Source organism: Trichosurus vulpecula, chromosome 1 (assembly GCF_011100635.1).
Source record: "Trichosurus vulpecula isolate mTriVul1 chromosome 1, mTriVul1.pri, whole genome shotgun sequence".
NCBI lineage: Eukaryota > Metazoa > Chordata > Mammalia > Diprotodontia > Phalangeridae > Trichosurus > Trichosurus vulpecula.
The window spans coordinates 547,679,271-547,823,449 of record NC_050573.1 but is presented as its reverse complement, the minus strand read 5'-3'; the positions used below and the strand labels follow the sequence as shown (position 1 = coordinate 547,823,449).

The window sequence follows — 144,179 nt, the reverse complement described above, 5'->3', positions numbered from 1 at the left end:
TTACCTCTTATTCTTAATACATGAATGGCTTATATCCTTTACCAGTCATAAATTCCTTGATGATCTGTTTAAACTCCTTCTCACAAGTCATCATTGGTTATGTGCTTTAATCTACTTATAATACCATGTATTTTTAAATTCTTCTTTGCAATTTTGTATATTCTGAGATGTTGATATTCCACAATTTGGCTATAGAGTATCGATGGGAGAATATATGGGACCAATATTCATATATATCTGTGTATATATATATATATATAATGTATATATGTATATATATATATATATATATATATATATATATACACACAGATATATATAGTGCTTTCCACACAACAATCCTTTGAGGAGGGTTGTATTATAGTCCCCACTTTATGAGTAAGGGAACAGTATAAGAATCTGATCTGGGAACATTAAACTTGAAAGGCAGACAGCTCTATACGTAATATATAGTGCTTTCCTCACAACAATCCTTTGAGGAGGGTTGTATTAAAGTCCCCATTGTAAGAATCTGGGAACATTAAACTTGAAAGGCAGACAGCTCTACACATGAGGAGAAGAAATCTTAGAGATGCTCATAGTTTTATTGTCCCTTTATTTCCTTAGCCATAAAAGTCTGCCAAAACATTCTCTTGACCCTGATGGTAATTGTTTAACATGGCAGTGTGAGGTCTGGACTCTGAGGGCTTGTGGCTGACCACAGGGCAATTTTTTAGTATGTGCAGATAATAGCGATAGTGATAGTAACAACAACTCACATTTCTATAGCACTTTAGGGTTTGCAAAGAGCTTTTCTAACAGTGACCCTGTGAGGGAGGTAATGGAAGTATCTTTATATTTAAAAGTTTTACAGTTGAGGAGAACTGAAGCTTGGGAAAGTTAACCTACTTGCCCATGGACATACAGCTAGTGAGCATCTGAGAAGGAATCGGAACCTTTGTTTACTCACTCCAAGTCCAGCGTGCTTTGTCCTATGCCTTGTTGCCCCATCCAAGAGTGAGATGTAGTAAGTGGCTCTAGGCTGTGATGAAAGCAACTGTATGATGAGTAAGGAATATGACACTCTACGGAAGTGAAGAGGAAGAGAACAAAATTTATCCATTCCAGCTAGGTGGCACAGTGGATAGAGTGCTGGGCCTAGAGTTGGAAAGGCTAATCTTCCTGAGTTCAAATCCAGCTTCAGATATTTAGCTATATAACCCTGGATAAGTTATTTCACCCTGTTGCCTCAGTTTCCTCACCTGTAAAACAAGCTAGAGAAGGAAATGGCAAACCACTCCAGTATCTTTGCCAAGAAAACCTCAAATGGGGTCATGGAGAGTCAGACACAACTGAAAACGAATGAGCAACGATAAATATTTATTAAGCACTTACTTGATCCTCACAATAACTCTGAGGGGTAAGCACTATTATTATCCCCACTTTAGATTGAGAAAACTAAGGCAAGACAGAGGTTAAGAACCCTAAGCAGGGTCACATGGATTTGAACTCAAGTCTTCTGACTCCAGGTCCAGTGCTTTGTCCACTGTACCACCTAACTGCTTCAAATGTAGAAGCTGATAGAATATTAATAGAGGAGGTGATCTGTCCAGGTTGAGTTCACCTTTAAGATGGAAAAAGTGGGTATTGGGGATGGGTGGAGGCTGGCATGTTCCAGAGATGCTCCAAGACTGAGGCTGTGAGGCTCTACATCTTCCCCTACAGTACTATTGGCCTCTGAAGACAGATACTTGATGGATAAGATACCTGAATGTTAATTAATAGCCTTCAGATATAAAAAAGAAGGTCTGGGAGTGACGGTAGAGTCAGAGGAATGTGAATGACACAAGTTCAATAACTGAATGAGTCTGAGATTATGTGAATGGGCTATGTCAAACTGATGCTTGGTTAATTTACCCCCAACTATATAGATAGTAAAAATTAGAACCAGAACACGAATTTATTAAGCAACTACTAAGTGCAATTCATTGTATAAAGCCTTGAGATGGACATGGAAGATAGGAAAATACCTCTTGCCTTCAAGGAATTTATATTCTAATGGGGTGGGGGGAGAGAGACAACATGTACAGAAGTAATAAATAAATGCAAAGAAATTGGAGGAGGGGAGCATCAGGAAAACACTGAGAAGACACCCAAGCTGAGTCTTGAAAGAAGATAAGGGTTGCTAATGAGCAGAGGCAAGAGGAAGGGAGTCCCAGGCAAGAGAAAAGGGTTTGTCTGAATGCAGGAAAGCAAGAAATGAATGAGTGCATGAAATGACCGGAGGAGGGAAGAGAGATAAGTCAGAATATAAGAAAATAAGTCTATAAAACTAAGTCGAGGTTAGACTGCCAAGAGTCTCAAATACCAGGCACAGGTGTTTTATATTTTATCCTAGCAGTAAACATCTTCATCTAATTTTTCACTCTCAATGAAATGAGGGAATATCTCCCATTATAGGCAGGAGGGGGTTGCCCTCTACTAACCAGCAAAGTCCTTGATCTCAGTGTCTTCCCTGTCTCAACCCTCAAGAACTGGGGAAAGCTTCACTTCTAGCAAATACAAGGCATGGGTATGTACTCCCTCTTACTGGAAAGTCAAGCCTGGATTTCCTATCATATGGATTTTCAGAAGCATCAGGACTCCTTGTTCTATCTGGTTCTCTCACAGCTAACCTCGGAAATACTCTCACCCATCTAGCTTTTGGTACCACATCTATTACCTTTTTCTAAGCCCAGTCTCCACCCTTCACCTTCACATTCCTTCCAGCCATAAAGCCATCTACCCAGGCATCTTGCCATATGCCTCCCTTCAGTGTCCTGCTTCTTTCCACCTCCAAGACCCTTCACACTAGGACCTCCTCACCCTGGACTTCCAGAATCCAGGTCATCAGTTCATGGGGAAGTTAAGCCGCTGACCTTTGTAGCTCTAACCCTAGAACCTAAACTAACTGAATGGTAACTGAGTGAGTGAAAATAAGCTTTCTTACCTTATCTACTATCTGGCTCCAGATACCTATCTCTTGCTCTGGGCACAGTAAATACATCAATAGTACCATTACTTCTGGAAAGGGTATATGATATACATCCATTTGCCATCCCTACCCTTCAGATCAAAGTCCTCTTTTCTCTGGCCTCAGCTATCCTATATATGTTGTATTCTTCTATTTCAATGTAAACTTCCTGAGGGCAGGAGCTGTTTCTCTTACATTTGCACACCTCAAAGCTTAGCACAGTGCCTGGTGTGTGACAGTGTTTATTCATTCCTCCTTGGCTCTTACGGGAATCAGACTCCTTAGATAACATTATTTTGAGGTCTCTGATATTTTTTTAATTTTAAAAAATTTATTTTCAGGTCTGTATTCTCTCCCTCTCATTTCCTCTTCCTCCCCTCATTGAGAAAGCAAGAAAAACAAAATCAAATACAAATATGTATTATCGTGCAAAACAAATTTCACACTGGCCATGTCATATATGTGTATATATCATATATAAGTATATGTTATAAATATGTAAATATGTCTATGCCTCACTGCATGAGCCCATCACCATTCTATCATATTTCATTACGAGTTCTCTAAAATTGTGGTTGTTATCATGTTGACCAGAGCTTCCAAAGGTCAATGACCAATCATGATTCAAGAGCACTGATAACAAAGCATTCTACCTACCTCTTGACAGAAAGGTGATCAACCCACGTTGCAGAATGAAATATACATTTTCATACACATACAATGTGTGGCTTTTTTTTGCTTGACTTCATATTTGTTAACAAGGATTTTGTTTTTGCTTTTTTTCAATGGGAATAGCAAAGGGAAGGGATTGCTCCTATCAAAGAGATCGCATATCTGTTTGTCTTTAAAATATAAATATACGTGTGTATGTTTCCACAAATTCATTTATGATTGTGTATGCATATATACAGATTATATATTATGCATACACTACACATGGTATTTTAACACAATATAGATGTTCATAAGAGAAGAAAATATCTTATGGGTAAGTTCTAAACTTTAAAAAAAATTTATTCCGAACTTAACATCAAATAAAATGATCATTTCCATATACACAGTATAACAGAAAAAGAGGATTGTATATGAAACTGTGAATCTCTATTAGGTATAGCTTCATATTTTTTAAAAACATACCATAAATTAAGCATATAAGTTGAAAAGCTGCTCTGCTTGTCTGTGATTCTTTCTGTTCTTTCTTCTGTTCTCTTTGGTGCATTTTAAAAAATATTTCAATGACCTTTTTTTCTTGTTGGCTATTGTGGAAGGTAAAAGATGAAATGACTAAGGAAACAAAGTTTAATTCTTCTGAGCACATGGATTTATTAAGCAATGCATGGCCATTGCCGGACAAACAGGGACCAGACCTTCCTCAGCTTAGGCCTAAACCCCAAATACAGGGGGAGACAGACTTTTATACATTAAAAACAATTCATCAAATAAGGCCAATTAATTAAAAGGAAGTAACCAGGATACAACATTGGTAATCTGATGTCTAGTTGGATGAAAGACTGGAAACTTTTTAAGTTGGGAGGGGGAGAGCACACAGGTGCAATTCCCTGAATTCAGAAAAAGAGGTGTCCACATCCCCCTAGTGTCTATAAACAATCAAAGGAACATGGAAACAATAACTGATTGATCAATATGGGGCCAGTTTTCAGATGAGACCTGTGGGTTGCTTGAGATGTGTAATTGTGAGATAATCCCTTGCATCAATCTTTGGGTTTCTGGTCAGTATAACCTAGGTCCTTAGTTAAGGGTTTCTAAACAACAGGGAAAGGTGGTCCGGCTTCCCAGCCTCAATTCCCTTCTCTTTTCCACTCTCTCAATTCCCAAGTTCCTTCTTCCATTCCATCAACTGAAAATAAGAACAGTAAAACATTTCTAATTAACATGTATAGTCAAGCAAAATAAATTATTCCCACATCATTCATGTCTGAAAATGTATGTCTCGTTTTACACTGGGCCCATACTTGTCTGTCAGAAGGTATATAACTTGCTTCATCATTGGCTCTATGGAATTATGGTTGTTCACTGATGTTTTTCTATACAATACAATTATATACATCATATCGCTGGTTCTACTCCCTTTACTCTATATTAGTTCACACACAAGTCTTCTCAAGGTTTTCTGAAATCATCTTTTTCATTGATTTACAACACAATCATACTCCATTGCATTAACATGTCCCATTTGATGGGTACCTTTTTTGTGTCTAGTGCTTTGCTACACAAAAACTGCTGCTATAAATATTTCTGTATGCATGATTCCTTTCTTCTGCTTTGATATCTTTGGGGTAGAAGTGGTAGTACTTTGATCTCTTTGACCCAGTAACAGTTTAGTGACTTTGTGGACATTGGTCCATATTGCTTTCCAATTCACAGCTCCACCATTAGTGTGTCTCTTTTCCTGAGGCAACTCCAACAATTGTCATTTTCCTTTTTTGGTCATCTTTGCCAGTCTTATGGGTATGAGGTAAAACCTTACAGCTGCTTGAATATGCATTTCTCTAATTATTAGTGATTTAGAGATTTTTATTTTTGGTTTTCTTCCTTTGAAAACTGTCTGCTCATATGACTTGACCATTCATGCTTTGGATAATGGCTCTTGTTCTTATCTATTTAAATCAGCTTCTTATATATCTTGGATAAGAGAACTTAATCAGAGAAACTTACTTTAAGGTTTTTTCTTTTCTCAGTTCATTGTTTCCCTTCTAATTTTAACTGCATTGGTTTCATGTATGCAAAAACTTTTTATTTTTATCTTCCATGATTGTTTCTATTGATTACTTGGTCATGAACTCTTCAGTATCCACAATGACATACATTCTTCTTTGTGCCTCTAAGTTGTTTATGATTTTATGATTAAGTTTTTATACCTAAGTCATATATCTTGATAGAGTTTATCTTGGTAGATAGTGTGAATGTTGGTCAATACCTAATTACCAGCCAAGATTAGAAGGAAAGCAGAAAATTGGAGGGGGGTGGAATTTTACAGACAGTTTCTTGGATAAAGGTCTCATATCTCAAATATATAGAGAACTTCGTCAAATTCACAAGACTATGAGTCATTCCCAAATTGATAAGTGGTCAAAGCATATGAACAGGCAGTTTTTGGATGAAGAAATCAAAGCTATATATAGTCATATAAAAATACTCTAAATCATTATTGATTAGAGAAACACAAATTAAAACAACTTTGAGCCATCATCTCACACCTATTAGGTTGGCTAAAATGGTAGAAGGGGAAAATGATAAATGTTGGAGGCAATGTGGAAAAATACTGTTGGTGTAATTGTGAACTGATCCCACCATTTTGGAGAACAATCTGGAATACTGTATGCCCTTTTAACTCAGCAATACCATTATTAAGTCTGTTTCCCAATTTGATCAAAGAAAAAGAAAAAGAACCCATATGTTCTAAAATATTTATAGCAGCTCTGTTTGTGGTGGTAAAGAACTGGAAATTGAAGGGACACCCATTAATCGAGAATGGCTGAATAAGCTGCTGTATATGATGGTGGTGGAATACTACTATGCTATCAGAAATGACAAGCTATATGATTTAAGGAAAACATGGAAAGATTTGCATGAAGAGTGAAATGAGCAAAACCAAGAGAACAATGTATATAGAAACAGCAATACCATCAAAGAATAACTGTGAAAAACTACGTTATTCTGAGTGTTATAAATATTCAAATCAACTACAAAGGACCTATGAAGGAAGATGCTATCCACGTCCAGAGAAAGAACTGATAAACAGAAGTATGGATAGTGTGGTACAGACAGACAGACAGACACCCACCCACACACACACACACACATCTGTGTCAAACGGTGGCCTTCTCTAGTATGGGGGGGGGAGGGAGGGAGACAGTTCAGAATTTAAAATGTAACTTAGAATGCATAAAATTAAATTTAAAAGAAACTAGTTACTGCCAGAGCATTTTCCAGTTTTCCAAGTAGTTTTTGTCAAATAGTCTTTACTGTTGGAGTCTTTGCACTAAACCTGTTTTTATGGTTATTTTTTTTCCTTCTTTGAAAACTCACATAGGATTTACCCCTTTATCTATTACAAGAGCTTTTATTTATTCCAGATTATCTAGTTGGAGGAATATAGTCCACCCAACCCAAGTCAGTAAATGAAGTTAAGTAAATTGCCTCAGGTTACCCAAAGTGGCAGAGTTGGGATTCAGCTTTGTCTCACCAGGTGCTGCTTGTTGTTGACTAGAGAGGTGCTAAAGAAAGTACTTTGTGAGGTGCAGGGACAAAGCCGTTTCTAACGACTGGGGGCATAAGAAGGGTAGAGTGAGTGGGAAGTTGGATCAGGGAAGATTCTGGAGAAGGTAGGAATTCAATAGGCAAAGTTGGGGAGGGAGGAAATTCCAGGCACAAAAGCATGTTGTTTTTGCAGGGCAAAGAGCACTCTAATTTGACCAGGGCAAAGAATACTTGGAGGAGAGTAATAACCAATCAAAAAGCATTTATTAAGCATCTATCTTATGTCAGACATTGTGCTAATCACTACAGACACAAATACAAAAGAAAACAATTCCTACCTCTGAGGAACCTACATTCTAATGGGGACACATCTATACAAAACAACCACAAAGCAAATACAAGGAAGCCTTGGTGTGGCATTCGCTAGCAGCCGAGGAAAAGCCTTGTGTAGAAGGTGGCTTTTGAGCTGAGTCTTAAAGGAGACCAGGGAGTACTAGATGAAGAGGTGAGGAAGGAAAGAATTCCAGAAATGTTAGTGCACAAGCATGGAGATGGGATATAGAAAGTTCATGTAAAGAATATCAAGAAGGCCAGTATGGCAGCACCATGGAGTGCATGGAGGAGGTGGGAGAAGAGTACTGTTTACAGGGGATGGAAAAGTAGGATGGGGCCAGGCTGGAAAGGTCTTTACATCATAAACAGAAGAGTTTATCCTCAAGGTAACAGGAAGCCACTAGAGTTTTATGAGCAAAGAAGTGACATGATTGGACTTAGGCTTTAGGAAAATCAGTTTGGCAGCTGTTTGGAGAATAGATTGGAGTGGGGAGAGATACCATTTAGGAAGGTATTTCCATGCTCCAGGCAAAAAGTGATGACGGTTTGTGCTAGGATGGTAGCCATACAAAGAGAGACATGGGCTCAAATGTGAGAGGTGTTTGTGGAGGTAGAAACAACAAGACTCAGTGTTACATGAGTGAATATTTGGGGTGAGTGAGTGAGGAGTCAAAGGATGATGCCAAATTTGCTAATTAAAAAGATAGCGGTCAGAAAAGGAGTGGGTTTGAGAGGGAAGATGTTGCATTCTATTTTGGACACCCTGAGTGTGAAAGACTTGCAGACATCCATTTTGAAATGTCTAATAAGCAGCTGATAATGCAAGATTAAAGGTCAGGAGAGAGTCGGGCTAAATATCTAGGACTGGGAGTTGTCTAGAGATCATAATTGAACTCCTGGGAGCTGATGAAGTCACCAATGAGAATGAGATAAGGGAGAGTGGTGGCAAGTTGTAGGGGGTCTTGAATGTCAGGCAAAAATAATTTGAATTTTTCTTGAATTCATTAGGAAAGACATCCTAGAGGCAGTGAATGTTAAGCAGCAAGTATTTTCTAAATGGGGGAAAGACATGGAATGACAAACGCAAAGCCATCATAATGAACATAATTGCTTATATCCATGAAACATAAAAGAAAAATAAGCAGAAAAGGTGACACTGATGGATACATCTGCATTGAAATTCACCACTCTATGTTTAAGCAAACATTCCATCTACTTGTAAAAATTCACATTTTCATGGCGTTTGGGATCTTGCAAGGTCTTTCCTCACAACAACCCTGTGAGATAGGCAGCATGAATATTATTACTCTCATTTTACAGAGAAGGAAATTGAGATCCGATTTCTCACCCATGATTGCACCACTAACAAGCACCTAATTCAAACCAGAGATCCTGATCCCAGATACAGCATTTTATTCTATGACAGCATACTGCCTCTGGGTACAGTATATGTCATTTAGATTGTAATACTGACCTCATTTGTTATCAGCTCACAGAATAAATGATCAAAGGCAGGGCTTTGAGTGTTAAATTACTTTCTCTGCTATTCCTTAGCATAGCTATATTAGGGTCATCTACTCCTGCAAGTGTCAAGAGATTCTACTCCAGTCAGAACCTTTCATTTTTCTGACAGAGGAGAATTTCTCCTCAGCAACTTTTTTGTAGCCTCTTTGACCTCCTTGTTCCTCAGACTGTAGATGATGGGATTCAGCATGGGGGTCAGCACCCCATAAAGTAAGGAGATGACTTTGTCTGTTTCTTGTGAGCTTGCTGATGAGGGTTTGAGGTACATGGATAGGGCAGCCCCATAGTACAAAATCACGACAGTCAGGTGGGCTCCACAGGTAGAAAAAGCTTTGTTTCTCCCCTCAGCTGAGTTAATTCTCCAAATGGTAGAAAGGATGAAAAAATAGGAAATACAAATTAAGAGCATGGGAATGGGAAGGAGAAGCACACTGACCACTAGCATGACCATGTCAATGAGCAAGGAACCAGTGCACGCCAGTTTCAGCATGGCGAGAATTTCACATGTGAAATGATCGATCACATTTCCACAAAGAGGCACCCGTAGAGCAGAGCTTGTTTCTAAGAGTGCTGTGAGGCAACCTGTTATCCATGACCCAGCTGCCATCTGCATACAGGTCTTTTGGTTCATGACAATAGAGTATCGCAAGGGGTTACAGATGGCCACGTAACGGTCATACGCCATCACAGCCAAGAGGACACACTCCGTGGATCCCATGGCAAGAGAAAGATACATTTGCAGAACACATCCCGAGAAGATGATTGTTTTTTCTGTGGCCAACAAGTTCACCAGCAAAGTGGGAATAGAGGAGGATGTATAGCAGATGTCCATGAAGGAAAGGTTCCCTAGGAAGAAATACATTGGGGTGTGAAGGCGAAAATCCAGGACACTGATTACAATAAGAGTACTGTTCCCGAGAAGAGTGATCAGGTACATTACCAGACTGAATGCAAAGAGAACCATCTCTAACTTCGGATACTTAGAAAATCCCTCCAAAACAAAATAGGTCCAAATGGTATGATTTTCTCCTTTTATCATGTTTTTCCTCTTTCATCTGTGGATACGAAAAGAGGAGAACATTTCATGTTTAACTTAGTGACGGTAAATTCTATCCCTAGCAATGATTACTTCTCTAGCTTACATAGAATTTGGCCAAAAAGACTATGTTAAATGACAACGTTTTATTTGTTTCACAGCCTGGCTCTCATCTACTTCTCCAGCCTTTCTAGACTATACACCAATTCCATGCACTCTACAATTCAGCCAAACTGCCTTCTTGTTTTTCTTTACACACAGTCTCCATGTCTTTGCACAGACTGTCATCCATGCCTAGAATACATCCCCTCTGCTTCTTAGAATCCCTAATTGCCTTCCAATTTCAGTTCAAACACTACCTTCTATATGAGGTCTTTACTGATCCCTCCTTCCCCAGCTACTCATGTTAGTCTCCTCTCTGAAGCTGCCTTGCATTTATATGGCATATATTTTGGAAATGCTTCTATGGGTACATGTTCTCCCCCCAAAAGAATGTAAGTTTCTTTAAGGGGAAGTTTCATTGTGTATGGTTTAGCCTGGTTTTTTGCATACCCAGTGCCTAGCACAATATTAATTGTTAGGTGATGACTCCTTAGATTGAGAATAAATTTAGCTTCCTGAAACTTCTGCTAGTTGTTTATACGCTTCTGAATTACAGAGAATAAATCCAATCCCTCTTTTACCTGGTAGCCCTTCAAATATTTGAAATGATCACTCATATTCCCCTAAGTTTTATTTCTCCCAAGCTAAATAAGCTTTTAAATGCTTTTATTCTCTAGCATTTTCTTTTTCCCCCTTCTTTCTCCTTCCCTACTATATTAATATTTACACAAGTCCCTTATCTTAAAAAACAAAGAAACCCTGAAATTTCCTTTCTGCCTTTATAGGCAAATGGATAATTAACACTCATTGTTTCTATTTGCTCAGCCCCGTGCCCTATCCCAACTGCTCTACTTCTCTCCAATGCACCTCCTTCTCCCAGCCCCTCACACTCAAGAATTTAGAGGAAGAATATTGAATATTAAAACAACTATGAAAATATGAAATTCAATAATAAGGGTTTTTTACTTCACCTTTTTAATGTTTTAGACATCTTTGGCAATATGGTGAAAGTGTAAGGACCCCTTAGAATAATTTTTTTAGAAATAATAACTGCTGATTCTCGTTGCTTGAAAAAAATTAATTTAAATTTTTTAAATCCATAATTGAAGGAAATAGTAAGTTTTAGTTAGAGGTTAGTGAACATGAAGTTGTAATTCTTTACCACTATAGTCATAGTTATCTTGAAACCTATCCATGCACACCATGGTTTGATTCCTTCTTGCTTCTTAGGGATAGAGATAAGGGATGAATCTGTGATTGCATTGATATAGAAAACTCCCAGATGAGGACACCACCTCTCCCAATGCAAGTCAGCACTTTCTCCGCAACTTATGGTCTTAAAAGGTTTCCTGGGGCACTGAGAGGTTAAGTGCCACAGAGACACACATCCAGTCTGCATCATAGGCAGGACTGGACCTTATTATACTCCTTTTTTTCCTCTTCCAGTTGTGGTTTTTTCAATTCAACAAACTGCCAGAATCTCTCAAATTTCTGTGCTATATTGCGCTATATGTGTGACTAGGATTGAGCCTGACTTTCTGGGATTTGAGGTTGTGTGGAATTCAATAGCAAAATGTAAGTCAGAAGTGAAGATGTTTTGATAGTTTCCCAATCACTGATGCTCTATGAGATATGTCAGCTTTGCAGTCGACAAAATTTGATAGTACCAGGAAAGAACATGCATCCTTCTTAAAAGTTAAGAATATGAAAGAATTTAACGCAAAGCCCAAACTCACATTTCCATTTCTTTCAAAATTGTTCTGTGACAGAGGAAAACTCCAAATAATCAACTACTGAAGCCACAAGCAAATTTAAATCTTCTGTTGCTTTCTGGGGATTCTGTATAGTCCCTGAACAATTTAAAGTTTAGAAGCTGAAATGTTCAAAGAGAAAAACTTCAGATGCTTTGGGGATAATGTCCCAAAGAGCTAATTACAAAGGATTCTTGTTAATTGACATTGAATTCAAACAGTGAGATCCCTATATCGCTTTCAGAGAAGTCATGCTGAATTTCCTACCCATCAATCTGTCAACCAACAAAGCATTTATTAAGCACTTACTGTCTGCCTGGCAGAGTCTCAAGGACCAGGATACAAAAAAAAAAGCAAAAACAGTCTCTACCTTTAGGAAGCTTATATTCTAATGGGGTGACTCATTGAAATATGTAAATTAGCACATACATGGAAAAATACATAACCCATCCAAAGTGTGTTGGTGTTTAACAGCTGGCTCTTCAGAAAAAAAAAATGTGCCAGTAACACCCTCTTAATCTGCATTATTTACATTTTATCCATCACTTTTTAAAATCTAGAAATCAACAAAAGAGTGAATCAAGTCCTGATTTGTAGCATTTGCCAGTTTTTGAGGTGTAGATGCTCACATTGAAAATTTAACAGTAATCTCTAAAACCGGTTCGAGCCTATTCCAGAAAACCCCTGCATCCATCCCCTTATTATTTTAAGATTGTTTCTTACATGTTTATCTGGACATATCTCTCTCAAATCTTTGGTCATGGTAGAGAAAACATCACTTAAATCCAGCATTGAATGAACAGCTTCTGTATATTAATCTAGGTATAGTTTAGTCACAGGCAAACTATCCTAAATACATAGGCTACATGCAGGTATACTGTATATAACATCCATATCAGAGTTGCATATAGGGGAATTTATGGATTCCACCAACTAGCAGTCTTGAGAGATGCATAAACCTCCTTACTGATAATCCTTGGAATGTCTTATGTCAGCCTATTCACTGGCTAGATGGTCTTAGCACTTCTGTCATGTCCCAGTCACTGATACTTCTACACCTCTCACCTACACACCCCTTGTAGGTGGGTCAATCTTAACTACCAGGACCAATTATAGGCCCAAGAATGGCCCGGACTCAATGGTGCTGTTTCTAGTCTCTAGTAAGTCAAGATTTATGACCAGCATAGCAAAAAAATAAACAGCAGAATGGAAAAACTTGAATCCACAGCATCAAATCTCCCCAAAGAAACCAAAGAAAGGATCAGGAATACGAATTCACAGAAGTGAAGGACTATCTGCAAGAAAAGAAGCAAAAAGCAATGTTAAAAGAAAAAACAAGCAAACAAGATCGCTATGTAAGCAGAACACATTTATCTCCAAAACAAGTTGTGTAAAGACAACCCAAGGATTAGGTCTCCCCGACAACTTGACAAGAACATGAAAAGTAGAAAAAATTGAGCACAACAATGCAATAAATCAAACAAGAAAACTGTCCATAACTTCTGAACACAGAAAACAAAGTGTCAATTGAAAGAATCCATAGATCTCCTCAAGAAAAAAAAATTCTATGCTGAAAATTCCAAGACATATAGAGATTCAATTTCACAATTCCAATGAAAAACAACAAATCCTTCAAACAGCCATGAGAAAGACTTTCAAATAAAAAGAAATGGAAATTGGAATCACACAAGACTATTTTATGCCTATCAGAAACCACAGGAAGAAACAGAATAGGATGTTCTGGAGAGTAAAGGAGTTCCAGGTGCACCCTAAGGTGATATACTCTGCTAACCTGAGCCTAACCATTAACAGAAAAGAATTTGTAGCATTCCTAAATAGAAAACCAGATCTGAACAAATTTGCTTTGCAAATACCCAAGACTACAGAAATACAAGAAATGGAAACAATATAGCAATTAAAGAAGGTGCATGTAATGAAATAAATTACATGAGAACAAAAAGAAAAAAATCTAAAAGGGAAATGATACATATGGGATGAAAAGCAACAACAAAATAATGTCAGAGAGGCGTTTAAAAGATTTCTTTCCAAACATACATGAAGAGATGAGAGTGAAAGTGGAAGTCAAATAGAAGAAACAATACTGGAAGAATTGACCTGAAACTTCATGGGCTACTGACAGGTGAATAACTTTTTTGGGTATTAAATTGCAGAATAGGAGAGTGCATAAAAAGATAGAGCAAAGGAAGAAGATAAAAGGATATACGTGATGTACCTTAATCAAATAAAAGGTTAACAATGTAGAAAAAATAATTTTTGTAGCCTCTCAGGAAGAAAAGGTTCTACACAAAAATGGGTGAGGGAGGCAAAGGAAGGGGCTGGAAGGGGGAAAGAAAGTGGAAAACCCTGTTTCAGTGGTGAAAGGGAGTCCCACTGAAGACTGCTCCCATGGGGAAAGGAGAGATTCTATAATAGAAGACAGGGACCTTACAGTGGATATAATCTGCAAGGGTTTAGTGCTTAGAGAGACCACTCATTCTGCCTCATTACTCAGAAGAATGGAATGGCCCAGAGAAGAAATTTCATAGCAAACGAGAAAAATAATGATCATGGAGAGGGCAAAGGGGTCTGAACTGAACAATCAGGGTCACAGGAAAATACCTACCATTGGACAATATTTCTATCTTTTCTATTATCTGCAGGAATTGGTATTTCTAAGAGTGAGGCACTGAAAAGGGGGGGTGGGGCATCAAGGGGCAAGATCTTCAAGGGAATAACACCGAAATTGTTTTGAAGAGGGAATTCAAAATAGGTAACATAGAAGCTTTATTTTCACAAGGACCACAGAGACTAAAGAAATTGATAAGTAAAGGGGCCATGAATCAAACAATAAAAGTCCAGAATAGACAGAAAGGAAAGAGAAATAAGGAAGAGGATTAGAGAAATCCTTTTTCGAAAAGGTACAGAAAATGAAATTTTAAAACTAATAAATGAAACAAATTAGGGGCAGCTAGGTGGCACAGTGAGTAGAGCACCGGCCCTGGAGTCAGAAGGACCTGAGTTCAAATCCAGCCTCAGACACCTGACACACTTACTAGCTGTGTGACTTTGGGCAAGTCATTTAACCCCAATTGCCCTGCCTTCCCCCCTAAAAAAATTGAAGGGGAGGATTTTGCTTGATTACTTAATAAAGATAAAAAAGAGGGAAGAATTGGAAGACTATATAAAAGAAATAAAGACAAAGGAATTAACAAGTAAACCAAAATTCTAAACTTAGGGAAGGGTGCAACAGACAGCAGGTGAAGTACTTGAGGGTGAAGGGAAGAGAGCTTGTGAGAATAAGGTGATTTAAAATACATTAAGGTAAAATAACAGGAGACAAAATATTGTGCTTATTTTTTTAATTAATTTATTTTTAGTTTTCAACATTCACTTCTATAAGTTTTCAATTTTCTCCCCCTCCCTCCTCAAGATGGCATGCAATCTGCTATGGGCTCTACACATACATTCCTATTAAACACATTTTCACATTAGTCATGTTGCATAGGAGAATTATAACAAATGGGAGAAACCAGGAGAAAGAAAAACAAAACATAAAAGAAAATAAAGTCTGCTTTGCTCTGCATTCTGAATCCATAGTTCTTTCTCTGGATGTGGGTGGCATTTTCCATGATGAGTCCTTTGGAATTGTTTTAGGTCCTTGCATTGCTGAAAAGGGCTAAGTCTATCAAAATTAGTCATCGAACACTGGCTGTTACTGTGTACAGTGTTCTGCTGGTTCTGCTCACTTCATTCAGCATCAGTTCATTCAAGTCTTTCCAGGTTTTTCTGAAGTCTTCCTGTTCATCATTTGTTACAACACAAGAGAATTCAATTACATTAATATACCACAATGTGTTCAGCCATTCCCCGATTGATGGGCATTCCCTCAATTTCCAGTTCTTGGCCACCACAAAAAGAGCTGCTATAGTGGGGTGGAGCCAAGATAGCAGCTGGAAAGCAGGGACTTGCTTAAGCTCTCCCCCAAATCCCTCCAAACACCTGTAAAAAATGGCTCTGAACAAATTCTAGAGCTGCAGAACCCATAAAATGCAGAGGTAAACATGTCTCCAGCCCAGGACAGCCTAGAAGGTCGCTGGGAAGGGTCTATCCCACGGTGCTGGGAGCAGAGCGCAGCCCAGCATGAGCTGCACCAGGACAGACTAGACCAGGAGTCAGCTGGCCTGAAAAGGCCTTAGGGCCATGAATCATTGAGCTGTGGCAGTTACCAGACTTTTTAACCCACAAATGCCAAAGAGCAGGCTAATGGGAAACTGTAGAATCAAGTTGAGAGCAGTCTGCTCTCACCACCCTGCGGGTGGTGAAGGTGGTACAGCAGTGGTGGTAGCAGCAGTAGGAAGCTCCTGCGGCTGCTTTTAGAGCTTCAGCATCAGCTGCCTCCCAAGTCCCTGGCTCACACAGTGAGCGGAGTCTAGCAGCAGATCAGAGCGGGAGTGCAAGGAGTGCTTTGTGGGCACAGAGGCAGGTTCTCTTACTGTGCCCTACTTGGATCTGGATTGCAGTCCTAGTTGGTAGTTCTTGGGGGAGGAGGAGCACTGGTGTGACAGAGCCTGCAGTGATGGTGGAGTAGAAGTAGCTCTGAAAACAGCAGTGCCTGGACCCTAAAGTTTGGGACAAAGTACTCTCCACTCTACAAGCAGTCATACCCTGATGAAAAGCTCAAGGGTCAAGTAGTTGGCTGGGAACATGAACAGGCAGGAAAACAGACTCAAATTCAGACTCAAACTCTAGATTCCTTTTTTGGTGACAAAGAAGATCAAAACGTACAGCCAGAAGAAGTCAACAAAGTCAAAGAACCTATATCTAAAGCCTCCAAGAAAAATATGAATTGGTCTCAGGCCATGGAAGAGCTCAAAAAGGATTTGGAAAAGCAAGTAAGAGAAGTAGAGGAAAAATTGGGAAGAGAAATGAGAGTGATGCAAGAAAGCCATGAAAAACAAGTCAACCACTTGCTAAAAGAGACCCCCAAAAATATTGAAGAAAATAACACCTTAAAGAATAGACTAACCCAAATGTCAAAAGAGTTCCAAAAAGTCAATGAGGAGAAGAATGCCTAAAAAGGCAGAATTAGTCACATGGAAAAGGAGGTCCAAAAGACCACTGAAGAAAATGCTACCTTAAAAATTAGATTGGAGTAAGTGAAAGCTAGTGACTTTATGAGAAATCAAGATATTATAAAAACAGAACCAAAGGAATGAAAATGGAAGACAATGTGAAATATCTCATTGGAAAAACCATTGACCTGGAGAATAGATCCAGGAGAGATAATTTAAAAATTATTGGACTACCTGAAAGCCATGATCAAAAAAGAGCCTAGACATCATCTTTCAAGAAATTATCAAGGAAAACTGTGTTGATATTCTAGAACCAGAGGGTAAAATAGAAATTGAAAGAATCCACCAATCACCTCCTGAAAAAGATCCCAAAAAGAAAACTCCTAGGAATATTGTTGCCAAATTCCAGAGTTCCCAGATCAAGGAAAAAATACTTCAAGCAGCCATAAAGAAACAATTTGAATATTGTGGAGACACAAGCAGGATAACACAAGATCTAGCAGCTTCCACATTAAGGGATCAAAGGGCTTGGAATATGATATTCCAGAGGTCAGTGGAGCTAGGATTAAAACCAAGAATCACCTACCCAGCAAAACTGAGTATCATGCTTCAAGGCAAAATATGGACTTTCAATAAAAGAGAGGACTTTCAAGCTTTCTCAATGAAAATACCAGAGCTGAATAGAAAATCTGACTTTCAAATACAAGAATCAAGAGAAGCATGAAAAGGTAAACAAGAAGGAGAATTCATAAGGGACTTACTAAAGTGGAACTGTTTTGTTTACATTCCTACATGGAAAGATGATGTGCGTAATTCATGAGACCTTACTCAGTATTAGGGTAGTTGAAGGGAATATACATATATATAGACAGGGGGCACAGGGTGAGTTGAATATAAAGGGATGATATCTAAAAAAATAAAATAAAATTAAGGGGTGAGAGAGGAATATATTGAGAGAGGGAGAAAGGGAGAGATAGAATGGGATAAATTATCTCACATGAAAGTGGCAAGAAAAAGCAGTTCTGTTGGAAGGGAAGAGGGGGCAGGTGAGGGGGAATGAGTGAATCTTGCTCTCATTGGATTTGACTTGAGGAGGTAATAACACACACACTCAAATGGGTATCTTACTCCACAGGAAAGTAAGGGGAAGGAGATAAAAAAGGGGGGATGATAGAAGGGAGGGCAGATAGGGGGAGGAGGGACAGGGACAAGGAAGAAAATTGAATAAAAGGAGACAGGATAGGATGGAAAGAAATATAGCTAGCCTTTCACAACATGAGTATTGTGGAAGGGTTTTACATAATGATACATATGTGACCTATGTTGAATTGCTTGCCTTTCTAGGGAGTGGGGGTGGGAAGGGAAGAGGAGAGAGAATTTGGAACTCAAAGTTTTCAAAGCAGATGCTCAAAAAAAAGTTGTTTTTGCATGCAGCTGGGAAACAAGAAGGGAATGGGGCATAGAAATCTATCCTGCCCTACAAGAAAGTAAGGGGAAATAGGATGGGGTGGGGGAGTGGGGTGACAGAAGGGAGGGCTGACTGGAGAATGAGCCAATCAGAATATATGCCATCTTGGAATGGGGGTGGAGGGTAGAAATGGGGAGAAAATTTGTAAATCAAAATCTTGTGGAAATCAATGTTGAAAACTAAAATATTAAATTAAAAAAATAAAAAAACAAAACAAACAAAAAAAAGAACCTAACAGTCTACCTGGAAAGATAATTGTTATGTAGAAGGAATAATTAAAAAATAAAAAATCATATGTAAAAAAAGAGAGCTGCTATAAATATGTTTGTACATGTCGGTCCTTTCCCCTTTTTATGATCTCTTTGGGATACAGCCCGAGAAGCAGTATTGCTGGGTCAAAAGGTATACACATTTTTATAGCCCCAAAATATTGTGTTTACAGAAAATGAAGGAAAAGTCTTAATTTGGAAAAATATATTATAAATGAATAGAAGAAAATAAAAACCTAGGTCATAACTTTAAAGGTAAATGTATTAAACAATACAATAAAACAAAAAAAGAGTGATAGATTGGTTAGAAAAATAGAATACCACAATCTGTTGCTTATAAGAAACACACTTAAAAAACAAAGGAGTGGAACAAAATTTACTATGCATCAGGTTAATCCAAAACTAGGAGTGGCCATCATGCTAACAGACAAAGCAAAAACAAACATTCAAAGCATAAAAAGATACAGAAAAAAAAATATATTATACTGAAAAAACCATCAATATTTTTTTCAGCACTTAATTTTTACGTTACAAATGTCTTAGTATCTAAATCTACAAAGAAAAAGTTAACTGAATTAGAAGACACTAATAAAATAGTGGCAGAAGATTTTTCAGTTTTCGATAAATCTAACATAAAGAGAAAATAAAAAGGAAAATATAGAATTGAACAAATTGCTGGAGAAACTAGAGCTAAAATCTCTATAGCATAAAAGCTAATGGCATCTTCTAAATGGAACAGCTAAAGAACATACATATTTCTCAGTATCATTTTTGGTGCTTTAAAACATTTTTAACTTTTACAAAAACTGCCATTTATTAGGGCACAGACGTATTGCAAACAAATGTAAAAAGGAAGCAATAGTAAGCACATCATTTATAGACAAGAATGCAATAAAAATTGTAATCAGTTCAGGGAGAAGAAACAAAAATACAGACCCAAGTAGAGACTTAGCAATGAAACTCTAGATAATAATGAGGGAAAGAACAAATAATAGAAACAATTAATAATTGTATGAAAGAAAATTATAACGATGAAACAGCATACCAGAATTTCAAGGACGCAGCTAAAGCAATCATCAAAGGGAAAATTATATCCCTAAGACAAAAACTAACAATATAAAAAAGAAGAGAATTAATGAACAAAATATTCACTTCTTAAAATTAAAGAACCAAAAAATAAACAAAGCTAACATAAGCATAAAAGGCAAGTGTTAAAAATTAGAGGAGAAACCAATAAACTGGCAACAAAAAAACTTATGTAAATAACAAAACTAAAAGCTATTTCTTTGAAAAGACCAGCAAAATTGATAAACCTTTAACCAATCTGATTAAAAAGGGCAGAAAATCAAATGAAAAATAACAAACAAGGTAAGATTACCAAAAAATTTTAATTTTAAGTACCTACTCATGCTACCAAAATTTAAAACACAAATGAAATTGAGTATCTTCAAAAATACAAAATGTTCAAACTAACAGAAGATCAAGCAAAAATCTTGAATTATCAAATTTCAGAAAAAGAAATAATACTGGCTGTAATAGAACTACTAAGGGGAAAAAATATGACCTGAAGGATTTATAGGAGAATTCTATCAAAGCTTTAAAGAATAATTAGGACCAATACTATGCAAATTATTCCCAAAATTAAGAAAAGTTATTCTTAAAAATTGAGAAATAAATCACCCTGCCATATTTTCTTTATCAGACAATTATAGTTCTAATACCTAAATCAGTGAGGGATGAAACATAATAATGCCATTTCAATCAAATTATCAAAGGGATACTTTATAGAATTTAATAAAGTAATAATAGAATTTATTTAAGAAAATAAAAGATCTAGAATATCCAAAGGGAAAAATGAAAAGAAATAGGAACAAAAGTAGACTAGCATTTCTAGGCCTCAAACAATTGTATAAAACAGCAGTCATCAAAACCATGTAGTGCTAGTTAAAAAAAAACAACAGAAAAATACAGAGAACAGACTAAAAATGGGAGACTTACAAACAATGGAACTCAGTAACTCAAAGTTCAGTAACTCAGAAAACATAAATTACTTGGGAAAGAATTCTCTATTTGATAAAACATGGATAAAAGTCTGGCAGAAATAGGGGTTAAACTAACACCTTTTACCATATTCCACAATACATTCTAAATGGATATATGACTTTGATATTAAAGATCATGCCATAAAAAAAAAAATTAGGAGAAACAGATCATATACCTCTCACAGCTCTGATAAAATTTGTATTCTTAGTCAAACGAGAGAAAGGCAATTACAAAAGATACAATAGATGGCTTCAATTACACAAAACTAAAGAGCTTCTGCACAAATAAAATTAATGTTCTTAGGATAAGAAGGGAAACAGTGGGTGGAGCCAAGATGGCAGCTGGAAAGGAGGGACTTGCCTATAGCTCTTCCCCAGGTCCCTCCAAACACCTATAAAAATGGCTCTGAACAAATTCTAGAACTGCAGAGATATATCATGAAGGCAGAATTCATGATTTCAAAGAAAATCATATATATATGCCTGATTGGTTCAGAACCACAGGATATAAGGAATTCTCTAAGTAGAAGGCAGAAGAATTAAAGCATTTATTCAAGCTGCAAAGTAGCAGACCCACGAACCAGTGTCTCCAATTCGACGTCCTGGCCAAAAGCTTCCAGGCCCAATAAGTCCGCTTCACAAGAGTAACCAGGAGGTTACAGAAAAACATGATGACATTAAGCCAAATCATATTTTTGCTTCCCCCCTCCCGTAAGAACATTAACCACCGGCCTCAAGCCCTTGCTCACAACTCTCTGGTCCGCACTCACACTCAGGTCAGCCCTGCTACCAGCGGCGCCTGCTGCTTCAGCTCCTTCTGCTTTGGCTTCAGCTACCGCTGTCGCTGCCATTGCTGCTTTTCCTGCCTTCCGCACATCTCAATCTCCAAGCTGCGTTCTCTCTTTTTATACGGTTTTAGATGTCATCAAACGTTGTCTTGCCGATCAGAACTTAAGCTCCTATGATTGGCTCTGGTCTTAGCACCTCCCCTTAGGACCCTTGGAGCTTCAGAACACATCCGCTTAGCACCTGGTAATTAGGGGTTTGGGGCAAACTTAGGAGCAAAGATCTAATCAGACCTTCCTTCGTTGGCCCCACCTAGGCCCCCACCTTAAGCCTATTCAAATGGGGAGGAAAGAGCTTCTCATTTACTGATCGCCTTTACTTTCGGCCCCAAGATCTTTCAGGTCCATTACATAGGTAACTTGTGTCTAAATAGGTACAAACTCTTTTTCTCCCCTTTTTTGTGCAATAGAATCCCCCCCCAAATGAACACATCACTTTTGCAAAGTACTTGACATAATATCTCAACATCAGAGCGGCCACACGGCTCGCTTGTCGGCCCCTAGATCTTTGTATCCATTACGTAGGTCAATGGGAAATGGCGTTAATAATACCGTAACAATAAAACAATAGAGCAAGGATAATACAAAATAAGTACGCTGAACAGCATCATCATCCCCACCCCCCCTCGAAGGAATGGGGCTCAGAATCTTGGGGCGAGGGGCGAAGGTCTCATTCTCCATAGCTTCTTCTTGCTGAAATTGGACGCAGAGCTGTCCCTGCCCCAAAGAGTCCCATTCCAGAGGTCGGTTCCTTAGCCAGCTGGCAGGAATTCTAGGAATGCTAGGCACTTAGGCAGTCTCTGAAAGTGTAGGGTACTTAAGCCTAAAGGAGACAGAACTAGCAACCCCGTTAACCAAAACAAAGGACAAAAGAGTAAGCAAGTATGGGCTCTTATACTTCAAATAAAATCATCCCCATTCTGATTGAGTCTCCAATTACGCAAAAATTCGATCTCATAGCCCAACTCAGGTAGGAAATGTTTCTTTTCAAAGGGAACACAACAAGGAAACTAAGCCAGAAGGGTCCCATCCTAGATGGAGACTCGGATTGCCCTCCAGGCCTTTACCCCAGATACAAACTTTCTTCTGTTAATCACACAAGATCGCCTTCCCTCTGAGTGGCTTGTGGCATTTATCAGCATCAGCCGTACTTCTGGAGTCCATGAATCTATTATTATAGCCCTATTCATGGTAAAATATATGGTTCATGGGTATGATTTGCTAATTATTTTCCCCTGAATTGACAGCTGTTACAGTGTTGTCATTCCCGTGGGCCATGACTTCTGCAGACTTTGGCTTCTGTTTTACCCGTACCTTAGCTCCCAATTTTATTCTATCAATAGAGCCAGACCCTTTCGTTTCTCTAGTAGTTATTTTGGGAGGAGGGTCAGTTTTCACTCAGGGTATTTTTTCACAAGGGATAATAATCACTTGAACTATGCTATCATTTCTACAAAATTGTACAGGTTTTTCACTCAAATTCTGGAGTGTCACAACAATTTCTATTTGATAATTAGAATCTATCACTCCAGCCAATACTTGTACTCCTTGAGCAGCTAATCTTGGTTAGGTAATATCCATCCAAAATGATCCTTGGGGATTCTCATACATTCCCCAGTAGAGATTTTTCTTATCTCTTTCCTATACAACCTAAAATTTTCTATACAATGTAAATCATATCCTGCCAAGTCAGGTGTTCCTGGACACGGTGGTGGGACATCTTCCCCCATGGTCCAAAATTCAATATTTTGGATCTCATGTGTTTGTTGTTCTCTAATCTGCAGATCTGGCTAGAGGTGGACTCCCTCCTAAGGGCCTATTATTCAAATTGGTAAGGCAATAGACAAATTATCCTTCTAATGTTGATATGAATTATTAGAGCTAAATTTTCTGATCTGTTCTTTCAACACTCCATTCATTCTTTAAATTAACCCAGATGCTTGTGGGTAATATGGAATATGATATATCCATTCTATATCATTCGATACACAATATCTTTCCATTTCATTACCATTGAAATGTGACCCATTGTCACTTTGAATCTGCATTGGGGTTCCATTGTACAAACTTACAATATCTAGGGTTTTACAGGTGTTTTTCTAAGTTGCATCCTTATAAGGACAAGCCACTAGTACACCTGAATAGGTGCCAACACATGTACATATATATTTATATCCTTTATCTTGGGGTAGTGGTACAAAATAATCTATCTGCCAAATTTGGGCTGGAACTTTTCCCCTTGCTATTTCTCCAGTTACTATCGTAGGAACAGTTCATTCTTTTTCTAATTGGCATATACAACACTCCTCTGTTATTTGTTTTAACAATGCATGAGAGATACTAATACCTCGATCCTGTGCCCATCGATGGGTGGACTGGACCCTTAAATGGCTAGCTATCTGGTGGACCCATTTTACTAAGGCTGGGTCATCGGTTGGAGTCAGAGTAGGGACAATACATTCAGTAGCAATCTTTGCTAGCCGATACTCATGTGCATTGTACTCACGTTCTGGTGTAGTCAGGGTTGCATGAGCATCAATGTGAAAAAATGACAAATTCATAACCAGAGACATATCCCATATATCTTTCCATAACTCTTTACCCCAAACTTATTTGCCATGAATCTCCCAATTCTGATTCCTCCATATAGGCATCCACATAGCTAACCCATTAGCTACTGCCCATGAGTCAGTAAATATATGACACTATCCTCCTTTCTCTGTTTTGATGACTTGATGCACTGCCATCAGTTCAGCATATTGGCTATTTCCACCTATCCCAGAACTTTCCAGAGTTCACCTACTAAAGGAGTTATAGGCTACTGCTTTCCAATGACTCTTGTGTCCCAAATATTTTGCTATCCCATCAGTAAGACTTTGTGCCACTTCACAAAAAATGTAAAAGACTCAAAAGATGCAACAATTCTGCCTTGTCTTGACAGTCCATCATGTCCATTATTCCATTTCATTAAGGATGGTACCATCTGTTGTTGTGATCAAAAGGACCTGGGCTTACAGCGTTCTGTGAGCTGGCTGTTGTTGATTTTATACCCCCTACAGGAGATGCTAGCCATATGGTTGAAACAAAAACCCACGAAATAGCAGAGGGAAGCAGGGCTCCAGTCCAGGACAGGCTGGATGGTCGCTGGGTAAGGTCTATCACATGGAGCCGGGAGCAGAGCAGAACAGAGCCAACCAGACCAGGAGCTAGGCAGGAATAGGCCATAGCACCCTGAATCAGTGAGCTGTGGCAGTTACCAGACTTCTCAACCCACAAACACCACAGACAACAGAAAAGTCATACCCCAATGAAAAGCTCAAGGGTCAAGTAGTTGGCTGGGAACATAAACAGGCAGCAAAAACCGACTCAGATTCAGACCAGAAGCTGAGTGGAACAGGCCATAGCACCCTGAATCAGTGAGCTGTGGCAGTTACCAGACTTCTCAAAGCACAAACACCAAAAACAACAGAGAAGGTTAGTGGGAAAAGCTTCTGGGACAGAATGAAAGGAGTTCACGGTCAGCCACTGCCCCAGGGGCAGCATAGGTGGTAAAGTTCTGAGGCTGCTTCCAGAGCTGCAGCTGCAGCTGCTTCCAGACCCAGGCCCACCTGGTGGGAGGAATTAAGTGGTGGATCCGAGTGGGAGTGCAGAGACTCCTTGGATCTGAGTCGTGGTCCAGGTTGGCAGTTCTTGGGGGAGGAGGAGTGCTGGTGTGACACAGCTTGCTGTGTAGAAATAGCTCTGAAAACAGCAGTGCAGCCCCTCAAGCTTGGGACAAAGTACTCTCTACTCTACAAGCAGTCATACCCTGACAAAAAGCTCAAGGGTCAAGTAGTTGGCTGAGAATATGAACAGGCAGTGAAAACAGACTCAGATTCAGATTCAGACTTTGGAATCTTTCTTTGGTGACAAAGAAGACCAAAACATACAGCCAGAAGAAGTCAACAAAGTCAAAGAGCCTAAAACAACAGCCTCCAAGAAAAATATGAATTGGTCTCAGGCCATGGAGGAGCTCAAAAAGGATTTGGAAAAGCAAGTAAGAGAAGTAGAGGAAAAATTGGGAAGAGAAATGAGAGTGATGCGAGAAAACCATGAAAAACAAGTCAATGACTTGCTAAAGGAAACCCCAAAAATACTGAAGAAAATAACACCTTAAAAAATAGACTAATTCAAATGGCAAAAGCGTTCCAAAAAGTCAATGAAGAGAAGAATGCCTTGAAAGGCAGAATTAATTACATGGAAAAGGAGGTCCAAAAGACCACTGAAGAAAATACTACCTTCAAAATTAGATTGGAGCAAGTGGAAGCTAGTGACTTTATGAGAAATCAAGACATTATAAAACAGAACCAAAAGAATGAAAAACGGAAGACAATGTGAAATATCTCATTGGAAAAACCACTGACCTGGAAAATAGATCCAGGAGAGATAATTTAAAAATTATTGGACTACTTGAAAGCCAATGATCAAAAAAAAGCCTAGACATCACCTTTCAAGAAATGATCAAGGAAAACTGCCCTGATATTCTAGAGCCAGAGGGTAATATAGAAATTGAAAGAATCCACCAATTGCCTCTTGAAAAAGATCCCAAAAAGAACACTTCTAGGAATATTGTCACCAAATTCCAGAGTTCCCAGGTCAAGGAGAAAATACTGCAAGCAGCCAGAAAGAAACAATTTGAGTATTGTGAAAATACAATCAGGATAACACAAGATCTAGCAGCTTCTACATTAAGGGATCAAAGGGCTTGGAATATGATATTCTGGAGGGAGCAAAATATAGTTATTCTTTCCCAACATGAGTATTGTGGAAGGGTTTTACATAATGATACACGTGTAGCCTATGTTGAATTGCTTGCCTTCTTAGGGAGGGTGGGTGGGGAGGGAAGAGGGGAGAGAATTTGGAACTCAAAGTTTTAAAAGTAGATGTTCAAAAAAAAAGTTGTTTTTGCATGCAGCAGTCTCCATTTTCTCACACATTACATTACTAACTGTGGCACCCTAGGGATGACTTACTTAAAGCTAGGGTTTGGGCTCATGTCTAGTACCTTCCCAAACAAGAAAAAGAAAGGTATTCAATTCATACTGTGAATCAGGTATGGATCAGCTAGTTAAATCTTATACACAAAAAGAAATGCTAGGAAAAGTACCTCTACGTACAAAAATACTTATAGCAGCTCTTTTCTCGGGGTAAAGAATTAGAAATTGAGGGGATACCCATGAATTGAGGAATGGCTAAACAAGATGTGGTGTGTGACTATGATGGAATATTATTATACTATAAGAAATGATGAGCAGGATGCTCTCAGAAAAACCCAGAAAGACTTGCATGGGCTGATGCAAGTCAAATATACTGTGTACAAAGCAACAGTAATATTGTAAGATGATAAGCTGTAAATGCCTTAGCTATTCTGAGCAATATAATGATCCAAGACAACTCTGAGGAACTTATGATGAAAAATGCTTTCCATTCCCAGAGAAAGAACTGATGGTGTCTGAATACAAATTGAAGCATACTTTTTTTTACTTTATTTTTTTTGAGTTTTTTTGTCTGTTTTCTTTCACAACATGACTATTATGGGCATGTTTTGCATGACTACACATGTATAACCTTCTCAATGGGGGTGAATGGGAAGGGAGGAAGGGAGAGAATTTGAAACTCAAAGTTTTAAAAACAAATGTTAAAAATTGCTTTTGCATGTAACTGGGGAAAAATAAAATACTTAATAAATACAAAAAAGAAATGCTAAATACAAATTACACAAAAGTATGCACTGACAGAAAGACTTAAAATAGTCTCTAGTAACTTAACTTATAAGTACAGTTCTACCACGTATCCCTGGAAGATTCTTTAAACACTATCTACACATAAGTATTTGGGGGTGCTACTGAGTTGACATTTTTTTTTCTTTTTCTTTTTTTTTCAATTTAAATTTATTTATTTAACATATTTGGTTTTCAGCATTGATTTTCACAACAGTTTGAATTACAAATTTTCCCCCATTTCTACCCTCCCCCCCACTCCAAGATGGCATATATTCTGGTTGCCCTGTTCCGCAGTCAGCCCTCCCCTCTATCACCCCCCTCCCCTCTCATCCCCTTTTCCCTTCCTTTCTTGTAGGGCAAGATAAATTTCTACGCCCCATTGCCTATCTTATTTTTTAGTTGCATGCAAAAACTTTGTTTTTGAACATCTGATTTTAAAACTTTGAGTTCCAAATTCTCTCCCCTCTTCCCTTCCCACCCACCCTCCCTAAGAAGTCGAGCAATTCAACCTGGGCCACACATGTATCATTATGTATAACCCTTCCACAATACTCATGTTGTGAAAGGCTAACTACATTTTGCTCCTTCCCAACCCATCCCGCTTTATTGAATTTTCTCCCTTGACCCTGTCCCCTTTCCAAAGTGTTTGTTTTGATTACCTCCACCCCCATCTGCCCTCCCCTCCATCATCCCCCCTCTTTTATTTTTTTTTATCTTCCTCCCTCTTCTTTCCTGTGGGGTAAGATACCCAACTGAGTATGCATGGTATTCCCTCCTCAGGCCAAATCTGATGAGAGCAAGGTTCACTCATTCCCCCCTCACCTGCCCTCTCCCCTCCTCCCATAGAACTGCTTCTTCTTGCCACCTTTGTGTGAGATAATCCACCCCATTCTATCTCTCCCTATCTCCCTCTCTCAGTATGTTGCTCTCTCATCCCTTAATTTCATTTTATTTCTTTTAGATATCTTCTCTTCATCTTCAATTCACCCTGTGTCTGCTCTCTCTTTTACATATATATAATATATATAATATAAACAAACACACATATATATACATACATACACATACATACATATACACATAGATATATACATACATACACATTCACTTATATATATACATAAACCTATATATATATATATATGTATGCATATTCCCTTCAACTACCCTAATACTGAGGTCTCATGAATCATACACATCATCTTTCCATGTAGGAATGTCAACAAAACAGTTCAACTTTAGTAAGTCCCTTGCAATTTCCGTTTCTTGATTACCTTTTCATGCTTCTCTTGATTCTTGTGTTTGAAAGTCAAATTTTCTATTCAGTTCTGATCTTTTCACTGAGAAAGCTTGAAAGTCCTCTATTTTATTGAAAATCCATATTTTGCCTTGGAACATGACACTCAGTTTTGCTGGGTAGGTGATTCTAGGTTTTAATCCTAGCTCCATTGACCTCCGGAATATCGCATTCCAAGCCCTTCGATCTCTTAATGTAGAAGCTGCTAGATCTTGTATTATTCTGATTGGGTTTCCACAATACTCAAATTGTTTCTTTCTGGCTGCTTGCAGTATTTTCTCCTTGATCTGGGAGCTCTGGAATTTGGTGACAATATTCCTAGGAGTGTTCTTTTTGGGATCTATTTGAGGAGGCGATCGATGGATTCTTTCAATTTCTATTTTGCCCTGTGGCTCTAGAATATCAGGGCAGTTCTCCTTGATAATTTCTTGAAAGATGGTATCTAGGCTCTTTTTTTGATCATGGCTTTCAGGTAGTCCAATAATTTTTAAATTATCTCTCCTGGATCTATTTTCCAGGTCAGTGGTTTTTCCAAGGAGATATTTCACATTGTCTTCCATTTTTTCATTCCTTTGGTTCTGTTTTATAATATCCTGATTTCTCATAAAGTCACTAGCTTCCACTTGCTCCAATCTAATTTTCAAAGTAGTATTTTCTTCAGTGGTCTTTTGGACCTCCTTTTCCATTTGGCTAATTCTGCCTTTCAAGGCATTCTTCTCCTCATTGGCTTTTTGGAGCTCTTTTGCCATTTGAGTTAGTCTGTTTTTTAAGGTGTTGTTTTCTTCAGTGTATTTTTCAGTATTTTTGGGGGTCTCCTTTAGCAAGTCATTGACTTGTTTTTCATGGTTTTCTCGCATCCTTCTCATTTCTCTTCCCAATTTTTCCTCTACTTCTCTAACTTACTTTTTCAACTCCTTTTTGAGTTCTTCTATGGCCTGGGGCCAGTTCGTGTTTTTCTTGGAGGCTTTTGTTGTAGGCTCTATGACCTTGTTGTCTTCTTTAGGCCGTATGATTTGGTCTTCTTTGTCACCAAAGAAAGAATCAAAAGTCTGAGACTGAATCTGGGTGTGTTTTCACTGCCTGGCCATATTCCCAACCAACTCTCTTGATCCTTGAGTTTTTCAGTGGGGTATGACTGCTTGTAGACTAACAAGTTCTATGTTCCACGTTTGGGGGGGAGGTGCCAGCTCTGTCACACCAGGACTACTCCTTCCCCAAGAACCCCCAGCCTGGGCAGGGCTTAGATCTTCAGCAGGCCGTGCACTCCTGCTCTGATCCGCCACTTAATTCCTCCCACCAGGTGGGCCTGGGGCTAGAAGCAGCAGCAACTGTAGCTGCCCCACCTCCGCTGCCCCCGGGGCTGGAAGCCAAACCACGAACTCCTTCCACTCCTGCAGCTTTTCCCACTAACCTTCTCCGAAGTCTTTGGTGTTTGTGGGTCGAGGGGTCTGGTAACTGCTGCAGCTCACATATTCAGGGCGCTAGGGGCCCCATCCGCCCGACTCCAAGTTTGGTTGTTCCACGCCGCTCAGGCTGGGCTCTGCTCCACTCCATTCCCAGCTCTCAGCTCCCAGCTCCCAGCTCTGTGTGGAATAGACCTCACCCAGAGACTATCCAGGCTGTCCTGGGCTGGAGCCCTGCTTCCCTCTGCTGTTCTGTGGGTTCTACCATTTCAGAATTGGTTCAGAGCCTTTTTTATAGGTTTTTGGAGGGACTCGGTACAGAGCTCACTCTAGTCCCTGCTTACCAGCCGCCATCTTGGCTCCGCCCCCTGAGTTGACATTTTATATTTCAACTTGGCTCTGGACTATATCCCCCCTGGTAGATTTCTTCTGGAATAGTCAAGCCTAGATTTGGGTTGGTCCTCCTTTTGTTGATCATCTGCCAAGAGCGCTGAAATAATTGACAGCAGCTCCTCTTCCTGCCAGTTAGCTCAAACCAAAAGACCCAGGACCACAGAAGCTCTCAAACTTGTGAGGTAGATGCTAAACCTGGATTCATTGATCTGGGAATCAATATTCATTCACCTAAAATCAATAAAAAGCAAACACAGATGAGTTGATCCAAAACTCAAGACCAAGCTTATCAAGGTAGGAGGCAGATTTTTCCTGCCATGTGTTCATGGCCATATGATACCTGGGGCTGGAGACAGGGCAAACTGTCCTTCTTCAACTCTCATAGGAAGCAACTCAAAACAGTTACAACACAACCCACAGCAAGGAAGGGTAAGAGATAAAAGGGAAGGGGAGAAGGGAGGGAAGGACAGAAAACATTTTCCTTCTAAAGGAAGGCATTGTCTCTTCCGGTTTATTAGCCAATAAGGGATCCATTCATTATCTCTAAAGTGCCAGGCTCCTCTCAGTGTTGTCACATACTTGGTGAGAAACATCAGGCTTCATCATCCTGTGCATGTCTCTCTGCTTGTAACTGCTTTGTATATCCACTCTGTGATGATCCTGGGTATATTTGTGAAACAGTCCATTCAAGGTTTATGAGGGGATTTTTGTTTGTCCTGGCTACTTTTCTTGCTATACCATTTTACTGGATATCTTTGTATTGAGCGAATTGTTGTCTCTGGCTATTACTGATGAGGGCCGGTGGGCAATTAGTCTCAGGAGTTTGGACCCACATAATGCCTTCAAACTGGGCTAGCCATCCTCTGGGGTACTCAACCTCTGAGCATCAATTAAGGAGGGGTGCCCTTATGAGTTTTAAGTTAAAATATAAGTATGATGAGGAGTATTTAATATTGAGTTCTTCCACGTTCAAGCCCCGTGGATCATTTCTGTCTGTTTGTAGCCTGGGTGAGGTATTGACCCCAACTCTCTCCAGCTGCCTTTATTCCTGGGCTGAGGCTGGCTTACTCACCCTACCTGTGCCTGTGCTGGCAGGTCAGGGTGGTGTCTCCAGACACAAGGCCACAATTCACAGTCTCTTAGGGTTTTAGGGTTCAGGGTAGGGGTTAGGAAATATTATCCTACTTCTAGCCATTTTAGCTCCTAAGCCTCCTTCGGTGTGCTTTCCATTTATAAAAAGCAGTCTCAATGTCACCATTAACTCTTAAACATAAAACACTTACTGAACAAGAAGTCAGAAGCAAGAACAATCATAACATTTCCCAAATAGAAGGCAAAAGAAGGGAAAATGGAAACATAACAATTCACCCATAAACCAGGGTCACACTTTCCCACTAATGCCTATTAGAGACAGTGGGGACACATTTACAGAAACTCAGGAGTGGGGTGCATAAGTAGGGAATCCCATGCACCTTAGGCAAAACAGGACTCTGGATGCTGGAGTTCTCTGTGAGGCTAGACTCTGTACCCACACATCACCAGCTCCTCTCCTAAGCCCTCCTACTCTCTTCTGGATAAAGCCACTTCTTTGCCATGCTCAGGCTGCTGCAGTGTTAATTAAGTAATTAGCTAATTAGTAAAGCACCAGCATTAAACTCTTTCAGTGAAACAGTAATCCTAAACCTGGGGTCTTCGGCTTCCGGGTCTATTCCCTTGCTTAAGTGCTGAAGTAGTTAAGCTCTCTCTGGGACTAGTCATTAATTCCCTTATAAAGCCATGAAACCTCAAAGTTCTTGGATCTGCTCTTTGGGAGCTCTGAGGAGTTGTTTTTTGGTGGTTCTCTCCTCTCTCCTCTGTCCTCTCTTCTCTCTCTCTCTTTCTCTCTCTCTCTCTGTCTCTCTGTCTCTCTTTCTTTTCTCTCTCTCAAGCTGGAGAGCTGGCAGTTAGAGTGCAATGCTGTAGATGGGGGTAAAGGGCACTAAAACCCAGCCAGCTCTCCTCCAGTGAGCTTCCAGCAGCTACAGAGCCTGCTGGGCTTCAGTCAGCTCTCTCAGCTGACTCAGACCAACACAGTTGTTTTTATCTTCTGTTCTGTCTCTTTCAAGTGGCAGGGGGTAATGTCTGCCATCAGATCCTCTCACTGGGGAGCCGCTGTGTCTTTTTTATCATTCACATCTCTGGATCTCTGACGGCTCATCTTTTCTATGGCTTCTAAAGTCTCAGATCTAAAGCCTCTCCATGGTTAATGACCTATCTCTGACTTAGGTTTAAAAAATTCCAAATTTACAGTTCACACATATAACAGAAATGAACAATATACAATTTCTTATAGTTCCCAAATAGTCCTTGCCTTCTATCAAGAGAATCATGATCCTTGGTAACAGAGTATCTGCATGGCCCCTGAGAGGGATTGTTCAGATGGGATGGGTCTGACGGGAAGGGGCTGCCTAGCTAATGATCCTTCTGGGGGAGTCCTAGATCTCAGAGCAGTACCATAAGTCTGTATGGGTGGCTGTGAGGTTAAAAGAGGATTAACTGGAATATCAGGATATTGTCTTTCTAAGTTTGTTTCCCTTCTGAGGGGTGACCAAACTACTTAGCATGCTATGAGTCTAGGAGGACTATACACTTCCTTGTGGAAAGAGATGAATTAATGACACAAGGGATGGAGAAGTGATTAATTTCCTGTCATTATTTCCTATATTCAGCAGCAAGGGCCTGTATAAATAAATGATTTCATGCTAGGAAGGAAAAAGGTAAACTATGCACAAAACTTACATGTCCAAATGGAATGTCCTAAAGCATACTTCTTACAACACAGGTGTCAAACACAGCCCCTGGCCACACGGGGCCCACAAAACTCCTGAGTTAGATTAAAATGTAATTGGGAAATATTTAACAAAATAAACAAAAATACAATAAAAACACAACTAAGTCAATATGTGGCCTGCAGGGATTGATAGTATGGTTTAGTGTTCCTAGTTTCCATTTGAGTTTGACACCCCTATTTTACAACAAAGTGAGGCCCCAAGAAGTCTAGGAATGGGAGACACTGAAAATCTTCAAAAATCTGTGTCCTGGGGCAGCTAGGTGGCACAGTAGATAGAGCACCAGCCCTGAAATCAGGAGGACCTGAGTTAAATGTGGCCTCAGACACCTGACACTTACTAGCTGTATGGTCCTGGGCAAGTCACTTAAGTCCATCTGTGTCCCATCAACTTATGGAAAACAACAACACTCTGGTTAAGCTGTTACCTCCCAATTTTACAGCTCTTCCAGTCTGTATTGTCTGGTATATATTTTTCATATGTATACTTTCTCTGGTTTCTATTTGCCTATTGGATAAATGGGTTTCTTTGCTACTTGCTATGTGTGTTTATTGTGAAACTGATATTGTGAAACTGGTAGCAAAGGAGTGAAGCCTTGGCTATAAAGCTTGGAGCCCTACATCTCCATTAAAAAATAGATACGAGTTTAGCTTGAACCAGAAAACTTTGTTTCCCTAGACTAATAACATTTAAAGGATCAGATAGATATAAGTCTAGACCAACATTCCCTCTCTGTGAGGAGAGCAGACCAGATTCTGGCCCCAATCTCTTATTTCTTCCTTGTAGAAAACAAAGTCTTTCTAGGAGAAGGGTGAAGAGAGAAGAGAGAAGAAGATGTATCTGCAAACCATGCCTCATGCTACATGTGCATTTTCTAATAATATCACTTAATTTACATTCACAAAGGAAGAATGAAATTTACAGTTACAAAATCCTAAATTGCAAAGATATCCATATACTAATTATGGAAAGGATCATTCATAGCAGCCACAAAGGAATGAATTGTGGCAACCATAGTTTAGTGTAAGAAATGGGAGGTGGAGTTTTGTTTCCACAGAACTAAAGGTGTGCTTCCCCGCCCTCCCCCACCCCAGCTTTAGCAGAGACCAGGCCTCAAGGTCGGACAGGTGAGAGGCTTGTACGTATGTGCATACTTTTTGAGAAGGCAGTCAGGGGAATTAGAGAGGCCAAACCTCTAGAACCAGTTCAAGCTTATCTAGGGTCTGGTCTTAGTCAAGAATCCAGGCCTACTGATTTGCATAATTTGCATATGTTAAAGAGGGAAAGTAGGGGAAGTGAAAGAATATAGTTTAATCCTAAACTAAGACAAGGAAAATCTAATTAACTTCACTCTTGCTTCTGTATCCTTATTATCCTATTTATATAAACTGTATAACCTAGGAAAACTATGTAAAAAACAAAGATTGTAAACTAACCATGACTCTAGCAGGAGTGGAGGGAATGGTTACCCCTGCTCCTGCAGTTGTATGAGTCTGAGTGTTCCCATGAGCACTACACCCACTCTCTCGAGGAGCGTAATAAAATGCCTTCCTCTGCCCACTCTGGTCTTGAGTTCTTTGGGTGAGAATGGGCAAATCACAATAGATTTTCCTAAGGTCAAGTGAAGGGAAGCAACAGGCAGTGGAAGCTCGCCAGGGTTACTCCTGGATCTTGTCTTGGGGTGTCCTGTGGTGTTAAGAGGGCTACCACTCTGGATTCCCTTAGGGAACCCTGTGGTCTGCACGGCCTTCTTAAGGGGACATCACTTGGGGCCTTCTTAAGGGGACATCACTTGGGACTTCTGGCCCTGTCTCGGGAGCCTTGTGATCTTACTGCCATCCTAAGGGGCCATCACTTGGGTCCTCCTTAGGGTCTGACCCCTAGGAGGCCCTGTAATCCCCACAGATTAAGGGATGGCTACCACTTGGTCTTCCTCTGGGAGTCATCACAGGGTTCTTCCTCAGAACTTTGGCCCTGCCTAGGAAGTCCAATGATCCCCAAAGCCACGTGTTCTCACAGTCTGGGGAAGTCCAGTGATCCCCAAAACCACGTTTCTCACAATTAGCATCCTGACACACCAGATTGTCAAGGGTTTCTTGTCTAGTGTCCTCCAAGCTTCTTTCCCTTTTGTTGTTGTCATTGTTTTCAGTTACCTCGGACTCTCAATGACCCCATTTGGGGTTTTCTTGGCAGAGATACTGCAGTGGTTTGTCATTTCCTTCCCTAGCTCATTTTACAGATGAGAAAACTGAGGCAAACAGGGTTAAATGACTCATCCAGGGTCATATAGCTAATAAGTGTCTGAGACCAGATTTGAACTCAGAAAGATGAGTCTTCATAATTCCAGGCTCTGCAATCTATCCAGAGCCCCACCTAGCTGCCTGAAGGGGTAAGATTTAACCCCTCTTAGGTACATAGGATTATACAAACGGAGGCCTTGATTCAATTGCAAAGTTAGCCCCTCTTAACTCAATTGCAAATCTGGCACAACTCTTATCTCCTAAAGTAGAAAGCCCTGGGAACACAAGAAGGAGGTTCCTCCCTGGGTCCTGGCCAAGACCCTGAGACAGACCAGTGTCCTGGGAACTAGCCACTTCAAGGACGTGCTGCGCTTGGAGACCTTGAAGGGATTGGCCTCCTTTCAGGGCCTTGCGCAAGACGCAGCATTTGCCAAAAACACCTGGCCTGACGCCTTCTTTGTTCCCAGCACTATTTATGCCATAAGATTCGGACCCCAAATTGGAATCTCACCCATGACAGAGACCTCTGGCCTCGGACTTCTGTGAGCGGGACCCTGACGGCTGTACCCCGGGATTCCCCAGTTTGTGTGGTCGGGTGTTAGTGCTTCCCCGCATTGGTGATGACTATAAATATGTTGATTTTAGTACTTGCCTGTGGGATGGTGACGAGGTGGTTGGAGCCCTGTCTCTGGAGTCATTCCTCTAATTTAGTAATTGCCTTGCTATCATTATTCTTAAGCCTCCCTCTCTGCTACTTTCAATCTCCGTCTTTCTTGTCTGTATTTTAATAATAAAAGAAAAAAAAACCCTTTCGGGCTTCTTGGAGTACGGAGTGTTTTGTCCATGCGAATCCTAACCTTAACTGTACACTGCCCCACTTCCCTTTTGAGGGGAGTCTAAACTAGAGAGTGGTGCTATTAAGCCTGGAGAATTTTAGGATTCTCTAAAGAGTTAGGAGAATCTTATCCATTTTGAGTGCTTTGTGAGTGTAACAATAAACTCATGAGGGGGTGGGGGATGGGCAGCACACTTGTCTCTTCCACTGATAGGCCCTTGCTCTGGGCTCATTTTGGTACATTGAGTTTAAACCTAGGGGAGCCTAGTCTCCTAGAGAAGGGTCAGGTTCTTTCTCTCATTGTCTATGGCTCTTTAAACCTCCACTGGAGAGCCCTGAAGGAAAATCACTTAAAGTTTAGGTATAATTCCAGTCTAGGGCCTCCCCAAAAGACATAGAAAAGTACTTAATGTGTAACGTAGATCAGGTATAGAAAAGCTATTTATGTCTGAAAGAGGAAACAGAACAAAAGGGAAAAAAACTTTTAAAACAGTGAAAACAGTCTGCTTTGGTCTGCATTCAGACTCCATCGGCTCTTTCTCTAGATGTGGATAGCATTTTCCATCATCAGTCTTTTGGAATTGTCTTGGATCACTGTAATGCTGAGAAGACCTAAGTCATTCATAACTGATCATCAAACAATGTTGCTGTTACTGTGTACAGTGTTCTCCTGGTTCTGCTCACTTCACTTGCATCAGTTCATGTAAGTCTTTCCAGGTTTTTCTGAAATCCGGCTGCTCATCATTTCTTATAGCACAATCGTATTCCATTAAGTTTATTCATATACCACAACTTGTTCAGCCATTCCCCAATTGATGGAAATCCCCTCAATTTCCACTTCTTTGCCATCACAAAAAGAGCTTCTATAAATATTTTTGTACATGTGGGCCCTTTTCCCTTTTTATGGTCTCTTTGGTATTGTTGGATCAAAGGGTATGTACAGGTTGATTGCCCTTTGAGCATAGTTCTAAATTACCAGGAGGTTGACACTTAAAACATTCAGACATGGAGTACTTCCTGGGGTTGTTGAACAGGCATTTTACTTTCACCTCAGCTTTGTACTGTCAGAACAGCTTCCTCAAGATTTATGTGTTCTGGCCATCCAGGCCAGGTCAGGGCTTATGTTTAACATCCCTTCAAGGTTGTCTTATCTGACATGGATATCGTTGCAGAAACTTCCTACTGATGTCAATCATCACCTGAGGGAACCAAGAGTTCCTGGACACTCACTATTACAAGGAAACCTTCAAACACTAGAAATGTCTATCTCAGGATCACTATTTAGACTCATAGACATAGAGACAAAATAATTACACAAACAGGAGAGGCAGTCAGGGGCCTGAGGCCCAAGCATGGACTTGCCTAGGCAGAACATCTCCTCTCTCCTCACCTATCTTCTTTTGACCATCTAACATCCCCTGTTGCTGCCAAGGGAACCAAGGAACTGCTGTATTATCCCAAGGCACTAAGTTCTCAGCACTGAACCACAGTACTCATGGCCCATCAGAGGTAGCACAGCTCAGCTCCATACACGCAATGTGGGATGTGCTCCAATCCAATTCCCTGCTACCCTCATCTTTGTGTTCGCAAGACAAGGCAGAATTGTTGCATCTTTTGAGTCTTTTACATTTTTTGTGAAGTGGCACAAAGTCTATACCATACTTTGTGCAGGAGACTTCGATGAGAAGGTTCAAGGAAAGGGCTGGGAGCATAGGGCAGGAATCACTTACTTCACATTTTTCCTGGGGCCTAGACTGTTTCCTTTTCTTTTTTTAAGTCACTGTCGGGCAAGAGTCAATAACTTGGCAGAGTCAGCCTAGTCATTCAGCAGTCAACAAGCCTCCATTAGGTGTTTACTATGTGCCAGGCAGTGCGCTAAGTGCTGGAGATACAAAGAAAAGCAAAATATCGTTCCTGCCCTGAAGGAGCACCCATGCAAAAAATAAATAAATAAATAAAAGAAAGGCACCAGCTCGCAAACTTGGGTCTCTTTCCAGGCTTTTCGATAGTTCTCTCCCGTGCCCTGGCCCGCAAGCTCTGAAATGAGGTGGACCCCTGCGTGATGCGGAGCTCCAGGGCGTGCAGAAGCAGTGGCGAGAGAGAAGAGAAGCGCGCGTGCCAGGACTGGTACTAGCACAAAGAGCAGTCACCCCCTTCCCTCCCCTCCATCCCATCCTCGTCTCCTGGAAGCATTCCAGCCGCCAGGACTGTTAGGAATCTCCGCAAGGCCGCAGGGCGGGGCTTGGGCGCCCCGCAGCCAATCATAGGGAGGGAATGGGGCGGGGCCTCTTCCCGAACACCACGGCCACAGCCGCCAGTCCCGGGCGGGGGGAGAAGCAGCTTGGTCGGAGACCCGGCCCAGCCCGGCCCGGCCCGGCCCGCACCATGGAGGAGGAGGCGGTGGCCCCGGCCCCGTGCTACTTCGTAGTCCTCCTCCTGGCGGCGGCAGCTGTGGCGGAGGCCGCTGTGGGGCTGGTCCCTGGCACTTCGGGTAAGTTCGAAGGGGGTTTCGGGCCAGACCCCTTCCCCAAGACTTAACCAACATGGCGGAGGGGGCCCCGGCCAGGACCCTCTGGGCAATGGCGGAGGGCCCCCTGGGCCCTGGGCCGCGTATGGGCACCTTCGACCTCGGCCGCGCGTGTCTAGCCTGAGGGAAGCGGGGGGAGGGTGGGGTCGTCCTAAGCCCATTGGGATGCTGGGCCAGGCTTACGGTGGTAGGGGAAGGGCGGTTTGCTCACGTCTACCCCCTGGTCGTTTCTCGCACTCGAATCCCCATCTCCCGCCTCCGAGCTTTATCCTGAGCTCCCTCCACACCTCAGTCCCCACCCCCGGTTCCGAATTCTCTCCCTTTCCTCATCTCCATTTTCATCTCCATCCTGGGTTCCTCTAAGTTCGAGTTAAACATTTACTTTTTGCTAGAAGCTTTCCCCCAGTTTTGCTCAAATAATCTTAGTGTCTTCCTTCTGAGGCTACCTCCTGTTTGTCCTGCATCCAGTGCCCCAAAAGTTTTAGTGCAGCTTTCATAGAGCTCTTGGAACACCCTGTATATCCTCTGTTTACATTGTTGATTTCATGTTGTCCGCATCAGACCGTGAGCCTCTTGAGAGCAGGGACTCTTGCTTTTCTTTGTATCCCCAGCACTTCGCACACTTTAATGTTCCTTGCCTGACTTACTTCAGGACGTTCTTAACTTGAGGTCCAAGAGCTGGGATGGGGGCGGTGGGGGGGGGGGGGAGGGAGAAAGTGACATTTGTATTTTCCCTGACCGCCTCCTGAAATTAACTTAAATTTCAGTGATTTAAAAACTTGATTCCGAGACAGGTTCCAGCCACAGACTGTCAAAGAGGAGGACCCTGACAACAAAAAAGAGGGCCACTCTGGCCAGGGACTCGAAGGATTTGTTGTTGTTTGTATTTCCACAGGAATGGCTTTTTGGGGAGCTGAAGCACACCTCGTTCCTATTCTCTTTAAAAAAAGAAAGAAGAAAGCATTTTTACTGCTCTGTTCTTAAAGTCAGGTAGTGCTAATACCGAATTTGAACTGAGGGAGAATCCTTGCGTGGTTTTTTTTTTGGAGAGGACTGCGGTCTACTTCCTTTCAAGGACTAGTTCTGGGGTGTTTGCTATAAATTTGGAATTGGTACAGAATAGAACTTGAGGTATTACATGTTAAAACTTACAGAAAGTCTGTAATAGAAGAGTACAAAGGCTAGAAATTTTGGGAAAAGATTTAGAATATATAATATTGAGGGAAAAAAACAAAAAGATGTCTGGGGAAGTGAATCATTGTGATCATAGGACACTTGCAAGATCCTCGGGCATTAAAGAGAATCAATACTGTACTTAATAAGGCAGGAAAGTGTAGGAAAACAAGATAAAATGTTTTTAAAGGTGATTGAAGCAAAAAGAGCTGTTATCCTAAAAATTATATTAACCTAAACAGTCTATTTTTTGAGTATTCTAGTCAACTGAAGTTAAACTACCAGAAAATTGCAGTTCTCTATACAATGAAGTCTTTCATACTAGAAATTATAACTAATTAAAGTCTAGGAAATTGTTTAGATTACACAATTACAGTGTCTTTTAGAAATAGCCAGAAGCTTGGCAAAAGTTCTGTGTATTGTAGTTAGAGCCAGGTTATATAACTTCTAACACAGATCCTAGTTCTTGAGAGTATTGTCTAATGAAGATCATAGTTCTTGAGATTATCGTCTAATAAAAAATCACGGCTCTTGAAACTATTATCTAATAATTTTCACCATGAAAATTTGCTTTAGGCAAAACTCTATTCCAAATATTAACTATCAGAAGAGGGAGAACTTCTCGTGACTTTTTTTTTCCTATTTACCCTTTTAAAAGAAGTTTTTATTGGTACATTTTGCTTTTGACATTATGGATACTTCCCAACAAAAACTCTAGGTAACTCCCCTCCTACAAAAGTATATTCCCTGAAAACAGTTTCTAGAACGTTAAAAGAAATGAGGGCTGTTTTTTGAACTTTGATAGTGTGGTTCTAACATTGACCAGAGTACTTGACTAGAGTTTTGTTGCCCATACGTCTTTTTTTAAACTGTTGTAGTTGTCATGTATTTTGTTATTTTGGCTTTGCTTTTGTTATAGGTTATCATGTCATAAAAGTATTTCACATGTTTGTTTGAATTCTTCATATTCAATATTCCTTTCAATGTTGCCATATGCCTTGATATTCTTATATCACGGTTCAGCCGCATCAGGCACATATTTTGTTTCTGGATTTTCAATATCACAAATAATGCTTTTCCTCAGTTTTGTAAATATGAGTCTTCTGACAGTAATCTCCTTCATATGACAATCTCACTGCTGAACTCTTTGGGCCAAAGGGTATGAACAGATTAATAGCTTTCCTTGCATAATTCCAAATTGCTTTCTAAAACATTCTCTTAAGTGATTTTCATCAGAACACAGCATCTGTTGAGCTAGGTGCTCTAAAATATGCAGAAAATAAGTCTTTAAGAAAAGTGGAGCATTTAGTGTTACAACCATTAAGGACTCGTATGTTCAAAGCACTATGCTGTAGGCTGGAAATACAAACATAAAAGCAAGAGCATTCTGCACTTCAGGAGCTCATTCTAACAAGAGGGAGACATCACATATGAAAGGTTTCAGCTTCAAATCAGAAAGGTCCCATGGTCCTTAGGGTGCAGTGGCAAACAGATGGTAACAACTAGTCTTTAATGTGATTTTCACTGACAAAATCATAATATCATTTTCTGATGTACCGTTTGACGGTGCCAGGGGCTTTGGTGGCGGGAATTTTCTGGGTCTTCAGCTTGTGACTGTAGCCCCTGCAGGAGCAGCGGTCAGACTGCATCTCCACAGGGCTTGCTTCCCAGAGTTAGGACTGTGGGCACGGTGCTAGAAGCATTAACTAGTCCTGAGGCTCTTGGGTTCAGGGTTCCGGGCTGTCTCCATCAGTGTTTTGGGTGGAGATGGGGGTGGTTTGACTCGGCTGGTACATGCTCCGTTCCTCAAGGTGCCTCGCTGCTTGACCTAGGCAGGTTTGCCCGCCTTGCGTGTGGCGGGTGGTAGTTGGTGGGAATGGAGCGCCCCTCCTCCGCAGGAGTTACCTCCCTGGGTGACCGGTGCTCTGGGGCGGCGCCGCCACACCCAGGGCTCCTATTGGTCAGCAGTCATTGATATTCACAGTTATTTCCTTTCCTTTATCCATTTCCTAATTTTCAGAGTCAAAAGCTTGTTTGAGTAGGTCTGATTGGAGCTGTTACTTATTCCGATGCAATAACCGCCTTTCCTTTTTGCTAAGGTACTTTGTTTCATTTGGGGCACTGTTAGTGTTTCATATACGCGTGAGGCTCCCTAGTTATCTATAAAGTCTTTTGCTAATTTTATTCCTTAATCCTAAACAAGTTTCTGGTATATGTTATGTTATCCTCACCTCTACCTAACTTCCTCATAGAAGAGTCAACATGTGTTGACTTGGTTTGGAGGAGTTTGTATAGCTCTTTATAGATTTTTTCTTAGTCCTAGTTTGGTGATACAGGGGATAGAGTGTTGGTCCTGGAGATAGGAAGACCTGAGTTCAAATTTGGTTTCAGACACTAGTTGTGTAGGCAAGTCTCTTAACCTCTCTTTTTTGCCTTGGTTTCCTTACTTGTAAAATGGGGACGATAATAGCACTTGTTTCAGGGTTTTTTTGAAGATCAAATGAGATAATATTTATAAAGTGCTTGGCGCATAGGTGCTACATAAGTGTCTGCTATAATAATAATAGTCCATACTGCTCTTCTTCTAAATAGCAAATGCTGATACATGGGCTACAGTTATCTTTCTGCTTCTGAACATCAGGAACATGAAATGACCAGATAATCCTTGTTTCTTGTTGCTTACCTTTGGGCTCACAACAAATCTGTTAACTCAGCTTTACATATGTAGGATGAGAGAGTCAGCTTATCTATATATGTAGTTTTTAAAGATCTAGATGGTATAGTTTCCATGAAGAGCGAGAGGACTCTTGTTACTCAGAAAGAGTTTCCATACTCTTTGGAGTATTTAGTTCAGTTCTGGGTGCCAGAGTTTGTGAAGCATATGAATAAGCTGAAAAGCATCCAAGGTAGGGCAACCAGAATAGTGAAGGGCCTTAAGTCTATGTCGTATGAAGATCGTTTGAAGGAACTGAGAGGTGTTTGGCCTGAAGAAAAGAAGATTTGGGGTAGAGGTTGGGGCAGAACATGATAGCTGCATTCAGAAACTTAAAATGATCACATTGAAGAGGAATTGGACTTGTTCCCTTTGACCCCAAATGGCAGAACAGAGAGCATTAGGTGAAAGTTGGAAGGAAACAAATTTGGGCTTGAGATGGGGGTGGCGGGGACGGGGGGGGGGGGGGGGGGGGGGGGGGGGCGGAGGGGAGGAGACTCGACTGCCTATCAACTAGAGCCATCTAAAAGTGAAATAAGCTATCTCCAGAGGATGTGGAGAAGGTTCTCCTTCCATGGAGGGCTTCAGGTAGAGACTAAACAACTACGTCACTCTCCTTAGTGGGGATTTGCTTCGGATGTGGGTTGGACTAGCTAGCTAGTGATAGCGCTTCCAGCTCTTTTGATTCCTTTACTCCAAGTATCTCCAAGGTGAATCTGTGAGCAGTGTTCCTTTTAGCTGTAATTTCCTTATGTAAGAAAGTTCTAAGGTGTAATTGCTGGTTTTATTTATAATGAGGATCTAGCTATGAAATGAAAAATTTGGACTAGATGGCCTCTGAGGTCCTTCCAGCTTTAGAGCTATGATCATTCAGGCTTACTTTCTCCAGAAGTCTGTCAACTTGGTCATTGGACAAGGATCTTACACTGAGTACCAAAATTGTTTATAGATGGTCTAAAAACTAATTTATTGTATTATTCTGTTTCCTTTTCTACAACTCTGACCATGTCACAGTAGAAGCAGAAGGGAACAACAGAATATGGAAAAATATTTTATGTGGTTTTTGTTTGTTTCATGATTTGTCGTGGCTAAATAATTTATCTTGTGGTGTTGAATTTATTGGAAATGGGCCTTTACAGACTTTTAGCCTTGGTTAGCAGACACAGGCTATTGCTGGAACTAAATATTTGTTGAAATAATTTTTTGTTTCTTTTGCTTTCCTTTTTTTGTTCATGATACCTTTTGAAAACTAATTTTTTTCAATCCACCTTCCATCCTCACCCCCATTCCCCATTGAGAAAGAAGAAAAACAGCCCCCCCGTTACAGATTTGTATAGTCAAGCAAAATAAATTCTCGTATTGGACATGTCCCAAAAAAATATTCCCCATTCTGCACTCTGAACTTTTCACTTCTCTATCAGGAAGTGTGGGAAGCATGGTCATCATGAATCCTATGGAATTGTGATTGGTTACTATGCTGATAAGGGTTCTTAATTATTTCACAGTTGTTTATCTTTGCAATATCATTGTCATTGTAAAAATTGTTCTGGTTCTGCTATCTTCACTGTGCATCAATTCACACAAGTCTTAGCATAGTAGTATTCTGTCACTTTTATATTACCATAACATATTCAGCTATTACCCAGTTGAGGGGTACCCCTCAGGTTCCTATTCTTTAACACCTCAAAAAGAGCAATAAATATTTTTGTACATGCTTTGAGTTTGGAATGCTTGGGACCAAATCTGTCACTTAATCTACCTTCCCTTTAATTTTCCTTTCTCTTCTGTTTCCCTAATGAATGAAGTATATTTCATAGTGTATGTACCCACTGTGTGTATATGTATTCTGTTCTCCATTGATGAGTTCAGATAAGAGTAAGGTTCACATCTCAGCTGCTCCCCCATCCTTTCCTCCCACTTTAAATAAACTTCTACTTGCATACTCTTGATTATATGAAATAATTTTCCCTAACCTTCTCCTTCCCTCCACCCTCCATATATTTTTCTCTTCCTTTCTGTTCTATTAAGAATCATTACTGGGGGCGGAGCCAAGATGGCGACTGGAAAGCAGGGACTAGCGTGAGCTCCCCGCCAAGTCCCTCCAAAAAGCTATAAAAAATGGCTCTGAACCAATTCTAGAACTGCAGAACCCACAAAATAGCAGAGGGAAGCAGGGCTCCAGCCCAGGACAGCCTGAATGGTCTCTGGGTAAGGTCTATCCCACACGGAGCTGGGAGCAGAGCGGAACAGAGCCCAGCGTGGTTGGCACGGACCAACCAGACCAGGAGCCGGGCGGAGCGTGCCCTAGTGAGCTGCAGCAGTTACCAGACTTCTCAACCCACAAACACCAAAGACAACAGAGAAGATTAGTGGGAAAAGCTGCGGGAGTGGAAGGAGTTCGGGGTTCGGCTATGGCCGGGGGCGGGGGGGGGGGGGAGCAGCGGAGGTGGGGCAGCTACAGAACTACAGCTGCAGTTGCTTCCGGCCCCAGGCCCACCTGGTGGGAGGAATTAAGTGGCAGATCAGAGCAGGAGTGAAGAGCCTGCTGAAGATCTAAGTCCAGTTCGGGTTGGGGGCTCTTGGGGAAGGGGGAGTGCTGGTGCGGCAGAGCTGGCACATCCCCGCCCAAGCTTGGAACATAGTTCTCTTAACTCTACAAGTAGTCATACCCCGCTGAAAAACTCAAGGTTCAAGTCAGTTGGCTGGGAACATGGCCAGGCAGCGAAAACACACCCAGATTCAGTCTCAGACTCTGGAATCAATCTTTGGTGACAAAGAAGACCAAAACATACAGCCAGAAGAAGTCGTCAAAGTCAAAGAGCCTACAACAAAAGCCTCCGAGAAAAACATGAACTGGTCTCAGGCCATGGAAGAGCTCAAAAAGGATTTGGAAAAGCAAGTTAGAGAAGTAGAGGAAAAATTGGGAAGAGAAAAGTCAATGGCTTGCTAAAGGAGACCCCCCCCAAAAAAAATACTGAAAAATAGACTGAAGAAAACAACACCTTGAAAAATAGACTAACTCAAATGGCAAAAGAGCTCCAAAAAGCCAATGAGGAGAAGAATGCCTTGAAAGGCAGAATTAGCCAAAAGGAAAACGAAGTCCAAAAGACCACTGAAGAAAATACTACCTTCAAAATTAGATTGGAGCAAGTGGAAGCTAGTGACTTGATGGGAAATCAAGATATTATAAAACAGAACCAAAGGAATGAAAAAATGGAAGACAATGTGAAATATCTCACCTGGAAAGTAGATCCAGGAGAGATAATTTAAAAATTATTGGATTGTCTGAAAGTCGTGATCCAAAAAAGAGCCTAGATATCATCTTTCAAGAAATTATCAAGGAGAACTGCCTTGATATTCTAGAGCCACAGGGCAAAATAGAAATTGAAAGAATCCATCGATCGCCTCCTCAAATAGATCCCCAAAAGAAATCTCCTAGGAATAGTGTCGCCAGATTCCAGAGCTCCCAGATCATGGAGAAAATACTGCAAGCAACCAGAAAGAAACAATTTGAGTATTGTGGAAACCCAATCAGAATAACCCAAGATCTGGCAGCTTCTACATTAAGAGATCGAAGGGCTTGGAATATGATATTCCTGAGGTCAATGGAGCTAGGATTAAAACCAAGAATCACCTACCCAGCAAAACTGAGTATCATGCTCCAAGGCAAAATATGGATTTTCAATAAAACAGAGGACTTTCAAGCTTTCTCAGTGAAAAGACCAGAGCTGAATAGAAAATTTGACTTTCAAACACAAGAATCAAGAGAAGCATGAAAAAATAATCAAGAAAAAGAAAGTGCAAGGGACTTACTAAAGTTGAACTGTTTTGTTTATATTCCTACATGGAAAGATGATGTGTACGATTCATGAGACCTCAGTATTAGGGTAGCTGAAGGGAATATGTGTATATATATATAAATATATATATATATATATATACACACACACACACATATACACACATACATTCTCAAGGGAGAAAATTCAATAAAGAGGGATAGGTTAGGAAGGAGCAAAATATAGTGAGTCTTTTACAACATGAGTATTGTGGAAAGGTTATACATAATGATACGCATGTGGCCTATGTTGAATTGCTTGACTTCTTAGGGAGGGTGGGTGGGAAGGGAAGAGGGGAGAGAATTTGGAATTCAAAGTTTTAAAAACAGATGTTCAAAAACAAACAAAAAAAGTTTTTGCATGCAGCTAGAAAATAAGATACACAGGCAATGGGGTGTAGAAATTTATCTTGCCCTACAAGAAAGGAAGGGAAAAGGGGATGGGAGGGGAGTGGGGTAACAGAAGGGAGGGCTGACTGGGGAACAGGGCAACCAGAATATACGCCATCTTGGAGTGGGTGGGAGGGTAGAAATGGGGAGAAAATTTGTAATTCAAACTCTTGTGAAAATCAATGCCAAAAACTAAATATATTAAATAAAAAATATTTAAAACAAAACAAACAAACAAAAAAAAGAATCATCACTGAATGGGTATTACCTCACCCAAATTGAAAACTTGAAAAGACCTTAAGCCTGAAAGGGCCAGGGTCTCCCAATGCATCCTGGGCCACCTCCAGTCATCCACTGGACCCAGAATCCTTTGGAGGAGAAAGTGAGGATGGTGACCTTGCACAGCCCTTGCTCACTCAAATCAAAGTCAACTGCAAGTCATGTTGTCATTTCTCTGATGTCAAGGTCCTCTTCCAGAACGAAGGACAAAAATACAACAGCAGCAATTAAGAATCATCAAGACGTAACAACCATTCCCAGGCCTTTTGTCTAATTAGATCCAGATGATAGGGTTCACAGGGGTTTACATGTTTATAATTTCCTAGATTAGAGTATAAATAATCTATCCTTATTTAGTCCCTTATGATTATTTATTCGTGTTTACCTTTTTATATTTCTCTTGACTCCTGTGTTTGCACCTCAGAGATGTTGTGCAACTCTCATCTTTTCATCAGGAATGCTTAGAAGTCCTCAAGTTCATTAAAGATCCATTTTCCACCCCCTCTAGGATTATATTCAGTTTTTCTTTTTCTTGGCTATAAGCCTATATCCTTTATGTTCTGAAATATAGTATTCCAAGCTCTTTACTTCTTAGGGTGGATGCTAAATCTTGTGTGATCCTAACTGTCTCTCCTTGGTACTTGAACTCTTTCTTTCTGGTTGCTTGCATTATTTTTTCTTTGATTTGGAAGCTCTGGATTATTGGCTACATTGTTTCTGGAAGTTTTCATTTAGGAGTTTCTTTCAGGAACCGACCAGTGTATCTTTTCCTCTCTCCTCTTTATCCTCTGGCTCTGAAAGATCTGAGCAGTTTTCTTTTATGACTTCTTGAAATATGATGTCTGTGCTCTTTTGGTCTTGATTTTCAGGCAGTCCAATGATTCTTCTGTCTTTTGTTTTGTTTTTTGTCTGTGAGATAGCTAAAATTTTCTTCTTTTTTTTTCAGTCTTTTGTCTTATCCAGTCATCGGCTTCTATTTGGTTCAGTTGAGGATTTTCAGGGATTTGTTGCTTGGGCAAGGCTTTGTGTGTCTTGTGCCAAGCTGGTAATTCTCTTTTCAACTCTTTCTTCCATAGTTTTTATTTCTTTTCCAAATGCCCTCTCCTCCTCGCACCTAGCATTCCAATTTCATTTATAAAAACATTTTTAACTCTTTTTTAAACTTTTTAATCTATTCCAGGAATTCTTGTGTGCCCAATATGTGTTTTTCTTTGAGATTTTGTCTTTAGATATTTTGGAGTTCCTTTCTTCTTTTGAGTTTGTCTTGAGTATCCCTGTGACAGGTTTTTATGGTGAGGTTTTTGTTTGCCTATTCTTCCAGCCTTCTTTCTGACTTTGAACTTTATGTTAGGACCATACTTTTGGAGGGAATGTCTGCTGCTGTTTTCTTGGGGTACTGAGTTTTGTATTTCAGGATCTTGGGGACAGCTCAGGCTGGGGACCTGCATACTTTCTATGCTCCCAAAGTGGTCTGATCTAGCGAAAAGTCTGATTGCTTCCCTCCTAGTCTGAGCAACAGGCCTGTGGGTTTAACTCAGCAGGAGCTTCAGGAGACTGCTACTGGACTCAGCCAGTATCAGCCAGTACCAGCTGGAAAACTCTGATGGTTCAGAGTGTCAACTCAAGGACTCCCGTTGGTCTGGGATTCCTTCTCTGATTATTTCTCTGTTCCACTCCTGGGTTCCAAGCAATACAACTGATTCTTCTGAACTTAGTCCTTTATCAGCCTAGGGCTGATGACTGATTCTCACCCTGGGATGCAACTCTTAGGTCCATGTCTTCTCAGGCTGCCCCAGATCTGTGACTGAACTAGGTAGTGGGTGACAGAGCTGCCAGTTTGCAGCTACACAGATTTAAGCCTCTTTATGCTAAATCTGGAACCTACCATCTGGGATGTGGCAGCTGGGCAGCATAGTGGTTAAGGCAGTGGACCTGGAGTCAGGAAGACCTGAGTTCAAATTTGGTCATAAACATTTGCTAGCCAAGTGACCCTGCCCCAGTTTCCTCACCTCTAAAATCAGAACAGTAATAACGCGCATTTTCCAAGGTTGTTGTGAGGATCATGTGAGATAACACGTACCGCAGTGCTTAGCATGTAGTAGATGCTTAATAAGTGCTTGTTTCCTTCTGGAATGTTCGGTGTGATTAGCTCACGCCCAGACCTTGTTCTTATTGTTCACAGATTTCTCCATGTATCTCCCTATGCTAACTTGAGTTGGTAAAGTGTGACTTTTTTTTCCTTGTATTTCTTAATCAGGCTTTGGTCTAGACCTGGAGGCATTTGGGGAAAGGGGCAGAGCTCAGCGTATTTCTTTTTTGCTACTTCACCATCTTGGCGGCTGCTGCTAGAGCCAATTGAGGTCATATTTTAACCAGAACTTACATAATGGGTTGGTGGGTTTCTTTTTCTTTTTTTTTTTTTTTTTTTTTTTTTTGCTTTTTGGCAGGGCAATTGGGGTTAAGTGACTTGGCCAAGGTCACACAGCTAGTAAGTGTGTCAAGTGTCTGAGGCCGGATTTGAACTCAGGTCCTCCTGACTCCAGGGCCGGTGCTCTACTCACTGCGCCACCTAGCTGCCCTGGGTTTATTTTTCTTGAGGTGCTAAAAGTGTTTTATAAGTAATTCAACTTTGTTCTTCGTGTTCTTTGATTCCAGGTTTGCTGTGAAAAAGAGTTGGAAGATGATAAGTACCTTGAAGTGGTAGTCAAAAAAAGTTAATCTGTCTACAATGATGGTAGACTAAGTCGCCGTTAGACCATTTCTAGAGTATTATCTTATGTTCCTAGGATATGATATTTTAAGAGCAATACAAGCGTGCCCAAGGTGGTAGCAAACCATGCCATTTTAAGAAACATTTGAAGGAGTTAGGGGTGCTTTTCTTGGAGAAGAAAAGACTTAGCTATTTAGGTCTGTCATTTGGAAGAGGGATTAATCTTGTGCAGGTGGGCAGATTTAGGACCAACAGGATAGAAGTTTGAGGGAGATCAATTTTGGCTCAATATAAAGAAAAATTTCCTGACAACTAGACCAGGACAGAGGTATATTGTACTGTTTTCAGAGGCAAACTTGTTTACTATTGCTTGAGATCTTCAAGGGGATTGTGGATTACCATTTCTTAGCATGTTTCATGTTAGACTAGTTGCCTTCTGAGATTCTTTAACCTCTGAAATTTTGTGATTTTTTAAATGAATCATTAAAAAGGGCTCAGTGTGTTAACTTCTCAGTATGACTCAGAAACCAGGTGAATGTTTACAGAGTCCTTTGGATGCAGAGGACCTTTAGAGATCAACTGTGTTATGTGATTTCTTTGGTATTTGGTTAATTAGGATATAAATGTTGTTTCTTTTATCATTTAGTCAAATGTCTTTAGGGAGGAAGTATACGTTATATTTTAATGAGAAAAGTGAGGCTGATATTAAGTAACATGTAGTTTGGAAAGGCATTTTATAAAATACGAAGACACATAAGTAGATAGAATATAGTAAAATGTCACTTCAAAGCCCTGTTTCCCCAAAACTTGAACATAATCTTCCACTTTTGCTTCTTAAGTATACTTCCTTCCTGTCATCTAATTGTCTCCATCATTTTGTAATTTTACATTATTTTCATATCAGATTCATCTTCAGCTACATTAATGGACTTTATAGTGTCTAAATTAAGGAGATGATAGGCCTACAGTAGTTTGCACCCAGCACAGTTGCTGTGTTGTCTTCATTTCTGATTACTATTTTTTAAGAAGTACGTTGATGAGCTAGAGGAAGACCTCATGGTAAGATAATAACAATGCCAGTCTTTATGAATTTTTCTAGAATTAAGAAAATTGTCATTTAAAAGATGTTATTTTTGGTGTTACAATTCAAAGTGGAGTACTTATTGTAAATATGTGTGGGTTTATTTAGTTACTGACCAGTTTGAAGAGTGAGAATTCTTTTTGTTTTCTCCCTAGGTGCCTTATGTTGTTATCATGCAAAGGACAACCTAATGTGCCGTGATGTTTGTGAACAGGTAAGCTTGTGCGATACTTGCAGAGACATTTAGTTATATAAGGCTTTGCATCTTGACCCAGTAATGAACTGTATGTCTATTTTCTAAGAATCGGCTTCGCTAAATATAAAGAGGTAGAAATTTTTTGAGGAGTGAAGTGGGAGTAAAGCGTTTAGAAACTCATAGGGGAGGTAATCTACTAAGGTGTTGCAGGTGTTGTATTCTGTGTTAGGGCAAGATGAAGTGATAGCTCCTTTAAGTATCAAATTAAGTTCTTAGCTATTTATTTATTTATTTTTTAATTACTAAACTCATTGGTGAAGGGTAATTTAGGATAGGGTTTGCTTGGATTTGAGCAGAATTTTTGTTAAAGTGCTTCATACTAGTCCTGTGGAATAGTTGGAGAGGTATAGACTAGAGACTACAAGAGTTTTCTAGTGAAGTACCTTAGGTATCTGTGCTTGGCCTTATGCCATTTAACATTTTTATCAGTTACTTAGAATAAAATTGCATCCTCATCACATTTACAAATGACATAAAAACCTGGGAAGAATAGCTAGCACAATGGATAGTAAAGATCCAAAAGGGTCTTGCTAGCACTAAACCATTGGTCTGCAACGAAAAAGACTAAATTCAGTAGAGATAAAAATTAGTCTTATATTTAGATACACAGAAATCAACTTCAGAAATATGAGGTTGAGGAGGTATGGTTAGACAGCAGTTCTGAAAAAGATCTGGGAGAATCTTTTTGTAGGATACTACAAAATGTTGCTTAAAGGCTTTCCAACATGGTCTTTTCAGTGCATGTATCAAAAATATAAAAAATTCCCAGAAATAATAATATAATCGACTTGTGCTTTTTAAACGCCTACTCTGTGTCTGGCAGTGTGAAGGGATAAAGGTACAAAACTGAAGCAGTCCCTGCCCTCTAGGAATTTACCACCTTCTGGGAGAGAGGGAGTACAGTGTATTCACAGATAAGTAAATATAGTATATGTAATGACAGATGCAAGGACTGGACCTGATTTCGTTGGTATGTGCAATTCCTGAATGAGGAAATTCCTAACCCAGGTTGACTTCTCTGAAATTTATAGTCTTAGTTGCCTAGGGCACTGATAGGTTATGTGTCTTGGCCAGGATATGCCAGAAGTGGCTCTTGAACCCAGGTCTTCCTGGCTTCTAGTCTGATTTGCTGTCCACTGGGCTGCTTCCCTGTATACTAGTGGTGTCAAACTCAAATGAAAACAGATCCTTGAGGGCTGCATATTGACTCAGAAAACCACAAATTAACATTATCTATGTTGTGTTGCATTTTTATTTATTTTGCTGAACATTTTCCAATTACATTCTATTTCTTTTTTGGAGACAATCAGGGTTAAGTGACTTGCCCAAGGTCACATAGCCAGTAAGTGACTGAGGCCGGATTTGAACTCAGGTCCTCCTGACTCCAGGGCCAGTGCTCCATCCACTGAGCCACCTAGCTGCCCCTCCTATTACATTTTAACCAGCTTCTGGACATACTTGGTTTTGTGGCAGCCCAGGCTACAAGTTTGTACGGTATATGAACAAAGTCATTGGGGGAGATAGGAGCGGGGACACTTAACAGCTGGGGAATTAGAAGTTGTTGCTTGACCTCAAACTTAAGGAAGTTGGGGCAGTCCAAAGATGCAGAAGTGAGGAGGCAGAGCTTTCCAGACATTGTGGCTAAAAAAGTTATCGAAGCAGGAGATGGAATGTCATTTATAGGGAACAGCCACAAGGGCAATTTGGTTGAACTGTAGAATATGGGGGGAGAATAAATAGTGTGTAATCAGCTTGGGTAGCTAGGCTCAGCTAGATGGTGAAGGCTTTAAATGCCAAGGAGGAAAGGCAGTAGGGAACCTCTGAAGTATCGTGAATAGGAAGCAACGTGGTCACACCTGTACAAAAAGAATATCAGTTTGGCAGCTTTGTGGACACTGGATAGAGAGGCAAGGAGGAGACTGTACATAGGAGGATGCTTTAGGAGGTCATTGCAATGGTCCAGGTGAAAAGTGACGAGAGGGTAGTTGTGTGAGTGGACAGAAGCAAACCGATGTGAAAGATGTTGAAGAAACCGGACATGGAGGGTGAGAATGATGAGCTGAGGACGGTGTCTAGTTTGCAAACCTGTAACCAGGAGAATGGCGGTCCCATTGTAAAATAAATAGGGAAGTGAGGAAGTGGTGTTCATGGAGCGTAAGAAAGAGATGAAGGCTACATAGGTCATTTTTTGAATTGTCTGCATACAGATGACTGTCCCTCATGTCTGTAGTCCCCTCCCTCACCTCTGCCTTGTAAAATCCTTGGCCAGATTAAGTCAACAACACTTGTTTTGTGCTGCTTTGTTCCAGGCACTATGCTAAAGATACAAATACAAGCAAAAAGAAAGACATTGTCTACCCTCAAGGAGCTTTCATTTTAGTAGGTGAAGATAAAACATAAAAATGAGCTGAAAAGTTGGGGCATGCAGCTGGGTTGATGGTACCAGAGAAATAGAAATGAACAGGGAAAGGAGAGAGGTGGCTAACCTTGGCCCCTTTCTCAAAATGGAGATCTCAGGTGAACTCAACAATGGAAGAAGAGTGGAGGGGTGTTCCAGGGTGAAGGCAGCTGAGGCATGAAGGCAGAGTCCAGAATCGCAAGCTGAGCTGGGACAGGAGTGAAGTCTCATGGGACTCAATTCAGGTGTCACCTTCCATATAAGAACTTTTCTAGATCCCGTCAGCCGCCTGCCCCCACAGTCACTTTTTCTTTATTTTGTTTTGCATGTTGTCTCCTCCAGTAGAATGTAAGTGCCTTGAGATGAGGGACTGTTTGACATTTTATCTTTATATCCTCAGTGCTAGTGTAGTACTTGGCAAATAGTAAACACTAAACAAATGCTTGTTGATTGATAGAGGAGAGTGACTGGGAAAGAGTCCTGTCCTATTCTCATGCATGGGTGCAGGATATGGATGATGATCCTGCAAAGGAGACTGAAAGGCATAAGTGAAACAGGTAGAGACAGTACTGTATTGTGCATTTTTGAAACGAGTGATAACAAAAAATCATACAGAGAAGAGACTATCCAGAAGAGAAGGGGATAGTTAATGTTAAATGCTACCTAGAGTTCAAGAGGGGTAAAGACTGAGGAAAGACCATTGGGTTTTACAATAAAGATATAATCAATAGCCTTCAAAAGTGGAATGGAAGCCAAACTGCAAGAGGAGAAGGAGTGAAGACAGCTATTGTGTAGAGCTTCTTCTAAAAGGTCCACTATGAAGGGAAGAAGAGTCTTAGAGTGACACCTTGAAAGGTACTATAGGTTCATACAAAAGCTTTTTTTTGAGCTTGTAGGAAACTAGGGTATGTTTGCTGATAGTAGGGTATGGGCTGTTTTTAAGATTTGAAAATTAAGGAGAAAAATAAATGGTGGAAGGTGTAATATCCTGGAGGAAATGGAAGGGGATGGAATCAAAAGCACAATCAAAAAAATTGGTATTGACAAAGAGAAGGAATGCCTCTTAGAGAATGGAGCAAAGGAAGAGGGAATAGGGAATAATGTTGAAGTGATTTGAAATATGGAATTGGGGAGGAAAGAGAGCTCAAGACATCAGGCCTATTTTTTAGTGAAATACAAAGTGAGGTCCTTTGTTGAGAGAGAGGAGAGAAAGGGGGTGTGTGGGTGGCTTAAGAACAGAGAAAGTTTGGAACAGCTGCAGTGGAGAGTATGTTAGAGAATCTGTCAGGGGAGAATAAAGGATTGGCATGCAGCTGTGAAGGCCCAGCTCTGAAATTGGATATCACACATTTAGTAGATCCTGTCAACCCTGTTGTGTGACTTTTAACTGTTGTGTAGCATGTGAGCAGTAGTGGAGAAAGCAGTTCGAGTATTTCAGAGTTGATGTTTAACAAGGGATGAATGGCAGTAAGACAGTGCAGCAAGGAAGTTGAACTGGTCAAGGTTTTGAAGGAAGGAAAATGAGACCAGAACATATATGAGGTCATAGTGGGGACAGGTTAGATAAGAGGAAGATAGAGCTCTAGGAAGGGTGAAGCACAGAGAGAGAGAAGGAAGGACAGGAAGTTATAGTCAGAAGAATTTCAGAGAGAGCCACCCTCTCTTATCATATCAGATGAGGCAGAACATAGGGATTATAGCTGTTTACTGGTGTTATAGAGGAGATGATGCACACAACCCAAGTTGGGGAATGATGAGGACTAACAGATATGCCTGTCTGCAGATGGTCTGTAGATTGCACCAAGCTCCAGAGCATTGTAGAACCTCCTGTATGAGGTCTATAAATTACTCTAAAGAGTTTGGCTGAACTCTACACAGAAAGAGTAGGTAGAGGAAGAGTGATTGTTGTCTGGTGATGGTCTGTAGCACTGGCTGTCATTCTGTGTATTTTGGACAGGCATTACAATAGACAGTTAGCTGACCCCATCATAGGACAAGAGGAAGAACGTAGGCTGGGTTGACTTGGAGATATTTCACAATGCTTTTAATTGCCCCAAGTTTCTCTCAGAAACAAAACCCCGTCTTTTTAATTGCTATTTTCCAGTAATGATGCGTCATGCAAATCCTGGCATACTCTACCCAGAATTGAAATAGAGGATCATCCAAAAAGAAATGGGGAGAGGCATATGGTAGATGTAGATAGACTACGGACTTGGAGAAACAAAATAAAAAAGACTGCAGCACTTGGGGGCAGGAAGAACTGAGTTCAGATCATACCCTTGACATTAGTTACGCTACCTTGGCATAGTCACCTCACTGACTAGGTTTCCACATCTTAATAGTCCTACCTCATGAGGTTATTGTGAGCTTCAAATAAGCTAATATATGTCTTGTATTTTTCAAAACCTTTAAGCATTATGGAATGTTGTTTATTGCTATGAATGAGAGTAGTATTAGCACATATCCTCACAGAAGTGTATGACTGAAAAAAAAAGTCTTTGCATCACATGGAGAGGAAGTGAGGGATAGCCAAAAGAGCGCACATGCTCCATTGATATGCTCTCAGTAGCAAAAGAAAAGTAAGTGTTTTGGGTGACCCCTTTGTGGCAAACTAACAGGAGGAGAGAGATGAGAGTTGCACAAATTGGGTGGCATGGACACATGATCTGCATTATTTGAGAAAATCTCATATCTATGAGATCATAGCACAGATGCATTTTAATTGGAAGTAAACCAGTTTTTTTGAATCTGAAACATCCTTTCTATAGTGACAGGTGATCTTTTATTGTTGTTTTATTTCTTTTTTTTTTTATAATTCTTAATTCATGAAGCTTCTTTTGAAAGAAGAGTTGCTATTTAGATTAGCCTAAGATATTTTCCTATTTGGAAGCAATTTTTTTTTCTTCTGTTTTAAAATGTTCTTTTGTTTGAAAGCAGTTTAATGGAACTGTATAGAATCTATTGTTTTGGTTTTTCATGATGATACTCAGTTTTTCTCCCATATGATCATTAAAAAACAACTCAAACTGCAGCATATAGTGTTTCTTGATTGTTTCCTAACGATTACACAGTGTTTAAAAGTTAATTTTAGCCGCTATATTTGAAAAGTGAATAAAGATTTTTAGCATGGCACTTGGACTTAGGAAAAAAGTTAGTGTTTTTTTATTATTTGGGTTTTTTTTAAGTTTCATTGATACGTTTCATTGATAAGTTTCATTGATTTCATTCTCTAATAGATTTTATCATCAAAAAGTGAATCTCGCCTAAGACACCTTTTACAGAGAGCACCAAGCTATTGCCCAGAATCAATGGTAGGACTTGTTTTCACTTAACTGTGGTTGCGCTGTGTGTCTTTTTTTTTTTTTTAAACAAATTCAAGCATCTAGTGAAGCACTTTTACACTAACTTATCTATTGTGCTTGGGGTTTCTGTTATAAGCAAAATGTTAGATTTAATTTTGTGAAATGAAAAGTTTCTACATAAATTACTATGTAGGAGATTATTCCATAGTCCCCTACTATTTCATTCTGGAAATTGTAATTGCAAGTATGATAGAATCTTAATAATGTAAAATTTTAATGAAATTTGGTGACTTTTTTATTATATTTTGAAGAATTTTATGAAAACTGAAACAATCATAGAGAAGCAACTCAGTGGTGGATGGAGGGCTAGCCTGGCGTCACAGAGACCAGGGTTCAAGTATTACTTCAGACATGTACTGGAGTTGTAAATATGGGCAAATTACATAACTTCTTAGTCTCCCAGGCAGCTCTTTAAGACTCTTAAGTTACAGAAAGGTTACTGATCTGTGTCAGTGGACAGAATTGATACATCAGTGAAATCACTCTAACTTTACCCCCATCTCCCAGATATCATAACTAGGGACTTAAATTTAACTTTTTCCTTCGGAGTAAATGTCTGGTAAGATTTAATGGATCGAAGATAACTTATAGCCTCTCACAGCCCCACTTTCTCTTGTTTTTCCATGTCATGAGGGCCTTCTCAGCCTGGGCCTTAAAGCTTGAAGTGGCTCTAGATATTTCATTATTCTAAGGCAGGGGTGGGGAACCTGGGACTCCAAGGCCGCGTATGGCCCTCTAGGTCCTCAAGTGCAGCCTTTTGACTGAATCCAAACTTCATGGAACAAATCCACTTAAATAAAAGGATTTGTTCTGTAAAACTTGGATTCAGTCAAAAGGTTGCACTCAAGAACTTAAAAAGCTACATGTGGCCTCAAGGCTGCAGGTTCCCCACACCTGTTCTAAGGGTTAGGTCAGTACAAGGATAGGCCAGGGAATCTCATTATCTACTTTGGAAACCCTCTCCAGACATGGAACCATACATAATTAAAAACAGTAAATTAGTAGCTAAATGATTTTTCCTACTCTGGTTCTGACAGTTTGTCAGTTTGGTGCTGGGTTTTTTAAAACATTCCTAATAACTTTTAGTCAGGCTTTTATACATGATCAGAATAACCATTACTTCAGTCTGGAATGAATATGGTTCTGCACAATGAATGTATTGACATGGGCAGAATTAAATTGGCAGCATCTGTTGGATATTTTTTTCGAAATTGTGTGCTATTGAAAAAGCCACTAATCTTTTTTGTATAAAATATACTTTTAGGTTGATGTGTGGAATTGTATGAACTCTTCTTTACCAGGTAAAGATAATTTGTCACTTTTTATTTTTTTTTACTTTGTATTCACATAATATAGAATTTTTACCGAATGGTTATAGGATCCTTTGAAAGTAAAGGGCGCACAGCTTAGTAAATACATAGTTCACATCAATCAGTTAAGCACTTACCAAGTACCTCCTACAGTGATACTGCAAGGCGCTTGAGCTTATTTTCTAAATGGAGTATTGTGTCATGTACAATATGATTTAAAAATCCATGATGTGCATTTGCACATGAAGGAGTTCTAGGGATGTGGTGCCTCTCAGGTAGGGATAATAATGGGTTTACATCTTCTTGGTGTTCCTCTGTTTATCTGTTCTCAATTCATATATGAATATATCAAGTTAAAAATAATATTGAGCAAGTTTAGGCAAAAATAATTCTTAGTGAGTACAACCCTGGATTCAGGAGATACAGATGTTAAGCCTAGTTCTGCAGTTAATTACCTATATGTCTTGGGACACCTTTTTAAGCCTCATTTTCCACATCTGTAACAATGGAGTATTAGACTAGATGATTTCTAAGATCCATATCTAAAAAATTATCTGCTTCTGTTCTCTAGAGGTAGCATGGTATCTGAGTTTGAATCCTGCCTCAATTTGAACCATACTTAAATTTTGAATCTGGGCAAGTCACTTAACCTCTCTCGACCTCAGTTTTCTTAAAGTGGAGGAGGAGATTGGACATGATGATGACTCTAAAGTCATTTTCAACTTTAAATCTGTAATCATATGATCTTTTATGGAAGCTGGATTGTTTTATTTGATTATTTGACTACTTCTTTCCTTTAACCATTTATTGCAATTTTAAAAATAACAAAAATGCTCATGATTATGATGATTTTTGATTCTTAAAAAATGAAGCATAATTAATTATAGTAGTAGTAATTGACACAAAATTGCAGATCACCTTTATCTGATCTCCTCCTCTGAGACTTCTTGAACTTTTTTTCATAATTTTAATTTAGTCATTAATAATTAATAGATATCTATGTACAGAAATATAGTTGTAGAATTTCTTAAATGTTCATATGAAGGACTAATTTTCAACAGCTGTACAGTAATTTCTCTTCAGAATTATTTTTTTCTTGCTCTGAGTCTATTCTAATAGCTTTTCAGTGGTGGTCTCTAAAGTCCATTTTGGCTCTACCATTCTGTGATCTGTGATAATGAAAGCAATCTTTTAAAATATGCTATCTTAGACCATGATAAGTACATAAAGGAGTACAAAGTACTATTAGATTGGACCAGGAAGAGGGCATTACTCGTTTAGTGAATGTGGGAAGCTGAGTGATTTGAGTTTTATCTTCTCTTCTTGTCCTTTTACCTGAGCATGATCATGGAAAATGAGAAACGATCAAAGTCTCTGCAATGAAGGAGAATTGTAGAGGAATTAGAAAAAGAATAATCATCAAATTAAAATTCTTAAAATACTAGTAGCAATTCCATCAATTCTAAGAAATGAGAGATGGGGCTCGGTAAAATTTTCAGAGCTTTTCCAAGTTCATATTTCAGTGGTTTCTATTTAAAGACTATTGTGTACAATGTCTAGTGTCAATTACATTTGAATTTGAAAGAACTGATAATGTGGTCACTCGAATGACTAAAACTATGTGCATTTTATCCTAAAGGTGTCTTTAAGAAGTCTGACGGCTGGGTTGGCTTAGGCTGTTGTGAGCTGGCTATTGTTTTGGAATGTCGACAGGCATGCAAACAGGTAAAGTTTTTAAAAAATCATAATTTTCCCCCAAGAGATGGGGGAAGAAAAGGTTTAGAACAACTTCTGTCAGGAGTAAGATAGAGAATCAATTAGAGATTATGCTGCTTTGGGGACCTAGTTGAAATTAGATAACAGAAATTTCTAGTGGACCCAATTGGCTTGGTTGTATAACTTTATCCAGCTGCATTGAGCAGCATGTGAGTAGGAGGAAAGGAAGGTAGATGGTGGGAATATTCCAGATTTGGGGTTTGTGGTGCATCATAATGTACTATATCTGAATTTTAACAAGATAGTCTGGCCTTGTGGACAAGATGTAAAAGTAGGGGCTAAATGGTAGTTCAGTGAGATGTGTTTTTACTGGGTCAAAAGACAGCACCCTCAAAAATGTTAATGTTGCTATTCTTTTGGGATGAGAGTCTTTTGTGACATGGTGTGGGTCTCTGCCCTTGTCCCTGTGCTTTTAAGTTTTTAATTAATGAATCTCTAATTGGCCTTTTGACCCCTGAGAAACTTAAGAGTTATTGCAAGGGGTCTGTAAAACTATGTGGATACCAGCTATCGTCATTTTTATCTTTAGCTCCATCAAAATTTTGCTCCATCAAAAAGCATAATTCAGTATAATAACTACTATAAACTTATGCTGAATTAGTAATATGTCTTCGACACATTATCATTGATTATGTAGATGCTGTAATGAGCAATAAAATACAAATTCATTTGAAAGCATTACTGAATTAATTTTAATTTTTGTCATGTATTTTGTTAATTAATGGAATATTAATAGTACAGCTGCCATGTGAGCATTTTGACCTTAAGATGTTTCTGTTTTGTTTTGTGCTAGTTAGTATTTACTACAAATTAATGAAAAATCTGTTAACTTTTAGGCTTCTTCTAAGAATGATATTGCCAAAGTTTGCAGAAAAGAATACGAGGTATGTATTTTGCTTTAAAGTTTAGAAATAGTATTCAAATACTATTAGAATTAAGAGAACTATTATCTTTTATCTCTGAGTGAACTAATTATGCAAGTAACATACATTGGCCTTTCTTCTCTTAGAAATTTTACTTCAGTTTCCACAAAAAAGTTTCATTTACCTTATTTGAAAAATTGTTTTTGAAACTAAGCACTGATTTTATAAGAAATATATAAATGTAATGTACAGATTACTTAATTTAAACTAAAGATTTTCCTTAGTAGCTTATTATTCTTTGTTTAAAAATTACCCCAGTACTAATTATTAATTTTAAATAGGCAAAATTTACCATGGTTCCCCATACATCTCCCTTTTACTACTCTTTCCCTGCCTGATTGATTTCCTACCTAGACCCATTGCTGTGGTGCTAATTACTGCAAATAACTCAACGTAGTACCTATCTTAGGAAAATTTGTATCTTAAAAGAGAACAAGAGAACAGTGATTAACACAAGGGAAGCATATTTTCCAGTGATGAAATTTTACCTGTGAAGGGGCTTTTTGGCCCCTTCAAATGTTACCCACCATGTAGGCTATTCATTGTCTCTGCATAAAATCGAATCTGAGAAGATATGTGTAGTTGAGCTTTTCTGTTGGCTGCCTACAGCTTTCAAATTTAAAAGAGGGATGTTCCATTGTTATCCATTGAGAACAGTATTGCCCTCCATGGGATAAGGCTATTTGATCATTTACACATAAGGACAGCTACCTTCATAATTTCTTTTGGCCAAATCAAATTGGGGAACCTATTAGATTCTTTTTCTTGAGTAAAGAAAAGATTATCAAGCTAAAACTATTCTTTTTTTCTCAGTCTGTTTCTGGGTTATGATCAAGATTTTTTCCTTCCAACATTAACATTTGAAACATTTATTTAAACTGAAGAATTTTGTTCATTTCTTATTCTTTTGTGCTTTTGGCCAAGTTTTATAATCTTTTATCTATTCTTCTGAAGAGAGTTTTCAAATGAACTATAATTTATTTCTGTTCTTCTTATTGAAAGAGTACCTTGATTAAAAAGAAATGAAAGGTCCTTCTCTTTTTCCCATGCTCTTTACTTTTGAAATGACCACTGTTTAATTTCTCTTGGCTAATTTGAATAATTCTATCTTCTCTCCCAAATTATGTATTACACTGTCCATCTTCTGTAACTTTTCCTGTATTGTGTTAGTCTGTTTCCTTTCCATTTCTGGATTTCTACATTGCCCTAGGAAATCTGCCAATATGTGTTGATGGAGGACGGGAGAGGAAAGGTAAGAGAGATTAAAGCAACCTATGATAGAAGTCCTGAGGGTAGCTTTTTTCTTTACTGAGTAGGTACCTGACTCATTTTCTCAGTTTCTATTCCCTTATTTTTGTCTGGAGTTAATTAAGTTCCGGGAGGGCTCTTCTCCTTAATATGAAATTTTACTTTAGGGAATTTTTAGATTCACCCAGAGACTCCATTCTCTTAATCATGTATTTTGGAGATGCTAAGGAAAGGGTCAGCTGAATACTGGGGGAAAAAAGATCTACAAAGGGAGATAAGGTGAAAAAAACAACAAATAAGACCTAAACCAAATGTAGAGTAATTTGGAGATCACATGGCATATACCAAATAGCCAGTGTAACTATATTCATTGTATTTATTGAGATCAGACACAGTTTGGATGTAGAAAATTTGGAGAATTGTCTTCTTAGGACCCTTCCCATTCTAGATGAAAGAGCGATACAGAGGTTCATCTAGATGTGTAAACTATGTCCCTGTGGAATTCTCCAGGATATTATAGTTTTTCAGAGGACTTGTATACTCATTTGGTAAAAGGGCTAGAAAGTTTGAGTAAACTAGTGCCAGAGAGATCTGGATGGATGGAATAGATATACTAGGTCATTGTGGGTTAAGTAACCGTTACTTTGTTGGATGATCTGAGATATTTGTTTAGAAGTAACTGATAAAAGTTATAAAGAGTTGTGTAGATTTCTTTTATGCCTCGAAAATACAAAAACAATATGAAAAGCTTAGTACAAATTAAAGTAAAGCAATCAAAAAGAGCTATAGCAAAGTATATACAGTTAATTCTCAACTAAGTGTGGGATAATTATTCAGATTTTTAATTATCTTGCCCCATCTTTTTCCAACTTTTTCTACCTTGGACCTACCAATTTTGACTACCTTTAGTAGGTAGAGAGCATATAATAAAGTAATATACTTTAAGCACAATAATGTACTAAGTGTATATTTAGTGACTAGGAAGTATTCCACACTTAAAAGATGTTGGAAGGAATAAATCATTGTTGACTAGGATTATTGTGGAAAATTTAATGGAAGAAGTGGGAATTGATATGGTCTCAAGAATGAGAATATAAGTAGTTTATTCAGTAGGAAGTGGTAATCATTGTATATTCATTCTTAAACTGAAGAAGAATGTTAAAAAAAAAACACCGTTTAATAAATCTTAATCTGGCAGAGTATCCTGCAAAATGTGTTTGGGAAGGGCACAGACTGTAGCAGAGAACACAGTTAGGAATCTTTGGAGGTTTGGTGACAATGGAAATGGAGGCTAAGGAATGAATTTGAGATTTTAAGACACAGTAACATTGAATATAGGAATAAAAGGAATAGAAAGTGATTCTATCTTGAGCATGATTTATTGGTAGACATCTACAGTTCTAGACCACCAAGCTTATAGATGATACATTTAGATGTAAATGTTGTGTGTGAAGTTATTGGGGGAGCAGACATTTGGTAATATGGGGCTTTAGAGGTCAGGACTGAGTGAGTTTAGAGTCATCCATTTAGAAGAGTCATATGTGAGAATGGGTAATTTTACTAGGGAAGAAGCTGTAGAGATAAAAGAACCAAGGACAGAGATTGGAAGATGGCTGCATGTGGGTAAGAATACAGGTATCGGTCCAAAATCTAAATATTAGAAAGAACTTTATAATAAAATTTAGAGCCATTCCCAAATGAAATGAATTGCCTAGTGAGATACTGAGCTTCCCCAGCAAGGGAAATGTTCAAGCAGAGGATAGAACACACATATCCAGGATGTTGGAGGAAGGATTTTTGTATTGAGAAGCAGGTTCAACACTTCATTTGAAGCCAGCAGACATTGATATGTGTAACTTGGATAATACAGGAGTGCTCCTTAGCATTTCAAATGTGTGACCTGAGATGCCACCATACTCTCTCCACACATGATATAGCCCTACTTGCCATTTGAAATAATGGTGATACACATTTAGAAAGGAATGGAGTTTTCATAGAGAGGGTGTATTGAAGTTTACTTTTGCATGATCTGTGGAAAAAATAATTTGTGAACGAATGAATGGAGGAGTGTAAATGACATACAGCATATGTTTAACTTGTTTAAGAAAAACAACTGTTTTAATGACTTAAATATATCAATTATAGGCAAATGGATGCTAATTACAAAGTAATCTCAACAAGACCTCTTGTTGTAAATTTAGATAACTATACCTTACAAGAGCTGATAAGAATATACTTGCCTCAATAAGCGAAAGGACTTTAAGCTGAAAAGGAAAGAGAGGGGAAGACTGCATATAGATAGTCACCAAGTTAAATGCAGTACAGAATAGATGCAGTGCACCCAAAAAATGGCAGTGGTATAGTCATGGAGAGGAAATCCAGGAAGCAGAATTGAGAAGCTTTGTGGAGAGTATTTGAACAAGTATCATTGGAAGCAGAAATAGAAGCAATACCTGGATAGATAGAAGAAATACCGTATTTCCCCATGTATAAGATGCACCTTAATTTTGGGGACTGAAATTTGAAAAAAAAAAAATGTGTCACATAAAATTATTGAACTCAAGTTTTATTCATCTGCTTATAGCTTTCAGGCATCTTTTGGGCAAGTCAAGTACATGTATGCATGCTTAGTCCATTCTGTTTCATTAACCTGAAGCACCAATTGTGTCCTCCTTTGAAATCAGTAACTTCTTTTTCATCAGCAATTCTTCCTGCCTCATGCTGAACTGTCTTTGTGGACACAGGAATTCCAATAGTCCTTTGCTCTTCAATCCATATCTTCAATTCCCTCTCTAAATCAGGCCATTTTGCTGACTTGCCTCTCATGGCCTCCTTCTGCCATGGCGTCTTCAGTAGGGTTTCTTCTTACCGTAGCCAGTCTCGGATTGTTTTCTCAGTTGGAGGAGGACCAAACTTACATTCAGCAGCACGATTTCCATTCACTTTTACAAACTGGATCACTTTTAACTTGAATTCAGCACTGTATGAAAATCTTTTCTGAGCCATTTCTGGGCAGAACATGGCAAAACATAACCTAATATACCAGTAACAAATGCGAAACAATGAGTGCAAAGACAACAAGCACGAAAAAGCAGGAAATGCAAGTAAAAAAACTACAAGTATAAGATGCACCCAGTTTTTAGACCCCAAATTTTGTGGAAAAGGGTGTGTCTTATACATGGGGAAATATGGTAGATGAACTATTTAGGAAATAGATCCCAAGTCTGGCACGGTATAGTGGTGATAGGTGACTTTAATTATCTGGACAAATTCAGGAGTTTGCTGCATAAGTCACAGCTAAAGGTGTCTTTACTGCTTTAATGATAATTTTATCCTTCAGAAAGTAAAAGAACCAACCAGATGAACTTCTGGTATAGATTTGCATCTAAATAACAAGAAGTAACTAGTTTCTGGGAGGAAATTGATTCTGAAGTAACTAGATTCTGGGAGGAAACTTTTAGGGAAAATGACTACTGTATGTTTAAATTTGGAATAGAGGAGAGGAGTGCTAAGAATAGTCTGACATCTCTCAATTTTAGGACAGGAGATTTCAAAATATTCAGACGGAGAAGGAAAATTAGGATCTTGTGACCTAAAAATAGTACAGGGAAAGTCACCCCAAACAAAATGAGAAGCACTCAAGAATGAAAATTCTAAAGATACAAGGAGCGACACAGGTGAGGGAAAGGGAAAGTTTTTCTAAAGAGACTAGTACAGGTACACTGGGAACTTGCCAGTTAACTTAGATTTTTTTAAAAGAACGTGAGGGGTAGGTAGTAGAGGATGAATAAAAATAATAATGGTGCAGCCCTATAAAAATAATTTGATGGAGGCATATAGAATGAACTTGGGCCAAGAGGAAACTAAGGAGAGATTATTTACTTTGCTTTGTTAAGGTGCACTGGAAGCAATAGTGGAAGGCAGCGTAGCATAGTAAGTGAAAAGCTAACAGGAAAACCTCCAGTCAGCCCCGCCTCTGACACATACCAGTTTTGTGACTCTGGACAAGTCTCTTCAACTCCCAATACCCCAGACATCTCTCTAAGGCTATAAATTGCAGAACTGTCACCTGTGGGGAAATGTAAATAGTTAGCATTCTGTCTTTTTGCACTTGAGGTTAGCTTGTCCCACACATCAGCTAGCACCCTGAGGTGTTCTGTAAGTGACCTACTATAATGAAAGGATATGGCAGTAAGCGAAATATTGAACCAACACCCAGCTGGCCCCAGACCTTCTAGGATCATACCTTTTAGGAGTTAGGTGAAAGAGTACAGACAAAGCTGTATTGTTGTTTTTGTTTATTTGTCTTTTTTTTTTAACTCAGTTTAGTTTTCCCACAAGCTGAGATCTTGACCCTGAGCTTAATCATTTCAAGATAAAATCCTCCCAGCAGGCTGTCTACAAGGCATCTGCAAAAATGGAAAGATACATGCTGGGGAAACTGATTTCTGGGAAGCACAAAAACTATGCAGGAAAACAGAGCTCAAGGCGTGAGATTATGACTATCACCAAAGGTAGTGAATACAGTTAGTAACAGCTGCTTTCTCCTCCATATCCCGTGACTCAGGTTTTACCAATTCTAACCAATATTTCCATCTAATCGAAATTTTTTGAGATTTTACTGTATTTGCTTACATGTTTTATTTTAGTAAGGAGAGGAATATGATAGCATTAGAGATTAATACCTTCTTTTGAGATGCCACTTATTTTCCATTCATAGCTTACCAGAATGTGTTCTGTTATGTGCTGCCAAATTCTGGCTACTGAGTAGGAGGCATCCCAATTGGCATTTTCAAATGGTTCATTGTGATGGGGAATTCCCGTCTTCAGTCTGTATTAGGTTTCTTTCTATCTTTATAGGCTCATTTTGTTTGTTCTTTGGGAGTACCGATAAGACTATACCTTATTTTTTGTTTATCAACCACTGATGAATAAGAAGAGAATTAAGTTAGAATTTAAGATTGAAGCAAAATCTTAACATTTTATATAAGGATATGGGATGAATGCAAAAAAGAAAAACACTTCTTCCTAGTAACTAAGGTAATGGTTTTAATTTGATAACTGAAAATCATCTTTCTCCTTGAATAACAGAGTAGATATAATTTAGTTGATTTGGTTAATGGAAAGCTTCATGAAATAAAACTTCACAAATCCCCTGTAAGATTTATAACTTTGAAATGACAAAATTGATTTTCAAGTGTGACTTGCAGTTAGCCTCTTAACTTTTGTTGTCATTGTTCATCTATAGCATCATATCTGTATCAGCATTACGATGCTTATTAAACTTCTAACATATGTTATTGATTTGTCAAGGGATTTTTTTCCTCTCAATCCTTGTTTTGTTCCCAAATCCTTCTCTAGACTATTCCTTACTATCTCTTTAGAAATCTCTCTCTCTTTCCTTTCTACTTCTAGCCCTCTTCTGTATTTGATGCTCTTTCAATAAGGTAGGTAAGAAAATACCTCAAAAAAAAGGCAATATTAGGTATTTTGGAAAATATATTTTATCACAAATATATAAGGTTTTAAATAAAAGACTTCAATGAGCTTTTCTTAGATAGTAGTATAAATGTATACAATAGATGGTAATATCAGAAAGTATGTTAGTGGCCTTCAGGGCCACAGCATGAACGTAAGTGATTTACTCAGTAATTGTCAGAATTAGGGGAAATAATTTTCTCTTGACTGGGCATGGTCATTCTGCTTTTAGAAAAGTAGAATGTTTAGTATTTATATGTGCTTTTCATTTTATATATATATATATATATATCTCCCCTCTAAAAAGCATCAAAAGTATGAGTAAGTAAGTGTAAAGGAAATGAAAAGTGATTACTTATACATGATTTGCTTGGTTAAGGAAATATTTGAAAACAAGTAATGAAAAAGTGATTTTTTTTCCTTTGTTATGTAATGTTTAAAATTATGTTCATTTTAAATGGATGTATTTGCTTGGAATATTTTCATTGTCCAGAATTTTAATCCCTGCAGCAAGAGAATAAAATAATCATAATTTTTAAAAAATTGCTTGTAAGTGTACAAGATAACTCTTAGATATTCTTTGGCACTATCGTACTTAGACATGTGTGATCATTTTTGTGGCGAATTTTCCAGGCGATAGCCTTGGGTTGTTAGTACAAAATTTATGTGTTAACCTTTTTAGTTGGGATTAGAGAAGGAGAAAAATTAGACTAATCCCAACATGGCAAATGGAAATGTCCACTTTGATTGTTGGGCCGTTACCTGCAGCTGATGAGCTCCAAAAAGAGCGAAACCAATTAGGTCCTGCAGTACTGGCTTTAGCACAGATGAAAAGTTTTGGTCTTTCTTAGCATCACTCTCTGGTACTTTTTTGGTGTGTCACTTTTGTACCATACTTTTCTTTTTTGTGTGTTTTAGACAGTAAAATTAAACAAGGGCTTTTGTTTTAGAAGAATTATCTATTAAATAGAAAGCCTCTGCACATGTCCTTTAGCCAATCTATTTAGAATCAGTGGAAAATACTAGTAACTCTAGAGTCTTTGTAAAAAAAATTAGCCATGAATTTGCTTAGAGTGGCAATTCAAAAATATATTTCTGCAGTTGTATGAATACTGAGTTACTGCCCAAGATCATAGCAAACAAATCACTCTGATTTAGTTTTCATTTTCAAACTAGTAACTATCGTACTTAGAATGTTGATTTTATAGAATAAATTTATAGTTTATAAGTTTATAGTTGATTTTATAGAATAAGTCGTAGTTCTGAATATATTCCTGCTATTGAGTCTGATTCTTTTGCTTTTTTTTTACTTCTATATAATACACTTTTTACTAGCTACTAACCATAGCAGAGAAAAGCCTAAATTCTGTTTTTTGGAATTACTTTTATTCTTAAGACCAATTATGTAAGCCCATTGTTTTGTTTGGAGGTGTTACCACAGGAGAAAAAAAATTAATGAAACTGAGTTCTTGGTATAAAAGGCACAATGTCAGATATGTAAGAAATTTAACTATATCTGTGAAATGCAAGCAATTTTCATTGACTAAGAACTTAGGGCAGAATATCTTAAAAAGCCTTCAGAATAAAAGTATAAAATATTCATGAATTTACTCATTATTCTTTCATTTTTTAATCATCACATTACTGAAGCTACCAAATTTTATGATGCAACTTTAAAAAGTTTTACACATTTTTTGTTTTTACTATTTCTATTATTAGAATCGATGGTCAGAAAGGGAGAAGAGGATCTGAAATGGCTGAGATTTCAAGGGGAGAAAGGCACTATACAAAGGAGGGGCTGGGACAATTGAGAAAAGTAAGAAGAATTAGAAAAGGAGAAGTTAAGTTGATAGGTAAAAGAAACAAAAAAAGCAGCAGCACCTAGATCATGAGGTAAGGAAGTTGTGTCAATATAGTCTTAGTCCAAGTTGTTAACCTACTGGCCCATCTCTGTGAAGAATCATGTTTAAAGGAATTCATATTATGATCAGAACAGGTCTTAAGAACATCACTTGTATCCCCACTCCCACTAAGAGATTCTTTCCTTCTGTTAGTTTCCATTAGGTGGGTCCAAACATTTAATTGGACTACAGGTTTACACATTGCAATATTTTGTGGCATTTTATTTATATTTATTTATATATTTTTGTTGGGGAGCGCAGCTAGGTGCCACAGTGAGTGAGTAGAGCAACTGGCCCTAGAGTCAGGAGGACCCGTGGCCTTGGGCAAGCCACTTAACCCCAATTGCCCTGCCTTTCCCCCTCCAAAAAAAAAATTCTTTGTTAGGAAAATGTCTCTGAAAACAGATGGTTCTCTGAGCACAAGAACAAATGCTGTATTGCATAGTCTGCCTGTATGAAACATAACCGAAGTCTTATTCTTGAAGATATCAGACCAGTGTTCTGCCGAAATCAAAACATTCAGTCAGATGCTGAATTTTACCGAGGTGCATATTGGACATAAAACATAACATTCTACCTGTACATAAAACTGTTGTGGATTCATACATAGGATGCAAGTAGTATTCTGGCCTAGAAAAAGGCAACTAAGATGATCAAAAGTACCTTGGTTGGAGGAACTGAGTTACTGTGAAAGGTAAGGTTATAGACAAACTGGCTCTTTGCCTGGAGATTGTCAGTAAGTAGAACAGAAGAAAAGGATTATTTTAGCTTCTGCATAAATTTAAAAAGGGAGACAGCATGGCATAGTAGATAACCAGCCTCTAAGACATAAAGTCCTAGGTTCAAGTTGTATCTCTGGCAATATAGTCTCTTAACCCTGGGCAGGTTGCTCTCAGTGCCTCTTAAGACTGTAAGTTATGGAGGAGTTGCAGATCTGCATTGGTGTGAGGGTTTCTTCATTGGGAGTTGCCCGTACTAATGAAATCAGAAGTCCGTGTAAAAAATAACTTAAACATTTTAAAAAATCAACATACACCTCCAGTCACTCTTTTCTACCACCATATGAGATACTGAGGCATACATATTGTGGTAAAAAGCAGCATCTGTTTTACCTAGGCTAGACTGGTTCCTTTGAGGAGATAAGGAGACTATCCTCAGGATTTGGTTGGTTTGGAGAATTAGGGCATGAACCACTGACTTGGCTTTCTTGTCACTTGAGGCATTAAAAAGCCTGAGGTTTCACAAAATTCCTGTTTCTGTATCTTTCTCACACCAGTATTGCCACTATGGATAGTGCAGAAGTAGAGGGGAGCAGCAGCCACTTTAATCAGTGATTATATCCTTTTAAATATTTTATTGTTAAGTATATTGTAAAAATGAGCTAGAGAAGGAAATGGCAAACCACTCCAGTATCTTTACCAAGAAAACCTGAAATGGAGTTACAAAGAGTAGGACATGAAAAACAACGAAACATACTTATTTTTATTAAATTTTACATGTTCTATGAGTGTTTCACTATGTCCTTTCTAATCCCAAGCCTAAATCACTGAACTAGCTTGAGCTAGATCCAGCCCAGAATATTTGGCATCAGTTGGTAGGATTGACCCTATGGCCAATCTTGTGGTTTCAGTTGGGAAGGGAATATAGGAAGGCCAGATAAGGTGAGTAGCTGCTGATGGAATAAGGGGTCTCCCATTGACTCTGTAGGATTAGACTAAGGAAGATAACGGTATGTGTAAAGGCCTATCACAGGTGTATATGCCCTGGTTCTTGCCCAGTTTTAGAAAAGCTGATTCACCAAGTATATATTATCTTTGCCTGTTCACCAGAGGTAGGTGTGAATGCACTGTTGGTTTTTAAGAATTGTGTCTTGAAAACCAAAAAGATAGTCTTAGTAACATCATTGGTGAAGGGGTGATACTGATGGGAGTGTGGACCAATAAGTTATAGGTGGGAGAGTATGGTCTCAAACACTAAAGTCTGACTGGAGAATTTATTAAATCCAACTGAGCAATGAAAAGAGAATGGGAATTAGGATGGGAACTGGGAACCCACCTCTGATGTTAAGAGAACCTCAGATTTATCCTATTACTAACCCCAAGGGTTGACCACCTCCACAGGAGTATTGGAGGATAGGACCAAGGCTTTCACCACTAGGGAACTTAGAAAGTTGCAGGAGAAATTAAAACAACATTGAGTTATTAGAACAACCGATGGTAGGAAAGTGGTCCAGTGGGGTCAGTGTAGAACCCTTAGCTGCTTAGGGAGCTTACAAAAAATTTAGTTTCATTAAGTTAGATGAATCAGTCTGATGAGGATTACCATTTGTCCCTTTTTAGGTTGGGAATTCTGCATTCTTGACTCCATAAAGATGAGTTCCCTTTGTAGCTGGTTTTCCAGTGGGAAAAAGCAAGAGAGGAGGAGAAATTCCTAAAAGAAATACGTTTGGTGGACTTTATCTATGCTGTTCCAGCATGAAACTTCATACACCTTTTGATCAGCATAGCAGTTCAATAGCAACTAAATCCCATCTTTTGGACAAATTCCCATTTGAACGACACCAGGCTTTAGCTTTGGGCCTCCTCTGCCACACCATTGAACGGGCTTGTACTACCAACAGGTGAAATTTCAACTGGAGACTATTACAACCATATCTACAGTTTGGGCACATGTAGCAGACCATGTAAATAGATGCCATGAGGAGGGCAGTGGGCAGAAGGTGACAATACTCGCTCCTTTAATAAACTTTGGGTGTGACTCTTGAAATGAGATTGATAAGAACATAATTATCAGCCTTTGGGCCTGTTAAACTGTGTCAAGAATCCCAGGATCAGAGCAATGAGGGTCCTTCTGCTTCACCCAAACTTAGTCCAATAAGTTGCGTATTCAGCACTTATGTTCCAGGCACTGTGCTAAGCATGGAGGATACATAGAAAACCAAAATTATACCTTGACCTCAAGGAGTTCACATTCTAATGGGGAAGACAACATATAAAGAACTAGGTATATACACAATAAGCACAGACTGGATAAAACGTGATCACAGAGGAGAAGGCGAGTGCCTTCTAGCTGAGGGGAGAAGTGTGGAGGACAGAAAAAGCCTCCCATGGAAGGTAAGATTTGAGCTGAGTCTTGAAGGAAGAAAGGGACCCTGAGAGTTGAGGAGGAGAGAGAACATCCCAGGCATGGTGGGACAGCTAGTGCAAAGACAAGGAGATGGAAATGGAGTATTGTATACGAGGATCATGAAGAGGGCCAGTACATAGAACATGGAAGGGAGTTTGACCGAAGGGTGTAAAGGTAGGAAGGGGTCAGGCTTTGAAGAGCTTTAAATGCCAAACAGAACAGTTTATGCTTAATCTTGAAGATAACAGGAAGCCACTGGAGTATATTGAGCAGGGTCAGAACCCCCATCTCACTTGGCTGTTCCAAGCTACCCAAATCTTTGTATCCAGATTTGAGGGACTCTTGCGATGAGTTCCCTCAGGGCACAGACCAAGGTTCTTCCAAGACTGATTATTCTGACTATAAAACAGACGTATGCCTTAGTTGACAGCTTAGAAAGGGGAAGGGGTTGCCAAATATATAAAGGTGGAGGGTCCTTGGATGTTGGAGGCCTAGCTGCTATTATAACAGAAGACCCTCAACAGGTTTAGAGGGGTACCTCAGTGTCTATTGGCGATTTTGGGAAGCAGAGCATGGAGGGAAGGAATGTCCTATTTCAGGTGAAGTTCCCATCCTGTCTGGATCACAGTTGTGGCTAATCAGGGTGAGTGTATTATGAGAATGGATATTATGAGTTTTGAGGAGTCAGACCATATATTGATAATAACTTTTATGCTTGTTACTATGGGTAGGGCCAAATGGAAACCTTGGAGTTACCTGATTTATTCCATGTAGTTAACATTAATACGGGGTTCTGAGTGGGAATGGGGGTGAAATGCTAAAAGATAGCTATTCCCTAGGAATAGAAATGAGGGAGACTGCAGTACTTCACTATCCCAGCTCTTCCCATGGGTAAAGCAGAAAGCCAATTCTAATACTAAACTATCTTCAGAGAGCCCATACAATTTTAGAGTTGGAAGGAACTATGATAGAAACAAAGGCATCAGATCAACACAGAAAAAGTGGATAGAAGTTTTCAAATGATGAGACTGGTAAAATGTCAAGCAGGGAACACTAAGAATGGGAACTGTCTATAAGATTAGGATTCCTCTGGAAAGTTAGGAATATGATCAAGGTCCTTAAATTCATGAAGGATCTGGAGAAAAACAGTGGTCAGAGATTATCAAGTTCAACATAGTACAACTAGGCATCCTGTTACTTTTCAAAGAGGTAAATTTAGAACAAATAAAAGGAAGTACCACTTCATGTGGTAGAAGCAAAGCTGTTGCATTCTTTGGTCTAAGAGGTGCCATGGTTTGAAAATAACAGTAGGTTCAAAATAAATTTAAATGAATTTATGCATGAAAAGTTTCATGATAGAAATCATTAAAGGATATTTTGGATTTGCAAGTGGGAGGGAGGGGCAGGATATCCTTGGTCTTTTAGGTTGGCATCAAGGAAAAAAGTCATGTCCTTCCTTAAATTGTCTGTTGGCTTTTTTTTTAAACCTTCAATCTGGCCTGATGTGGTCTAAGAGGCCTCATGTGTTAGTGGAAATAGTGCTATACTTTTAAGGAAATACCCAGTTCAAATTCCACCTAGACTTTTACTAGCTGCTTGACTATCACATCTTTCTCCAGGATCTATTCTCTGATAAAGAGGTTGCCACAAGTTTCTAGGGAACTTGATGGTGTCACAATGGTACAAGCAGTGGCTTTGTTATCAGAGGACTTGACCTGCATTTGAATCCTAGCTCTGCTACTTAACTACTGGAATGAGGGGGCTGGATTAAATAACCTTCAGGGTCCTTTCTTACACTAAATAGTGTGAACCTGCCAGCCTCAGCTCCTTCATCCTTAAAATGACAATAATAATTCTTCTAATAACTACTTCAGATTTGTTGTAAAGATCAACTGATATAGTGTGTGGAAAGTTGTGTAAACCTTAAGCATCATATAAACATGTCAGCTATTTTTACTTATTGTCTTAAGGATAAGATTAACAAAGTATATAGGACTATCTAGGGACTTAAACGGCATATGGTGATAGTATTGTTGTACCAAAAGCGAGTGAGACACGCCACAGAGTATAAGTTTTAAATGGAGAATTTATTAGCTGGTGACCATTTGGGGTTTTTTTACCCAAATCAAAATGGCCCCGAGTTGGGGGTGGAGGAGTAGCTTAAATAGAAAATACAGCGTACAATGGTGAATCATCTCTTGGAATTTTACAGACCAGGTCACAAGGTGGTCCGGGGGCCCAAGGACAGATCAAGGATTTTGACAGGTTATCATTCAGTGGGATGATCTTATCTATTGACATTCCTTGGAGGAATCACGGGGCCCCAGGGACATTTGCTAAATGCCGAAGAGGTCTGAGTCCATTCTTTCTGGGGGTGTTGTCAGAGGCTAGGGGTTTTCTCAGGGGTCTCCTTAGCAGTAACTGATTTTCCGGTACCACATTGTGAATAGTAAAACAGACCTGTCACTTTGAAGGGATGCAAAGAAATAGCAGTTTTGTACATAAAAGATGAGTAGCTATAAAGACTATGTAGCTTGCAAAAAATATAAAACTGTCAGCAAAACTTTATTCCACTATTTACAGAGGCAAAAGACAGAGGCCAAAGAAGATGTCACCTCACACTGTTATGGGGACAAAAATCTGGTAGCAGATGACTGTGAAGAGGTCAAATCTTTTAATAGTGTTGTCTTTCATGAAATCAGATAAGTAGAATCAGGGCCAGCTGATGAGAGAATGAAAAGCCAACTTAGATTAGGAAATAAGTGAAAAACTACTTTTAAAAGTAAAAAGTAATATATTCAAACCAGCTGAATTATTAATAAAGATCAGCATTATTGGAGAGAATAAATAGCATTAAACATTTTTTCCTTCTACCATGTATTGCTTGGAGAAGAGAGCTCTGACAAACTCTTTGCCTTAAGTAAATCTGTTCGTTCTTTACTGTAAGGCTGTGTTTAAAAAAGTCTTACTAAGTCTTCTCTTTCAAATCCATCACACATCATATTTATGGTTTCATTGTAGTTAAAAGTCAAAGTCCTCTTGGCTTCATTTTCTTCCTTCAACCATAAGAACTTTCCTAATTTCCATCTGCTTTCTGCCTTTAAATGCACATTATTTATATTATCTTTGCTCTTTTACATCAGGGCCCATTTACTTTTGAAGTTCAGATAATAAACCACTGCCATCAACCTGTTTTTGTGGCTCTTGCTATTGATTTTGCTCATGTATCTCTGTTGTTGCTTTTCTCCTCTTTACGTTTCACTGACAGTTCATTTACGTTCTTTAACTTTAGTGCAGCATTCTGTCTCAGAAAATGCACTGGACTGAGAGGAAAGGTGGCTCTTGGTGACAACTTTGCCAGTAAAAATCTATATGACTTTGGGCAATTAATCAAGTGTTTTTATTAAGTACCTACTCTGTGTTAGATCCTGGACAAATCACCTTGCCAATCTAGATCTTTGTTTCTTCATCTGAAAAATGCTGAAGTGTACCAAATTTCTCAGGTTTCTTCCAGCTCTAACAGTCTACGAAATAAGTTTCTATAAGAATCTAGAGTATTTGCATTCAGTTATCTTCTTTATAAAATTTTATATAGATTTCTGTAATTTAAAAGATTATGGAAAAGTACTTGGGTATAATTGTCTCTTTGATTAACCTATATGTAGTTTCCATTATATTGTAATAAAATCACCTCAGCTCCCTCATGTGCAAAATGAGAATTCATTAAGATCGTCTCTAAGCTCCCTTCTGCTACTTTTTTTTCTAATCTCACTATGATAACTTATCTCTATACATGGATTTGAAAAGAATATGATTTAAATCAAGCTGCTCAAAATAACTACATATAGTAAAAATCTGACAGAACACAGCTAGCCTATAAGGTCAGTAATAGCTGTCTTTTTTTTCCTTTTTTTAATATTTAATTTATTTATTTTCAGTTTAACATTCATTTCCATAAATTTTAAATTTTCTCCCCCTTCCCTCCCCAAGACGGCATGGAATCTGATATGTGCTCTATGCATACATTCCTATTAAGTAATAGCTCAGTCTTATACCAGTGTTTAAAATTCTTGTTATGCATCGTGATTTGTTAAATGTTTTTAACATAAAGTTTTGAATCTAAGACATAGCTAAATATTTTATTACTTTCATGTCATCTGTGGAGTAGAATAAATCAGCATGATATTGATGTGCAAAGTTGTGAGACCTATTTCAGAAATTCCATACTATTATTAATTACTGGGATTTGTTTTTATTTACAGAATGCCCTTTTCCATTGCATTAGCCAAAATGAAAGTAAGTATTTTAAGTTATACAACAAAAGCAATTCAGAGAACAAAATTTAAGTGTTATTTGTATTGTCACAAGCCTTAACGCTGTTGTTAAGAGTGAAGATCAAAATGAATGTGCAGTAATGGGATTCTTCTCATGATCAGAATTAAAACTTTAGTCTTGGCTTATTAGGCCATCTTTTCTCTGGGAAAATCAGAGCAACGACATTTGTAATATCTCCTTTGTCTTAAAAGTAGACCTATGAAATGTATCAGAAAAAGACAATTTAGAGGCAATGAATGCATAAATATGATCGTTCTCAAACATCGACCCATCTCCCTCTCTTGGAGAATGCTTGGTGTTCTCAGGTGGTCTTTCCCACCACAGCACTCTAAAGGTGAACTTGTAAAAAGGATATGATTCCATTACTCCTTTTATTCATTCTCTAGCATGTCTTTTCTTCCTTTCCAGTGACCTATCTCCTACCCTTGCCACTCACATAGTATTACTGGTTGCAGGCTGAAGGAGGAGGTTATGGTAGTGAGCATTCCTCTGGACCAGTGGTTCTCAAAGTGTGGTCCAGAGGGCTTCCCTTCCCCTCGAAGATCCCTGAGGCCTTTTAAAGGGTCTGCAAAGTCAAAATTATTTTCATGATAATATTAAGACATTTTAATTTTTAATACAATAGATATTGATAGATATAATGCATGTAAACGAAAGCTCTTTTGCAAGGAATCTTCAATTTTTAAGAGTGGAGAGTTCCTGAGACCAAAAAGTTTGAGAACCACAGCTAGATAGCTCTCTAATGTTCTTTTAGAGGCTTACATCACCCTTGCTTTTTCTGAAGGATAGTGAATATAGAGTACTATGATGCTGCAATTTAATATTCTGCCAAGAAAAGAAATATAAATTAAAAATTTGTGTACTTCACCTATCCTTCACCTATCCATAAATTACTGAGGTTACAACCTTAGCTATCCAGGATACAGCTAACAGTCAGTAAGCAAAAAGCCTGTGAAAGGTAGATGTCTCGTAGGATATAACCAGAACATAATTCAGAGACTATTTTTATTTTAGACACAAGTCTAACAAGCCTGATTATCTAGTTTCCCTGTTCATGCATATTAGAAATACTCATTTAGAAATGGAGAGAGGTTTTGTTACAATAATAATAGTGAAAAAGTATAGCTGGCAGCTGGTACCAGGAGAGGAAAAAGAAAAATCTATGAAAAATAGACCTGTGGGTCAGTTAGTATTGAGTTACATAACACTGAACACCAAGAGGCAGAGATGTGCATGATGTATTTTAGTAGTTTCATTGCTTTTTTTAAAACTGCTTTGATGTCTAAACCAGTAAGCTTTAGTTATCTGCAAAATTCTTCTATGTGGAATACTTCATTCATTGCTCAAGAATCCCAAATAAATGAAGTGTTGTTGGATAACTTTTTCACCTATAAAGTACATGTGCCTTCTCTCAGGAGAAAGGAAGAATAAGGGAGTAAAAGATAATGAGTTCAGTTTTAGACATAATGAGTTTAAGATGTCTCTGGCACATCCAGTTTGTAATGTCCAATAGGTTATTGGTGATGTGGGATTGAAACTCAGAAGAAAGACTGAGACTGGATATATATAGATCTAGGCACCATCAATGTACAGATGATTATTAGATCTAGGAGAGCTGATAAGGTAACCAAGAATGTAAAGAGAGAAGAGTAGAGGACCCAGGACAACCTTGAGGAGCACCCACGGTTGGGTGTGATCTGGATGATGATCCAGCAAAAGAAACTCAAGAGTAATCAGTTGGGTAGGAAGAGAAAAATCAAGATTGTAGTACCAGAAGAGCCCATAAAGGAGGAAGTATTAAGGTAAGGGTGGTTAGTAGTTTCAAATGCATCCTATAGGTCAAAAAAGATGAGGACTGAGAAAAGATGATTCCATTTGACAATTATGAGATCATTGGTAATTGTCAAGAGAGCAGTTTCTGTTAAGTGATGAGATTAGAAAGGATTTTGGAGTGGATGGAAGGAGAGGAAGTAGTGAATGTAGGGTGGTGGTTTTTTTTCCTTTCTAGGAGTTTGGCTGAGTAAGAAAAGAAAAATATAGGATAATAGCTTAAAGAGATGGTAGGATCCAGTGAAACTTTTTTAAGAATGAGGGAAACTTGGGTATTTTTGAAGGCAGTTGGGAAGGAACCAATCGATAGGGAGAGATGAAGAGGGGCGATAATTGAGGCTGCAATCTCTTGAAGAAGCTGAGAGGGGGATAGTATCATGTTCTCATCTAGAGGGAGTGCTTGGCAAGAGGGACCATCTTCTTGTTAGCGACTGGGGAAAAGGAGGACAGTGGGAGACATGAGAGATGATGTCAAGAGGCATTTGAGATAGAAGGGGAGAAGAGTTGAGTAGCCTCAATTTTCTGAGTAAAGAGGCATGAGTCCTCAGCTGAAAGAGAGGGAGGAGAGGTGTGAGAGGTTTCATGAGAGAGGTGAAAGTTTGGAAATGCTTTTGTGGAGGGTGAGATAGGGAATCAATTAGATATAAGAATAAGCAAAACATCTTTGGAAGATTTAAGAAATGTGACTAATACAGTGACCAGTCATGACTAAAGAATACTGTGCTGAGGTACGTTTTCTCTCTCTTGACAGTAGAGGTGCAGAATGAGACATTTTCAGACAGTGAGCATGTTGATATGTGTTGCTTGACTATTCTGATATGTTACAAGGGAGGGGCTTCTCTTTGTGTGAGGCGTCATTGAGGATATTGGTGGGAAGTTATAATAGTTCAAGAAAAGAATCAAAACATTTTAAAAATACACAAGAGAAGAGACAAGTTCTGAAAGGGCTGTATACAAGAATGAGACTTGTTAGTACTACATTAAATTTAATACATATGTTTTTTAAAAGACCAAACTATCTAAAAGAAATTCACAGCTTCATATACGGTCCTTTTTCCTATTGTTCTTTGTATATTGAAGCATTCATATTTGTGGATTTTTAAATTCATAATAAAAATATTTAGTAAAAAACCTTTTTTGGGTGATTACTGAGTAGCTTTGCCAAAACAATAAGTTATTTACTGTTTCTTGGCAGTACAACAGGAAATATACTGTTCTTCACTTAGCTTATACTTCAAGCTTTCTAATATATTTTTAAAATTGTTTCTAAAGGCTACATACTGTAAACCAGAGTCTTGTCCTAGTTTGCTACCTTACGTTGTTCCTTGGCTTTCCTGCTGAGCCTCACCACTCTCCCATAATCTAGTTCGTTTCGTTCATCTAGCAAGTAGCTCACTTTTTGAATATAACAAACGTTGAGCGTTCTGTCTATTCTAAGGCTCGCCCCCATCTACTAACCTCTCCTTATTGTCCACATTATACCCTTGCTAATTATCTGAACTTTAATTTAACACCACTTCCTTTATTTTGTCCTTGCTAAGTCCCCCAGCCTAGTATTTCCCTGATTTACTACATAGAGACATTTTTCAATCTACCTTGTCTTTATCTATTCAGTTGGATCTCAGTGACTGTTAACACTTACAGCAAGCCTTCTTCCCCTTCTACAGAGTTCTAATGACAAGCTTCAGTTTGGAACCATGCAAAAGTATCGAACAGTTCCATCAGGAATTTCTTTTTCTTGTTGGGCTTCAGTAATTACCATTATCTAATTTTCTAACCTTAACGATTCATGAACATCTCTTGTACCTACCAGTTTTGCTTTCGGGTATTTACTTCATGTAAGATTTTTCCACAGCTACCATTACATTTTGTTTTAAACATAGAAAGGCAGTAGTTTAATTATCTTGCATCCTCATTGTTATAATGTCTTTATTGCTAATGTATGCATTTCCATTTAAATTTCTTACCTTTTTCCCCCCTCCCAGTGGGTTCAGTTTGTTGTAGTTATGCTGGTCATCACACAAACTGCCGGGAATACTGTCAAGCCATTTTTCGAACAGACTCTTCTCCTGGTCCATCTCAAATCAAAGCAGTTGAAAGCTATTGCGCATCAATTAGCCCACAGTTAATACACTGTGTGAACAACTACACCCAGTCTTATCCAATGAGGAATCCAACAGATAGTAAGTAAAATAAGAGTGCTATTTTCTGATGTCATGATTTATGAAATCTTTGTAGACAAATGAGATAACCTAAAAGAATTCTGAAGTCTGTGCTAGTTAGGTGCATCAGCACAGATAAGTCGTAGTCGTCATCATCAGTGGACTGAATTTCCACCCTAGAGTTCTCAAAACCGATGAAATCACAGGTTCAGAAACCCTCCCTCCTGCCCCATTCCACCCCAAAAACCAGGTTATGAATGAACATTATTAGGGGAAAGCATTTATTGAATATTTACTTCGTACAGTATACTGACAGTAATATGAAGAAGGCTATCCTGTGCCTTCAGGAGCTATTTGGCTCAGAGAAAGGAGGGAAGTAGAACAAAGTCACAGATAAAGATAGGTTTTCTGTTGTTGTTGCTAATAATAATATTGCAGCCGTTTACAACAATCACAGTACTGTATAGTTTACCGGTCCCTTCCTGTCAGCCCTGTGATGTGCACAGTACAACTATTACTTTTCCCGTTTTACATGTGAGAAAACCAAGGTTCAGCAAGATTAAGGAACTTGCTGTTGGTCAAATTGCGGAAGGGTAATAGGAATATTCTGGAAACTCTGATGCCCAGCTCGGCTCAGTTACTTTCTAACAAAGCACCTTCATTTCTCTCATTCTCATTTTTTCTATACTGTAAAACAGTTGGAGGACATGATCCCTCCAGTTTTAAATCTTACGTTCCTTCTTTCCTATAGAACGCCACCTCATCTCTTGTCAGAATGCTGACAGTTACCCATTAGTTAATCTTCCCTATGTGGTTTTTTTATAAGAGATGGCAGCAAGCAGCAACACAATACCAAATTTTTCTTCTTTCCTTGCCCTCACTCTAATAGAAATATTCAGACAGAATGAAATCAGCACAGACAGAAACCAAAGAAGTAGAGGACATACCAGATCCCCAAATAAGTAAATTAGGTCCTATATTCATGAAAATAGACATTAGCCCACATGCCCATGTTCTGAATCAAATGTCAGATGAAAACCAGGCAGCAGATATGAAGAGTAATGAAATATATTCAGACTTTCTATAACTTTTTTTTCAAGTTTCCTTAGGAATCTGTGAAGGAATTCTAAGTGTTTTTATTTCATACATATTCTCCTAGCATAAGGATATAGGAAATAGAAGTAGATGAGAATGGGTGGGGCATAGGGTTGGCCTTGATAAACACAACTGGGGTTAAGGCAGATTTAAAAAACTAAATAAAATGTTGGTAGACTTAATGATTTTCAGAAATTATTTGTAAATCTGTCATTTCCTAGGAAAGAAATTAGATGTGAAAACTCATCCAATTGCTAATTTTCAGACTATTCTATGCACTTTTTTTATTGTATTCTGCCTAATGTGCATCTTTTAGAATGTCTCACACATACTCCCACCCCACCTATTCCCAGAAATTTTCACTAGCTTACCCTTTCCTTAAAAATAAATTCCAAACTGCTTAGCTGGACCTAGAAGGCCCTGTGCAGTGTGATTTGATCTCCCTTTCCAACACTATCTCCCAGTACTCTCCCTTACCTTACACTTTAGCTAGATTTGACCCCTTTCTATTTTAGGGACAGGTCCTGAGTTTTTGCATGACCTATGCCTGGAATGCCCTTCTCCTTATCTCCATTACGTAGAATCCCTACCTATAGCCTTCAGAGAACAGCTCATGTGAGAACTCTTCCAGAAAGCCTTCCCTGATTCCTCCTCTCCTGATGGTGGTGATCTCTAGTCTAAACTCAATACTCTGGACTTCTTTTCTGTATTTGCAGTCTAATGTAAGCTATTTGTGGCTTATTATACATATTAAATTATAATCTTCTTTAGGGGAGGAGCTGTTTCTTCCCCAGTACCTAGTGTAAGATGTTGTAAAACAGCTAATTGAGCCTTTATATTCCATCATTTTAGGTTTATATTGCTGTGACAGAGCTGAAGACTATGCCTGCCAAAATGCTTGCAAGAGAATTCTTATGTCAATGAAGACAGAACTTGAAATAGTTGATGGACTCATAGAAGGTTGTAAAACAATGCCTCTGCCACAGGATCCCCTCTGGCAGTGTTTTCTTGAAAGCTCAAGGTCTGTTCACCCTGGTGTCACTGTATATCCGCCTCCTTCAACAGGCCTTGATGGAGCCAAATTACATTGCTGTTCTAAAGCAAATACTTCCACATGTAGGTCAGTATCTCTTTTTCTTTATTAAAGCTACTGGAAGGCTACACAATAATAAATGGCTTTAAACGTCTAAAGCTTCAAATAAATATCTAAGATACTGCCATTTTAACATTATAAACACTTCGGGGCAAAGACTAGAAAAAAGCAGAATATTTAGTGGTCTTGTACCTGAATAATGTTTTCATCAACAAATTTTAAAAGTATGACCTTGAATAGATTGCTGTTACATTTGTGAATGACTGGAACAAAGATTTCATAGACAATTTCCCTTCACAGCAAAAAGTTAATGACAATTTAGCCCAGGGGGATAGTCCAGACAACCTCCCAGGGTTCTATGAGGGTCACTCATTAAGCTTCTTCCTCCATTTTTCCTTCACAGTGTATGATGCCATTAGGATATTCAGCTTTTGCCTTCTCTCTCCACTCCTAACTTCATTATTATAGGCGACTTTATCGGTTGAATAACAAAACCTCAGAGACTAAAAACAGTACTTGCTTTACCTTAGATTCTGAAATTAGAAAATATTTTTAAAGTACCTTAGTCTTTCCCCATCAGGACAGTGACATTGTACAGTTTTCAAATACTGAAATGGATCTATGATAACTTTTTTTTATTCCATACTTTATTATTTAATATTGTTTAGTTTTTAGCATGGATTTCCACAAGATTTTGAGTTACAAATTTTCTCCCCATTTCTACCCTCCCCCCACTCCAAGATGGCATGTATTCTAATTGCTCCATTCCCCAGTCAGCCCTCCCTTCTGTCACCCAACTCCCCTTCCCCCCCATCCCTTTTCCCTTTACTTTCTCGTAGGGCAAGATAGATTTCTGTGCCCCATTGCCTGTATATCTTATTTCCCAGTTGCACGCAAAAGACAACTTTTTTTTTGAACATCTGCTTTTAAAACTTTGAATTCCAAATTCTCTCCCCTCTTCCCTCCCCACTGATTCTCCCTAAGAAGGCAAGCAATTCAACATAGGCCACACATGTATCATTATGCAAAACACTTCCATAAATAGTCATGTTGTGAAAGACTAACTATATTTCCCTCCATCCTATCCTGTCCCCCTTTATTCAGTTTTCTCCCTTGACCCTGTCCCTTTTCAAAAGTGTTTGCTTTTGATTACTTCTTCCCCTTATCTGCCCTCCTTTCTGTCATCCCCCCTTTCTTATCCCCTCCCCCCTACTTTCCTGTGGGGTAAGATACCCAATTGAGTATGTATGTTATTCCCTCCTCAAGCCAAATCCGATGAGAGCAAGATTCTCTCACCTGCCCCCTCTTCCCTTCCATTGAACTGCTTTTTCTTGCCACTTTCATGTGAGATAATTTACCCCATTCTATCTCTCCCTTTCTCCCTCTCTCAGTATATGCCTCTCTTATCCCTTAATTTTATTTTTTTTAGATGTCACCCCTTCATATTCAACTCACCCTGTGCCCTCTGTCTATATATATATGTATATTCCCTTCAACTACCCTAATACTGAGTAAGGTCTCATGAATTACACACTTCGTCTTTCCATGTAGGAATGTAAGCAAAACAGTTCCACTTTAGTAAGTTCCTTATGATTTCTTTCTTGTTTACTTTTTCATGCTTCTCTTGATTCTTGTGTTTGAAAGTCAGATTTTCTATTCAGCTCTGGTCTTTTCATTGAGAAAGCTTGAAAGTCCCCCATTTTATTGAAAGTTCATATTTTGCTTTGGAGCATGATACTCAGTTTTGCTGGGTAGGTGGTTCTTGGTTTTAATCCTAACTCCTTTGACCTCTGGAATATCGTATTCCAAGCCCTTCAATCTCTTAATGTGGAAGCTGCTAGATCTTGTGTTATCCTGATTGTGTTTCCACAATACTCAAATTGTTTCTTTCTGGCTACTTGCAGTATTTTCTCCTTGACCTAGGAACTCCGGAATTTGGCAACAGTGTTCCTAGGAGTTTTCTTTTTGGGATGTTTTTCAAGAGGCTATCAGTAGATTCTTTCAGTTTCTATTTTACCTTCTGGCTCTAGAATATCAGGGCAATTTTCCTTGATAATTTCTTGAAAGATGATATCTAGGCTCTTTTTTTTAATCATGGCTTTCAGGTAGTCCAATAATTTTTAAATTATCTCTCCTGGATCTATTCTCCAGGTCAGTAGTTTTTCCATTGTGATATTTCACATTGTCTTCCATTTTTTCATTCCTTTGGTTCTGTTTTATAATATCTTCATTTCTCGTAAAGTCCCTAGCTTCCACTTGCTCCAATCTAATTTTTAAGATAATATTTTCTTCAGTGGTCTTTTGGACCTCCTTTTCCATTTGGCTAATTCTGCCTTTCAAGGCATTCTTCTCCTCATTGACTTTTTGGGGCTCTTTTGTCATTTGGGTTAGTCTATTTTTTAAGGTGTTACTTTCTTCAGTATTTTTTGGGGGTCTCCTTTAGCCAGTCATTGACTTGTTTTTCATGGTTTTCTCGCATCACTCTCATTTCTCTTCCCAATTTTTCCTCTACTTCTCTTACTTGCTTTTCCAAATCCTTTTTGAGCTCTTCCATGGCCTCAGACCAATTCATATTTTTCTTGGAGGCTGTTGTTTTAGGCTCTTTGACTTTGTTGACTTCTTCTGGCTGTATGTGTTGTTGTTCTTTGTCACCAAAGAAGGATTCCAAAGTCTAAGTCTGAGTCTATATCTGAGTCTGTTTTCACTGCCTGTTCATGTTCCCAGCCAACTACTTGACCCTTGAGCTTTTTGTCAGCATATGACTGCTTGTAGAGTAGAGAGCACTTTGTCCCAAGCTTTAGGGGCCTTGTGCTGCTGTTTTCAGAGCTACTTCTACACAGCAAACTCTGCCACAGCAGCACTCCTCCTCCCCCAAGAACCACCAACCTGGATTGCGACCTAGATCCAAGCAGGCTCTGCATTCCTGCTCTGATCTACCACTTATTTCCTCCCACAGGGTGGGCCTGGGGCCTGGAGCTCTGGAAGCAGCCCTAGAACTGCACCACTTCTGTGCCTCCAGGGCTAGGGCCTACAGCGCACTGCTTTCACTCTGCTTTAGCAGTTTTTTCACTAACCTGCTCTGTTGTCTTTGGTGTTTGTGGGTTGAGAAGTCTGGTAACTGCCACAGCTCAATGATGCAGGGTCATACCGCCTGTTCTACCCGGCTCCCGGTCTTGTTGGTCCTGGCGCAGCCTGCGCTGGGCTGTGCTCCGCTCTGCTCCAAGCTCCGTGCGATAGACCCTTTCCAGCAACCATCCAGGCTTCCCTGGGCTGGAGCCCTGCTTCTTTCCACTATTTGGTGGGTTCTGCAGCACTCAGTTTGTTCAGAGCCATTTTTTACAGGTGTTTGGAGGGACCTGGTGGAGAGCTTCTGCAAGTCCCTGCCTTCCAGCTGCCATCTTGGCTCTGCCCCCTATGATAACTATTTTCATAATCATGTGAGACTCTGGTCCAAGTTCTCACATAAATTTGCTATGCAGTGTTTACAATGTCTTCCTTACCTCTTAACATCACAAGAGGACCAGTGGAGCATTTAGGTTATCTGTCTCAGCCCTGTCTACATAACCTGCCCACTTTCTTTTTAGATAACATATTTTGCTGATGGCATTCTTTACTCCTGTTTGTATTTGAAGTCCCTTATTTGTGATACATTGTTTCTGCTTATACCCACCATGTGCAGATTTGTTGCCCTTTGTGTGATACTCATTTTCAATTCATGAGGGACTGGTGTTTCCATATATCATGGCCATATGACATATTAAAATAATGGACCTTTGTTTTGGGGAGAAGTTTGGAGTTATTAAAAGAGCTTTCTAATTTCCTTGAAGGCCATCCAGCCTGTTCCTCTCCTTCCATTTAATTTTGGACCCAATTTATCCATAGTACAGTGCAATTTAAATGCAATTCTGTATACTTCCTAGACTTTGTTGTTTGTTAAGTCTTCATTGTACAAAGGCGGTCACGTGTAGGCCATCTTGGGATCCTCACTAGTTATATATCTTTAGTCACTCATTCAGAGTCACTCACGCAGTGAGATGTAAGTAGATTTCATATCTTCACTCTTGGAGAACCTCTTAAATTTAAATAACATTGCATTTTATTAAGAGGCAAATTCTCTTATTATACAAAGAACTTAGCACATAGTTATCTTTAAATTTATAAAGTCTTTTGGACACAAAGATGATAAAAGCTGATACTTTCAATAATCATCTAGATTGCTTCTTTTCTCACTGTAAAACATCAGAATTTGTCTTCTGATTTGAAGAAAATGCTCCATCTCTTCTCTCGGATTTTTTGACTTGAATTGAGATAGAAACCAGACTTGGGATATCATTGATATGGGGAAGTCCCAATGTGGGCTTGAGAGGCATGCGTGAACTGAGATTCTCCTATTTCTCCTATTTAATTGGTGGTACTCCCTCACCCCAAGCCAAATAGAATTAATCTGCTACCTGGAACCAGAAACTGATAGAACCATCAGCTCAGTTTCCCAAAGGGCTCTGTGTCACCTAGAATGTTGCTGTGTCATGACCTGCACATGAGAGTGAAGGCCCTGAGGGTTTATAGGAAGCCCATTTTCTGATCACCAGGTTAATTAGTCAGGCTTACTCACGGCAAGACAACCATTCTGGAAAGAGGCCTGAGAACCTCACTATAGCTTCTCTCAGTTATAATTAAAATTATAGTCCTGAGGGTATTTTCTTCCTCTATATTTTATAAAGGCTTCATCCTAGGATTTTGGTTTTAGGTAAGTCAGGTATCTATTCATACCTGGACCTGTGATTTCTTTAGTGTAGGAAACTCCAGGGGAGCAACATCCCCACATGTGGCCCTCTAGGTGCCCAAATGCAGCCTTTTGACTGAATCCAAACTTCACAGGATTTGTTCTTTGAAGGCCTTAGGGTTCCCCACCCTAAGGTGGCATCTTTTCTGCAACTTAGTTTCTCAGAGCTGCTTGGGGCACTGAATGGTTGAGTGATTTCACCCAGGGTCACACAGCCAATATGTGTGTGAAGCAAGACTGGAATATCTAGCTCTTCTTGACTCCAAGACCAGCTAGCTCTCTTCCCATTACACCACGCTCCCTCTTGTCTATTTCTACCTTCTCTGATATGTGACAGGCTTTTGGAAATGGTCTTTATGAAACTGTTATAATACATTGTATTTCAAATGCTTATCTAACCCTTCTAATTAGCTAATTATAAATTTCTTTCAGGGAACTATGCACTAAGCTTTATAGCATGAGCTGGGGCAATACACAGAGCTGGCAAGAGTTTGATCGATTTTGTGAATATAATCCAATAGAAGTTTCCATGCTGACCTGTTTAGCAGATGTTCGAGAGCCTTGTCAGTTGGGCTGTAGAAACCTTTCTTACTGCACTAATTTTAACAACAGGTAGGAAAAAAGAATTACATAGTTTTTTAAGGAATTCCCATGGTTTTAATGAAATACACTTTTATTGCAAATTTGTTTTGTTGGTGGAATAAGTAAAAGAAAACCTTTAACCTGACTGAATTTTTATTTGGTTATAAGAAAATACTCCTTTTGATTTCTTCTTAAGACTGAAATGGTAAATGGTTCAAAATGGTAAGTCAGCTTTCAATTAGGAAATAATAATAATAATCATCAGATTTCTATATCATGGGAAGTGCATCATCAGGATATTAAAGTTCTTTGAAGTATACTAAAGTACACTGAGAATTTAAATGTAATAATATAGCCATTTGTTCCCAAGGTATAAACCATGGAATTATTGTAAAGTGTCTTTGAATTCGTATGTAAATCTATAAGTAAGCAATTGTACCTTTTTAGACAGAATAAATATTGTCTCACACATTACTATTGTCATATGTATATAATTGTGACTAATGGTGTTAACAAATTTATTTTAAAATGATACTGAGTTTATAGGACCTTTTTTTATCACGTATTTTCTCAATCAGTGAATCAGTACATTGTTCAGAGCTTATTCAGGATGACACATCTTGTGCTCTTGAAATTACTTTGAGTAAGTATGTTGTGATATTTTTACAGCTAGTATTAAAATATTAGGAAATCAGAGTCTGGCTTAAAATAGGAAAATATGTTTTTAGATTGTTGAAAAGATTTTTTAAAAATATTGAGTATGTCAGTTATTTATTGAAATGTGAAGTCCTAGAAATTATTATGGAAACCTTTTGAAAAATTGGGTTGTGTCATATCAACCAAGGAAACACTATATTTTATTAAGTTGAAGACTCATATGATTTTGTTTGATTTTTCTTTTGGGGGTTTCATATGATTTTTCATTGACTTAATTCATTTTTCAGTGTTGCATTGTATACATGCACTGGTATTGCTGTGATTTGCCATGGCCTTTGGCTGGAAGGAACACCATTGTCCCCACGCATGATTTTTTCTTTTCAGGCCAACAGAGCTTTTCAGGAGCTGTAATGCTCAGTCGGACCAAGGAGCCATGAACGACATGAAGCTCTGGGAAAAAGGAAGCATAAAAATGCCATTTATAAACATACCTGTTCTGGACATTAAAAAATGTCAACCTGAAATGTGGAAAGCAATTGCTTGCTCCCTGCAGATTAAACCTTGTCATAGCAAATCCAGGGGAAGCATTATTTGCAAGTAAGTCTTTTTAAATAATCTTAACATTACAGTTTGGGATCATAGTGTTGATTCTTTTAATGATAATTACTACGGTGAGAACTTACTTTCTGCTAAATCACTTTTGAGGATCCATGATTTCATCACTATGGAAATTCCTTCCCTGACATAGATCACAGCTCTTCTGAGCCTTAATTGATGATTTTTGTGAGTTGCTACATCTGAAAAATATACCCTGCAGGGGCACCCTTTTTCTAATAAGCTTCTCCAAACTATGGATGATAGTGATATAGTTTGATGGTGATAGGTATTGGATAGTTTAAGCAGTCAGTCCCTTTACGCTTTTACCTTCATGGAGCTGCACCCGAAGAGATCTATCTTGAGGTTGATGTGAATGCTGTGATTTTGCGCATAATGTTCTTCTCTTCAGATCTGATTGTATAGAGATTCTTAAGAAATGTGGAGATCAAAACAAGTTTCCTGAAGACCATACAGCTGAAAGCATTTGTGAGCTTCTGTCTCCTACAGATGACTTGGAGAACTGTATACCTTTAGATACATATCTTAGTAAGTAACATTTCTGTATGAGAGTTCAAATATGCTTCATTCTGGTGGTATTTATTTTTAACGAGCCTCCTTTTTGTGACAAAAAATAATTTTGTAAAAAAAAACCAACCCAGTTATAAATTCTAGTTTGATGTTTTTAATCTAAGAAAGTATTTTGGAAATGCCATTACTATCAATGTAATCAGAAGGAAATGGCCATTTATTATTCATATTTCTCTTCTAGTATTAAATTTCTTGGTTCAAATCTTGATAGATTGGGATAAAGATAAGTATCCCTTGACTAGTAGAATTCATATCTTCTCTAGGCAAGGGATCTTGTCCATTAAATAAATTTGTATTAGTGACTCCTGTTATCTCAATAGCTTTCATTATTAAATTAGAGATTTGATATGCTAGAAAAATATTTTGGATCCCTAATGTGATTCAGTCATACTTTTAAAAAATGAAAACTTTTAAAATCAAATCAAGAAAAAAGTGAAAATAATTAATAAAATGCTAGCAATGCAGGTACACCAAACTTCAAACAACCTCAATATCTGAAAATCCAGATTTTCAGATAAATCAGTCTTCCTTCACACTCTTCCCCTTCATGCATGTAACATTACAGAGAAACTGAACCAGTTGGTTGTTGACCTATCTTGGCTTACCCATTCCTAGCTTTGTCATTCGAGCATAACATCTCACCATGACCAGGACAGGCTCTGTTCATTTCTTCCTGCTAAAACCCCTCTTCCTTCACAGCTTAGCTCAGGTGTCATCCCTTCTATGAAATCTCCCTTGATTCTCTCAGTTGTGAGTGTTCGGTTCATCATATTTTCTTATGGCACTTTGGCTACATTTCTGCTTTATCCTGACAGCATTTTACCTCAGATGATACTTGTATACATGTTATATTTCAGGAATTATGGTATTTTGTCATTTGTATGTCTCCAGTACCTAGTACGATGCTTTAGATGTGAAGTAGTGTGTTTGATGAATTGAAATGAATAAATTAGGTTTTTATTTCCTTCACAAAAGAATTACTTACTCAGTAGGTTCACATAGGATTCTAAGGATAGCAAGCCCCCCTAATGTGTTTAATAACATGACTTGGTACACTAATATTAGATTTGTACATAATGGTTTTTTTTTCCAGAAACGTTTGTGACACAAAGTATAGTAATATAAATGTACTACACAAAGTATAATAATACAACATATATACACATATAATAATACCACATATAGCTTTAGATGACTCAGTTTAGATAAAGTTGCTATAAAAAGAAAAAAAAGTAAAAGTAGCATCCTAACACAATTGGCTTGGCCACAGATAAATATATAGATAGTGCTCTCGTTACATAAATTCACATTGCAAATTCAACTTTATACAAAGAATTTTGAAAGAAATCCGCATTCTACAAAACACCTATGTTAACTTTACTGTATGGTGCTGTGTGCTCTTTCTTTCCACTCCTCCCCCTCTGCTCAGCCATACCAGTCCCCACAACTCCACTCCCACCCCCTCCCTTCACTAGAAAAACACTAGATAAAAAGCACTAGAGAAAACTTCTCAGTGAAAGCAAGAGAATGGACACATTAAGAGACTACCAGCACTGCCAGGTCGGAGCTTGGCTTGGAACCTCCAGCACCTAGAGAGATCTTTGCCCTGCTCTGCCTGCCTGCCTGCAGCTCTGCCCCATGTGTCTGTCTGTCTTTGGTCCATCTCCCCCGTGCCTTGCTTTCTCTCAGTTGCAGCCAGGCCCTATGTGGCTGTCCCTGGCCCCCCTGTATTCCTCGTCTTGCTCTCTTTTCTCCGCTCCCAGCCCCCACATGTCCTTGAACCGTGTACCTCCGTGGGTAGGCAGCCCCCTCCCCCACCTCTGCAGGCAAATTAACGTTATGTAAACATTACTCTAAACCCTATCGTCTCTTTATGTAAAGCAGAAACTGTTTGTGTAAAATAATCTGCTGGAGTCTGTAGCCTTTGATAGTCTAGTAGCCTTTTGACTGCGTGTGTATCACAAGTGTCAAAACACTAAGTTGGTCCAAACTAAATTTATTCCAAAAAGTTAACCATTTTTAGTATTAATAAATGTTTCTTAACTGGAAACAACTTCTGAAGCCCCTGCAATTTAAATGATTCTAGCAACTGAAATCTTAAATTTCTACCTATGGTATTCACCAACCCCCTGCTGACTACTAGAGTCAGTCCCTCAGCCCTTTGATCTTTCATGTACTGTCCTCTATATCTATACTACCATTATTTTTAAATGTGATTAGAGCTGGCAGCAGCAGTAACTGTTGTGAAAAACCTTTGATTTTTCAAAATAAACATATACTAAATGTAGGGGGAAGGGATGGTGTTCCTTTGCCTGCGCTCCTAAATTCTTTGAGGAATAGTGTTCTGAAGAATGATTTTATTATTACGCATGAATTTTGGAATTCTCTTGAGTAGATTGCAATCAAGAGACCTATATTTGTATAGAGTGTAATTTGTCTGGAAAATTACTAGGCTGAAATTAAGGCAGAGAGGCAGAGGCAATCTCATTAGATAAGATACACATGCATATTTTACATATATGGAAGTTTTGATTTGATTGAGTCAGTCATTCCACCCACTTAACCAACAAAACACTGACTCTGCTATCTTTAACTGTTGAGTGTGTCTTTATTGAATCATTCAGTCAAAGGTGTGAGTGTGGCTGGTTCAGAAACCAGCATCGTTCAAGAGTCAGACAGCAGTTCTAGCCAAGGCCTAAAAGGGCATTGCTCAGGAATCCCCCTCTTGGGGCTGGGTATACACTAGTTTAATGCTCTTGACTAAATGATTCCATAAAGACACACTGAACAGTTAAAGATTCCAGATGTCGAGTGTTTTGTTGGTTTAAGGGAGGAGGGCTTAGTACTTGCTCGCCTCAGTTAACCCTCACCCTTACATCTATAAGGGGCAGGAGCAGTATGACCTGTCTGCACTGTTTCAGAGCCGGAAGGCCTGGGTTCCTGCCTACTCCTGACACCCTGGCCAAGTGCCTGTGTTTCCCTCTTGTTCAGAATCTGTTTCCTCTAGGATAAGATACAAACACCATAACCGCATTCTGGCTCCACCTATTTTCACATGCTCCCCATCATGAACGCCATCTGTCTTTTCCTTCCTCTCTGATTTTGCACAAGGTGCCCTTTTGCCTGGAGTGCACCACCCCCTCACCTCTGTTTCCTAGAATCCATACCTTCCTTCAGCTGCTGCCTTCTTCTTGTTAGTGCTCCTTCCTTAAATTGCCTTTTATTTCTCTGTATCTTCAGTGTATCACCGGTTGAATATGAGCTTCTTGATGCTTTTGACTCTGCATCCTTGGTGCCTAGCATTGCAACCTAGCACATTTTTTATTTGAGCCAGACCTGTGATTAATTGGAAAAGTCCCTTTACCAATGAAGAGCTAAGCCTACTCTGAAATTGACAGTTTTAGAGGAATAGTCAAGGACCTTGCCAGTCTGTGAGAAGGGGCAGAATTTGGACCCCGGGACTTTCTGACTCCAAGACTGGCTCTCTAACCAGTCCACTACACTGCCTCTCTAAACCCTATTGTAATTTTGCTTTTACTAAAAGTGATCAAGGTAAATAGGAATCAAAAAAACAAGGGAAAATAGTTGTTTTTTTCTCTGCCTGAACTTTTTTAAAGTGCCATTAAATTTTTTTTTATTTTTTTTTCTTTTTTTTTTTATTTTATTTTATTTTATTTTTTTTTGCCATTAAATTTTAAATCATTTTGCACACAGTAGATGTTTAATAAATGTCTGTTGAATGGAATTGATTATGGAGCTGGGCTCAGAGTCAATATGATTAAGCATGATTCAGCATAACAAGACAAAAGTAATTAGTGAAAAGAGTAAATAAAGGCACAAGTGGCTTGTTGTGGGCACATGGAATGAAGACCAGCTGCTGTTGGCTCCCCTTCCTGAGAGAATGTCTTTAGGGTGTTTCGAAAAGATGACACAAAGTTTGCATCTTTGATCACCTATTTCATAGTGCATTGTGTCTTATAGAGATGACCATAAAAGAAAAATCAAGTATAAAACAAGGTAGGCAATATCCAGATCTATGCAGACTGTTAAATTGATCACCTATCCATTTAGAGGCCAAATACTGTGAAGAGAAAAAAAAACATTTAGGAAATTTAAGGTATTTGAATTTCACATGAATCTCCTGCACATCTTATATTTTAGCAGTCTAGTTGCCATATTGCCATAAATATTGTCATATTTAACATATTGAGTACAATTCAGCAAACATTTGTTAAGTACCTATAGTTAGCACATGGTACACAAAAGCCTAACATAAGTACTCTAGAGAGGTACAAAAACAAAGTTCTTTTTGAAGTCTGAGAGGGATAAGAGGGGACCACCAAGAGGGGATCAGCTTCCCCAGGGAAGGTAGCATTTGAGTTGGGCTTTAAATTAGAGGCATAGAGCAGAGGCAAGACACATTGACATTTACTGTATAAACAAGGTCTATCATCTAACTTACCGTAACGAATGTGGCCCATGGTAGAATGACTTCCCTGTTGGACAAATTCACTCATGAACCAGAGCTTTAGATTGGTTAACCAGAGGTCAAACAAAGCTCTCTTTATATTCATTACTTTATTTTTTATTTGAATAGTATTTAGAATTCATAGGCCTCCATTATTCTAAGTCATTCAAATCTGCTATTGATTTTCCAGGGCCAAGTTCTTTAGACAGCATTGTAGAAGATGTTACTCATCCCTGTAACCCAAATCCTTGTTCTGCTAATGAGTTATGTGAGGTGAATAGAAAAGGATGTCAGTCTGGTGATCCATGTCTTCCTTATTTCTGTGTTCAAGGTAAGCAGTATATGTTTATGTTTTAAACTAAATCACAGGTGACAGGACTTCCTCTCCAAAGAACTTCATGCTAATTTTCTGTACTTTAAAATTACTTTCCCTCTCCTTATACTCTCAGTATTTCTTTTTCTATATCTGAAGTTCTTTTTTTTAAAATCTGATAAAAGACTAATACAGGAATGTTTTACAGGATTGCACATGTATAACCTGTATCTGAATGCTTACTGTCTCAGGGAGGGGTATGGGAAGGAAAAAGAGGGGTGTGAGAAGGAAGGAAGGGATAATTTAGAACTCAAAACTTAAAAAAAACCCAAATGTTTAAAAAATTGTTTTAACATGTAATTGGGGGAAAAATAAAACATATTTTGTTTTAATTCTAAGTGATAGTATCATCAACATAATCTCATTTTTGTCTCCATAAAATCAGTATTGAATGAAATAATAATATAAAACCTGAAAAGTTTGCTCAGTAGAGTTTTTTCCCAGCTGGTATTTTTTTGGCTGCTTTAAGACTATTTGTTTATTGCACAATTTTACTCATTTTGTCCATTTCCTTTCTTTAAAAAAAAAATCTTTCCGCTTACATCATTCTTCTTTGCTGTGTTAGTATGACCATCTACAGTAATGAAATCCATTGTTTTACTGTGTCTCAAAGGGTAATCCTGAGGAGACAGTCTGGGTTAGTGTAAAGAGCACCAGACCAGAATCAGAGGACCTGGGTTCAAGTCCCAGCTGTCTTTCCCCCTGAGTAACCTCTCACAAATCCCAATTTCCTCATATGTAAAGTGATAAGGTTAGACTATATTTATTTCAAATGAGCCTTCTAGCTTGACATCCTATGGAAGATTTGCTGCAATAGAAAGATCAGCAGATTTGGAGTCAGAGCATTGGGTTCATGTACTCCCTCTGCCCCTTCTGTGCAGCTTACCTGCATGACCCAGGGGGACTCACTTAATCTTGCTGAGTCTCAGTTTCCTTATCTGTAAAATGAGAATGTTAGACTAAGTGGTCTCTAACATCCCTTCTAACTCTAAAGCTATAATCCTGTGATTAATTTGTATGCTAGATAAGCCATGGAATCATGATAGAACTATTTAAGATTATTAGTTAGTAGGCGTATGTTGTACTTGGAGATCAGATTTTTAAAACTATACTCAGAGAAGCACAGGCCTTTTGGGGGTTCATCTATTTTCAGAATTCTTTGACTCATACATTTCACTTAATTGAAAAGTTTTTTTTTTGAAAACCAAGAAAGCTACTTTGAGATAGGAAAGTATGTATATGCATGTATATACACAAATAAACATACATACATATATAGGCATAGGAAATTTTCATTATTCTTAATCCCACCCAAATATTTGCATTCATTAAAGGATTCCAAGTTCTAGTCCTAAATATTTTTACATGCTTATTTTTCAAATACTTGAAATTTATACAGTTCTTGCTTTATGTAAATTTGCAGTACAAATTTGACTTCACCTAAAAAGTCTAAAAAAAAAATCCATATTCCCAAAACACACCTGTGTTAACTTTTCTGTATAGTACTGTGCTCTCTCAGCTCCTATCCCTCAGGTTGGCATTCTGCAGCTTCCTACCCTCCCACCAAAAAATAACCTAAAAAAAAACAAAACAAAAAAACCCTCCAAGTGAAAGCAGAATGGATGTGTGGAGAAACTGCCACCTCCACCAAATCAGGGGTTTGGCCTGTGACCTCTAGTGCTCCAGTTGCCCATCTTCTCCTGTCTGTGTCCATGTCCAGCCCCCACGTCAGCCCCAAATGCGTTCTTCGTCTTGGTTCCGGCCAGGCCCCATGTGGCTGGTCCTGGCCTTTGTGCATTCCTCCTCTTCCTCCTCCTCTCACTTCTCTGTCTCTGGCTTCCATGTCCTTGAACTGTGTACTGGCTCCCTGCCTCCACAAGCAAGTGGCCCCCTTCAGGCAAATTCACATCATGTAAAAATCACTTGACTTAGAGGTCTGTGGAACAGTCCACTTATGTAAAGTGAGAACTGTCTGTAGTACTTTTAAGTCTTTGAATCTTCCCCAAAAATGTAGAGAATATATACATTTGCACAGGGCTAGCACTAAACTATAGTAATCTTTGAATAGCAGTCAGCCATTACCTAGTACTATATATAGTTTAATTTAAGGGGGCCTCCATTGATCCTACTTCTAGTCTTTTACCCCAAGGAAGTCAAAGACAGAAACAAACCTCCATTATATACCCAAAGCTCTAATATATACCAATGCTGCTATGAATATACAATCATTCTTTGTGGTAGCTAATAACTAGAAATAAAACAGATGACTATCAGTTGAGGAATGGTTCAAAAAAAACTATGTGAGTATAAGGAAATACTATTTTAGTAGCAAATATGGAGAATTTATAGGGGTGTGTGTGTGTGTGTGTGTGTGTATGTGTACATATATATATATATATATATATATATAGAGAGAGAGAGAGAGAGAGAGAGAGAGAGAGAGAGAGAGAGAGAGAAAGAGAAAGACTTGAAAGAATTGATCCAGAGCAAAATAAGCTCAGCTTCCTCATGTGCAAAATGAGGGCATTGGACTATAGCTGGTTTCTAAGGTACTGTCAGCTATAATTCTATGACCCTGTGGTCCTAAGCAGAACCCAAAGAACCATACACATAATGACACTGCTGATACATATGAAAAGATCAGTCAGAGTTGAATTCTGAGTAATTTAAAAGCCATTGAAGATAGTGAAACAACAACTGCTTGCTCATGTCAGAAAGGCATGAAGGACTGTTATTAACAAAATGCTGAATAGATGGCCAAATAGTCATCATATCTGAATATTTTTGCTTAATGGGTATTCTTTGTCACAAAGGAAAATTCAGTTGCAAGGTGGGAGGGAGTGGTATGTAGAACAGAAATAACTAATGTAAATACAAAATGCATTAACAAAAAGCAATCAACTAAACTGAATGCAATCAAAGTGTATTAAGATTAAATCAATTTGGGGGGATAAAAGAGACATTTTTGGTTTAGGACATTAAGACAAACATCATAGTCTTTTGGAAGTTGTGTATATTCCTCATAATCCATATATAATATAAAAGATCCGTTTTTGATAAATGTTTTACAAATCACAGAACAGCAGCTCTTTTTTATTTTTCTCAGTTAATTTTTTTTTGCACAGGTTGCAAATTAGGAGAAGCTTCAGATTTCATTGTCCGGCAAGGAACACTTATCCAGGTACCATCATCTTCAGGAGAAGTTGGTTGTTATAAAATTTGTACTTGTGGACAAAGTGGACTGTTAGAAAACTGTATGGAAATGCATTGTATAGACCTGCAGAAGTCTTGTATTGTTGGAGGGAAAAGAAAAAGTGAGTGTTATATGTTTTATAATTATAGACACTTAGGCTAGATTAAAAATAAGTCATATGGAAAGCTTTTTTTAATAGACATGGCACTGAGTAGATTCTGTACCCAGCAGTGCCCCAGAGGAGATTGTAGCCATTCTGCAAACCAACTATTTCATATTCTGCCATTTTTCCAAATAAAATGTATTTCGGTCATATGTTGCAGAAGTTATAGGGAAAAATGAATATTAAACATTAAGTTTTTGGGTGCTGAGGCACTGTGGACATGCAGAATAGAACAGATTTAACTTAGTATGAACAATTAAAAATAAAATTTTGAGAGCTTCCATTTTAATTCTACATTATAAAACACACTATTTCTTGTTTGTTTTGTTTTGGGAGGGGGAAAGGCAGGGCAGTTGGGGTTAAGTGACTTGCCCAAGGTCACACAGCTAGTAAGTGTGTCGAGTGTCTGAAGCCGGATTTGAACTCAAGTCCTCCTGACTCCAGGGCCGGTGCTCTACTCACTGTGCCACCTAGCTGCCCCACACTATCTATTTCTTAAACACATGACACGTTTCTAATATTCCAAAGTATTTTCATTATTTTCTCTAAGGCCACGGAACATCTTTTAACATAGACTGCAATGTCTGTTCCTGTTTTGCTGGCAACTTGATATGCTCCACCCGCCTGTGCCTGAATGAACACAGCTCAGAGGATGATCGCCATACGTTTACAGGTAATCATTTCAAATCACAAGAAACAAGCTGATCCTTCAGATATCTTGGACATGAGTTTTTTTCTCCCTTGTGAGAGTTATTCCTAAAATTTTGGTACCAAGGTAACTGGGATGTCAGTCATTCTCAAACATCAGATAGTATGAAAAACTTGTGACTAATGAATTTAAGGGCAAATAAATATGGGGAAAGAAATAGAACTTAAGCTACTTAACTTAGCTGAGCATCAGTTTCTTCATTTATAAAGCAAGACAAAGTTATAAAGGCTCCTTTTAGTTCTAAATTTTCAGAAGGCAACATGGTGGAGGTACATAAATGATTGAACCAATTTTTATTGGGTCATACCAGTGTGCTTAGTTGAATACCTATTAATGTATGATCAGTAAAAAGACTAATCATTAATCAGGCTATCTTGGTGGCATATATCAAAGAGCCCTTGTGTTTGAAATTTTTTTCAACCTCTGGAAATCACTACCTAAATTTATTAAACCAGGAAAATTTTCACCCATTCTCAACAACCTAAGCTTATCGTGTGCTTGACCTCTAATGCCAGACTTTGCAAAAATAGTGAAGGTAAGCCTATTCCTGTTACCATAGCTATCAGAGACTTAGGGCTGGAAGGCTGACCTCGAAGGTCACCTCATTCAGCCCTCTCACTTTGCAGATGAGAAAACAGGCTCGGGTGACGTGACTTGCGCGTAATCAACAGATGGAGGATTTGAACAGAGGTTCTCTGACCTAAGCTATCATCTTTCCACCACACCTTGCTGTATACCTGTCTCCAGAGAACTCACTCAGCTCAACTTCTTTCTTCCATGAATCCTAAAATCTTAGCAAACATGGCATTAAGGTTTCTTCTGTGTCATTGAGATTAAGGCCTTAGTCTCGTCGAGCACCTACATTTCCAGGTTGAAAGAAGGCAAAAGAGCTCCCTGATGGCTATACCTTAGTAACTCCTCTCCCCTCCTGCCTAGCTAATTCTAGGCTAGAGGGAGCAAGGGTGGGTGGTACCAGGGCAGGGAAAAAGAAAAGTTTCAGTTCAGTTGTTTTTCAGTCATGTCTCACTCTTCATGACCCCATTGGGGGTTTTTTTGGCAAAGATACTGGAGTGGTTTGCCATTTCCTTCTTCAGCTCATTTTACAGGTGAGGAAACTGAGGCAAACAGGGTTAAGTGACTTGCCCAGGATCGCACAGCTAGTAAGTTTCTGAGGCTAGATTTGAAGTCAGGAAGGTGAGCCTGACTCCAGGCCCAGTACTCTATCCACTGTGCCACCTAGCTACCCAAAAGGACAAGTAGGGAACCTAATGTGCAGGGTTTTTTTCTTCCCTAGAGGTGGCAGCAGAGAGAGGCCAGGATTCTAGAATGTTGAAATACTCTTTCCAAACCCTGCCTGACTTCGAAATGTCAATATATTTGCCGTGTTTGGTTCTGATTTTACCAATTCTGATTCCTTGGCTTTGCTCAGCTCAATGGCCACTTAAACTATGGGAACTTTACTCTGCTTTATATCACCATTTATGGCCTCAGTTTCCTCATCTATAAAAAGAAAGGTGAACTAAAGTAATCTCTAAAGGTCTAAAAATTGTATTCATTTCAAGAGTGATAGTTTGAGAGTACTGGGTTTTGGAGAGAACTGGATCATTTTGGCCACAGATAGCAAAGAGGACTATATAAGCTCCTTTCCCAAAAAGGAGTTATTATTGATAATATTGCTAAAAGCACAAATAGTGTATTAGAATCCACTCGTCTCTCCTTCAGGTTTCAGGTCTGAGGTCTGCACTTCAGGGGAAGAACCAGGAATCTTCACGTTGCCTAAAGGATTGTCAGTATACTAGGGAATTCAACAATAGCACTGTGCCCCTAACCCAAGAAAAGGGAGCTAAAAAGAGAGAGGATAAAGGGGAGAAGCAGAGTATTGGAAAGCTAGAAGAAAGAGTGCTAGCCAGCTCTCCATTTCCTCCATCCCATCCTGTAGCAAGTGTTGTCTTTCATTTAATTTAGCTCTTCGTCAGCTCCAACCTTAGCTGTTATTATGGTGATTGTTTTAGAGCAAGGACAAACTTGGAATTTTGAAAGGGAGAACATTTTCCAGGATTTTTTATTCACAGCATTTGTTGGAAATATGCAAGTAAATGTGATGATTATAATCTTATTGTTTTCAGGTCTACCATGTAACTGTGCAGATCAGTTTGTCCCAGTGTGTGGACAGAATGGACGCACTTATCCAAGTGCATGCATTGCACGATGTGTTGGTCTTCAGGACCATCAATTTGAATTTGGATCGTGTGTCTCTAAGGATCCATGTAATCCTAATCCCTGTCAAAAATCTCAAAGGTACTTCATAAACTTCATATGTGTTTTTCAGATGATTACTTTTAACAAGTAGGACATAATACAGTAAAACTTTATTGCTCCAAGACTTTTTAGGGAAGAGAATTAAGTCTATGGAAAAGCATGCTGATACTTGTTCTTTGACCTTTTGAAATCTAGCTTCCAATATGGTCTTAAAATGAAATTGAAGCAGGATTTAATGTTGATTTTTCTCTACTCAGTGGACAAACAAATTTTATTCAGTTTGGCCATTCTGGAGCTTTTAGTTTCCTTTGAAACAGCGGGGATTTGAATTCTTGTTGATTCACTGAAGCTCCTAAAAGTCTTGATTAGATCATATCACAATAATGCCATTGATTTCTTAACAAGATTTAGAATTTAAGCAATTACATATCAATCCTGAAAGTTCTTTTCCATGGTATTGGCAGCCTTTTTCACATGTTAAAAGAGACGACAGAGAATTGGCCAGCCATTTGGAAAATATGTAATACCTTAGAATCTGAACCAGAAAACATCATAAGGAAAAAGATGGGATTGACAGTCCTTCCCCATGTACACACTGTTCCCAACTCTCCTTCTGTACTCTCCCCTAATTCTAATCTAGATTTTAAGTTTTAATTTTATTAATATAAATTAATTAAATTAAATTCCTGGCAATCATCCCCCCATTATTAATCATTAAAAGTGGTACTAAGTGTTACTTTTCTTAGCACTAATTTTGAAATCATTCTCTAAATTTTCTGGAACTAAACTATAACACTACTATAATTTACAAATCCAAATCATATCATAAAAATTTATAGTTCTGAAGGCATTTTCTGATTTTAGGTAAATTATGACCAAATTAACATAGGTAATTTCTTCTTAAAATTTAAAATCAAGACTCTTTCACTTTTTGAATTTAAATTTTCCTTCACAAAAATCAAAATGCACATGGTAGGACCTGTGCTTTAGGAAAATCACTTTGGTAGCTGAGTGTAGGATGGATTCAAGTAGAGAGACCCTTGGGGCAGGCAAACCCTGAGCAGGCTGTTGCAGTAGTCCAGGAGTGAGTTGTTGCCTGTGCCAGGGTAGGGCAGTGTCAGGGAAGAGAATGGGTGTCCTGCACAGAAGCAGGACATGGAATGTTATAGAAAGGATAAGACGGTTTGGCTGGAATGTGGAATTCTTGAGGGCAGTAATATCAGATCTGTCTGGAAAGATAGCTGGCACCACTCATTAGAGAGTTTTCAATGCCAGACAGTTTTTATTTTATGCTTGTGGAAAGAGAGGAACTCTGAAACTTCTTGAGTAAGGGGTAACATTGTTAGGCCGGTGGGGAAGATGGATCAGAGAGAAGAGAGACTGGTGAGAGGGAGACAATTAGGAGGCTATTGCAATGGGCCAGATGATGGAGTCTGGACGTAGAAGAGATACAGGCAAGGGAAGTTGTAGAGGTAAATCAACACGATTCCGAAACCAGTATGCAAGGTAAGAGAGGGTGAAAAGTCAATATTAACTCCAATATCATGACTGGACAACTGGAATGATGATGGTGTCTTCACAGTGAATAGGAAAGTTAAGATGAAGAAATGGTTTTGGAGGAAATACAATGAGCTCCATTTTAGTGCTGCTGACTTTCAGATGTCTAAGGGACATACAAGAAGAGATGCCTAGCAGGCATCATCTGTATGGAGATTAAACATAGTAGAACTGATGAGATCACCAAAGGAGAGGGTGTAGAGACAAAATAGTAGAAGGCCAAGGACAGAGCCTTGAAATTATATCTACAAATAAGAAGTGGCATATGGTTGAAGATCCAGTAAAAAAAAAAAAAAAAAGACTGAGGAGTGGCCAGACAGGTAGGAAGAGTACCAGGAGACATCCAGGTCATGAAAATCCAGGGAAGAGGAAGCAGCCATAAAGGAGTGAGTGACCAACAGTGTCATGTTGTAGAGGGGTCAAGAAGAAGGACTGAGAAAAGGCCATTGGATGTAGGAATTAAGAGATTGTTGGTAACTTTGGAGAGCTCAGTTCGGATGAGCTGGTGGAGTCAGAAACCATCTTCTAAGGATGAGTTGAACAGACATCATCTAAGGTATAAAGGATTAGGTCAAGGTTGATCAAATATCAGATACAGTAAGAAGGTTTTAGATCTGTGTTGAAGGAGATCATGGATCTTTTGAAGTATCAAAGTATAAAACTTCAGATTCTTGGCTAAAACTATACTTTCATAAGTGCATCAGTAATAAATGACTATCCCAAAAAGTAGACATAATGAGTAGTTCTCTGTAATGGAGATACTTTCTTTTTTTTTTCCCATTTTTAGATGCATACCAAAACCTCAGGTTTGCCTGACCACTTTTGATAAATTTGGGTGCAACCAGTATGAATGTGTTCCTCGACAACTTAGCTGTGACCAGATTCGGGATCCTGTTTGTGACACAGACAATGTAGAGCACAACAACCTCTGCACTTTATACCAAAGAGGAAAAAATGTGTCTTACAAAGGCCCATGTCAGGTACAGTTATGTGATTTTTCTTTTTTTTAATTTTTCTTTTTTTCCTATTTTTCTAACAAATATACAAATTATTTCTAAGAATGAAATAAGTGTATGCTTTTTGGAAGCACAGATAGAAATACATATATTTGAGAACATCTATCAAACAAATTTTTGAATTACTGAGTTACTTAATTCCATTGTACTCATCAGTGAATGAAAATGGTTCACTGAGCACCTGAGTTCAGATTTGGTCTTGGGCACGTACTGGCTCTGTGAGCCTGGGCAAGTCACTTAACCTGTCTGTCTCAGTTTCCTCACCTGGAAAATGGGGATAATAATAGCATCTACCTCCCAGGATTGTTGTGAGGATTAAATGAGATAGTATTTATAAAGTACTTAACACAGTGCTTGGCACATAGTAGGTACTTAATAAGTGCTTATTCCCTTTCCTACTCTGCTGAAATGTTGGTGAGCTTCTTCCTATTTTTGAAGGCATCCCTCATATGCATGTATATTATTAGAGTCAAGATGTGTTGTGTTGATACAAATAAATCATGCTTCTAAAGTGAAATCTCTTCCAAAAGAAAAACAAGTAGATGTACACTGAAAAATAATTACATAATGTTAAAAATAAATCACTTAAAACACATCTCTGATATTTCTTAGTGTCTTTGTTCCCTTACTATAGCTTGGGTTTTATACAAGCCAGACCCTGGGTGGGAAGTACAGTTTATGCTCTTACTTGGGAAATGCATCAGTGATGAAAATACCAGGGGCACTACCAAAAATAGGGCTGCCTTCCTTAGGAGACACTCATATCTACTGCAAACAAAGGGATAAAATAGATTATTTTCTTTAGACTATGATCTTGACATTTAAGTACTTCACCTTATTCCTTGAACCCCTTCTGAAGTTATCACATGACATTCAGCCAGATATTTAGAAAGCAAGAACTACTTTTTTACAATCTAAGGAACCCTAGAGTACAAATTATAAAATAAGCAGGCAAATTACAGGTAAATATCTTAGTTGTAGAATCTTAACTTTGGCCAGCTTCTCACTTCCACTTTGTTTATTCTGAAACTGACTTTTTGGCCTTTGGTCCTTGAGAAAGATAAGCCCTTCCTTTCTAGCATTAATTACATTACACAAAATCAAGCTCAAATGGTTGACCCCTCCAAACCACCCACCAATGTTGGCTCTTTCTTACACCATAGGTGGCACAGATGGTCTCTTCCAGGACTCCAGCCTAAGTCAAGTATACAGCTTATTCTTCCAATTACAACTGGTTGGATTTGTGCTTTGTTCTTATTTTGCAGTCTTTTCTCCCTTCTTTTCCTCTTGGCTTTTCCTGCTTAGGATTTTCACTTCTCCAGATCCTGAGTCAGCCTTGTCTCCAGAGTTCTCTTTTCTGCCAGATCCATTGCCCCATATGAGTTTGCAGTTACAGAGCAACTGCGTTTAAATAAGATCAAAACCACACATGATTGAGGGAGTTCATCACACTTACATTCGTTCTATAAATGCACATCTCAAACTTTAATACCTGTAAAGTAACTGAACTGAATACTGCTTTGTTTTTTGACAAAATAATTGTATTTATTGTGCAAAAGGAAAATAACTATAGTATGCTACCATTCGGGATTCAGGCACACAGTCACATCTAGAGTTCTTTTTTCCCTAATCCCCTTGGTTTTAGCACACAAAGTCTTGACTCTTGTAACTAAATCACAGTGACTTTAAGATCTGTGAGAGACATACAATTAGCAAGGGATGCTGTTCTGTTTACTGCATGTGATTGTTGATCCTGTTTTAATGTGAAAGTATCGTGAAGTTATTTGAAGATTAAGATTAAAATGAAAATTCCAAGCAACTGGAATGTTTCTTCTCCATGTATAAAGAAGCTGCATTTCTCCAATTGTTTTATTCTCAACAAGTTACAATATCCACCAATTGCCTGATAGATGTTTGCAAAACTCCAAAATTAAAGTTTTGATAGTAAAAATATAAAGTCATAGGATTTAGATCAGGAAGGGATCTTAGAGTTCAGTTTCAGCTTTTTACATTTAAGGAGAGTGAGAATGAAAGAGTTTAAGTGACTTGTCAGAGGTCACCAGATTTTGAACCCACGTAATAGAATCACAGAATCTCACACTTGGAGGGACCTCAGAAGTTATCTAGTCCAGCCCACACCCATGAAAGAATACTCTTTATAACATCCCCAACTATTCTCCAATAGTATGTTTTAAGCACATAAGGGGTATTTTTGAGACCTTTATGGAAAAGATACCTACCAATCTACTTGGAAAGGTTTAGATGAAGCCAATATTGAAGCAAAAAAAAAATAGATAATGGCAGTTAGTATTATTATCAATAACTGTATTAGTAATTGTCATGCTTGGCATTTATATTGTATTTTGCATTTGTAATATGCTTAGTACTTTATTTTATTTGTTGGTTTTGGCAACCCTGTGAGGTCGTGCAAGTATTATTCCCATTTTACAGACAAAGAAACTGAGGTCCTGAATGGTAGCGTGACTTGCCAGACATCATACAGCTAGTTAAGTGGAACTTGTGGCACTAGGACCCAGGATTTCTGACTCATATATATATGTTGCAGAGGCACTGGAATTCTTTTCCCTCCCCACATGTGTTTAGGTCATTACGTAGCAATAAAATTTGATCTTATATCAGTTTGATTCTTTGCGTCATCTTAGCTCTAGAATAGCGCTGCCTTCCATGTTTCACAGTGACAGAGTAGGCTTTTTAATTCTTAGTGATTAAAAAAATGTATATACACACATATATATCTAATAACAGTATATTGAAACATTATTTGCTCATATTATTGTAGAAAATAACTGATAAACATCAGCAAAAACACCCTAATGCAATAAATAGCATTTCGTATATAATTTTATTCATTATAATTATGAATAATTATAATTTACATTAGTTATAATTATATATAAATGTATTAGTTCACAGTGGATGAACACATATCAGTGGAGCCAGAGGAGGGTGAGAAAGTAATCTTTTCTGAATGGCCCAAGTGGCTATTGTTTGGCCCATTGATAAAACATAGAATCTCTCTGGAATTTGCCCCTGTGCCTTTTATTTTTCCCATGAGAAAGAATAAATTCCCTTAGGATTCTGTTGGTTCCACGAGAGTTTCCACATAACCAAAGTTAAATGTAAATCTTTTTTTTTTTCCTTTCAGCCCTTTTGCAAATCAGCAAAACCCGTTTGTGGACACAATGGTGAAACCTACAGTAATGTGTGTGCTGCCTATTCTGATCGGGTGGCAGTGGACTACTCTGGCCCCTGTCAGGCTGTAGGAGCTCTCTCAGAATACAGCTCTTTCACAGAGTGTGCTGCAGTCCAGTGTCCTCCTCTTCCAGCAACTGGATGCAAACCAGTCATCTCACCTGGTGGGTTCATGAAAATTCATACATGTTGGTTATTGGCAGTTTAAAATCCAGATTTTATTCTCTGCAATATTGCAGCAAGTCCTATGGACCAAATCTTTAAAATTGCCTTTCTTTCCTCTTACCCTTTATGCAACAGCTCATTTCCCAAGTCATGCTTATACTTCCAACCTCACATACGTATCTCTGTACAGCCTCACATAGGGGCTGATTATTTACCCAGATGTTTTCAATTTGCTTTATTTTCATTGGTTTCTGTTGTACAGGTGCGTGTTGCCCATTGTGTGCAGGGATGTTAAGAGTTTTATTTGACAAGGAAAAGTTGGATACAATTGCTAAGGTAAAAACTAAGAAAATATTAGAAATTTTAGAAGAGCTACATCTTCTTTTAAAACAATTTTGTAAACTCACTTTAACAATTAAGGTTTTAGTTTTGTAATTCAGAAAAGTAAACTTTTCATATAACATTTAAGCCAAGGACATTAGATACCATCCAAGCCTCATCTTACAGAAATGAATGCAGGTCTATTATTAATAATTTGCTCTTTCTTAAACAATATTTGTTGAGAGTAAAAAGACAAAATAGTACTGAATTTGGGTAATTTTAATATCTGTAACTGTCACAGTTAAGCTTCAACAGCTTGGGGTATACAGTAACCAGTACATTGTCAGGATGTGTCTCTGCTGACAGCTCTGATCCCAGACTAATTTGTTTATTTGACTTGTGACTGTTCTCACTAGGAGGAGCTGTTAGTCTATCAGAAGTCCACTTAAAATCCAAGTTTATCACTTTGACAGAGTTTTGGTATATTAATAGCATCTACTGAAGACTGCTGCCATCTAGTGAATAAACCATCATGCTAAGAACCAAAGTCTTGATTATTGAGTAATACTAGGCAATGCATGTACAAGTGGTACAATACAGAGCGATGAGAGATAGCTATGGAAGTAGATGGTTAAGAACCATCCTTGAAGTCAGAAAGACTTGGGTCCAAGTCTAGTCTCTGGCATGTTGTGACTTTGGACAAGGCAGTTAATATTTCAGTGCCCCAAGCAATACTCTAGAACTGTAAGGTCCTTGAGAGCAAGGATTGCCTTTTGCCTTTCTTTGTATCCACAGTGAGTGCCTGGCACAAAGTAGCTTGATAAATGCTTGTTAATTGCTTGACTGGTCTAAATAAGTAGAGGAAGTTTCTGCAATGAGATCTCAGCAATGACGAAATTACACAGTGGAGGGAGAATGATGGTCAATAAAGATTTATTAAGTGTGCTAAGTGCTAGGGCTACAAAAAAGGTAAAAGACAACCTCCGTTTTCAAGGAGCTCAAAATCTAATGGGCAAGAAACATGCAAATTAACTATGTACAAACAAGCCATATACAGGATAAAATGGAAATAATCAAGGGTGGGAAGGCACTATAATTAAGAGGAATCAGGAAAGGCATCCTGTAATAGATGAGATTTTAGCTGGGACTTGAAGGAAACCAGCAAAGGCAGAAGCCAGAGGTGAGGAGGGAGAGCATTCCATGCTCATTTTCCCATGAGACAAAGTCAGAGAAAATGCCAGAGTCAAGAAATAGAGTATCTTGTTCAAGGAATAGAAAAGAGGCCCAGGTCAGTGGATCAAAGAGTACATGGTGGGGCAGAAGGAGCAAGAAGACTGGAAAGGGAAGGCCAGATTATGAGGGACTTTGAATGCCAAAAAGAGGATTTTATATTTGATCCAGGAGGTGACAGGGAGTCACTGGAGTTTATTGAGCTGGGGGTGGGAAGAAGAGTGGGGTGACATGGTCAGATTTTCACTTTAGGAAAACCATTTTCACAGATAGAGACATTCTTTGAAATTTAAAGATCACTTTACCTAAGGGAATGGCTATGTAGGGAAAAACAATATGGGCCAAAAAAGAGTGCTGCAAAGCAGAAGTCCTAGGTTTGAATCCTGATAGCTGTATGTCCATGAGCAAAACACTTAACCTCTCAGTTTCCTCATCTGAGGAATAAGACCAATAAGAAATATTTGTTACCTCTTTCAGGGTTGTCATAAAGAGGCACGGTATGAATACAAGTTATTTCAGAAGTATGATCAGAAAGGTTGATGTAGATCTTTTTCACACAAACTTCATATATAAAGACTTTTCCCTGTGGTGTATGACTGCAGCCAGTATTTACAGAGGCATTAATGACACACCTCCTATGTTTCACAGATAGCCTGATGTCTTTGCTCAAAAAAATCCCCGTCAGCATGCTGACTTTGGTTAGGTGCTGGGACCAAATGGAATAAATCTATCTAGTTAAGCTCCCACAAGTCCAAAGAGCTTCATGATTTTAGGGCTCTAAAGAGTCTAGGTGGTTTTATTTCTTTTCACAACAGTGAAGCTTCCCCAAAAGAGTACCTGTGGAACTAGTTCATTTCTTTATCATAGAGCTATTCCCCACATAAGTCTTGTACTCTATACAATTTTTTTCCAGTTGTATATCATCTCGCCTTTTACCACAGACTCTGGGGTAAGACCCCAAAATGGTGGGTGTGCCAATGCTCATACCTATGGGTTTTAGATAAAAATACATTTTTACATAAGGCAGTTACTAACTTCCTGTACCTCTAGCTCAAAAAAAAAATCTTTCAAAGAAATAACTTTTGGTAGAAGATTTTTCCTTGCTAGTTCAGATGGCCGGTGGTATACAGAAGGGCCTCCTAATACAAGTAACTATGAGATTGAATTTGAGTCTAGTTACCAGCAGGACCTCATTGTAATATGGTCTGAACTTGCAAACTAATGAAATGTAGTTTTGCACATGAGCCAGTACTGCAGGTCACTAAAAATCTGTCGTTTTCTAGGTAACAACCAAAAAACCCATAACTGTTCTGGAAATACTTGAGAAAATTCGCTTGCACATTTCAGTTCCACAGTGTGATGTATTTGGCTACTTAAGCATTGAATCAGAAATAGTGATTCTGATCATTCCTGTTGATCATTATCCAAAAGCATTACAGGTAAGATTTAACACTGAATTGTAATGAAATACACATTGCTAGATATTTGTTTACATTTTTAATTTAGCATTTTTTGCTTTTTAATTGGTAACTAAATTTTAAATAAATTAACTGGTGGAAAAGGGGCAAAAGATTTTAAGAATCACAATTTTTAGACAATCTCTATAAAATTTCACTGTTGGTTAGTTGCTGGAGAACTTTGCCCAATAACCATTGAACCGGGAGGATTTCAACCATATCTATATTGATATTGTCCTCATAAATTAAACCAGAATACAAATTGCAGCCTAATATAAGAGTGACTCATAAATTCACACAGATACACCTGACACCATGAATGTTTTCATCAAGAACAATATGAATGGGGGGCGGAGCCAAGATGGCAGCTGGAAAGCAGAGACTAGCGCGAGCTCCCTGCCGAGTCCCTCCAAAAACCTATAAAAAATGGCTCTGAACCAGTTGTAGAACTGCAGAACCCACCAAACAGCAGAGGGAAGCAGGGCTCCAGCCCAGGACAGCCTGGATGGTCTCTGGGTGAGGTCTATCATGCACGGAGCTGGGACTTGGGAGAGGAGCGGAGTAGAGCCCAGTGTGGGCCACCAGACCAGGATCCGGGCGGGGCAGGCCCTAGCACCCTGAATCAGTGCGCTGTGGTAGTTACCAGACTTCTCAAGCCACAAACACCAAAGACAGCAGAGAAGATTAGTGGGAAAAGCTGCTGGGGACACAGGGAACAAAGGAGTTCACAGTTCGGCCACTGCCCCGGGGCAGGGAAGGTGGGGCAGTTACAGAACTACAGCTGCAGTTGCTTCTGGCCCCAGGCCCACCTGGTGGGAGGAATTAAGTGGCAGATCAGAGCAGGAGTGCAGAGCCTGCAGAACATTAGAGTCAGGTCCGGGTGGGTGGTTCTTGAGGAAGGAGGAGTGCTGGTGTGGCAGAGCTGGCTGTAAAAAAAAAATACCTCTGAAATCAACTGCGTATCCCCTCAAGCTTGGAACAAAGTACTTTTTGCTCTACAAGCAGTCATACCCCGAAAAACTCAAGGGTCAAGTAAGTTGGCTGGGAACATGGCCAGGCAGTGAAAACACACCCAGATTCAGTCTCAGACTTTGGAATCCTTCTTTGGTGACAAAGAAGACCAAAACATACAGCCAGAACAACGTCAAAGAGCCTACAACAAAAGCCTCCAAGAAAAACATGAACTGGTCTCAGGCCATGGAAGAGCTCAAAAAGGAGTTGGAAAAGCAAGTTAGAGAAGTAGAGGAAAAATTGGGAAGAGAAATGAGAAGGATGCAAGAAAACCATGAAAAACAAGTCAATGACTTGCTAAAGGAGACCCCAAAAAATACTGAAAAATATATTGAAGAAAACAACACTTTAAAAAATAGACTAACTCAAATGGCAAAAGAGCTCCAAAAAGCCAATGAGGAGAAGAATGCCTTGAAAGGCAGAATTAGCCAAACGGAAAAAGAGGTCCAAAAGACCACTGAAGAAAATACTACTTTAAAAATTAGATTGGAGCAAGTGGAAGCTAGTGACTTGATGAGAAATCAAGATATTATAAAACAGAACCAAAGGAATGAAAAAATGGAAGACAATGTGAAATATCTCATTGGAAAAACCACCAACCTGGAAAATAGATCCAGGAGAGATCATTTAAAAATTATTGGACTACCTGAAAGCCATGACCAAAAAAAGAGCCTAGATATCATCTTTCAAGAAATTATCAAGGAGAATTGCCCTGATATTCTAGAGCCAGAGGGTAAAATAGAAATTGAAAGAATCCATAGATCGCCTCCTCAAATAGATCACAAAAAGAAAACTCCTAGGAACATTGTCGCCAAATTCCAGAGCTCCCAGATCAAGGAGAAAATACTGCAAGCAGCCAGAAAGAAACAATTTGAGTATTGTGGAAACACAATCAGAATAACACAAGATCTAGCAGCTTCTACATTAAGAGATCGAAGGGCTTGGAGTACGATATTCCAGAGGTCAATGGAGCTAGGATTAAAACCAAGAATCACATACCCAGCAAAACTGAGTATCATGCTCCAAGGCAAAATATGGATTTTCAATAAAATAGAGGACTTTCAAGCTTTCTCAGTGAAAAGACCAGAGCTGAATAGAAAATTTGACTTTCAAACACAAGAATCAAGAGAAGCATGAAAAGGTAATCAAGAAAAGGAACAAGAAAAAGAAATTGCAAGGGACTTACTAAAGTTGAACTGTTTTGTTTACATTCCTACATGGAAAGATATTGTGTATGATTCATGAGACCTCAGTATTAGGGTAGCTGAAGGGACTATGCATATATATATATAAATGTATGTTTATGTGTATATATATAAATGTATGTTTATGTGTATATATATGTTTATTTATATATATATATGTATATGTGAGTGTGTATGTATGTATATGTGTATGTGTAGAGAGAGAGAGAGAGCTGGCACAGAGTGAGTTGAAGATGAAGGGAAGATATCTAAAAGAAATAAAATCAAATTAAGGGATGAGAGAGGAATACATTGAGAGAGGGAGATAGGGAGAGAGAGAATAGGGTAAATTATCTTGCATAAAAGTGGCAAGAAAAAGCAGTTCTGTAGGAAGAGAAGAGAAGGCAGGTGAGGGGGAATGAGTGAATCTTGCTCTCATCAGATTTGACCTGAGGAGGGAATACCAATTGGGTATCTTACCCGACAGGAAAGAAGGAGGAAGAAGATAAAAAAAAGGGGGTAATGATAGAAGGGAGGGCAGATGGGGGTGGAGGTAATCAAACACAAACACTTTCGAAAGGGGACAGGGTCAAGGGAGAAAATTCAATAAAGGGGGATAGATTAGGAAGGAGCAAAATATAGTCTTTCACAACATGCGTATTGTGGAAGGGTTATACATAATGATACACATGTGGCCTATGTTGAATTGCTTGACTTCTTAGGGAGGGTGGGTGGGAAGGGAAGAGGGGAGAGGATTTGGAACTCAAAGTTTTAAAAACCGATGTTCAAAAACAAACAAAAAAAAGTTTTTGCATGCAACTAGAAAATAAGATACACAGGCAATGGGGCGTAGAAATTTATCTTGCCCTACAAGAAAGGAAGGGAAAAGGGGATGGGAGGGGAGTGAGTGGGGTGACAGAAGGGAGGGCTGACTGGGGAACAGGGCAACCAGAATATATGCCATCTTGGAGTGGGTGGGAGGGTAGAAATGGGGAGAAAATTTGTAATTCAAACTCTTGTGAAAATCAATGCTGAAAACTAAATATATTAAATAAAAAAATAAGAAATTAGGATATGAAAGAAAAAGAACAATCTGAATCGTGGATAGAGTACTGGAAACCCACTGCACACTGGCATGAGAGCTCCCAGTGGGGCTCATTTTAGGACCTACTCTAGTCATATTATTTTCTACTTGGAACAAAAGTCAAAACCAACACCAAATTAAAGGAAGGACAAATGAGTTAGAAGACACTATACAACTATAAACCAGCCCATTTAAGCTATGGACTCTGAAAAGGAGAAATAGATAAAAATAAAGACTGGCTCTTCTCACTATCTCCTAGAACAGTTTAAACAATGTAAAACACTTGACAACAGGAAAGTAAAAAGAACCCCAAAACCACAGCCAGCTCATACTTGTCAAAGACACACAAACTTCATTGGTGCACAAACTGTATACAAATTCATTTGCAAAACATCGTAAAGAAGAAAAATAACAGGCAAATCAAATGGTAGCACTTCACAAAACAGTGACAAGCAGTCATATGAACCCAGGAGCAAGACAATAAATAGATGTGAAATAAAGCAGATCTTTCAATCCTTCTGTAGCAACCTATTTTCACCAGTGATATAAAAATGTCATCTGTGATTACTAGTACTTTATTTCAGGTACTTCCCATATTTATACATCTATCTCATTTGATCCTCATAACAGTTCTGTGGCTAATGACTGTACCTACCACATTCAGGTGCTTAATATTACCTTATCAAATATAGAATATGAAGAAGTAGAAAAAAAAACACTTAAAATGAATATGAGAATTCCTCAACTAAACAGATACACAAGGAAATATGTGCTTGAGGCAACAGCTTTAAAGGAGTTCAGATTAATTTTCAGAGTATCTCAATGAGGAAATTTCCAAAAGAGTGGAAAAGATGATTTTTTAAAAAGTATTATCATCAAAAAAATTTTAATAACATGCTTTCTCATTTCTATAAAATTTTGAAAATTGTCCGCACATATACTAAGGATATCCTAGATTAATATGTGAGAAGAGAATATCAGGCTTTTGCACATGATTGGATGAAAAATGAATTTAAAATATTTATTAAATGCTGGGTTGCAAATACAAAAGCAACCCAGTCCCTGCCCTCAAGGAACTGACATATTCTAATAGGAGGAGACAGATACAGAGGACAAGGAATGGTAACCAGAAAGGAGTGTTTTGATTTGAGAAGTCACTCAGATGGTGAATGGAGCCATATAACAGTTGAGTAACAACACAGCCTTTCCAGTTACGATGGCAGTATCGATTTAATTATGATTCTGTAGCTAGAAGGGGGCAGCATCCAGGCAGCAAGATAAAATGGCTTCAGGGGTACCATGGCAGGTACAGCAGATGACAAGTATCTCATTACATAACGACCTTGAGCTTGAATCACTGGAGTGACCTGAGTTAAGCCTTATCCAGAATATGCATGTTTCCAAATTTGGCTGGATCAAATTAAAACTTGCCTGACCCAATGTGATTGTACTTTTTCATGATCTTATTTTTTTTTCCCCTCTGTCCCAGATCGAGGCTTGCAATAAAGAAGCAGAAAAGATTGAGTCACTGATCAATTCTGATAGCCCAACCTTGTCATCACACGTTCCACTTTCAGCACTTATCATCTCCCGGGTGCAAGTTTCAAGTAGCCTTCCCTCTGCTAGCGCAAAAACTCTGCCTCTATGTTGCCCCTTTTTCTTCAGCCTTGTACTTGCCTTATTAGTTTTGCATGGCACATAACTGCTTACAAAATGTGCAAAATGAATTCTCTGTGATGTTTCTTTATTGTAAAAGACATTCAGGACTGATGGTCTTTATTATGGCAATCACCAAGTAAAAGCACATGTCACTTCAATAATTCACCACACAGTATTTTTCTTTTTAAGTAATATTTCTCATTACCAAATCTTCTACATTTTTTTACAATTATGAGATAGAAAATAGGTCTTCCAAATAACATCTAAAAAACTAGATCTTTGACATTGTATTACTACATGAACTTGATTTGAAGTTTGTTTAGAGATGTGCTCTACTGTTGGGAATCTGGTGAATGAGATGCTGTTACCCACCTTAAAGATGTTTTGTTTTGTTTTGCTTTGCTTTGCTTTATAAAAGGATTCACTTCATAGAAGGATTCCTTGCTGGGTTCCTTTAATAGGAAAGTTCCCCCAGTATTTTTCAGTATTTGTTTACATATCAGCTACTTGAACCAGAAGCTCAGATACAAAGAAATAGAGTGTTAGTAAATTCCCTGCCAACTCAATGTCTGAAATGAAGATAAAATATTTCTGAAATGATCATGTTAAGTCAGTGAAAAATGTGAGACTCTAAAAAATTCAATTGACGCCTAATGGAGCAATACAAGAATATCTGTTAGTTTAATGACAAGGTACCCTTCAGTAGTTAAGTGCCTCATTATATCCTGTAGCTAGGTATGTCACTGACATGTTTCTGACTTTTATGAAAGGGAAAAGGCCTCTAAAGTACATTTGTTTTTTTTTTTTTAAGCAATAAAGAAAACATCCTGCCTTATGCAATTTCCTATGACTCAAACCTAATTTGGGTGGGAACAGTCAATTGAACCAACAGGGTTTTTAAATGTCAGTCTTAAAACAAATTGCTGCTACTTAAATAATTGCCAAAAAGTGAAGTAATTAATTGTTCATGTAAATAATACATGATCCTTATATTCCTTATATTTTATTATGAAGAAAACTAATAGCCATGTTTTTAAGATGACAATCAAATATTATCTGGTACTTTTTTTTCATGAAGATGCATTCTGTCTTTATAGTATGTCTATTGTAGATACTATGTATTATGCCTTATTCCTTGTTGCAAAAAATTTTTTTACATTCATATATATATATACATATAGATGTATAGATGCTATTCTAAATGTTAAGATGCCTTGCATGTTGTTTATTAAATTTTATACTTTGTGTTTTAAATGTTTGGAATAAGCTATACAATTTATACTTATTTTATATGCACCTGAATTTAGATTCCACATGAAGTATTTTTTTTCAGTATTAGCCAACTTTTGAAGAATATATGGATGACATAATTGTTTTTTGCCAAAATGATGTTTAAAGTAGGCACTTTGGGAATATCCATATGCTAATGTAGCATGTTTGTAACACTTGCTCTTGTTTGTATAAATGTCTTCAATGCAATGTACCGGGCAGCTTTTCTATTTTAATAAAACAATTTTTATTTTCTCATGTGTATGAATAACTTTTGAACTTTAGAAGAAGCAAAATAATGGAAATAATTTGAAGTGAGCAAAAGTACCTTTCTCTGAAGGAAAAGGTCCTCCTGAATTATCATAGTTTTTGGAAATTGCCGTGGGTCCAGCTAGATGAGTTAAGACCAAGTAGCTCATTTAGAAAGTAGTGTTTCAACACATTGTAGGGAAGCTATGCCTACGCCTTTTGAGGAGGGGACTAGAGAGAAGTTTGTGGAAGGAAACCACTTGGCCTCTGACCTCAGTTTCTCATTGTAAATTCCTGGCACATAAGTGCTTAATAAATGTTTGTTGAATGATTACGAATTACTCCCCACCCTATTCAATACTTCTTGTCTTTTTCAACTATTTAATTTGTTTGGGAAAGGGCCTCAGGGAGGTAGAATGGTTTAGACTTTGGTTCACCTACCTGAGCTCCAATCAGTTCATTTTTTGCCAACTCTGACACTACAGAAGTTCTTCCCTCAGTATATTACATTATACTGACTGTTCTTGCTTCAGCCTAACCTTTGACCATCTTGCTAAAGCAAGATCTGCCTTTCTTTGGATTTCTAGAGAAGTTAAAGATCCTCTGGGGTTTGTTGGACTTCCATGCTTGATTCTTTATGTTCATGTTAGGATGAGATATTTAATCTGAAAACTGAAAACCAGATAAGCAAAAAAATTATTCAGTTCTTTCTATGACTAGATTTAATGTTTTTATAAGCATCCATGGGTTGAAGAAATTGAAGATGTTAAGCATGGAGATGAGAAGACTTTGGGAGGTAGGGAAGGAGAACATGATAGGTTGTCTTCAATTTTTTGAAGGACTGTCATGTGAAAGACTGGACTCATTTTACTTGCCCTAGAGGACAAAATTAGGAGAAATGGGCAAAAATTTTAGAAAGGTGCATTTATGTTTGATGTAAACTTCTTTACTAAGGATCAGAGCTGTTCAAAGTGGAATGGGCTGCCTTGGGAGGTAGTGTTTGCCTTCATTGAGTGTCTTCAAGCAGAGGATAGACACCCACTTAGCATATGCAGCATGACTAGATTAGTGTTTCCAAGTCTTATTTGGCTGTGGAACAAACTTGGATTTGAATCTTGTAATGCTGTCCTTGAAGATGTAAGGGCATTAAATGCCGTTCAAATAAATAAATCTGCATTGGGCATATTCGAAAACAAAGGATATATCAAGCCTATTTTAAATTGAAATTTCAGCAAATATTTTCATTATTTCATATTTTAGAGGAAAATGTCATTAGCATTATCTAATAGAATCTTTTTTTATACCTCATGGAATTCCAAGGTTATATGAAACATACTTGACACTGTGAGGGACCTCAGATACCACCATTTAATCTACATAGAAAGCTCCTTTCTAGTGTCTCTAAGAAGTGGTCATCCAATCTCTGCCTGAAGACCTCAGGTGAAGGACACACAAGGCAACCCATTACATTTTTGGAAAGCTCATACAAGCTATTTTCTTCTTTTCCTTTCTTCCCTTTTCTTTTGTCTTTTTGTGACTGAGTCTCCCTATCTCACCCAGGCTGAAAGCACAATAACCATTTACAAGTCAACTGCCCCATTTCCAACCTGGGCTTGCTTACCACTCATTAGGTAGCCTGGTGGCAGCTGAATGCTGATTTTCTATAATGACCAATCTTTCTGGAAAATAGATGATGAAACACTTGCTTCCCCTCACTAGAGAGGTCGGAGCCTGTGAATGCTGAAATGCTGCGTACACATGCTCCATATCCTTTGGTTTTGCTTCACAACTTCATTAGAAATCCACAAACCAGAAAGGAGGGAAGGAAGGACAGAAAGAAAAGCATTTAGGCTTTATTTCTTTTCTGTGCAGCCTTCTCTAATTAGAATATAAGCTCTCTGAGAGCAGGGCCAGTCTTTCTCCTTGCATTTGTATTCCTAGCACTTAGCACAATGTCTGTAGGTCATTGTAAGACTGTAGGTGCTTAATAGGCTCTTGTTGGCTTGATAGAGACAGGTAAAAGGAGATAATTCACCCATTAAAAAAAAAAAACCTGTACCCCTATGGCCTGACTTGACTTCTCTGGCATTACCTCTTTCCTCCATTCTATTGACCATAATCTATCACATATTAATCAGTTCGGGGATTCATTCAGTGTGAGGGACTGCTAACAAACTATGCAAGTAAGATATTTTACAAATTCAATTTAAATTATTACATTAGATGAATAATTCAGTCAAGCAGTAAACTATTCCTCCCAAGGGATTACTTGTCACTTTTCAGTTTACTAGTTTCCCTATTACTTTTGTCATTGGTTTTACAATTTTCAAAACCAGTTCATTGTACTTTTACCCTCTAGGCCTGCCTAGAACTATTACTGTTAATAAGCGTTTATTTTCTCTCCCGAGGTCCACCCCAAATTGAACAAAAAGAGGAAAAATCCTTTTAACACAAAGCAAATCCCACATTGGTCACGTCCAAAAGTGTTTATCTCATTCTGCATCTTGTGCCCCCCTGGGTGCTCTGGAATTATGAGTTATCATTGTCACCTCAACCTTCTAGAGCAGGTGCTAAAACAATCAAATCCACCCCCACCCCCGAGAGATGAACAGTTAGGAGGCAGTCGTAGAGTCCGCCACTAAGTAAGTGCTATGGTCCTGGACAAGTCACTACCTCTCCGGGCCTATTTTCTCTTATGTAAATTAAGGGGGTTGGACTCAGTAGCCACGGCCAATGATCTGATGTGCAGAGTGCAATAACCTTTGAGAATTATGGCGCACACTGTCTATCGATCATCATTTGGCGATGCTCTAGCGCCCCTTTGTGGCAGTATAAAGGAAGGACAGGAAAAGGCATCGGGGTCCAAGCTTGGGGCCTAGGGATAGAAACTGACAAACTGTTACTCTTAGAAACCAGGTCCCTTTTTGTTGGAGACGGAGAAGACCGAAGGGACGGGGCAAGCCAGCACAGACTTCTTTGTTACCGAAGAAAGCAGAAAGAAAGCGCTTCAGGAAAGGTCGCCATGAATTCCAGAGAAGGCCCCAGCGATAGCAAAGGGCGGGAGGACTTGCGCAAGTCGGCAAGGCCGGACCTGGATGTGCCCGAGGTGTCTATGGAGGACCTGAAGGTGAAGGGCAGCTTGGAAATGATCGAGCAGCCGCTCTTCTACCTGGGTACGGCCCAGGACGTCCGCGCCTCCGATAAGGAAACGGTCGATGTGTCCGTAGAGGACTTCAGGATCCAGGGCAAGGAGACCCTCTACCAGGTGCTCCAGGACTACGAGAATAAGGACAGGACTCTGAGGATGAGGAAGAGGGAGGACGACGAGTCGTCGGTGGAGGAAGGCCAGGTCGGGACGCCGGTGTTCCAGCCCGAGGACTCCCACATCAAAGTGCAGCTGAGCGAATCGGACCTCGAGCTGCTCGAGGAGGGTGCGAGCCAGCCGGCGACGCCGCCGAGCAAGAGCAGCATGTATAGGCACAAGGCCGAGGACCTGCTTAAGCTGGCCGACCACTTCAGGGGCAAGAGGCAGGCCCTCGAGGAGGAAGCCCACTCCTCCTCCAAGGGGGCGCCCCGCGTGTACCCCCACACCAAGAAGCGCTCGTCCTCGCTCAGCCCCGACGAGGTGGGCAGGTCCCGCGGGCCGTCCCTCAACCTCGCCACGGAAAACGGCTTCGCGTGGCGCGAGAACCGCGAGGACGGCAGCAACGACGACAGCGAGGAGGGGCCGTCGTCCCGAGGGAGCCAGAGAGGGCCGCTGCGCAAGGCCGAGAGCTCCGTCTCTCCGCTCCTGCCCCGCTCCCAGCGCGCCTCCCAGAGCGGCCCTCCGCGTGCCTCCAGGTCGCCGAGCTTCAGCTCCGACCTCGCGTCGTGGTCGCTCCCCCAGAGCTACTTCACCCCGGCCTCGAGCACCCGGAGCTCGCGGGACTCCCAGTACAGCCGGGATCTGGAGGAGGAGGAAGACCTGGTCGGAGAGGATGACGACGACAACCACGCCGCCGCTGCCGCCGCCGCCGGGTCGCGCCTGTACTACCGCCACAAGGGTGAGTGCCCCGGCGAGACCGCGGGGTGGGCCCGCCCGAGCAGGCGCTCGGAGGGCAGGACCCTTCCATCTTCCTTCTTTCCCTCCCTCCCTCCTTCCTTCTTCCTTCCCTCCTCCTTCCTTCCTTCCTTCCTTCCTTCCTTCCTTCCTTCCTTCCTTCCTTCCTTCCTTCCTTCCTTCCTTCCTTCCCTCCTACCTACCTTCCTTCCTTCCCTCCTACCTACCTTCCTTCCTTCCCTCCTACCTTCCTTCCTTCCTCCCTCCCTCCTTCCTTCTTCCTTCCTTCCTCCCTCCCTCCTTTCCTTCTTCCTTCCTTCTTCCTTCCTTCCTTCCTTCCTTCCTTTCTTCCCTCCTACCTTCCTTCCTTCCTCCCTCCCTCCTTCCTTCTTCCTTCCTTCCTTCCTTCTTCCTTCCCTCCCACCTTCCTCTTTCCTTCCTTCCTTCCTTCCTTCCTTCCTTCCTTCCTTCCTCCCTCCCTCCTTCCTTCTTTCTTCCCTCCCACCTTCCTCTTTCCTTCGTTCCTTCCTCCTTTCCTCCCTCCCTTCCTTCCTTCCAAATATCAGCCTCTCCCCGCCTTTCTTCTTGTTTATGCAGACATCAACTCTGATTAGATTTTTTTTAATAGGATATCTAGACTCTTTTTTTTTTTTTTGGCTATTTGACTTTGTTCCTAAAAGTTACTGGCTTCTATTTGGTTCATTTGAATTTTCAGGGAGTTTGTTGCTTGGACAAGGTTTTGTGCCTCTTGTGCAAAGCTGTTAATTCCTTTTCCTGTTATTTCTTATATAGCTCGCATTTATTTTCCAATTTATTCCTCAAATGTTCTCATTCTATTTATAAAAACACTTTTAAACTCTTTTTTTAAACACTTGTCTCATTTCTTCATAGAATTCTAGTTGTCCCAAACTGTGTTTTCCTATGAGGCATTGTATGTATATGTTTTGGAGTCATTCTCTTTTTTGTTTGTGGCTTGAGTGTCCCTGGCATCAAAATAGCCCATTATGGTGTGGTTTGTTTTTTCTTTGCCCACCCTTCCAGCCTACTTCCTGACTTTGGACCTGATCTTAGGGCAAGGCTCTGTCACATTTGTGGAGAGAAGATCTGGGCTGGTCCTGTTCTGCTTTCTCGGGGTACTGAATCTTGTGTTATTCCCGGACCCTGGTGGGCTGGGGTCTTCTTGAAAGCTTTCAGTGCTTCCAAAGGGATCTGATCCAAGGCAAAGTTTGTTTGCTGCCCCCCTGCTGTGAGCTCTGTAGGTTCCTGACCTTGGTTGAGGTCTGATCGAGAGTAGAGTATTGCAGTACTCTGCCACTGTAAGCCAGCTAGAAACCTATCTAGGTTCCAAGTGGCAGAATTGTAGACTCCCCTTTGGTCTAAGTTTCCTCCCTTGATTATTCCTCTGCAGGTTGTGCTAGGCACAGGAAATTAGACCCTTCTTTGCACCTCAGGTCTGAGCCACAATGCTGCTGCTAGTTTCTGAACTTCCTCCTTTCTTGGTACACAGCACAGGATCTCTCTAAGTTGTATGCAGGTCGTCCTCACTGCACCCTCAATTTTTGACTGAGAACTGGGTAGTGGGTAACAAAGCTGCTAGTTAGCACTTACCCCTGTGGCAGGGCCTTAGTATGGGTCTGGGATCTCCTTTTGTGCTGGTGCACAGCCTCTCCTTGAGCACTGGACTACTTCACCAGAAAGGTGCTCCTGCCCCTACCCTGTCCCCAGTGTCTACAGACCTCTCTATCTCCTTATGCCAGCTGGGGCCTGACGAAAGACTCAATGTGACGTTTTCTGGATTTCTCCATCATGATTTGGTTGGGTGCATTTTATAGATGTTTGGAGATTCTGTAGACAGGAACTCAGTTGCATTTCTCCCTTCTATTCTGCCTTCTTGGCTTGGGTCATGATTTTTGGTCTTTTTAAGGAGGAAGCATAGGAAGGAAATTGGGTTGAGAAGTTGACTAAATCAGCCTTGAGCTACAACACCATCTCATCTCTATTCTTTTTGCTACCCTTTTACTCTTCCCCAATAGAATATTAGAAGCCCAATTGCCTTTTATTAGTCATAGACCTGTTGTAAGGATTCTGCGGGCAGCTAGGTGGCACATTGTAAATAGAGCACCAGGCTTGAAATCAGGAAGATCCAAGTTCAGATCTAGTTTCAGAAACTTACTAGCTGTGTAACCCTGGGCAAGTCATTTAGCCATGTTTGCATCAATTTTCTCATCTGTAAAATGAACTAGATAGAGGAGGATATGGCAAACCACTTCAGTGTCTTTGCCAAGAAAACACCAGATGGGGTCATGAAGAGCGGAACACAACTGAAACAACTGAACAAAAATAACAACAGGGATTCTGACTAAACAGCTTTTTATCCTTACCTCTCTGATCATTTTTCCAGTGTCCTCTGCTGAGAGTGTTCTATTCCTTTTCCCTAAATGAGTCAGAGTTAATTTGAGAGTTCATAGAAAAGAAATGAAAAGAGGAATTAGTCAAGACTCTCCTAATCGTGTTACTTCCTTCATTTAGCAACAGAGGCCCTCCAAATGATTGATTTTGTAATAAGCCAATTGCTTCACCCAGGCCCCAAGCTCAAACATCTATAAGAGGTTCATTGAAGGATATTTGTAGGCAATGGAGGACTCAGTAGTGGTGGAGGCAAGATGGATTGCTTCCCCTGTGTCATGGGTTGGCTTTCCATCAGCCATCTGAGCATCGCAGGCTGGTGTCGGATCAATGAGAAGGGTATGGAGAGAGGGAAGGTACTGGCATTCGTGTTAGTCTTGTCAGTGATAGCTAGCTGACTTGAATGTCAGTCAGTATAACCATGTCTGATACTGATGTGGATACAAACAGTACCCGAAGGTTAAAGAGAATATTAAGGGTCACTTGTCTGGTACTTTGTGAAGCCCCTACTGAGGGGGTTTGGGACTCATTCTCTAGGTCTTAAGGGTGTCCTCAAGTCTCTTCCTCTTATCTTGAAATGCCATAAAATTTCTTCTTAACTTGTCCAAAAAGAATTTTTTTCTTCATTATCCTGTGTCTCCCTGTCCTTCTCATCTTGTGTCATAAATTCCTCCTTATCATGTAAGTACCACCTCCCTCATCCTGTGTCATAAAATTCCTCTTTGTCTTGTGTGTGGGTCAAAAGACCACTGACTCAAGTTAAAAAAAGAAAACAGAGGTGTCTCGGTTTCTCAAGGCAGAAAAAAAAAACCAGAAGCTTTATTCAATTAAGTCTCGTGAGAATTGGGCATCTCTCACTACCAAGGCAGAGGTAGCAGTGAAGAGAGGCAAGGGAGAGAAGACAATCAGGGAGATATATACCCTTGTACAAACAATTCTAAGAAATCCCACCCCAGAGGCTGTACCCCCGTCCCCATTTGTGGAGACGAGTGGCCTCACAGTCTAACCAGCAATAAGTTTTTACCCAATACAAGCACAGAAACTACAGAATTACCTTATAGGGAACCTTTAATGCTAAGATGGCAGTTTCTAAGTAGGCTAGGGGAGCGGGAGAGGGGAATATCATCTGGTTTTCCTGAAATCATATGATTTACAGGAAAACAAAACTTAGGCCTGGTGAGGTTCACATCCTAACTAAATTTGTACTATCTCTATTTGAATATTGCCTTGCCTGAGTTATTCATAGGGAAGCTTTCACAATCTTGTATTCCATTCACAGCTGAGGTGACATCTATAATTCTAAAGAAGGAGAGGGAGAAAGACATTCCTAAAGGCTAAATAATCAGATTCCCACAGACTCAAATTTATCCCATTTCCCTGTTCTCTAAATATTGATTCTCAAACATTTTAGATACAAATATATATATATATATATATATATATATATATATATGCATATACCCTGTGAAGCCTTCACACTTTATTCTCTCACTACCTTACATACTTGTGAGTAACCATCTCCCTCATCCTGTCATAAATTTTTCCTTATCTTTAATCTTCAACCACCATAAAACCTTAAAACTACATCACCCTGAATATCTTCAGGTTGTATAGCTTTCTATCTATATAAGCCTGCTCCTTTCAAATATCAGGGTCTTTCATTAGCTTCTCACTGATATGGTCCATGTAGCTTTCATGTAATAAAGCTCCCATTGGCTAAAAGAGAATGTCTTAAGTGAATTCTTTCACACCTAAACTGCTGTCCCAAATCTGACCTCAACAGTACCACTAGAGAGAATGGGAATGGAAGGGAGGGAGCTAATTGTCTATGTCCATGGTTGCCCAGAGTCACACAGAGAATAACACATCCTTTCATTTATACAACCTTATAAACTTGTAGTCATACTTGACTCCTACCTTTCTTGCATCCCCCCATATTTTAATCAGTAGCCCCAAGACTTGTCTCAAACTTCCTTTTTTATATACAGAAAAAAAGATCCCATCCCACTGTTTCAGTTTTCTATTCCCAGGAATTCTTGGGTTAGGATCGACTGACTGGGACAGTAAGCATAGGATCATAAAGTTCTTTCTTATCTCTAGTTAGGATGAAGAAACATTATCTCTAGGAACTAGAGTGCTACAACAGAACTACTCCTTGTAGGCTGATATGAGCCTTATTACAGTTTTTGAAACAAAAAGAGATCTCCCCAACAGCTTAAGGGTATAACACAAAAGGATGCAATTGAGATAAATTGTCTTGGAAAGAAATAATCACAATATCCTAAGGCATTTTTAACTAGATTGACTAGTGCCCAGGGAAGTGGCCTTGAGGCATATTCTTTTGCTGAAAGGACAATAGAGCTTTTGCTTTAAGGAATTAGCTTTTTAAAAAATACTTTTTTCTAATTATATGTAAAATTTTTAACATTCTCTTTTTTTTTTAATTTGAGTACCAAATTCTCTCCTTCCCTCACCTCCCCTCTCATTGAGAAGGCAAACTGTTTGATAAAGGTTATACATGTGCAGTCATGTAAGATATATTTACATATTAGTCATGTTGTGAAAGAAAACAAACAAACAAAAAACCAAAAATAAAGTTTAAAAAAAAGTATGCTTTGATCTCCATCCAGACTTCATCAGTTCTTTCTCTGAAGGCGGATAGCATTTTTCATCATGAGTCTTTTGGAATTGTCTCAGATCGTTGTATTGCTGAGAAGAGCTGAGTCATTTACAATTGGTCGACTACAATATTGCTGTTACTGTGAACGATAGTCTTCTGGTTCTGCTCACTTCACTTTGTGTCACTTCATGTAAGACTTTTAAAAGCATCCTGCTTGTCATTCCCCATAGCACAATAGTATTCTATCACAATCATATACCACAACTTGGTCAGCCATTCCCCAGCTGATGGGCATCTTCACAATTTCCAATTCTTTGCCACCACAAAAAGAGCTATTAGAAATATTTTTATAAATAACCCAAGATCTGGCAGCTTCTACATTAAGAGATCGAAGGGCTTGGAATATGATATTCCGGAGGTCAACAGAGCTAGGATTAAAACCAAGAATCACCTACCTAGCAAAACTGAGTATCATGCTCCAAGGCAAAATATGGATTTTCAATAAAATAGAGGACTTTCAAGCTTTCTCAGTGAAAAGACCAGAACTGAATAGAAAATTTGACTTTCAAACACAAGAATCAAGAGAAGCATGAAAAGGTAATCAAGAAAAAGAACAAGAAAAAGAAATCACAAGGGACTTACTAAAGTTGAACTGTTTTGTTTACATTCCTACACGGAAAGATGATGTGTATGATTCATGAGACCTCAGTATTAAGGTAGCTGAAGGGAATATGCGTGTGTGTGTGTGTATATGTGTGTGTGTGTGTGTGTGTTTGTATACATATATATATATATACATATATATATATATATGTATGTATGTGTGAGTGTGTATGTATGTATATATGTATGTGTATATATATAGAGAGAGAGCGGGTACAGGGTGAGTTGAAGATGAAGGGAAGATATCTAAAAGAAATAAAATCAAATTAAGGGAAGAGAGAGGAATATATTGAGAGAGGGAGATAGGGAGAGATAGAATGGGGTAAATTATCTCTCATAAAAGTGGCAAGAAAAAGCAGTTCTGTAGGAAGAGAAGAGAAGGCAGGTGAGGGGGGAATGTGTGAATCTTGCTCTCATCAGATTTGACCTGAGGAGGGAATACCATACATACTCAATTGGGTATCTTACCCCACAGGAAAGAAGAAGGAAGAAGATAAAAAAAAGGGGGGATGATAGAAGGGAGGGCAGATGTGGGTGGAGGTAATCAAACACAAACACTTTCGAAAGGGGACAGGGTCAAAGGAGAAAATTCAATAAAGGGGGATAGGTTAGGAAGGAGCAAAATATAGTTAGTCTTTCACAACATGAGTATTGTGGAAGGGTTATACATAATGATACACATGTGGCCTATGTTGAATTGCTTGACTTCTTAGGGAGGGTGGGTGGGAAGGGAAGAGGGGAGAGAATTTGGAACTCAAAGTTTTAAAAACAGATGTTCAAAAACAAAAAAAAAAGTTTTTGCATGCAGCTAGAAAATAAGATACATAGGCAATGGGGCGTAGAAATTTATCTTGCCCTACAAGAAAGGAAGGGAAAAGGGGATGGGAGGGGAGTGGGGTGACAGAAGGGAGGGCTGACTGGGGAATATACGCCATCTTGGAGTGGGGGGAGGGTAGAAATGGGGGGAAAATTTGTAATTCAAACTCTTGTGAAAATCAATGCTGAAAACTAAATACATTAAATTTAAAAAAATTATTTCCTAAAAAAAAAAAAGAAATATTTTTATACATATAGGTCTTTTTCCCTTTTCTAAAATTTCTTTGTGATACAGACTAGTAGTGGTATTGCTGGGTCAAAGGGTCTGCACAGTTTTATAGCCATTTGTGATGAGGTCAGGGTTGGGAGAGCTGGTTCATCAAATGTAAAAGAATTCACTTAGACCTTCTCTGTAGCCATTGGGAGCTTTATTGACTCAAAAGCAGCAGGCCTGAGATTTAGCAAGGAGCTAAACAAAGGCACTGATGTAGGGAAGGAACCAGACTTATATAGACAAAAAGCTATACCGCCTGTAGGATGATTTTAGGGTTTCTTATGGGAATTGGAGATTTAGGGATAGGATAAGGCTTACCAGATAAGGACACAGGTAGAGGACAACAAAGGACACAAGATAAGGAAGACCAGAAATTTTATGACCTCGGATGGGGGAGAGAAAGAATTCCATGGCCCAAGGTAACGGGAAGTTTGGTGGTATTTCAGAATAAGGGGAGGAGACTTTAGGGCACCAGGGACAGAGAAACTCATCCTTAGGGTACCTTTGTATCAAGAGACTTTAAGGCCTCTCCAAGTTAGAGAAGGAACCAGGAAAAAGGCAACTTAGCCCTTAGGGCACTGTTTGCATCCACATCAATTTGAACATAGTTCCAAATTGTTCTCCAGAATGGTTCAATCAGTTCACAGCTCTACCAATAGTGCTTTAGTGTCCCAGTTTTTCCACATCCCCTCCAACATTCGTCATTTTCCTTTTCTGTCATGTTAGCCATACCCATATGTGTGAGATTGTTTTAATTTGCAGTTCTCCAATAAATAGTGGATCCAGTCATCTAGGGTTTTGTGACTTCCAAGTCACAAAAGTCTCTTCATCAGTGTGTGAGTAGGAGTGGATTCACTGACTTCCTTCAGATCCCAGCTAAAATCTCATCTTCTGCAGATGTCTTTCCCAATCCTTCTTAATTCTAATGCCTTCCCTCCATTGGGTGCTTTCTATTTATTTATCCTGTATTTTGTGTTATTTGTTTGTACATGGCCATTTGCATGTTACCTCATTAGGTTTTGAGCTCCTAGAGGAGAGGGTATCCCCAGTACTTTGCACAGTGCCTGACACATAGTAGACACTTTAATAAATGTTGATTGATTGATTGTCTAGATGGTGGTAGTGATCCAGGATTGGAATTTGGCAAGGTGTGAGCATCAGTAGGACCTGGGAACTATGGATTCGTGAGCAGAAGATAGCATAGAATTGAACTGGTTAATTATAGGGGTGAGATTAGGAATGGTGGCAAGTGAAGCTAGAAGAATGGGACAGCCTGAGAGAGTCCTGGAAGTAGTGGGGTGGAGAGAAAGTACAGCCAATGCTAGAGAGAGTGGCCAGGAATGCAGTGCCATCTGGGGACAGCCTGGTGTCTGTGAATTCCAATAAATGGAAGGAACTAGACAGGAAAAGGTTTACAATGAAGGAACATGTTTGTGTGGAATGGAATTTATAGGAGGCGTGATGAATGAGGCATCACAAGGCTGGAGCAGGACATGGAAAGGATTGAGATGACTAGTTAAAACTAGAAAGATAGAAAAACAGGGGAAGCGGAGCTTGGGGAGGGTCATGGCAGCAGATAGTTCATGATCACAGGGATGGGAAGAGGAGGAGGTAGGATGAGTTTGTTAGTGACCTTCCTTCCCCTCAGTGATCTTCCCAGATTTTCACGTCTCTGCTTAGACTTGAAGTGTACCTGGAGATGTGTTTGTCCCCCGATACCTACACGGTTTAAACCTAGTAATAGTAGGGGCTTAATAAATAAATGTTTCTTGAATTTAATTGAAAGAAGATAGCAGTAGTACCGTAGCACCTTTAATATTTAGAAATCATAAAATTTGTGAGCCTAGAAAAGAGATTTTTTTAAATGTCTTTAATTGGGAAACGCAATAATTGTGAAAAAAATAAATAAAAGCTGGTCAAGAAGCGAAAAGAATTATTAGAGTTCAGGAGGTTAGAGTGAGGAGATTGGAAGCATAAGAAGAACAGGCAAGGCTGATGAAGTGACTAGGTAGGAGAAACTGACTTTTAAAAGCTGTTTAAATATTTTCAGTTAAATAACAATACTGGTGAAAGAGCCGTGCTGGCTTGGCAGTGAGAAGACTGGCATAGTCAAAGCAACAGAGTTAGAAGCTTGATTTTTAAAATAATAACGCATTTATATAGCACTTTAAAGTTTGTAATGCACTTCACATACATTTAAAGCATTTTATTGACGTCCCTTGTTTTTATCATTGCCTTAATTTCCAGATATAGCACTCCTTCCCCCATAGAGAGTCATCCTTTGCAACAAAAATAATTTAAAAAAGAGGGGTAAAAGCAGTTCAGGAAAATCGACAAACTCCTCAACTTAGTCCAACAATATATGTGTGACGTAGAACCTTGATTTTAAAAGTAACCAGCATAAAGCGTTCAATAAGTACCTATTGATAGTCCGGTTTATATTGTACTGATAGCATTCATTCACGATGGGCAGAGTGGGTTATGTTTATAACAGATTTAAAGGACATGCTTGCATTTTTGTGATTTGTTTAAATCACAGTGAATTTAATTTAGTCTCTAGAGCATCTTGCTTTTGTTTTTACATTATAATGCTTTCCAGGTCCAGAGTATAAACAATAAAAATAGTTTCTTTTAAGTTGTTTCATTTGTTCTAAACTTAGTTAACCATCAAAAAAAAACAAACATTAAGGAAAACAAATTTTTTAAAAATAATAAATAATCATAGATGAAACTCAAACTTTTTTTAAAGAAGCCTAATAATTCAGTGTGACTAGAGCAGAGTTTGAGACAAAAACATAGAAGACCTTGAATGTTATGCCAAGGAGGCTGAACTTGGTTCCTTAAGCACCAGGGAGCAACTGCTGTTTCCTACAAGTACAATATGTGATGACATGAAAGCAAAACCAGTTCTAGCCTCTTTCAGAGGTAGCATGCCATTAACTTCCTTGTGGTAGGGGAAGTGTTATAGGTGGACACACTCTTTCTCAATCAGAATCAGTTAACATCTTTAAATATCAGTTAAAAATTAACAGGGAACAAGCATGACTTTCACATCTCAGGGCCTGTTTCCTTGTCTGTAAAATGAGAGGAGTGAATCTCTCAAGCCCTTCCAGCTCTTATAATTTTTGATTCTCTGCGTCTGTGAATTCTGTAAATAGCAGGTAAGAGCAAAAGTGAGATAGGATAGTCACCTGGGTTAGAGTGAGGAAAAGGAAGGAAAGAAAATCTGTATGTTTCAGGTGAAAACAAAGTAGTTTAAAAAAAAACCCTTCTGCCTCGGGCCAGCCTAGAACAGGCCAATGAAAATTGTCTCATGGGCCGAAAGGTCTCATAGCTGCCAGTTCCCACTTTTTTAGTATGATTTTTATTCAATTTTGCATATTCTAGGTGAAATTATCTCTCCCTATCATTCCTGTGGTCACATGTTTGGTCCAGGTTTTCATTATCTTACACCTGCAGTGTTGTGACTGCCTACTGACTGATCTTCATGGTTCTACTCTCTTCCACCGCCAATCAATCTACTTAAACGCCATTGCTAAGCTACTCTTTCTAAAACATAGCTGTGTTCACAACACTTGTGTATTCATAAACTATCAGCTGCTCCCTGGTGCCTAACGAACCAAGGCCAAGCCTCCCTGGCATAGCATTCAAGGTCTTCTATGTTTTTATCCCAATCTGTTCTCTAGTTGGTGAGGTTTAGGGGTGCTGGGATCCCAAAATAGCAACATGTGGGTCCTGCCTGACTGAATTCGACCCAAGCCTTCTTTCAGCCAAAGAAAAACAAGGTTTGTTAAAGATTCACCATCTTGGCCTGACTCTTAAGGAATATAAACATTGGTATTGCTAACATAAGGGGGCCTAATTAAATCTGAGCACCTTAATGGAGGCTGAGATGGATCTTATATACAGAAAGATTGTGGGAGGGATCTAGGTGGGATGATTGGAGGAGGGGTCTAGGGAAGATCTTGATGGGAGTAGCCAGTAGGCTGGGGTGACTAGAGGAGGGGGTCTAAAGAGAATCTTGAGGGAGTGGCCAGTGGGCTGGGGTGACTAGAGGTGGAATTCCAAGAACCAAGAAGATGGGATTAGATAGGATCAAGGGTGGGAAGTAGCTGAATGCAGTCTGGAGATAACAGACAATGGAGGGCTAGGCTTGATTAATAACAGAGAATTGGGCATAATGATAATGAAAGGTTTGTAGTCTCAGGGAATGCCAGATTAAGTGGGTAAGTTCAAAGGCAGTTCAAGGGGGTTTCCAGAGCCTGTACCCCATCATATCACATTGAATTACTAGGCTTTAAAAAAAAATTAAGTCTGTTTTAAAATTCTGAACTTAAATGCCAAAAAAAGGAAAGTGTGTGTGTATACACACACACACACACACACACACACACACACACAGAGGTACACACTGCAGAACACACAAGGAAGATTGCATATGAAATTGAATCTCCATTTTCTACTGCATACTTTTCTTTTTAAAAGTATATAATAAATATCACATGTTACTTTCAAAATTTTCCTCCTCATTTGTACTTCGTTCTAAACTTCATCCTGTTCTTTCCTGTGCATTTTACAAAAATGTCTCAGTGGCTCTTTTTTGGTGGTGGGAAGTTGGAGGGGGAACTAACTTCCTATTGCCAACAGCCTCATTCCCCCTCAATTGTCAATAAACCTCTACAATTAAAAAATTAAAACTTTGTAACAAACAAGTAGAATCTGCCAAAAACAAATCCATACGGCAGCCATGTTAAAAAATAGTCTTTCCACCTTCACTTCCTTCTCTGTCGGGAGGAGGAGAGCATACTTCCTCATAGGTCCCCTGGAGACATTGTTGAGCCATTAATTGAGTCATTAATCAAAGTTCTTAGGTCTTTCAAGGTTGTTTTTCTTTATAGTGTTGTTACTGTATAAATTGCTCCTGTGGCTCTGCTCACTCTGATCTTCATCGGTTTATGCTGTGGAGTATAATACACTGCCCGTTACTCTGAAATCATCCTTCTCTTAAGTATCATGGCATTATTCTCTTTTTTTTCAGTATCTACAATAAATTTTGGTACAGGTTATTGCCTTCTTCGGTGTATCCCTTTCTCCAACTTTAATTTCTGAATCAGAGATTTGTTCTAGGGCCAGGCTCCATACTCTGCTGCCCATTTGGGTGAAGTGGTTGCTCCTACTTCATCTTACCCTTTGTCCCTTGGATTCCTGAACTGACTTTTACCACCTGGGATTGGGGCCCTTGGAGTTTCAGAGCACTGGATCTTCAGGACCCACTACCTAAGATAGAGTGCTTGGATCATTGGAGTCCTAAAGCACCTGGGCTTCCATGTTGCTTCCAAGATCCCCATCCTCAGGTTTTCTGAGTTTCCATTTCTTGAGGCTTTCTGAGGGTCAGGGCCCCTTGTTCAATTTGCTTCCAGACAGAGCCCTGTAGGCTGCAAGTTTCTCTGGCCTGTCGGTGCTCTTAACTAGGAGATTGCTGCCTTATTGGTGCTGGCTTTGCTAGTGGCCCCCTTTCCCACTGTCTATGGGGTTTCTGGCTGACTTTTTGTGCAGTTCTGGGGGGGAAGAAGTCACTTACTCAGAATCTCATTGAATTTCTTGATTGTTATTCAGTGTGATGTATTTTGAATTTCAAGTTTTTGCTGGCACAAGTATGACAGCTTGGTGGTCAGAAGTTATGTCTAATATTTTTCTTTACACTTTATACTTACCAGTTTACATGTCAAAGATTGGGTCGCAGGACTGGGGGAGGATATGGCCTCCCCATCTCTCATGGCAACAGATGAGATTTATTGAGATTTTTCAAGTTTGTCAGGAAGTAGGCAGAGAGCCAGGTGGTGAGAGTACTATAGCGTGGAATGAGAAACATTGATTGTGATTTGTGTGTGTGTGCATGAGAACTGAGAGTGGATGTAGGAGAGCAAAGAGTCTGGGAGCCTTGCATCCCATGCAACTTTTGACTCTTGTTTTCTTTTATAGTCATTATGGACAGTCTAGGGGCAGAGCAGCTGGAAAGCAGAGACTTGCCTAGGGCTCTCCCCCAGGACCCTCCAAACACCCATAAAAAATGGCTCTGAACAAATTCTAGAACTGCAGAACTGACAGGATAGCAGAGGGAAGCAGGGCTCCAGCCCAGGACAGCCTGGATGGTCGCTGGGTAAGGTCTATCGCATGGAGCTGGGAGAGGAGCAGAACAGAGCCCAGCGTGGGCTGCACCCGGACCAACCACACCAGGAGCCGGGCAGAACAGTCCCTAGTACCCTGAATCAGTGAGCTGTGGCAGTCATCAGACTTCTCAACCCACAAACACCAAAGCAACAGAAGGTTAGTGAGAAAAAACTGCGGGGACAGAATGAAAGGAGTTCACAGTTCAGCCACTGCCCCAGGGGCAGCAGAGGTGGGGCAGCTACAGAACTACAGGTGCAGTTGCTTCCAGCCCCAGACCCACCTGGTGGGAAGAATTTAAGTGGTGGATCAGAGCAGGAGTGCAGAGCCTGCTCAGACCTGAGTCACGGTGCGGGTTGGTGGTTCTTGGGGAAGGAGGAGTGCTGGTGTGGCAGAGCTTGCTGTGTAGAAAAAGTTCTGAAAACAACAGCACAGCCCCTCAAGCTTGGGACAAAGTACTCTCTACTCTACAAGCAGTCATAACCTGACGAAAAACTCAAGGGTCAAGTAGTTGGCTGGGAACAGGGCCAAGAAGTGAAAACAGACTCAGACTTTGGAATCTTTGGTGACAAAGAAGATCAAAACATACAGCCAGAAGAAGTCAACAAAGTCAAAGAGCCTACATCAAAAGCCTCCAAGAAAAACATGAACTGGTCTCGGGCCATGGAAGAGCTCAAAAAGGAGTTGGAAAAGCAAGTTAGAGAAGTAGAGGAAAAATTGGGAAGAGTTATGAGAGTGATGCAAGAAAACCATGAAAAACTAGTCAATGACTTGCTAAAGGAACCCAAAAAAATACTAAAGAAAATAACACCTTAAAAAATAGACTAACTCAAATGGCAAAAGATCTCCAAAAAGCCAATGAGGAGAAGAATGCCTTGAAAGGCAGAATTAGCCAAATGGAAAAGGAGGGCCAAAAGACCACTGAAAAAAATACTACCTGAAAAATTAGATTGGAGTAAGTGGAAGCTAGTGACTTTATGAAAAATCAAGATATTATAAAACAGAACCAAAGCAATGAAAAAACGGAAGATGATGTGAAATACCTCATTAGAAAAACCGCTGACCTGGAAAATAGATCCAGGAGAGATAATTTAAAAATTATTGGACTACCTGAAAGCCATGATCAAAAAAAGAGCCTAGATATCATCTTTCAAGAAATTATCAAGGAGAACTGCCCGATATTCTAGAGCCAGAGGATAAAATAGAAATTGAAACAGTCCACTTATCGCCTCCTGAAAAAGATCCCAAAATGAAAACTTCTGGGAATATTGTTGCCAAATTCCAGAGCTCCCAGATCAAGGAGAAAATATTATAAGCAGCCAGAAAAAAAACAATTTGAGTATTGTGGAAACACAATCATGATAACACAAGATATAGCAGCTTCTACATTAAGGATCGAAGGGCTTGGAATATGATATTTCAGAGGTCAGTGGAGCTAGGATTAAAACCAAGAATCACCTACCCAGCAAAACTGAGTATCATGCTCCAAGGCAAAATACAGACTTTCAATAAAATAGAGGACTTTCAAGCTTTCTCAGTGAAAAGACCAGAGCTGAATAGAAAATTTGACTTTCAAACACAAGAATCAAGAGAAGCATGAAAAGGTAAACAAGAAAGAGAAATCATAAGGGACTTAGTAAAGTGGAACCGTTTTGTTTACATGGAAAGATGATGTGTATAATTCATGAGACCTCAGTATGTATTGGGGTAGCTGAAGGGAATATACATACATATATATATACACACACACACATATATAGACAGAGGGCACAGGGTGAGTTAAATATGAAGGAATGATATCTAAAAAAATAAAATTAAGGGATGAGAGAGGAATATATTGAGAAAAGGAGAGATAGAATGGGTTAAATTATCTCACATAAAAGTGGCAAGAAGAAGCCATTCTGTTGGAAGGGAAGATGGGGCAGGTGAGGGGGAATGAGTGAATCTTGCTCTCATCAGATTTGATGTGAGGAGGGAATAACATACACACTCGATTGGGTATTTTACCCCACAGAAAAAAAGGAGGAAGGAGATAAAAAGGGGAAACATTAGAAGGGAGGGCAGATAGGGGGAGGAGGTAATCAAAAGCAAACACTTTTGAAAAGGGACAGGGTCAAGGGAGAAAATTCAATAAAGGGGGACAGGATAGGAAGGAGCAAATATGGTTAGTCTTTCACAACATGAGTATTGTGGAAGGGTTTTGCATAATGTTACACATGTGGCATATGTCGAATTGCTTGCCTTCTTAGGAAGGGTGGATGGGGAGGGAAGAGGGGAGAGAATTTGGAACTCAAAGTTTTAAAAGCAGATGTTCAAAAAACAGTTTTTGCATGCCACTAGGAAATAAGATATACAGGCAATGGGGCATAGAAATCTGTCTTGCCCTATGAGAAAGTAAGGGAAAAGGGGATGGGGGGAGTGGGGTGACAGAAGGGAGGGCTGACTGGGGAACGAGGCAATCAGAATATATGCCATCTTGGAGTAGGGGGGGAAGGTAGAATGGGGAGAAAATTTGTAATTCAAACTCTTGTGAAAATCCATGCTGAAAACTAAAAATATTAAATAAATAAATAAAAATAAAGTCATTATGATATGTGGGGATCTGCAAGTGTTTATGTCAGGCAAGGCATATAGCTTAGTAGTTTACAGCACCCAAACTCACCATTAAGATTAGAGAACAAGAATGATGAGATAGTTAGAACTTTTATTATGTAGTTAGTCTGTGCCAGGAACTACACTAAGCCCTGTAGATCCAAATACAAGACATCAAGACAGACCTGACTCCTCAAGGAGCTTGCATCTAATGAGGAAAGACAGCACATAAAAGGGTATTGGAAAGAGGGCAAAGGAAACACAAAATGGGAGGCAGGGTTGTTGCCTTGGAGAAGTCTGGAGAGTGACGTACATGGCTGGGGTCCCTCTTGAAATGGTGGTCCAGGCAAGCGGTGACCTATCAGGAAATTGTATGATTAGATTCTCTCTGAACTAGCCCTCTCAGTTTTGAGTACAGTCAAGCCTTCTTCCAGATTCCCATCTAAGTGAAGAGTCAAGCTGGCAAAGAAATCCTCTGTGCCTTTGTACACTCTATTGAAATCCAATGTTCAATTATCAACAAATTCCCATATATTGTTGATTTTTTAAAATATAAACAATAACTCTCAATGAAAATCAGTAAGTATATACAATAAATTAATAATCAAACAAAAAATCCTGGTCTATATATAATTCTAAATCTGCAGAATCATAGATTCAGAGTTGGAAGAGACCTTAGAGGTCATCTAGTCTACTCTCTCATTTTGTAAGTAAGGGAACTGAGTCAAAAGAACTGAAGTGACTTAGCCAAGAAAACACAGGTATCAGCAAAAGCAAAGGATTCCAAGTCAGGTCTACGTTTAAAGCTCTTTCTTTCTGTCCCAGCCTTCTTGCCCTGCCTGGCAAAATTCTGGAAAGTTTTATTAAAAGGGCTGTTAGTAAAAACCTCGCAAAGATGGCTTTATCTGAAACAGGTCATGCCCAGCTACTGACATGTTCTGCTTTGACAGGAATGCTAAACATCAGGAAAGTCATATCTATAGTTTACAAAACTTTACCAAAACATCTGACAGCATAATATTCTTGTGAAAAATACAGTGATGTGGGATATATGATAGTACTTTTAGAAGGATTTATAACTGGTTCAGTGGCTAGGTTGAAGAAATAGTCATTGCTGAATCTTTGAGTAAGAAATTGAAGTTGGAGAAATGGATATGCCTAAGAAGGCAACAACCTGTGCCAAAATTTATTGTAGATCCTAAAAAAGGAGAGAATAATGCCATGATACTTATAAGAAGAGATGATTTTAGAATGCCAGGCAGTATAGCACACTGGAGATTGAAGTGAGCAGAGCCAGAGGAACAATTTATACAATAACAACACTATAAAGAAAAACAACTTTGATCAATGTTCAGTGCTCAGCCATGTCTCCAGGTGACCTATGAGGAAGCTAGCTTGTCTGGCTTCATTGCAGGGACTCATCTTCCAGTGCCCACAGTCTTTTTATGTTTCCCAAGCTTCACCTGGATAAAGAAGCTTATTATTGCTTCTCTTTAGGTTTCAATCATTATTTGATCTGGTGCCCTTCTGTATGGTTAATGTATTTTTTGCTTGATGGGAAGATCTTTCCCATCCATTAATAGGCTCATGTGACTCGATCAAGTTTCATGGAAGCCTGGGTCACTTTGTGATGCCCTCTGACCCTGAAGAAGGGTATATATACTCAGAGGTTAGCATTTTGCTTCGGGGCTCATTCATGGGAAGAGAGTTCATGTGATGTAGCCAGATGAGACTCTGGTAGCCATTAAGAAGCCCCCTGGGTTTGAAAACCCAGATGTTTGTGCTTCTGTCTGGTAACTATGTATGTATAGCTTTGGTCAGACAGCTAGAAGCCTGTCTGTTGATTTGTATTATTTTCTCTGTTTGTAATTTCTGCTTGTAATTTCTGCTTGTATTTGTTCTGAAGTTTAGGGTGCCTACTCTTCCCTTGAACCAAATGAATGATACGTGTGTGTGTGTGTGTGTGTGTGTGTGTGTGTGTTTGATTAAAGTAAGATTGTTGACCCCTTTAAAGTTGCTTTCCTTTAGAAAAGCAGACCAAAGAACCTGTGTTAGCAGCCCTCCTGTGTGCTGGTGTTGTTGGTCTTACACCGCCTATAGCAGCTGCAAGCAACATTGTTGTTACACCTTCTTAGATCTTTACTGAAGCATATGTAGAATAGATTGGCTCCTCTATAATATCTTTCATATAGTCATCCAGAATCACTTCTGTGTTTTTCGTATGTTTCTTCATATTTATCAGATTTGTGATATTAAAAAATAAAAAATTTTTTAAATCAGCAATGTTATTACCTCCTCATTTTAACAGGAACTTGGCTATCATCCAAATTATGTCATATCCCTTGCAACAATAAGTATTCCTAGAGCTTGAGTCAGATATGACCAAATGTTGCCAGTATACGCTGGAGCCTCGATTTGCTGCCAATGCTGATTTCAGCTCACACTGAAAATTTAGCAATTGGGATCTCATTAGACACCCCTGCTTCAGCATTCATTGTTTTCCTAGACTGTTTCTTCATCACCGTCTCCCAGTGGCCGCTCTTCTTTTTGAAGTCTGTGTCATTTATTTGTACCAACTTCCATTGTGGTGGTTCCGCTGACATTAATGGATTGAATAGTTTGCTATAATTTTAAATATAATCTTAAAACATATTTTTCTTTTTTTGTCTGTTTGCTCCAATATTCATCAAACATCTATTAAGTACCTACTTTTTTGAGGATCTTTGCAAGACAAGTAGGGATATAAAACCAAAATTAAAAACAGTATTTCCTCAAGGAGCTTAAAATTCTTCTGAGAGATGACATGTAAACAGATAAATATATGCATGACAATTTGAGTAGGAGAGAGTATTAGCTTGACTAAGGATATCTACAAATGCCTACCATTTAAAATAGCTTATGAACTAGCCATGAAGCAAGCAAGGCATTCTAAGAGGTAGAGATGTGGAGAGAGTGCATTCTAGGCATAAGGGACAGCCTATCTGTACAAAGACATGGAGGTAAAGATGGATATACTGAATTTAGGGAACAAGTGGGCCATTTTGTCTAGAACATAGAGTACCAGTAGGGGAATAATGTCAATTAATCCTGTAAAGGTAGATTGATGTTATATTGTGAAGAGATTTTAATGACAAGCAAAGTAATTGTTATTTTAGAATTGGAAGCCCAAGATCAGGGGTGGGGAACCTGTGGCTCTTGTGCGGCCCTTTGAATCCAAACTTCACAGAAAGAATCCCCTTAAGAAAAGGCCCCTTTGACTGAATCCAAACTTCACAGAACAGGTTCACAGGCCATAGGTCCCCTCCCCCAGCCCTAGGTAGTGCAGTGGACAGAGCATTAGGCTTAAAGTCAGGAAGATTTCATCTTCATGAGTTCAAATCCAGCCTCAGGTATTTATTAGTTGTGTGACGCCAGGCAAGTCACTTAATCCTGTTTGCCTCAGTTTCCTTATCTGTAAAATGATCTGCAGAAGGAAATGCAAACCACTTTTTAACAATCTTTGCTAAGAAAACCCCAATAGGGTCACGAAGAGTCAGACATGACTTAATACACACACACACACACACACACACACAGATTCTTGAGCAACAGAGGCAAAAATATCAGAGCAAAAATATTTTGTCAGCTCTGTGGAGAATGGTTTGGGAAGGGGGAGATACCAGAAGCCTGGAGTTCAATTAGGAAGGCAAGATGTATTACAGTTGTGAACTAAGTTGCTGGCTATATAATTGAAGAGAAGGAATGAACAAGGAATGTAGACTTACAGTCTGTAAGAACTGACAACTTATTGAATGTTGGGGGAGGGGAGGGGAGATGAAGGAAAGGGAAGAGTAAAGGATGATTACAAAGTTGTGAACCTGGATGACTGGAAGTATCTTGAGAGTCTCAATACATATAGGAAAATTTGAAGGAAAATTAGTTTTAGCATAGAGGATACATTTTGTCAGTGTTTTCAAGATGATTTGGTTTAACTGGGTCTTTTTCCAAGCTTTCTGTAAACTTGCTTTCCCTTCCACTGCTTCTCATCATGTTATAGGGCAATATTGATTATAATCCTCTATTCAAATAATCACAATAATAATTTTCAACTACGTTTACAAGTTTATAGTCTATCCTAGTGTTGACCTCAGTTGGCTTCTGTATCTTTCCATATGGCAGAGATCTCAAGTGCTTTTGGGCTAACCAGGTATCTAGACTCTCCTGTGCCTAGATTTAGGTCTAGAAGTCACAAGAGAACTAAACCATTCATTTCTTCATTTCCTTTGGGTTACCTTGTGTTACCTTGTGTTGGTGATCTACATTGTTTAAACTTCCTCAGGAAATGAGGAAAGCCTGTGTTGATATCTGTTCTTTTATCCATTTTCCATGTTTTTGGCATTGGCAGCTTGTTCAATTGGTCAACCAACCAACCAACAAGCATCTATTAAGTACTCATTGTTTAAACTTCCTCAGGAAATGAGGAAAGCCTGTGTTGTTATCTGTTCTTTTATCCATTTTCCATGTTTTTGGCATTGGCAGCTTGTTCAATTGGTCAACCAACCAACCAACAAGCATTTATTAAGCACTCCTTATCTGCCAAGTACTGTGCTAGGTGCTAGGGATACAAGTAAGAAATGAGATAGTCCTTGCCTTTAGTGAGCTTATACTGTGTCCTGCTGGGGGACCAAGTTCACAAATAGATTAAGTATAGCACATGCACCTGCCCACACTCGAACACACACACACACACACACACACACACACACACACACACCACACACACACACACACACACACACACACCCCAAATTTACAGTGATTTGGGTGGAAGCAGGTCTAACACATGAATCAGGAGTGTTTAGGGGGAGAAATGTTCTATTGTTATCTTATTTTAATTGATTAAATGTCTTTGCCTTAAACTAATTGTGCATGAATTGATCACTCCTCAGTTTCCTTTGATGGATCTTCATCTAGGTCTTACCCATTAACAATGACTGACTCCCAGGGCTCTATCCTGAGCTTTCATCTTTTCTCCCTCTATATTATTTTGCATCAGCTCCCATGGATTCCATGTATGCTGATGATGCTCAGATTTAATTGTCCAGCCCTAACTTCAAACCTCCAATTTCATGTCTCCAACTGCCTACTGGATGTGTAGAACTGAATGTCCTGTGTGTCCAATTCAGTGTGTCCAAAACTGAACTGAACCTCCCCTGCCCCCCCCAAGAAAACAACCCTCCCCTCTTCTGAACTTCCCTGTTACTGTTGAGGGTACCACCATCCTCCCAGTCACCCAGTCTCTCAACCTGGGCTTCATCCTTGACTCCTCACGCTCTGTCACCACCACCCCCACATCCAGTCTGTTGACAAGGCCTATTGATTGTGCCTTTGTTGTTACAAGAGATGTTTCTCTTCTAATAATATCTCCTGCATATTTCTCTCCTCTGACACTAACCCTGATGCAGACCCTCATCATGTCACAGCTGGACTATTGTAATAGCCTTTCAGTCAGAGTGCCAGCTACAAGTCTCCTTCCACTCCAAGCCATTCAATCTTCTTCAAGCAAAGGATTGACCATGTCACATTCCCTTCCTCCCCCAATCAAAAAACTTGAGCGGCTCCCTATTACCTTCAGGATCAAATATAAAATCTCATGTTTGGCTTTTAAAGCCAAACCCTTGCCCTCTCCTACCTTTCTAATTTTCTTATACCTTACTCCCACATAACCTGTGATTCAGTGACAGACATCCTTACTGTCCCTTACACAGAACACTCTATTCCCTATTCTGAGTATTTTTTCTGGCCTAGAATTCTCACCCTCCTCATCTCTGCCTCTTTGCTTTGCTGGTTTCCTTCGAGTCCCAACTAAAATCTCACCTTCTAAAAGAAACCTTTCTCAATGCCACTTAATTCTAATGCCTTCCAACTCATCATATATGTGTGTGTGTGTGTGTACATATATATAGTGTGTATTTATATATATATATATGTGTGTGTATATGTATGCATGTATGTATGTATGTATTATTTGTCAAGAATTGTTTGCATATCATCTCCCCTGAAAGCCTATGAGAACAGGTACTGTCTTCTGCCATTCTTTGTGCCTAACACTTAACAGTAGGAACTTAATAAATGCTTGATGATTGCTTTTTCCTCCATATTACATTTTTATTTTCAGTTCCAAATTTTCTCCCTTCCTCCACTTCTTCCTCAATACATTGAGAAGGCAAGAAATATGCTACCCATTATACATATGAAGTCATGCAAAACATTTCCACATTAGCCATGTTGCCAAAAAAAAGGCAAAAAATATAAAGAGTGACAAAAAAAATTTGTTTCAATCTGTACTCGAGTTCATTGGTTCTCTCTCTGGGGGTAGATAGCATTTTTCATTATGAGTCCTTTGGATTTGTCATGGATCATTGTATTGATCAGAGTAGCTAAGTCTTTTATAATTGATCATCATTACAATATTGCTGTTACTGTGTAGAATGTTCTCCTGGTTCTGCTCACTTCACTTTGTATCAGTTCAAATAAATTTTTCCAGGTTTTTCTGAAACCTCTTTGTCATTTCTTGCACAAAAATAGTATTCCATAATAATCATGTACATAACTTGTTTAGCCATTCCCCAAATGATGGATTTCCCCTTAGTTTCCAGTTCTTTGTCACTACAAAAAGAGCTGCTATAAATATCTTTGTACATATAGATCCTTTTCCTTTTTCTATGATCTCTTTGGGATTTGGGGGGACCTAATGGTAGTATTGCTGGATCAAAGGTTATGAAGAATTTTATAGCCCTTTGGGCATAGTTCCAAACTGTTCTCCGGAATGGTTATATTAGTTCACAGATTGTTGAGTGACTTTTAAGGAGGTGTTTTGCTCTATCAAATCAATTCAATTGAACAAACATCTAATGCCTGCTTTCTATGGGCAAGGCTGTGCTGGTTGTTGATAGTGTCAACCTCACAGAATTTTTTCTAAGAAAACAAACAAAATTAGCTTGTGTCCATGTTTTTAATTTCTCTCAAGCTAGCGACATGCATGCATTGCATGGGAGTTGCAGTCCAGAACTGGGCTGCCCTAAGGGAGCCAGTCCAGAACTGGCTCGATTTGGGGGTTGGGGGTACAGAGTTTATGTATCCTGGAAAAATTAGGTGTTCCCAAGGCATGCCAATCAACTCTGATTGGTTAACACGCTAGGAGGTGGGCTATATTAAAATGAGGATCTTAGGGTGACTTAGGTCACTTAATCTTGGTCAAAGAGACATCAATTTCTATATCACCTTTCCTGACAATAGAGAGGAATCAACATTTTCCCAGACCTGTCTGGGCAACACAATGTGCAGGAAACAAAACTTTGGAAGAAAAGGGGATGGGGGGAAGCTCTGAGTTTCCAAGATAATGATTACCAAGAAAT

The 144,179-nt window shown here is 39.1% G+C and overlaps 2 protein-coding genes across 2 annotated transcripts; one reads left to right on the top strand and one right to left on the bottom strand.

Annotated features, from left to right (window-relative positions):
- Positions 1-1,753: 1,753 nt before the first annotated feature.
- LOC118841595 (olfactory receptor 2K2-like) lies at positions 1,754-10,115 on the bottom strand. Its single transcript, XM_036749146.1, has 2 exons — positions 9,196-10,115; positions 1,754-1,898 (listed from the first exon to the last, which is right to left on the bottom strand). Exons 1-2 carry the CDS (start codon positions 10,107-10,109, stop codon positions 1,754-1,756), a joined length of 1,059 nt encoding a protein of 352 aa, XP_036605041.1. The 5' UTR covers positions 10,110-10,115.
- Positions 10,116-38,713: 28,598 nt separating this feature from the next.
- RECK (reversion inducing cysteine rich protein with kazal motifs) lies at positions 38,714-117,209 on the top strand. Its single transcript, XM_036741728.1, has 21 exons — positions 38,714-38,904; positions 51,280-51,338; positions 57,015-57,089; positions 58,405-58,441; positions 60,090-60,175; positions 61,063-61,110; positions 77,165-77,198; positions 81,053-81,250; positions 83,177-83,444; positions 88,633-88,812; positions 89,824-90,036; positions 90,446-90,582; positions 95,283-95,423; positions 98,591-98,779; positions 99,372-99,494; positions 101,657-101,828; positions 104,134-104,326; positions 107,529-107,739; positions 108,003-108,076; positions 110,575-110,730; positions 115,517-117,209. Exons 1-21 carry the CDS (start codon positions 38,799-38,801, stop codon positions 115,727-115,729), a joined length of 2,913 nt encoding a protein of 970 aa, XP_036597623.1. The 5' UTR covers positions 38,714-38,798; the 3' UTR covers positions 115,730-117,209.
- Positions 117,210-144,179: the final 26,970 nt, after the last annotated feature.

Bases quoted from the DNA above. Each gene is read 5' to 3' on its own strand.
- LOC118841595 (XM_036749146.1), bottom strand. From the start codon at position 10,109: ATGATAAAAGGAGAAAATCATACCATTTGGACCTATTTTGTTTTGGAG. The intron at 1,899-9,195 runs GAGGAGAAATTC...CTATATAGTTGG, and splicing joins GAGGCTACAAAAAAGTTGCT to GGGTAAATTAACCAAGCATC.
- RECK (XM_036741728.1), top strand. From the start codon at position 38,799: ATGGAGGAGGAGGCGGTGGCCCCGGCCCCGTGCTACTTCGTAGTCCTC. The intron at 38,905-51,279 runs GTAAGTTCGAAG...TTTTCTCCCTAG, and splicing joins GCTGGTCCCTGGCACTTCGG to GTGCCTTATGTTGTTATCAT. The intron at 90,037-90,445 runs GTAAGTCTTTTT...TCTTCTCTTCAG, and splicing joins AGGGGAAGCATTATTTGCAA to ATCTGATTGTATAGAGATTC.